The sequence below is a fragment of the Brachypodium distachyon genome, chromosome 1 (genome assembly GCF_000005505.3).
Source record: "Brachypodium distachyon strain Bd21 chromosome 1, Brachypodium_distachyon_v3.0, whole genome shotgun sequence".
In the NCBI taxonomy this organism is placed as follows: domain Eukaryota; kingdom Viridiplantae; phylum Streptophyta; class Magnoliopsida; order Poales; family Poaceae; genus Brachypodium; species Brachypodium distachyon.
Window position 1 is genome coordinate 220,883 of NC_016131.3, and position 108,681 is coordinate 329,563.

General features: G+C 45.6%; 5 protein-coding genes, 5 long non-coding RNA genes, 1 other non-coding gene and 4 pseudogenes across 20 annotated transcripts; 10 read left to right on the forward strand and 5 right to left on the reverse strand.

Moving 5' to 3' along the window:
* Positions 1-7,704: 7,704 nt before the first annotated feature.
* Positions 7,705-14,457, forward strand: LOC100832377. Of its 5 annotated transcripts, none has more exons than XM_024459983.1 (11): positions 7,705-7,780; positions 7,882-7,939; positions 8,041-8,098; positions 8,219-8,494; positions 8,755-8,842; positions 9,015-9,437; positions 9,550-10,444; positions 10,533-10,658; positions 12,479-12,668; positions 14,093-14,201; positions 14,285-14,457. In XM_024459983.1, the coding sequence occupies exons 4-7, from the start codon at positions 8,219-8,221 to the stop codon at positions 9,699-9,701; spliced, it is 939 nt and encodes a 312-aa protein (XP_024315751.1). In that variant the 5' UTR covers positions 7,705-7,780; positions 7,882-7,939; positions 8,041-8,098; the 3' UTR covers positions 9,702-10,444; positions 10,533-10,658; positions 12,479-12,668; positions 14,093-14,201; positions 14,285-14,457. The 5 variants fall into 5 exon arrangements, with proteins under 5 accessions (XP_024315751.1, XP_024315753.1, XP_024315748.1 ...); XM_024459985.1 differs by having other exon boundaries at positions 9,553-10,444; XM_024459980.1 differs by having other exon boundaries at positions 9,015-10,444; positions 14,093-14,205.
* A 5,477-nt stretch (positions 14,458-19,934) lies between these two features.
* On the forward strand, positions 19,935-20,513 carry LOC104581921. Its single transcript, XM_010231087.1, has one exon. It carries the CDS (start codon positions 19,935-19,937, stop codon positions 20,511-20,513), a length of 579 nt encoding a protein of 192 aa, XP_010229389.1.
* A 275-nt stretch (positions 20,514-20,788) lies between these two features.
* LOC106866830 lies at positions 20,789-24,218 on the reverse strand. 4 transcript variants are annotated; one of them, XR_002963521.1, is made up of 3 exons: positions 21,635-24,208; positions 21,037-21,286; positions 20,789-20,931 (listed from the first exon to the last, which is right to left on the reverse strand). It is a non-coding gene; the product is annotated as an uncharacterized LOC106866830 (long non-coding RNA). The 4 variants fall into 4 exon arrangements; XR_002963526.1 differs by having other exon boundaries at positions 20,849-21,286; positions 21,635-23,103; positions 23,200-24,216; XR_001407769.2 differs by having other exon boundaries at positions 20,849-21,286; positions 21,635-21,880; positions 22,964-24,193.
* Positions 24,219-28,311: 4,093 nt separating this feature from the next.
* On the reverse strand, positions 28,312-29,225 carry LOC112269912. The gene is made up of 2 exons (XR_002962169.1): positions 28,993-29,225; positions 28,312-28,905 (listed from the first exon to the last, which is right to left on the reverse strand). It is a non-coding gene; the product is annotated as an uncharacterized LOC112269912 (long non-coding RNA).
* A 10,313-nt stretch (positions 29,226-39,538) lies between these two features.
* On the reverse strand, positions 39,539-42,180 carry LOC104581335 (annotated as a pseudogene).
* A 15,440-nt stretch (positions 42,181-57,620) lies between these two features.
* LOC100833934 lies at positions 57,621-61,263 on the forward strand (annotated as a pseudogene).
* A 363-nt stretch (positions 61,264-61,626) lies between these two features.
* On the forward strand, positions 61,627-63,792 carry LOC104581922 (annotated as a pseudogene).
* A 925-nt stretch (positions 63,793-64,717) lies between these two features.
* On the reverse strand, positions 64,718-78,194 carry LOC104581527. Of its 3 annotated transcripts, none has more exons than XR_002962592.1 (8): positions 77,740-78,194; positions 76,672-77,587; positions 73,944-74,598; positions 70,448-70,557; positions 68,670-70,183; positions 66,838-67,078; positions 65,331-65,593; positions 64,718-64,877 (listed from the first exon to the last, which is right to left on the reverse strand). It is a non-coding gene; the product is annotated as an uncharacterized LOC104581527 (long non-coding RNA). The 3 variants fall into 3 exon arrangements; XR_729511.3 differs by having other exon boundaries at positions 68,670-69,226; positions 77,740-78,154; XR_002962593.1 differs by lacking the exons at positions 64,718-64,877; positions 65,331-65,593; positions 66,838-67,078; positions 68,670-70,183; positions 70,448-70,557 and adding an exon at positions 72,588-72,774 and having other exon boundaries at positions 77,740-78,066.
* Positions 71,111-72,633, forward strand: LOC104581540. Its single transcript, XR_001405313.2, has 2 exons — positions 71,111-72,236; positions 72,312-72,633. It is a non-coding gene; the product is annotated as an uncharacterized LOC104581540 (long non-coding RNA).
* Positions 78,195-80,964: 2,770 nt separating the features above from the next.
* On the forward strand, positions 80,965-82,447 carry LOC100834848 (annotated as a pseudogene).
* MIR159C (microRNA MIR159c) lies at positions 81,528-81,690 on the reverse strand. Its single transcript, NR_127105.1, has one exon. It is a non-coding gene; the product is annotated as a microRNA MIR159c (primary transcript).
* Positions 82,448-82,604: 157 nt separating the features above from the next.
* Positions 82,605-83,786, forward strand: LOC104581270 (glutathione S-transferase T3). Its single transcript, XM_010231088.2, has 2 exons — positions 82,605-83,220; positions 83,295-83,786. The coding sequence occupies exons 1-2, from the start codon at positions 82,753-82,755 to the stop codon at positions 83,784-83,786; spliced, it is 960 nt and encodes a 319-aa protein (XP_010229390.1). The 5' UTR covers positions 82,605-82,752.
* Positions 83,787-84,986: 1,200 nt separating this feature from the next.
* On the forward strand, positions 84,987-88,139 carry LOC100833245. Its single transcript, XM_003563423.4, has 3 exons — positions 84,987-87,058; positions 87,130-87,331; positions 87,531-88,139. The coding sequence occupies exons 1-3, from the start codon at positions 85,193-85,195 to the stop codon at positions 87,863-87,865; spliced, it is 2,403 nt and encodes an 800-aa protein (XP_003563471.2). The 5' UTR covers positions 84,987-85,192; the 3' UTR covers positions 87,866-88,139.
* A 524-nt stretch (positions 88,140-88,663) lies between these two features.
* LOC112270202 (putative pentatricopeptide repeat-containing protein At2g01510) lies at positions 88,664-91,056 on the forward strand. Its single transcript, XM_024458061.1, is given in 3 exon segments — positions 88,664-89,164; positions 89,166-90,205; positions 90,237-91,056. Coding segments are annotated over 3 exon segments (2,217 nt in total). The 5' UTR covers positions 88,664-88,765; the 3' UTR covers positions 91,015-91,056.
* A 3,710-nt stretch (positions 91,057-94,766) lies between these two features.
* On the forward strand, positions 94,767-96,953 carry LOC106866568. The gene is made up of 2 exons (XR_001407267.2): positions 94,767-96,293; positions 96,423-96,953. It is a non-coding gene; the product is annotated as an uncharacterized LOC106866568 (long non-coding RNA).
* The last annotated feature ends 11,728 nt before the right edge of the window (positions 96,954-108,681 follow it).

A 108,681-nucleotide genomic window follows, 5' to 3' on the forward strand; every position in this document is an offset into this window, starting at 1 on the left:
CTAGCGGGTGAAGCAGAGATATGAGAGGCGCCATAGCTGGTCCGTACCTTTGTACCTACGGTAGATTTGATTTGGCCTACGCCGATGTGGCCAAAGCTTTTTATCCAAGCTCCTGACACGCCCGTGAGCGCTTGGGTGGGAGCAGTGGTCAGGACCTGCAGCGCGTGCCGCTGATGCCAATGGCTGGCATCGGCATGATTTATTTGACCCATGCTACCATGGCTTTGCATTTGCTCCCTGCCATGCCCGTGAATGACGGTGCAACGTTGTCTGCGCAATTTCTCCCGCTCTTTTATGCTAGCGGGCTCACGACGTCAAAAATGACTGCGTCGGCTCGTAGACACCAAATCGGTTGAAAATGCCCGTGATGACAGATTGCGTCTAGGGTATCCCAGCGGCGGGACGCATTTTTTTTGAGACTGTCAAACTCGGTAATGGCGGTTAACGTGCCGTCAAGGGCTGCCGCCGGCGATTACCGGTTCCCGCGCGGCGGCGCTGCAGGTTTACCATACCGGGCCGTGGCCAACCCTTTCATTAGATTTTTACCTAAATATCCGGCAAACCTCAAGCAAACCCCACCAAGCATCCATGGGCGACAACGGTCACACATGGGGCCAATTCAAACATTGCCCGCTCCGTCTACCCGGATGATCCGGACCTCGCCGCGCTCCACGCGAGGGAGGCGTACGATGAGGAGGAGACCGCCGCCTACGCCCGCTAGGACGAGCTCTACGGGCCGTACCGGGAGGGCATGAGGGAGGCGGCGGAGGAGGCGGCCCGCGTGGCCATCGCCTAGGAGGAGTAGCACGCGACCCTCGCCGATATCCAGAGGGACCTCGCGGAGGCCAGAGCCGACCTGACCGAAGCTAGAGAGGACCTTCGGCGGTGGAAGATATGCCTGATGGCACCCCCGCCGCCACCGCGGTCCCGCGCGCGGACGCCATCATCCACGACGACGAGGACAACGAGGACAACCTCGACTTCGGCCCCTACGGCGACGAGGAGGGCATGGGGCTGACGGACGAGCAGCGCGCACTGCTCGTGTCGTTCGGGAGCGTCCGACAGGACGCCAATCGCCGTCAAGCTCACGTGGCGGAGGCGCATGCTCGCGCCGAAGCGCTCGCCATGAGGCAGGCGTATGAGCAGTCGGCCCCGGCGGCGGTTCACCGCGCGGCGCGGTAGGAGACGGTGGCGGCCAGGCGGCAGGAGCATCCACAGATCGACCAGGAGAACCGCGAGCTGGAGGAGGCAGCGGCGAGCGAAGCGGTGACGGCCACGGCGAGGGACAGGGACCGCTACCACGCTGACCGGGCGGCGGCCGAGACGGCGCCCGTGGCGGCGGAGGAGATGGTTGCGCATATGGCCGTGGAGGTGGCGGCACAGAGAGCCCACTAGGACTCCTCTCGGGCCGAGGCATAGGAGCAGCGCCGGCGGGAGGACGAAACCGCCTCCATTGAGCGCATCAGCCCTGCCTCCATGGACCGCCGTGTGGCTCTATCGGACCGCCTCGAGCAGAGCGGCCTGCGACAGGTGCGGCGCAAGGAGCGAGCACGCCTCGCGACTGAGCTCCGACGGCGGCGGGCTGTCAGGTCACGGCAACGGCCAGAATTCCACGCGACTACGAGTAACCCCGGCCATAGTAGTCCGCGCGACTGCGAGTAACCCTGGCCATCGCAGGCCGCGCAACGGCGAGTAGGTACGGCCATGATAGTTTAGGTTAACTGGATCACTAACCATATCTGTAAAGATGGTCCTTTTGGCCAACTAATAATAATGAAAAACTTTTAGCAACTTTGGGTCACTGCCCGGTGGGCCTGGATACCAGCCAGGCAGACGTGCCAACTGACCGTGCAGCGTCCGCGCCGACGCATTCGCGGCGCATATTTGGGCCGCGTTTGCGTCCCCGCGGTCAGCATGGTCATTATGCGTCGGGTCGCTTGTCTTGGGTGCAGACGCATTTTTTGACCACGCGGTCGCAAACGGTCGATTTGCATCTGTTCGCGTCTAGCCGTTGGAGATGCCCTTACTTAGAGCATCTCCACTCGCCCCCCTATAGCCCCCCCAAACGGGATATGGGGCGCCGACGCAAGAAAAGGCACAACCGCGTCCCGCAATTTCGATTTTGCGCCGGCGTGCGGGTTACTTTCATCCGGCGCACCCAGGCCGAACCCAATCCGGAGGGAGGCTACCGGGGGCACCGGTTGGCTCTTAAAATGAGTGCGGGCTAGCTCTGTCGGCGGAACAAGAAAATATCCCCTCCAAAAATATTCCCCTCCCGCCATTTTGACGCCCACATCACCTCGTTTCCCTCTCGCTCGCCGCCTAATCCCGCCATTTCCCCCAACCAGACCGGGCAACATCCCCATCCCACGCCACCGTCCCTCCATGCCGTCGAAGAAGTACGTCGCTCCCTATCCGACGGTGGCGGCGGAAATTCTCCTGAAGAAGAAAGGAAAGGTCGACAAGGAGCGGTCGGATGGGATGACCAACGCCGAGTGAGCGTCCCACCATTTACCCCCAACCAGACCAGGCGACATCCCCATCCCATCCCCATCCCACGCCGCCGTCCCGCCATTTCTCTCTCATGTTCTTTGGTAGTCATTCCCAAAAATCAAGAAATTCAAGAAAAAATCTTTTCCTCCCTTCGATTCGCTTGGAGATCTGTATGATGGTATGTTTACTGACATTCATTGCTACGCTAATTCAACTACATAATAAAGTACTCCCTCTGATCCTAAATTCTTGACTCAAATTTGCCCAAATATGGATGTATCTATTCTTACAAAGCGTCTAGATACATGTAATATTTCGACAACAATTTAGGATTGGAGGGAGTACTTGTTTGGATAATTATATGATTTTTGCAGGGCATATAGCTGAGGGGGCGTACAACTTTACATCAACCTCGGAGCCATCACAAATTGGTGGAGAGTATGAAGATGAAAGAGAGGTTGAAGAAATACAAAGTGATGATGACTTACATATGCTTAATCAAGGAGAAAATGATGATGATGTCATTTCAATCAATGAAGGTAAGTTTAGCTCGCACAACACATCTCATTTAGTTAAAAGTTACAACATATACACTCAATGGAATAAGTGTATCTTATTGATTACAAATGTTGAATCCAGTGGATGTTGGCGAAAGAGTGGACAATGAGCAACGTAATAAAAAGAAGGCTGCTAGTGGACCAAAGAAAAAGCCTCCAAAGGAGTTAAAGAAACCTAACAAGAGTGATGAGATGGTAGGAGCCGTAGAGAGATATGTGAAGATGAAAGAAAAGCAAGCCGAGGATGAAAAGGCCGAGTCAAATGTTTTCACCATAAGCAAGTGCATTTCAGCTTTGCACAAGATGAAAGACTTCTCACGCGAGGAGAGAGTGAAGGCATACAAAGTCTTCAAAAGTGTCGAAAACCGAGAGATCTTTCTCACTTTTTCTGCTGATGACGATGAGTCGGCTATCTTGTGGCTCCGGAGCGAAATGCAAGAGTTATCTTGAGGTAAAGTTTCTATTCCTTCTAAAGTACTAGCTAGCACTCAACATTATGGATGGTGGAATGTAACTTCTCGATGTCATGTTAGCACTTAGCCACGGCTATAGTAGCAGTAGTGTTTCCAGATTGTGTTCATTTCACATTATCTGTATGTCCAAGGATCTTTTCTGCGCCATGCATAAGTGGGTCCGTTTGTTTATGGATATCTGGAGTTCTGGATAAGTTCATGTGAATGGAAAGCAACATAAAGTTTATCCTTGCTAGTCTTACAAACTTGTCAATTTTTCAGTAAGGTGATAGTCATCTAACAACGTTATTTGAGTCATTTGACTTATGTCTAGTAATAATTTTGCGTGTTCCAGCAATGCATTAGCATTATTTAAATTTAGGGGCATGAAAAGGCAAATGTATTCGGCTAGCACTTTCTAAATCTAAGTTCACTCTGCTTCTTCCAGGACTTTGCCAGTTTTTATGATCTATCTGTGGATCTTGCTTGCAGGTGGTCACTGTATGAGAAAACTTTTGTTGGATGGCAGGAGATTCCCAAAAATGCATCTTGATTTACAGCATCTACTTCAGTTCATTTGATGAGGAAACTTTTGTTTGATGACCCAAATGTACTATGACCTGTTACTTGGGCCTCCCTAATGTCCTGATGCATTCCCATATGCCCATGCATTCTCTCTTTCATGCACAATGTAAAGTTTTGCAAAGATTAATTTTTTATTTGAAGAACTATGTCCATTCATATACACAATGTAAAGTTTTGCAAAGGTTGAATTTTTATTTGAAGAACTATGTTCATTCATATGTCAATATAAAGTTTTGATTTTTATCAATACATCACAATCCCCTTCCATCCCTAAAAAGCTAAGTATAAGGAGGGGATTGGGATTAGAGGGGAAATTGAGGGATTGGGGGGGATTGGGTGAAAAGGAGGGATTCACCAAATCCCCTCCCATCCCCAAACCACTCGGGGGTGGAAAAAAACCCCAAGTAAACAAGGCCTTAGGGGGTTAGCTTCCCAAACAAAATAGTCAGTGGGGTGATGTGGACCTTTTCTCTTTTAAATATAATGGGCTCTACTCAAAGAATGGACATTGAACACCAACGGCTAAATAGTGTAAGAGGCGAGGGAATCCAATCACAGGCGAGCTGGAAAAGTCTCCTGCGCCACCATGCCCCTACGGGCTACGGCAATACTAGCTACAGCTCTTCTTCTTCTTTCTTTCCCGCCTCGTGACGCCGGCCATCCCGCCAGCTGCCTGACGCCAAGCAGTCATCGCTCCCGCTGCCTTGAGCAGTGAGCTCGCGCAGCGCCAGCCCAGCCGGTTGCACCACGCCACCACGGAACATGTCATCATGGAATCCAATGTGACGCAGAACTGTGAGCAGCAAAGTCTCCCTCTGTGGTATATCATGCACCCAACTCAAATTATCGATGTTCATCATTATGCTGACAAAACGGGCAGGAGAAAGGTTTAACGCAACAATTATACAGTGGTTATTTTCGTTACAAAAAAACTTTATTCAGCAGAGATGGGATAATTTGGACTGCCACGTTAATTTCCCTGTAATTTGTGAATCGTTTGATTTCGCTTACTACAACATGGGAATTTTACTTTCTTTAGATTTTTCTTACTGCATGGGAAATGTACTGACGGCTGTTCAGAAGAATGGTACTCCATTTCATTTTCACCGAGACACTGGGTATTATCTCGAGCGGTCGACGCGAAACCGTTTGCATGTACACGGACAAAAAAAACCCTAAGCGGCTGACGCAAACTAACCGGGGTGTCTGCGCCTATGCATTTACGGCCCAAATTTGGGCTCAAAATGCATCGCCACGGACACGACGCAGTCAGCACACGTGTCCGCTCCCTTCGCACTCGAGGCCGCCTGCCCGTGCTCGCTTCGCCTTATGCGTTAGTACTGGAGGGCGGCATCGCTTCGACGAGAACCAGCAGGCGCCATGGCGGGATATGAGCTTGTCGGGCGGCTGGTATGTCAACTCCGGCCGTGTATCGGTGCCTTCTGTGCCGCACGAGGGACCCGAGAGGCGCGATTAGATCCAGCGCTGCCACTTGATCATACCGTAAGATCCGACCTTCGCCCTCAACTCCTACAACTGGATCATGTTCGTGACGTGGGAGTTTAACCCGCGATGCCGAGCGGATTACCTCGACAACGTGGCCTTCTTCAACCGGGAGCTCGGCGTCGGCCTCACATACGACGAGGAGGGTGAAGATGACGGGTATGGCGACGAGCTCTTCGACAACGGCGGCGCGGCTGGCCTGCCTGTCGGCGTGAACCCGAAGGTCTATCCATCGGACCTCAACGAGGATGAAGCATCGAGCTTGACAAGCTCGACTAGTGGGATGGCCTTGCCATCCTACAACGCGAGTCTACGCTGCCTCAGGTGAGCCTGATGACTCCTCTGGTCACGCCAACGCGCAACCACGCGCGCGTGTCGCTACCTCCTTCTCCACGCCTATAAAGGCACCACCACCACTTCCTCACGCACCAATGCCGCTGCCTCTGGCACCACAAGGGGCTCTTTAGTGGCCCTGGCCGTGGGCGCCTCCAGTGTTTGTCAACCTCGCTGAGGATGACGAGGAGGAGTAGGCAGTCATGGCGGGTGCCCTAGTTGGCTAGGGTTTAATTTCTGGTCTTTTATATTTATTTGGCACTATGTAAATTATTTTCCATGAGTGAATTTTATCAAAAAAATAAAACTTGCGTCAGGTCTACCCGACCCAAATAGACATATGAGGCAATGGAACCATTTTCGTCTTCATGGGCCGACTCAAACGGACAGAAACGGTTAGGACATCTCCAGCGGCTTGACGCAAATGGACAAAAAGTGATCGTTTGCGTCGGCAGGGACAAAATATGTGTTTGCCACTAGCCTAGAAGGCCGACGCAAACTGACCGGCCTGTCCGTGGAGACGCATTCCTGTCCCAACTTTGGGTCGCGAATGCGTCGATGCGCACGTAGTGCGTGACCACTCCCTTCTGCCTCTGGCCCTCCTGGCAGTGACCGTTCCCGCTTCGCCTTCTGCGCACTAGTACTGGTGGACAGTGCCGCTACGGCTTTCTGCGCCACGTTAATGGCACGCCTCGCCTTCCACGCGCATGTGCTGGCTGACGGCGTCGTTCTGGCTTCAGTGTTGGGCAAAAAATGTTCTTGATGGCAACAACTCTGTTACCACGTTGGGACTCCAAGTGCAGAATGTTGTAGCAATCGTCTTTCCCCCACAAGGGTGACTCGAGGGTTATATCAAACTCTCGGGGAATTGGCAGAGAATTACTCCTCCTTTCCTCTTCAAGCAACCTACAAAACAAAATAAATTGCCTTGTGTCCCCAACTCCACCAAGTGGTTGTCAAGCACAAGGTTTCGTGTAAGTAAATATAATATATAATATATGAAATTAAATAACAATCTATGCTAGGCAAATAAAGTAAAACAATAAGGTAAAGGTGTTTTGGGGTTTTAGATTGGATTTGCAAAAGGTAAATATATTTTTGTATTTTCGAAATTAATAATTGCAGAAAATAAAAGTACTAGTAAAAGTAAAGGATAGGTGTTTCTTATGATTAAAATTGGACCGAAATGAATTCAGATTTTTTTTGCATTTTTATGCGTCGATGCAAGCGGATGCCCGGTTGAATTCGACCATTTCAGGTGACCGCGGGCCGACGGTCGAGCGCTATTTATTTTACGTCGGGCCTGATGGAGGGCGGGATCTCATTCGGAACTGCTCTGCGTAGGACGATTATCTGTCCAGCTAGCTATCTACTACTCCCTCTGTCCATGTATACCCTGCGTTTTGGGGTGCAACACAGATACCAAGGAGAGGCTTAGAGAAGCTAATTTCAGTACTAGATGGACTAAATTGCCCCTGCTGTAGTCCTACGCGATGGACCCCTTGCCAGAGAATCCATGCAGGATTAATTAGTAGCCGCCCTCATGCATTGGCTGAACGCTCCATCGTCCCCTCGCCTCGCGCGCTAATGAAGGCAATGGTTCGGCTAGCTCATTGTACGCGCCCTTTCTGATCCAAGTACTATTCGTTTGTTTTTATTCTGTCACACATGTGGATGGTGCATGTCGTAGCCTGGGTAACCACTGCACCCAGCAACCTCTATTCAATGCGGAATCCAATCGATTCTTAAATCCAACACAGAAGCACGGCCCGGGACTAGTATAAAGCAACCCGTTTTCTATTCTTCTCCAGACCCACGAGGACTCAATAGGAGAGCCGCAAATCCAGAGAATTTTTGGTCTCTTGCTCCAGAATCCTTTCTCTTTCTCTCTGTTGGCCTACATGCATTTTGCGTGCCAGTGTTAATTTTTCTAAACATTATGCATGTTTCGTCCTCAGATTCAAGAGGAGGCTGGTTGATCTCTTCAGGCCACCAATTGTTGCTAGAGTAGCGTTGGTCTCTTGCTTGAGAATCCTTTCTCTTTCTCTCTTTCTCTTTGTTGGCCTACATGCATTTTGCTTGAATTTTTGTAACCATTATGCATGTTTCGTCCTCAGATCCAAGAGGAGGCTGGTTAATCTCTTCAGGCCACCAATTGTTGCTAGAGTTGCCTTGGTCTCTCTCTCTCTCTTTCTTGGGTTTTTCGTTGTCTTTTTTGGCAACACATGCATGCAACAAATTAGTATGCTAATTTCTACTAACTTTCTATGCTCTTCCCTTTGTTTTCTTTCTCAGATGGCCGGCCAAGGTCGTTATCTTGCTTCTACTCCTCCTCGTCCCGATGTTTACGTACCGGTGCCGCGGCTCCGTCTATGTGCTCCTCCCACGCTGGCTGAGTTAGCTGAAAGGGGTCTGCTGTCAACGAAGCCAACTTCCGGTCTAGTTCCGGCAGATGAGTGGGAGTGCAAGAACAACAAGTATCACACGGGCCGCAAGCCTGTGATAAATTACCCCACCAACAACCTCCTGCTAAACTTGCCACCATTGTATTGCACGGGGTGCAAAAGAACGGTTGGTTTCTCGTTACTTTGGTGATACAATCGTTTTTATTAGCCAACTTTATCACTTACGTATTACTCTCTTAGTTTAGATTTGTAAGAAAAAGTTGTAGTCTTTTAGTAGATTCACCAACTTTAGTTTGTATCTAGTCTATTTTAGTGTGTAGATTCACTCTTTTTACTTGTATCTGAAAAAATGTCTAAAACAATGTCATGTTATATTACTGCATAGAGGGAGTAAATTACTAACAAAGATTTCCCACGACTATGCAGAACCCTTTTGCCTATGGTTGGAAAGTTCCTCTTTGCACACTGAACCACGTCCCGCTTCGTTTCCTCATTCGCAACCAAGGAGAATTCGGTAAGTACTACTGCTAATGATTTAGTACATGCTACTATTGAAATATCACCTAGTGTTAATCTTAAGAGTTTTTTTTGTGTAAGTACTACTGCTAAATGCTTTGCTAGTAGTACATGCTAGTATGAAAATAACACCTAGTTGCGCAGCTCTAATTTGCCTATTACCTTTTCAGACACCTGCGTGGCCCACGCGATCCTTGCTGCTCTTGACATGCAGAGGGGGGTGGACAGCGCTCTGTTCTCTGAAGCTGAAACCAAGCAGGCCCTGAACATCCTGGACTTGTTCCACAAGTACAGCGACGTATTTGGCGTACCATTTTCGGAGGAACACGAGTCTCCTCACACCGAGCATTTGGCTTTACACAGGGCAGCATGCATTTTCTTCCTCCTACAACAGTATGGAGTGAAATATGCGGCCCCCAAAGCTGCCACCATCCCACGAAGAGTACTACCGCAGCACCATATAGCCTTGCAGGTGTTAGATGTGTTCCGCATAAGCTCACTTATGCTTGAGCACATTGTCATGCTGCTTGCTAATGGCTTTGCCCTGGTCACTGGCCTCCCTACTGGGAGGGCGTTCACTTTCACTTCTTCGGGTGAGATTTACGATGCGGGCCTGTCGGATGACAACCATTTTTTGGTACTCATAGGATCTGGTGTAGCACATTATCCAGCTAACCCTAATGATGGGAATGTCTTGTCAACCAGCAGCTGGCCCCCAAATCCATCTCGTAGGGGATGGGGACCAAGGCTCTATTTCTCAGCCAGAAATTCGTGGAAGGATTATTCTCACCCGGAGGCTGCTCTTCTTGGCTACGGAGGAGACTTCAACATATGGGCGGATCAGCTCGCTGGCGTAGATCTCTGGGGGTTCCACCTCCCCCGCCCCCGCGGGTGATTGCTATCCTCGCAGCGCTGTGAGCTTGAGAGTACTGTAGCAAGTGTATCCAATGTAGTAGTAGCAGTAGTAATTGTGTCTGTTTGCACTGCTCGATTTTAGGCTTCTTTACTTAATCATGTAAAATTGTATCCCCGCTTGATGTAGTAGCAGTATAGTACTATAGTGCTGTTTGCACTAGCTCGAATTGTGCATGTTGTCATTAAACATTGTACTATTGATATTGTTGTATCAGATCTATATTATTATAACCCCGTTTAATATTGTAGTACCTCTTGATATTGGAGTGCGCGGAATTCCCATCGCCACAATTAGGGCATGTGCATTAGTTCAGACGCCTACTGTCTGTAAATTCCCTGCAGATAATCTGGAGATGACGGTAAAATACTCCCGGGAGATTGAGGTGGCGCGGTGGCTGCTCCACCCCGGCTTCGCTTCGGAGCTGCGGCGGGGCGCGGCGCTCGATCTAGAGGGAAGCGCCGCCGCCAAGCGGCACCAGGCGGAGGACTCCTCCGCGAGGCGCTCACGCAGCAGCAGTAGGAGGGCCTCCCCAAGTCCCGTGAGCAGCTCCCCTCCGACGTCCAAGCTGCCGCCGCAGCAGCCCGACGATGAGGAGGACGTCGACGAGTTCGAGGGGATGACGATGCGGAGGACGTCGACGAGTTCGACGGCTTCGACGCGCAGAGCGAGTACGACTGCGGCGTGGTGCGTGCCTTGCTTCATCACTGTAAAATGGGATAGTATTTTCGGGTGTGTGGCTGACGCGAGTTTGATCATTTTGCTGTATTTGTAGCCGGAGATTGACGAGGAGGACGAGAAGGACGTGGCCGCCTTCATGTCGAAGGACACCTCTTCCAAGCAATCTCTTGGTGATATCATTGTACAGGAGATCAGAGATAAGACGCCACCGTCTCAACAGGTGGGCATCCATTCTTTACTTCAGAGTTGCTGAGATTTGAGGGGCCGCTGGATTTTTGGTGTGATGGAGCTGCTGCCAAGCGTATTAAAATGCTGGGTGCTTTCATGTTTATCTAGCATCTACACTTGTGAATTTCTGGATGGCATGAGAGTTGAACATTGCTCTTCTAGACCGCCTGATCTGTTTCTTAGTATTAATAACCACAAATTCTTGATCTATGTTGCTATCATTGCAATAATTATGTGACGTCCTTGCATAGCTTACAGGTGTGTCCGTTTGTGTATACTGATATGGCATTGCAGGTTTGTGTTTGTCAATGTGGTATTTCTTGAAACTCATGATTTTATTGTGGACTTTATTAATTGGCAATAAAGCTCTTTAAAAAAATCCTGTATCTGCACAGCATACCAATAAGTTCAACTGTATAGCTAGGAAAATGTGAGGACCAATTCACTTGGTAGGTGTCAACATTTGGGGATTTTGGTTATAAGCAACTTAAATTTCACAATTCCTGGTTGACCTTGTGGTTCATAGCTGTCGTCCTAAATACCAATCTGTTGTTATTATACATTTGCTGTAGACTTCTTGATTAGCAGCATGGCCAATGTGTCTGATATGAGCTGCTACTTCTTAGGCTACATTCTGGAATCGAGAATTAGTTCTCCGTAATATGATATGTTCATAATGTCCTGATATTAAGGACGATGTGTAACTAAGAAAAAGATCGTGACGTTGAGGATTTGGGACGCTTGCTCTGTTGAAGTGTTGATTCATTGTCAGAGAGACATCTCTTGATAGTTAGGGGTGCTGCTAGTTACTAATGTCAACAAGAATGCAAGGCAATGCCTGTGCCCCAGTAACTCGTTTGTTTACCTTGCCATTTTATTTGTCTTACTAGTTAGTTAGCATGTTCAACTTGATTTGGTTAGACAAGATATTTAAGGACATATTTCATAGTCTCTCACATGTTAGTAAACATAAAGAATGGCCTATGCTTGGACTAGTTTAAATCTCTTGTATGGTTACCAGTTTATGCAATCCAATATAGTTTTAATGATGGTTTCCTATTCAGAGTTTAGTTTCGACTGTTCAATTATTTTAAACCAGTTTACTTCCGACTGTTCAATTATGTTAAATCAGGATTTATAGAAGTTCCGAGTTTAGTTAAGTGTGTTTGAACTCCAGTTTTGTCATGGGTACTTAAATAGTCGTAAGTCCAGGTTTGGCATCAGTACAATGTAGGTACCCTTCAAGTTATATAGACACAAATGAAACAGCAGTTCTGCACTTTTACCATTGCTTTTCTGATATCCCTACATGATGTAATAGTTACATGTTACAACATCATATATTTTTTTGGTGGTATCCTCTTACTTCTGCATAGTTTTGTCAAAATCTGGGAAATCAGTTAAAGTGCTTACCAAATACCTAACAAATTTGTTTCGGTAACGATGCTACTGCTCCTAGTTTGCTAGTGCTTACCAAGTACCTGACAAACATTATTGGAAATTAAGTTTATTTTAGTGGTAAGTCAGGACAATAAAAATAGGACTTACAAATGCAAAATATGATTTCTAACTGAATATATGATCCTCCATTGAGTCAGGCTTTGCTGTAGGGTTGTAATAATTCAAGCTCTGGTAGGCAGGTGTATGTGTTGAGTAATTCTACTGATCTAATGAATAATTGAATGAGCAAGTGCTCATATGCATACGATTTCTTACCTATTTCATCTTTAGTAGTGTTGCCCATATGCCATATGTACATTGCATATTATCAATTTCTCCTTGTCTTGTATAACATTTATTTTATTGCTTCAGTGACAGGTGTGGCAGTGTATGCCTAATAGGGCCTTTCATGGAATGTGCTCTCATTGTTTACCAAATCTGGAATGCTATATGTGCTCCCATTGTAGCATTTCTACTTCAAGGAAATGAAACCAGTGGTTATGAGTCTTTGGAGCGCACCTTTGTTATCTCTGGAGCTGTTAGTGCTGATGTGCTGCTAAAGGTATGTTACTGCTCCACTATGCTACGTTTCATGATTCTGTGGTATGTGTGTTCCATAAAAGAGGGTGTATTGCAAGTCGGTATGTGTGTTCTCTTTGATGCTAGATCTTGCGGCCTCAGGTCTGTTGTAACTATAAAATGAGTTTTTGGCTTCTCCAAAGAAAGAAAGAAATGCCCAATGACTTACTCATTGCATCAAATTATGTTGCACATGGTCTCTCCATGCCTATATTGTTTTATTGCATCAAATTATGTTGTTTTTGGCCTCTGGTCTCTTCATGCCTATATTTTTTCATTGCATCAAATTATGTTGCACATGGTGATTGAGCAATAGTTATGTTGCACCATGGTGAACATTTAGTTTCAGAACATTGGTTTTCGGCTTTGTAGCCCTAGACACGTTTGCTTTTTTTCTTCGCCCAGGTCACCAATGCACTTACCCCACATAAAAAAGAACAGGACAGGCTGGTCCCAAAATAACTTGCTGGGGCTTCATAACGTACTGAGTGGTCCCATGGGATTGATCATATCCCAAATCTTAGTTGACTTAAATTTTCAGTTATTTCAAATTGTGAAAATAACAGTAAGCATGATATGTTTGCTGAGCTACGACCTATCTAGTTCATATTTGGTGACTTGTAGACAAAAACTAACAGAAACATCAAAAAAAGATATCAGGAGCAATTTATCTGAATTCTCCAGCATGACTAAATACAAAGCTGTATCTCTTGGTTTCTTTTGAGCACTCCTTCATTATTTGTGCCACTTTTTTAGATGTGCATGCACATGACAAAATACAAACTAAATAAGCTCTGCATGCCCATGACTCATGTGCCACCTCATATGGCCTAGTGGCATGCAAGAATGCAAAATTATTGGTATTCTGGCGCAAGTACCTAACTGAAGTACTGCCGATTTCGGGATGTATTATCTTGAGCTGAATAGTGCCAACTGCTACTGTTATCACAATGACTATACCAAGACGATTCATTAAGGAATAAAAAATAATGATAGAATGATGTAAAAAATAGCAACACATGCCCTGTTTAATTCAGTTAAATAGTGCCAACTGCTACTGTTTAATTCAGTTAAATAGAACGATGTATTGCATATTGCTGTTGTTACAGGCATTGTACTATGCACTTCCGATGGATTATTTAACCATAGCTAAGCTTCATATAGACGAGTGAAAATTTGAAAGGTCGCTGCAGTTTCTTTATCTCCCTTATTTTGGTGGGGTTTTTTTTTCTCGAACACACGCCAAAGCGTGTGTCTTTGTATATCAGAAGAAAAGCCGAAAAGAAGCGGGAAGGGTACAAGACGTAGCAAAGCTACAAAGCCAAAAAAAAACAGAGAAAAGAAAAAGGAACTATGCAAAGGCTAACATTTTGGTGGTTCCTTGCTGAAACTTTGCCTTGTGTGCAGGTGATGTAAACTTCGGTGATGCTGGTACCTCTAGATGTTGGCAAACAGGGTGATGCTGCTACCTCTAAATGTTGGCAGCGCATCATTTGATTTGATTATCAGCCACTGCGTGAGTGAGTCAGTTAATTACGTTCCTTAAACAAGGCACTGCGTGATTTCCTCTTGACACTAATGGATGTCTATCAATATCAGGGCTGCTCACCATGCTCTGGATCCACCTCACGCTCTTCCAAAACGGATTCCAGATCATCTACTTCCTCTGGATCCTGGAAATTGAACTACTTCCCATCTGTATATATCATCTCCTGCGTGTGATCTGGATTATCTGGCTGATAATCGATTCCAATAATGCACTGCGTGCAGTACAAGTACGTGTGCAAGATCATGGTAATTCCTGGAGCTGGCAGCATTGGCCATGTCGACCATGCGCCCCACAGACGCGGTGCATTATACGTGGTCACCGAAAAGGGAGGGAGAGAGAAGAGGAAAATATGTCGAGCTCACCGTCGTGGCCTTGCTCGCTCGGCTCCTCTGCGCTGGAACAGGAGCAGGGGCCTGGGGGCGGCAGCGACTAGGACAGCGGAGGAGCTTCGGTGCTCCGGCGGCTCCTTGCTCCCCCGCTCCGGTACCCTCCACTGGCGAGGCTTTGCTCGAGCCCTCCGTCAGCTCCTTGCTCCCCCGCTCTAGTACCCTCCACCGGCGCGGCCTTACTCGAGCCCTCTATCGGCGAGCGGAGTAGCCGCGTGGCCCTACGAGCTCAGCACAGGAGGAGCAGGGTGACCACCGCAGGAGCCCTCTGACGGCGAGCTGAGCGACGGAGGTGTGCTGTGCGAGCGGCCTGCAGGGAGGACGGAGTAGAAGAAGCTAATTTGAAATTTCAATTTCGAGGGCTAACTTGAATGGTTTTAAATGTGTGAAGTAGTTTTTTGCAAAATTGTGTTTGCACTGTGTTCGCGTCGGTTAAATGGAGCCGGAGGAAGTATCTAACTTTCCATATTATCCGCTGCGATTGCAACTTATAAGACTAGTCACAATGGGAAGGTTTTTTAGACCAAAGGGAAACCCCCGATTTCATTAATGAAACCAAATCAGCCACAACACAGCATCCAAGCTAGGAGGTTTAAACCCCACCAAACCAAACAGCAGTGGGTACATTTTGTAGCTATTACAGAGGATAAGAACAGGAAAACCAAGGCGAAAAGAAGAAAGGGGCATAGGGACTATCCTAGGATGCTACTCCCCGTTGGGGCAATAGCTTGTCAGATCCAGGAACGCCAAGTCTTTTATGTTCTTTTTCTCTTCGTAACAGCTGCGATCTAGTTCTTTTTCTTTATTATCCCATAGGTTTTTCATCAGCACCCGAGTCTTGGAATCCACGAAGCCCAGCTCCTCCTTGCACTGAAAACCTCCATCGCAATCTTCTCCAATAGTTTAGCGTGAAATAAGAGTCGATCATTTGCATCATGTGTCACCTGCAAAGAGCCCCGCCATTGAACCAGTGACAAATTTTGAAAATCAGTGAGTAAGGCTCATCAGGCCATTTGTTTTGAAAACAAGCCAAATTTCTTGTTTTCCAAATGGCCCAGATAAGCTATGCCTACAACAATTAAACCCCTTTGATAAACCTCAAAAAAAATTAAACCCCTTTGATTCTTCCCAAAACTTTGTAGCCAAACAGAAATGCAACATTCAGCCGATGTAAATTGGCAGCTGAAACCAAAAGTGTAGCTAATGACATTCCATATATATCTAGCTAATGGACAAAGGAAGAAAAGGTGTGAGATAGACTCGTTCATCCCACAAAATAGACACTTAGGTTCACATTTTCCGCCTCTGTGTAGTAGGACGTCCCTGGTTAAAATTCTTTTTTTGAGTACCGGCCAAAGAAACGTCTTCACCCGCAGAGGTATTTTCAGCTTCCACATAAATTTGTAAGGGACTGTTCCTTTATATTGCATAGCTAGGTAGAACGATTTGACAGAAAAGTTTCCAGAACTAGTTAGTTTCCAAACTAACCTGCCTGGCTCATCTGTAAGTTCCACATCTTCCAGCAAATTTCTCAAAATCAACCATTGTTCTCTAAAGGTCCCAACTAACACTCTTCTGAATTTTAACATCCCTATCCCTCTGTTAACCACTTCCGCCACAGTGACATTCTTATTTATAGAGACAGTGAAGAGCCTAGGGAATATCTTGGCAATGCTGCCATCAGCATGCCATTCATCTTCACAAAAACTCACTCTGTCCCCTTTGCCAAATTTTACCTCACAGCATGGCCAAAATAGAGGTTTCACCTCCATCATCCCTTGCTAGAAGTGAGAGTCCCCATTTTTCACTGTGAACTGACACAACGTTTGCTTCTTAAGATACTTGCTACAAAGAATTTGCTGCCATAATCCTAATTCACTGAAAAGTTTCCAGAGCCACTTGGACAACAAGGAAATATTCATGATGTCCAAATCAAGAATGCCCAGGCCACCTTGGTCCTTTGGTAAACAAACCGTTTGCTAGTTGACTAGGTGATACTTTTTCTTATTTTCATCCTCATCCCACAAGAAGTTGTTTCTAATTTTGTCCATTTTCTCCCTTGGTCCAACTGGCACTCTATAGAGATAAAGCACATACAACGGCACACTTGAGAGAGATGAATTTATAAGAGACACTCTCCCTGCCATTGCTAGCATTTTCCCTTGCGAAGGACTTAGTTTTGATCCTGTTCTATCCCCTGAAGGTCTCCAGTCTGATAGTCAAATCTTTTTTTTGTCAATGGGTACCCCAAGGTATTTCATGGGAAGACTGCCAATTTTGCAACTAAGAATCTCTTCGAACATTTTTTGCATTGCTCGCAGCCCCACCAATACAATAGATATCGCTTTTGTGAAAATTTATCTTAAGACCTAGCATTTGTCCAAATAGACAGAAAATGATTTTTAGTTTTCTGGCTTGCTCTAGGTTGTCCTCAAGTAGCAAGATGGTGTTTTCTGCATATTGTAGGATGAACATGCCACCTTCTACCAGGTTAGTGGACAATCCAGAAAGCAGGCCCTATTTTTGTGCAGTGTCTATCATTATAGCCAAAACGTCCACAGCCGTGTCAAACGACAGGGGAGATAGGGGATCCCCTGTCTTAGACCCTGGTGTGTTGAAAAATACGGCCCAAATCTCAATGGGAAGTATCATACATTATTATAATGTATCATGCGTATGATACTAATTTCTAATAATAACGTCTCTACAATGCATAGCATTATCAGGTAGTATCATAGTTTCATCATATTTAATATTTTGTAGAATTCTTCTCTCTCTCTTAACTCTCTCTTCCACGTCATATAAAACTCATACGTGGCAGGTATTACAGATAGCTTATTTTATCTATTGTACATGCCCTTAGCTGCTCTTTTTTGATTACTCAGTCTAGTTAAACAACTGCCACGTGTAGTATTAGGAAAAATGAGGCAAACCGCACACTGCCCAGTATTACGCGATGGCGTGGGCCTTTAGGGGTGGGCAAAAACAGTTTCACGGTTTAGTTAGATCTATGTTATGCACCATAATTACGGAGTCCGCTTGCTGCTGGAAAGAGGTGAACGGTTCCACGCTCATCCAAAGGCAACTCGGCCGGTGCAGCACTAATATCTCGATCGGAACGCGGTAACAACATAGCATAGGCATGTGTGTTATGCATTGTGCAATACAGTATCATTTCTGGCATAGAAAAAGAAATGTTGGTGAACTCAAAAGGTTCGATGCTACGCCAACAAGCCGGAATGTGATCTACTGACATCTACTCGTACTAGCATACTAACAAGACACCACTTTTGACAAGCATGAAATAATCTCCGCGAAACCTACAAGCTAACTTCAGATCTATTAAAATCCACCACATGCCCGCAGACCTAAGTTACAGAGGGTAGGGTTTGATGATACTCGCATCATTCTTATCGGAGACGACATGTGATGCCACCCTGATTTCTGGTTACTCGACTTTAACTTGAGATCCTTGCCGCCCTGTTAACGCTGAGGGACGCTGCAGGCGGATGGGTCCCGGATGTCAGCCTCACAACGTAAGAATCATTTGATTTCTTGGATTGTTTTTTACCAGCGATTTCTGGTTACTCGACTTTAACTTTCCATCCTGCCGCCATGTTAACGCTGAGAGATGCTGCTGGCTGATGGGTCCCAGATGTCAGCCTCACTACACAAGATTTTCTTGATATCTTGATTGTTTTTTACCCATGATGTTGCTGGATACTTGCCTTTATTTTCAATCCCTTCCCTTAAACATAGCTGCTGGCCGATGGGTCCCCGAGGTCAGCCTCTCGGTACAAGAAACATGTGAAGTCTTCATTATCGTTATCCCTTATTTTTGACCCGTGATATTGCGGGCTATCTCCCTTTTTTTTCGATCCCTTCGTTAAACTTTGTAACTTGTTAAGGTTGAGGGACGCATCAGGATGTGGGTCCCCGAGGTCAGCCTATGTGTACAAGAAATGTGTGATATCTTGCTTATTTTTTACCAGTGATATTGCCTTTTTTTTTCTATCCCTTCCGTTAAACTTTTTTAACTTGTTAAGGTCGAGGGATGCTGCAGGATGTGGGTCCGATATGTCATGCTCTCATACTACGCTGCAGGTATGAAAAATACAATAAAGAAACCTAGAATGAGGATTCGAACACAAGACTTCTGCCTGGAGCAAGCTGAATCCTTGCCACTGCACCAACATGAATTGTTGATTCTCCTTCATCCCACATCACATGACGTTTGCAAATTTTCCCTGCTAGTTTTTCAGGGAGGCGCGCGAGCTTCCGCCGCAAGAATTCGACGTCGCGTTTCCCCTCCTTGCACGTGATGAGGGTAACAGCCATTCTCACCCATGCAGGTTCGAGAGTGCTTTTAAGAATCGTGCGGTGCAAACAATTCCTGTAGAGTTAATCAAATGAGCTCCTTGCAGGGAACAAAACTAACCCTAGGGCGCGCCTTGCACGTGCGTCCTCCCTTCTGATCTTCGTTGGTTCTAGTGGTTGCATGATCATTGCACCCACTAGGTCCCCCCAACCTTGGGGGTCATGTGTTTGGCCAGAGGGTTGGGAGGGTGGTTGTTGCTCTCCAGATTACGAAAACAAGTGAATAACTATCAATAACAAAATCCTAAGTAACGGTGAGATGAGTAATTACTTTATCAGGATCCTAAAGACCCTATCACAACAAATGACCCACAAACAAAGTACTCCTTCCGTCCCCAAAAAGATGTCACGGAATTACCAAAATTCAAATGTTTTTATACATAATAAATAATGTTTAGATGCATCTAAATTTAGAAAATATGCGACATTTCTTCGTTATGGAGGGAGTATTATTGATAAAATATAATCAATTAATATTGAGTTAATTGCACCACTAGTACAATAACTTGTCGATGAGGTGCATTTTTATACAAGAACTTATAAAATGCGTTCCCGCAATACATAAACTTGCATCTCATGTGCAGTTTCAATACAAAACCGCTGTGCAGCTGACACTTGGCGTTACACGCTGGAAAATGGGGGGTGGGGGGGGTGGGGTGGGGTGGGGGGGGGCAGCGCAGAACATTGAGCAGAAAACCCCCTGTGTTTATTCCAATTCGTAGAATAACACATGTGTGAATTAGAGCAGGAAATCTCCAATTCTTCTCTCTTACGAACAAAGCTCTAACTTAGCTGCGATGACGAGCTGGCGGCGAAGAAAGTACGGCGGCGCGAAGTCTCTGTGTCTGTAAAAGTGTCGGCGCGTGCTCCCCCACCCCCACCTCCCTCGCCGCCTGCCACTCCGGCGGCGGTGCCCCCCTCCGCCTCTTCCCTCTTCATGGCCTCTTCCCCTCCACGCCCTTCCCTTTCCCTTGACGATGGAGATCTCGGCACCGACGGATCCCCACGCGGCCGCGAGGATCGCTGGCGCGGAGGAAGGGAGTCCGATTCTGACGGGTACCCGCGCTCGTACAAGGAGGCGCTCACCGGCGTGCAGGGCGGCCGAGCGACACGCCTGAGCCACCAAGTGCACGACGCTCGCGCCTTTCCTGGGCTCTGCCTGTTGTGTGCGGAGCTGGGCCACCGCGTCAAGGACTGCCTGACCGGCCCCGTGTGCCTCCGGTGCGGCGAGGTGGGTCACATGGCGAGGGAGCAGCTGATGTGCTCACTACTTCGACCTAGTACCCCCTCCGACTCCGGCGGTGACGAACCGGCGAGGAAACGTTCCGCCGGTAACTCTGCGAGGACTTCCCCTGTTCCCGAGCGTCAGCAGGTTCAGCGCAACGCGCGGCCGCGCCCCGACGCTACCACGCGCGCTCAGGCTCCTGAAGACCAGCCGGCTGCTCGCTCGCGCGAGCCCCAGGAGGTGATGTGCGGCAGCGCACGCGCGCCCAGCCCGCTGCTCGCCGGGCGTTGACCACGCAGGGACGGACGGTGGCCGCGCTGCTCCCCGCTCAGCATGGACGGGAGGTTGCCGCGCCTACCCTGGTTCGGGAGAATTGATTATAACCCCCCTTCCATGTGACTAGACGGACATGCGCCGCTTCGCTGCGCCAGCTGCATAGCGTCTGATTTTACTGTGGTAGACGTGATGGTTTTGTTGCTATGGTCATAACACGTTTTTTGGTGATGCTCTTAGACTGGAAGTGCTATCTGTTTTTTGTGGTAAAAAGTGCTATCTGTTGTGGTAAATGAAGAGAAAGGCGTACGTTTTTTTCCTAGAGACAAATAAGTTCACATACTCGACACAAATAAATTGTTAATCAACATACCATTATCAGTCATCTGAAGCATCATGCATCATTAATCAATTAGCATATTTATATACATAAAACCTACAACAGAAATAAATGGATAAGCAAACAAAATACAATAACTTACTTGACCCATCATGCATCATGTATGAGAATAAGTTACTTGATCCAAGTTGGGAAGACTACCTTATGTACCCTTCCAAAAGGAGTGGTCTAATGCACAAGAACGGTTGCAACATGGATCCTGGTTGGGATGAAAAAAAAAGTATGTCTGGTAGATCGTCGACCCTGCTCTCTGATTGTAGGTGGACATGCCGTCATTGGCGAGGCAGGCAGGTCTGGCTCGCTTGTTGACAGCGCAATAGACCACTCGTGGCCGCCTTCCCCCTCCACCCCTTCATTTACTCCGCCGCCTCCACTCCCACATCCCGAACAGCTGGATGAAGAAAATAAGCAAATGTAAAGACAGTCAGGACAAAAATGACTTGGTAAAAGCAATTTAATCCAGAACTATTAGCTATAACATTTTAAATCCTAGTCATCAGTCCATTACCGATGTTGATCTATTTAGGCATGACATATTTCTTACTTCAGATTTTTTTTAAGATAGTATAAGCGCAATATCCACTATAGTGAAAATGCAAAATACACAATTGTATGTTATTTGAATACCACATCTCCTTCAATTCTACAAACATACAACAAAACCTGAAAATATGATGCCATATATATATGACCAACACATTTCATATATTTCACAATAGAATGGAACTCTACAACTCACCATCAGTCCATCACTGCCGTAGTAAACATGCAACAACATCTAATGTCGTATAGGTGATTGAGATTGGACAGTTCCGATCATGGACCTCATACATCATACGTTGCTGAAACAAACTGAACTTCTAATTGAAATGGTATGTACATATAATATATCGTAACTCCTCTGAGGTTGTCATATGCTGGAAGGATACTTCCCGATAAAACAACAGCGTCTCCAAAATTCCACTGACATTGGTGATCATCCTTGCTATTACCATACCAATGAACACATCATTAATCAGGCAATGATCATCTATTTTCCACATAAAGAAATATAAATACACCATATATTAATTTCCACCAATCACAACATCCATACATTTTTTTGTTCTTTTCCCACAAAATAAATCATAAATGCATCTCGTATCAGACACCAATCAACATCCATCCAGAATAAGCATTTTTTTCCTTGATTCCATTTTTTCCTAATCATCTAGGAAGCATATTAGAAGCAACATGCTCGCACAATCCCATGATTCACAGATCAAGAGAATTAGGGGGGAAATCCATTAGAACAAAATTAGAAATAACAGTTTGAGCATTCAAACATCAAACATTCAACACGATTTTGTTTCATCAGAAACAAAAGAAATGCTTATGTTCTCCACCTAAAATCCAACAGCAATCTAGAACCAAATCAAGCAAGTCTGTGTCAGAACTACCAATCAGCATATATATAGCTCAATCCATCATGGTTAAATTAAATTTCTTGAAAGTCATGTGTACAGATCATGGACCCATGACTGAACATATGCCAACAAATATAATAGATTAATTAAGAAACTTAGTTGTATCAGGACTGAATGGGCAGACACAAAAAAATAGATAGCAGTAGAATAAATAAAAATACTTATCTTTGGAATCAAAAGAATGTTTTCTTTGCATGCTGCAGTAGACTAAAGTTAATCTCAGGCCTTAAGTTCTAAATGTTCCATTTGATCATGTTATTGAATAAAATTGTAACACTAAGAACCCCGCAGGCAGATTTCTGAAATTTAACTGGGTATGTGTATGACTGAACATCCCATGTGTTTACCAAGTAAATATTGACAATATATCTTGCAGTATAACAATCAATGCTACACATAACTTTTTTTGGATGGCATCATCATGAGAGAGTTGGTTAAAAAAAGTTAAGCTTCTAATAGGCAAGTTCATATGTTCCTTAACAGTAGTGTGTAGCAGTCCTATGATCAAGTTATATATGATGTACTGTAAATCACATAAATAGTACATACAACAACTGAAATATTTTTTCAGTAGATTATATACGACAAAGAAGAAAATTTACCAGCAGTTAGGAAAAATTAGAGCAAATCTGAAGCTCTATCTTGATTATATCCCCATTTATTCATCAAATCAATTGTCTGCAAGACCCAAAGCACCACCTTGGTTGGCCTAATGAACGCTTGTAGTTTGTACGCAGCAGCTCTGCACATATGTATATCCATGTAAGATAAAATCAGTGGACAGAACACAACAGACACTATAATATCGGTGTATGCATGTCCTAGTCCTATTGATCACCCGTGTGAGAAAAACAGGGCCTATCAAATCTGAGTTAGAATCTGAACACGTCAATTGTAGGCAACCACATAGTAGAATAGAAGCCAGAGTGTCAGGGAGGCTTCGTCGGACGCGCAGCGGAGCGGTCACCGGCTCATGGAGAATAGAATGCAACGGATGAGAAGCCAGGTCGGTCACCAGCTGGAACCTGTTGGAGCATCTAGGAAGTGGTGGTCATCATCGTCGCTGCTGGAGGCTTCGTCGGACGCGCGATGCAGTGGAAACTCGCGGTAATTCCCTACTATGGAAGAGGGATGGAGCGGCAGCTGGGAACCCTAGCGGGGCTCGGGAGGAAGAGATGGGGTCGGGAGGAAGAGGAGATGTGTTGTGGGCAAGAGGGATGCGGATCTAGACGGAGAGAGAGGAAGGGAGGCGGCTGCACTCGCCGTTCCTCACCGCCGGTAGCACCTGCTGTTCCCCACCGAGCGAGACAGAAAAAGTGATGACGGGAAAACGAAGGAGAGAGGGAGGAGAGACCAGGGATGGAGAGGAGAGGAGGCCCCGGCTTCCCCGTCACCTGTGAGCAGCATAGACACAAGGATGGGCATGGCGCGCTTCAGGCTTACACTATTGAATAACTAAGATCTTAAGCCCCTTTCTTTGTCTGCCTTTCTTTCAACCCCCTCAGTTTGGACTATGTTAAGGTTCCTCTCGTATTCACTCTGATTACCACACGAATTCGAGATTCCTTACAAACTCAGAGAAGAATTGAGATAGGCTGGAGGAAGAAGACAAGGATAAAGACAGAGCCGTTCCGTCGTGATCCAACTGGATAAAATCCCCTTCCCGACGCATCAACCACTACATAACGTTCACTTCGTCCACGCCGATCCGGAGTATCTTGGGTTGGGTTTCGTGGGCCGCTTGGATCTGTTGGTCTGGCCTGGAACATCCTTCGTGCTTGCCCGCTCCCTTCCGGCGTGAAGAGTAGTTCCACTGTCTTCCATCAGCTCATGGTCCATGCCCTCCTCAGTAGTGAACCTGACAGACTAGTTGTTGCTAATTTCCCCCTTTGGCATTGTTAGCTCCTCATTAAGCTAATAATCCAATATACTAGTCTAATTATATTCTAAAATGACCACTCTGCCCTCGTCTATTTTCTTGTCGCTCGTTTCTCTTTTTCGTTGCTGCTCGTCCCGTCCGTCACGAGACGGAGGATCGCTCGCTCGGCCATGTCCCGCGTGTACTCATTGGACCAGGAAAACAGAGGAGAGAGGATAGTGGAGTTGGGGCGCGCGCGTGCTCACGACCAGGAGCGGCGGTGCCAACCCGGAGGCGGGCGAGTGGGACCAGGAGGCAGGCCGGCGGCCGGTCGGATCAGAGATTCGTGGCGGCGACCGGTGGAGCTGAGGTCTGCATCGACCTGGAGCGCCCAACCCTAAGGACTTGCTCAATCTGGAGCTGGCATTCGGGTGGGGATCCCCTTCTGGTGGACAAAGCGGCGGCGATCTGGTGCTCGACCTGTACATGAGCAGCATGCCAGCGGGGGTCGCTAGAGTGGAGGCGGAGCAGTCATGGGCAGAACCGGCCTGCTGCTGCCGGGTAGAAACTGAGGGCAGTTCTGTCTGTTCTTGTGCTAATTTGTTAGTTATACGTTGACAAATATATGTTAAGTATGCCAAAGGGGGGAATTAGCAACATCTAGACTGAGCTGAGGGGGCTAGAAGGGAGGCAGACGAAGAGAGGGGCTTAAGATCCAAGGCGCACGAACAGGGGGGTTATAATCAATTCTCCCTGATGAACGCGTTGTAGTCGCTCCCCTGCCGCTGGGGCGAAGGGCAGACACGCAAGTGGCGCCTAGGCTGGTCGCGCTTGGCGGCGACCTGCACGCGCGGCTTGTGTTTTCCCGCGCACGGCTGAGGTTGACGAAGCAGAGATGGCACTCCAGAGCGCTCTGGTTGCTGTCATCGTGGGCGAGCGCATGGAGATCTCTGCCGCGGATGTGGCCGAAGCAATTCATGGCATCTTCGACATGCCAATGGAGGTGTTCTCGGTGCACGTTCATCGGCCGGCGAACTTGCTCATCTATTTCACCGCATTGGAGGATCGGCGCATGGTGCTAGACCAGCATTTCATCCAAAGCCCATACTTCCGCCTCTTGGTGAAGCCATGGTCGCGGCGGGCGCACGCTACCGCCGGCAGTCTCGGCGTCCTCGTCAGCCTCGAGGTGGAGGGTGTTCCGGCGAACGCATGGAGTCTGGCTACTGCCGATACTATGCCCGCGCCCAATTCGTGGGTCGACTCAAACAACAATCATGGCCCAAATTGTGGGGTAAAGCAAATGCAGTCCTTTACTGAATTTGTTAAGAATAGAGGCGAGTGTTTTGAGATTTTAACATGCTGAAGTTACTGTTCTCATCTGGTTAAGACCCCCATTGCCGGAGACCATCAGGTAGCCATCGTTCTTGTAGATTCCTGTACATAGAACATGTCAAAAAAAATTACGGGTATAGACAGATCAAATCACATGGTTATATCTTCCATTTTCTAAAATCAGATGGTGGCATAGGTTGTAACAGGGTCAGAATTAGTAGTGAAACGCACGCATGACACGCACTGATTAACCGAACCATTTAACAAACTGTTGACAAATACGGAATCATTCGACCAAATTAATCCGACAGGTGCTGGAGATTGCGGTGGCGGCGACTCCGCTGGTAGCAGCAGAGCCGCTGCATGATGAATCTGGACCAGCCACGCCCAGTACGCTGAGCGCCAGCCGCTCCCCGAAGGCCGCCGCAAGCAGGAAGCAGCACAGAGCAGCATGGTGGTGCTCAGGCGCTCTACCCAGAGGCTCACCCACGCCGCCCGCCGCGCGTTCGCGGCCTTCAAGCCAGCGCCCATCTCACCTGGAGCGAGGAACCCCAGGCCCAAGGCAGTACCGCATCGCCGCGCCGAGGTGGGCAACGGCGAGCGGAAAAACGAAAGAGAAAAAGCTGACCGAACTAAGGACCTATTTGCTAATACTTCGTTTGTATAGGCTTCGCTGCAAACATTCTGATCCAGGGTGGCATGCCAGGTGTCGGCCACACAGAGTTTTGTATGAAAATGCACATGAGATGCAAGTTTTTTACCACCGGAACACATATTACAAGTTCTTGTATGAAAATGCACCTAATGGACAAGTTCTTGTACTAGTGGTGCAATTACCTCATTAATATTGAAACACAGAGAACAAAAGGCCCGTTGTTGTTTATTCCTCAATCGACTTTTTCTCCTTGTCGAGTCAATCAGTTTAGGAAAAGGTAAAACTTCAATCTAATGAAAATTACAATTTGTACTTTTTCTTAACCCAATTTCATTTTTTTTGGAAATGTAAGTAGTTTAAGCGACCCGACCTGATAAGGTTGAGTCTCTGTGCTTGCTTTACAGTGCTAGTCCTTTGGATTATTTGCTAGCACACACAATTCGATGAATAAACAGAATAGCAAATGCGTCTTTATTACAACGTATGATCCAGAGCATATTTATTACAACTTGCATAGCTTGAAGCTAGCCCAAATAAAATAGTTCAAACAGAAACCAAATAGAAGCAAGAGCTCCATCACGCCACAGGCGAACATGTCGACTATAAGCTCGCGACCTACATACAAAACCTCACTCGTCCTCAGAGTAACCTGCAACATGAAACGTTGAGGCCACGAATGACCAATACATTGAATGTATTGACAAATGTCACTAGAGAGTCATAATAAATCAATCAATTTCATTCGCTAGGTGAGAGTTCTGACTGTTGATTTGCACAAAGCAATCATTGTTCTTTCATAGTTTTCTCCAAACCATTTTTAATCCCTAATAGTTCTAATCCTCAAACTCCACTACTATGCATGTCAGTAGGTCAGGCTAATTGCCCTTACCATGCTAATCTCCATTCCACCAGTGTACATGTCAGCAAGTTAGGATCTACACCCTTACCATGCCACTCTCCAATCAACTAGTGTACATGTCAGTAAGTCAGGCTATACGCCCTTACCATGCCACTCTCCAATCAACCATGTACATGTCAGTAGGTCAGGCCCAACGCCCTTACCATGCCACTTGACCTATACATGTCAGTAAGTCAGGCTTAGTGGGACGGGAATTTGTGGGACTCGGGTCCCAGCGAACCCTATATACTCCAAAAATTATAATAAATTTTAATAAAGTCAAAAAATTCCGAATCCATTTGGAAATCATAGATACTACATTATTGTACTTGTATAAAATTGTTTGGCCAAGAAATGATTCACGTTGACATCAGGCAAAAAAAATCAAATCTATGACGAATATAGCGTGAATAGTACTTGCATATAGGAGCTTCAAGTTTGTTTTTTTCACCTAGGAAACAAGAGAAGTTATTTCGTGGTGAATCTTTCTTATACGAGTACAATACATGATCATCTTTGATACCAAAAATGATTCTAATTTTTTTGACCTTATTCTAAATATTTTAAATTTTATTTTCAATATAGGGTTAGCTTGGACCCGGGTTCTCCTATGTATTTTCCAGGCTTAGTGCCCTTACCATGCTAGTCGACCTAAAATCTTCACCAACATCCTATCCAGCCAATTCATCAACTTGTTGCTTCGTCAACCCGAAACTAACCTTTCAACTAAACATAATCATGACGTGATTTTCCACCCACGTCTAATATTAGCATCGCTAAGCAATCAACCGCATAGCTTAGTACAATAAACAATTCCTACACATGCATATACTACTGAAGAACATCAAAATTCATAGGAAACATAATAGGTCATTATGATCAAAAGTTTCACTTGCCTTTTTTGCCGTTGGCGTTCGCACTCTACTTGCAAGAACACCCGTTACACTCCACACGATCTAAACGACAAAACAATCACAATAAATAAACATAGAGCACAAACAGAGAAAACACATAATAAAATAATGCATGCATGCTCTAGACACGAAAATTGACTTAAAAGCATTTTATAAACATTACTTTATTCAATAGCCATTTTAAATAGGCCTTTTAGCTCAAACGGAAAACGTAAAGAATAAAATAGTTTCGAAATATTCTTACAGGCATACCAATTGATATGAAATTTCAATATCATACATTTGGCGTTGGAATCATACTAAAATAATTTACGGAATTTAAAATATATTAAAAATACTATAAACACTATTTGAAATTTGAAAATTTGTAAGTTTCGTAAAAGTGTAAACTAACATGTCTGAAGTGTTCTTCTCAATTTTCTGAATCCAACGGTATATTGTATGCTCAAAACTGATGCGTAGATTATTTTCTATGAGTTTTACAAGTTAATCTACTTTTCTGCTATTTTTAATTCGGACCAACTGTTAACTGGCTTTGACCGCTGACGCGGCATTGACCGCCAAGGAGACTTGGACCTTGAGCTGACTGTGCGCCCATGTGGCCTGATCTGTGCCGTTGATGCAGATCCGACGGCCCTGAGTTGACGCTGGTGATGCTCACTGTTGACGACGCCGGCGACGGTGCAGATGGAGGTGCTTGACGGCGTTCCGGCGGGTCTTCGGCTGCGCGGTCTTGACGGCGAGAAGGGGGTGGTCAACGGAGAAATCGGTGGACGTCTCGGTGTCGTTCGGCGGGGCTCCAGGAGATGTCTACGGACGGACGGAGGTGGCAGACGTCGGTGAACTCCGTGGAAGCACCGGCGTCAAATTGCCGGCGGCCTGGTGCTCTGCGCAATGGGGAAACGGGGTAAGGCGTCAGGGTCGATTAAGGGAAAGGAATTAAGAGTAGATGGTAGGCAGGGGTCCTCTGCAACCTCGAGTTCGAGCTCAAATCGAGCTCCAATGGCAGCGGCGGCGGCGCAACTTCGACGGAAAAATTGGGCAGCCTAGCGGCACCAAAATTAGGGTTTCAGAGGGGCAAAAATAAAGGGGATTATGGGGGTATTTATAGGGCCAAAATCTGTGGCAAACATCAACAAAATCGGTGAGATTTTCGCGGAGTCCGTCACCAGGTCGTTCTCGTGTGCGAGCAAAAGTTGGTGCTAAAGGTTGAAGATGCTTCATGGGACCCAGCTATTGGTAAAAAAAATAAATTAAAGGGACGCGGGCGTGCGATGCTAGCAGCTGGCCGATGCCTCGTCTTTTTTTTATTCTTTTGTTCCTTTTCTTTTCTAATTACTGAATTAGCTTCAGTATCAAAACTGACGTAAATAAACTACGAAAAATCGTGAAAATACCGGTACAATTCCTGGACATAATGGAGCACTGTTCCAGTCCAGTAAAGCACATGGCTATATTTTTTTTATGCGTTTAGCCTAATTGACTATTAGCAAAACTAGAAATAGAAAATCACTTTTATGCAAGAAACAATTAAAACCTTTCTAATACTGAAACATTGACATGCTGATATGATGCAATGCATGAATTTGAAAATACATAGATTTTGAGATGTTACAGTAATACCCTTTTGATATCCGATTATAAGACGTACGTGCAAGGTGCAACGATCCAGATCTATTTTTATATGTATCCAGACGTATCATCCCGTGAAGTAAATCGGTGCTTGAATATATAGCTTGCTGCTCACAATTTTACTGTGTCACGGTATTCCAAGACAATCGGTGTTGGAACCGTCGTGCAACCGGTTGGTCACTAGTCACGCGGATGGCCCGGGTCGAGGTGTGGTGATGGACTAGGGCATGGTAGCGCCGTGTTCGAAACATGCACGCCGGTGGACACACGCTGTTGAGTGTTGACTCTTGACTGATTAACCCCGGCACCGGCTACAAGATGCGGAGGCAGTTCTTTTGTTCAGATTCTAAAATGAAAAATAATAGATCCTACAAGTCCCACGCATGACGTAGTGTTAACGAAAATTAACGCAAAATTAAAAACCTGAAAATGAAAAGGTATAATTTGCTACTCTATCATTTGTTCGATCGACTGATATTTGTTAAAAATTAAAAGTACTGTAATTTGATTGTGGTCATTGGATTTGCAGACTTGCTCGGTCGCTCCAACCGACCGTTGGGGCGGCGCGGGGATGGGATAGGTCGAGCACGGGCGGGCGGGAGGATGGATACATGCTGTTCAAAACCTGATTCTCATTTCTATCAGAAACATTTTTTTAAGCCACACATCAGTGATCAGTAGCTAGCCTAGCCAGCTTGCAACGCACCACCTAGCTATGCAGGGCCCACGTCTCTCCTCGCATGCGGAAAGGAGAGGTGAGATGGAGCGCGGGAACAGAGGGGCTTGGGTGGGCGGGAATCCTTTCCGCGCTTCTCATGAAACCCAATATGCAAAAAAGAAAGAAAAAAAAGCGAGACAATGACACATTGTGCATAGTATTACTCTTAGCATATAAACTCATCTATAGCTGTTGCTCAAATTAATGGCAAAAGATAGACTCGAATAACAATTATTTTCGTCTATATACAATGTCGCATTGTGTATATTCATAGATTCATGTTTACATACTACTCCCACTGCTCACAAATATAAGACGTTTTAGACATTTCAAAATAAACTAGATACACATCATAATGAGTTAATCTACAATATAAAAATAGGCTAGATACATGTCAAAATAGGTGAATCTACAACAACCTAAAACACCATATATTAGTGAACAAAGGAAGTACATTTGTTCCAATAATTAAGGCTTATATCTTTTTTTGAAAAGTCAAGCCAATAAATTTTAACCAAAATTTAAGGAAAAATCTATCAACAAATATGATATTTAATAGATACCAGATTAAAATATATTTCATAATGTATCCGTTGATATTAATTTTGTATTTTGCATGTTAATATATTTTTTGTAACAACTTAGTCAAACTTTACATAATTTGAATTTTCAAAATAATATAAGCCTTATTTATTGAAACGGCGGTAGTGTGTAAGGCCATCTTGCCACCACAAACGGACAGATTTTGTCAATATGTCCGTTGCGGTCCGCGGGATCTAATGACGAGGCCCAGCGGCAACCCACGAACGGACATCGCGATCGATTTTGTGCGCTTGACCTCTATTTCCATCCCAAATTTGGGCTGACTTTGTGGATGCCGCGGACAGCGGAGGTGCATGCGTGTCCTCTTACATCTTCCCGAGCTTGCACCTCAGTGACCGAGGGAGACGAGGAGATGCGGGTTCATGTGGTCCTACTTTTAATGGGACCCGTCGTTCTCCCGAGGCCCCATCTTGTTCCCAACCCTAGTCCACTCCAGTGGAAGCTTGCACGTCAAAATCCTAGCTAGACCACTACCACCAAAACCTCTGCCTCATTGCCATGGCGAAGGGAAACAGGTGGTTTCGCCCTGTGCCCGATGAGGCAAGCGACTCCGGCGGTGACGGATGCCGTTTTTTCCGTGTGCCCGCAAACATGGCAGCACGAAACACCTCATGTGCCGCGCTCCGAGCGGCGAGTCTACGACGAGATGGAGGTGGTGCGGCGGTTCGCCAAGGTGGGCTAGAGAAATAATATAACTCTCACGACGCATTTTCAAATTTCATGGGAAGTTGTGGAAACTTTTTGGGCGGCGTGGAAAGCAAGCCCTCAGTTCGACGCAATGTGGAGAGCGAGAGTGGTCGTGTCGGGCGGGGTAGGAACCGACTGGACAGCCCAATAGCTGGCCAGCTTGCGAGCAGTTCATGGTAGGGTGTATGGGATAGGACGCGCATGCTCAACTTGGGACAAGTGAGAGCATGGGTGCGAGGAATAAAAATAGAAATTATAAAAAGGCTAGTCTGCTAACCCTAGCTTACTGCTCATCGTCACTGGGCACCTGGGTCAGGCCGCAAAACTCCGAAGATAGGGATCAGTAAACATAAGAAAGATAAAAATATAAAGAATTGGTTCCGTAAACAATATCATTTGCCTAAGATAGGGCTCCGAAGATGGCACAATGCTTAGGAGTACCTAAGCACGGGTGTTTATCTAGTTATTTCAACAGTCTTATAAATAACTTGCATTGAGGTCTTGTTGTTGTCATGTGTGTCTCGTGTGTGGCAACTAGGGTTAGCGCAGGTACTTATGTAGTGCGGCTGGGAAGGCCGTGGGACGCGGCCCACGTCTGAGTCAGCCCAGCCACGATCCAGGTTGTAGCTCGGCTCAGCTCAATCCCACAACCCACGTCGTGTCGTGTCATGACGAACGAATGAGCGAGGAGGAGGAGTGCGCGAGGGCTCTCTCTATCTCACTCACATACAAGTTCTAGAACAACCCACCTTATATACCACTCCAACTCTCTCTCGACTAGCAATGTGGGACTAAACTTTAGTCCCACTAGTGCAGCCACACTGATTTATGAATGGGCCATGTGAGTTTCAGAATTTGATAATGGGCCATGGGCCAAAGGCCAAATGCCCCAAATTCCAGCAATCCCCCACAAACTCTCATTGGCACATCTCATCATTAAGTTTCCAGAACATTGTTCTATCTACCGGTATGTCGTGGAGACTGTTAAGTTGAACTTTCACTTAGAGCTTTATATTACACTAGATTGCAACTTGAATAGTGGACTATGCCTTGAACTACAAGTTTTCTGCGCACTAGCTTCATACAAAGCCTAGACTGATACTAGGCTGCCGCGAGACTTCCTCGCGGTTTGGAGCTTATACGTCATACTCCAGGGCCTTTCATGAGTTTACTAGAGAGCACCCAACTCTCATAGATTGCGACGTTTAACAATCAGACTCATATAGGTGTGTTATTCAAAAGATGTTCTGCAGGACAACATCTCTGCTAAAATAAGCCACTTAGAACACATTAAGATAAATATCAACCTGCCATGCAGATTAGGAGAGTATTGCATCTTTACGGAGTGGTAAAATTGCTATAGGGATATATACTCTCCTCCCAGCTGACCAACTGCTTGTCTCCCAGCTCTAATTCACGGAATCTCCGATCACATAGAGTGGGTTACCACTGTGGGCAACTCATAGTGCGGGTCTCATACCCATCTCCCTCAATGCATTCTCTATCACATTTCGTGATAGTCCCTTTGTGAAGGGGTCTACCAAATTTCTAGACGAATGGATATAATCCAACGCTATAACTCCGGAGTTTCTCAATTTCCTGATAGTTTTCAATCTCCTCTTCACATGCCTTGATGACTTCATATTATTCTTAGAACTGTTTACTTTGATGACCACATTTTGATTATCACAGTTCATAGGAATAGCGGGTATTGGTTTCTCAACCACAGGTAAGTCCATCAAGAGCTCACGAAGCCACTCTGCTTCAACAGTGGCTGTGTCTAATGCTGTGAGTTCTGCTTCCATAGTTGACCTCGTAATGATGATCTGCTTGCAAGACTTTCAGGAAACAGCGCCACCTCCAAGTGTAGACAGATAACCACTTGTGGCCTTACTCTCATCAGCATCAGATATCCAATTTGAATCACTATATCCCTCAAGTACCCTTGGATACCCAGTATAGTGAACACCATAGCTCGCGGTGCCTTTCAAATAGCACAAAACTTTCTCAAGAGCATGCCAATGAACATCCCCAGGTTTAGATACAAACCGTCTGAGTTTACTTACAGCAAAAGAGATGTCAGGCCTCGTGGCGCTGGCTAAATACATAAGCGAGCCAATAATCTGCGAATATCGCAATTGATCTCTAGCAATTCCTTTATTCTTTTGAATTATCACACTAGGATCATAAGGCGTTGGAGAAAGTTTGCAGTCGCTATGCCCGAAGCGACTCTCAAGATCTTTTCCACATAGTGGGACTGAAGCAAAGTAATCCCACCATTGTCATCCTTCAGCAGCTTGATGTTTAAGATCACATCAGCTACTCCCAAGTCCTTCATCTCAAAGCAACGAGATAAGAACTCCTTGACCTCCTTAATAACATTAAGGCTGGTCCCAAATATCAATATGCCATCAACATAGAGACAGAGAATAACTCCCTCGCCCCCACCATGGTGATAGTATACAGACTTATCTGCTTCGTTTACAACAAAGCCTTCAGCGGTTAAAGTTTTTTCAAACTTCTCATGCCACTGCTTAGGTGCTTGCTTAAGCCCATACAAAGACTTCAATAACTTACACACCTTTCCTTCTTGACCATCTACTACAAATCCATCAGGCTGATCCATATAAATTTCCTCTTCAAGCTCTCCATTTAGGAAAGCTGTCTTAACGTCCATTTGATGAATGAGAAGACCATGTGAGGCAACCAAGGATAGTAGCACTCGAATCGTGGTCAGTCTGGCAACAGGTGAGTATGTATCAAAGAAGTCTTCCCCTTCTTTTTGGGTATAACCCTTGGCCACAAGACTTGTCTTGTACTTTTCAATAGTACCATCGGGCCTAAGCTTTTTCTTGAACACCCATTTACATCCTACAGGTTTGCACCCATAAGGACGATCAGTAATTTCCCAAGTTCCATTAGCTAAGATGGAATCCATCTTGCTGCAGACAGCTTCCTTCCAGTAGTCAGCATCAAGAGATGCATAGGCTTCTGAAATAGAAGTGGGAGTGTCATCCATGAGGTACACAATGAAATCATGTCCAAAGGAATTCGCAGTCCTCTGTCTCTTGCTCCTTTTGGGAGCTTCATTGTCGTCCTCCACGGGATTATCAAAGTGTTCTATAGCCATGGTAGGTCCAGGAATTCAATCCTGAGTAGATGAACTAGGCATCTCCTGATTTGATGAGCTAGACATTTCTTTCATGGAAAAGATGTCCTCAAAGAAAGTCGCATCATTCGAGTTCAAAATTGTACCAACATGCATGTCAGATACCTCAGATTTCACTAGCAAAAATCTATAGCCAATGCTATGAAAAGCATATATGAGAAAAACACAGTCCACAGTTTTTGGTCCAAGCTTGCGCTTCTTGGGGGCACATTTACTTTCGCCAAACAGCCCCAAGTTCGTAAGTAGGAGAGTTTCAATCTTTTCCTTTCCCATTCCTCAAATGGAGTATTGGTTTTGTTCTTTGTGGGAACACGGTTTAGGACATGACACATAGTCATTATCGCCTCCCCCCACCATGCCTTGGATAGACCCGTTGTATCTAACATGGCATTAACCAAATCAGTTAGAGTATGGTTCTTTCGTTTGACCACCCCATTTGACTGAGGTGAATAGGGAAGCGTCCTCTCATGGATAATACCATGTTCCGCACAAAAAGCATCAAACTCATTGGAAAAAAAGTCTCCACCACGATCCGACCAGAGCCGTTTGATCTTTCGATCAAGTTGATTTTCTGCTTCAGCTTTAAAGATTTTGAAGTGATCAAAAGCTTCATCTTTAGATTTCAGAAGATACACATAACAATATCGAGTAGAGTCATCAATTAAAGTAATGAAGTATCTCTTTCCACCTTTTGTCAATTCACCATTCATTTCACAAAGATCTGAATGTATAAGCTCCAGTGGTGCCAAGTCTCTTACCTCCGAAGTCTTGTGAGACTTGCGTGGTTGCTTAGCTTGCACACATACTTGACACTGATTTCTTGACAATGGTAAATTTCGGAATTAAATCCATATTAGCAAGCCGCGTCATGTACCCAAAATTAATATGACAAAGTCATGAATGCCAAATATCGGACTCACTATCATTGCACACATGATTAATAATTTGAGTACATAAGTCTGACAAAGATAAACGGAACAAGCCTCCGCACACATAGCCTTTTCCAACAAATTGTTCACACTTAGAAATTACAACTTTATTGGACTCGAAAAACCAACTTAAAACCATCTCGACATAAAAGCGACCCGCTGACGAGATTCTTATTGATGGAGGGAACATGCTGCACATTCTTCAGCTGGACGGTCTTTCCCGAAGTAACTTCAGATCCACCGTACCAATACCACGAACAGAAGCACGTGAGCCGTTTCCCATCAGCACGGACTGAGTCCTCGTGACCTGATAAGAAGAAAACATGGAAACATCAGAACATACATGTGTATTGGCTCCTGTGTCTATCCACCAACCAGGAGAATTACATACTGAAAGGACAGTAGGGGAAATACCATACCCAATGTCCTTCATCTCAGAATCACCACCACTAACAACATTTGCGGGCTTGCCGCTGTTTCCACGCCTATCATGGCGTTCAGGGCAATCAGGAGCCCAATGACCGGGAGTGCCAAAAACGTGGCAGTTCCCTTTCTTCTGATACTCGGTCTTCTTCTTGAAGTTGGTTGAGTGTGAGGCCTTGTTCTTGCCATCAAACTTGCCTTTGCCATTGTTCTTATTCTTGAACTTGTGGGATTGGAAGTTTTTCTTCTGTACCACATTGGCACTAGAACCTCCCTCAATATTGCGAGCGCGTGTGTCCTTTGTTCTCGCCTTCTCTTCCACATGAAGCGAGCCAATGAGATCTGAAACGGAAAACTCTTGTCTCTTGTGTTTCAGAAAAATAGCAAAGTTCCTCCACGAAGGAGGAAGCTTGGCAATAATGCCACCGGCCACAAATTTGTCCGGTAAGGTACACTTAAACTGCTCGAGTTCTTTGGCGAGCTACTATATCTCATGAGCTTGCTGAACAATGGAGCGCTCATCAGTCATCCTGTAGTCATAGTATTGCTCCATGACATACAGTTCAGTGCCAGTGTCCAAGACCCCAAATTTGGCCTCGAGCGCTTTCCACGCATCTTTACCATGCTCAAAAGTCATGTACGGGTCAACAATGTTGTCCCCAAGAATGCTGAACAAGGCCGCCTTAAACATGGCGTCGACCTCCTTAAATTTTTCCTGCTCTTCAGCAAAGATCTCACCCTCAGGTCTAGCATCAGTGGCGCTATAGCACTTCAGGTTTTGAAACCACAGAATTGCTCTCGTGCGCCACCTTTTATAATGCATACCATCAAAGAGAGGAGGTCGAGTAGCGGCAGCAACGCTGCTTGAATTGATTTGCCTATAATCAGGTTTTTGGATTGTTGAATATATAAGCAAATAACCATATGAAATAATCCGCATAAACAAATTATAAATCATGACTAGATAAATAGCAAATATACTAATCCTTCGCAGTGTTGGCTGTGGCGGTGTTGTCGCCCAAGTCGTTGAGGTCCAGGAAGAATTGCCCCTCACCCGTACAGGTTCTTGAGAGGCAGGGTACCGGAGGCCTACTATCCCATCAGCCGGTGCACGACGATGAACGGGATGAGGAAGACGATGGCGGAGGCGCAATGAACTGGAAATAGGAAGGTGAGGCGCAAGTGTGTCTCGTGTGTGGCGGCTAGGGTTAGCGTAGGAGGGGCTGCAGAGGTTGGAGCTCGGCTCGGCTCAATCCCACAACCCATGGCGTGGCGTGGCATGGCGAGGAGGAGGAAGAGGAGGAGGAGGAGGAGTGCGCGAGGGCTCTGTCTATCTCACTCACATACAAGTGCTAGAACAACCCACCTTATATACCACTCCAACTCTCTCTCAACTAGCAATGTGAGACTTGTTGGAGATATGCCCTAGAGGCAATCATGTGATGATGTTATTTCCTATGTATTCATGAGTTATTGTTATTGTCCTTGAACATCATCACTGATATGTATCAATAAATACGTGATTTGTTTGTGAGACTATGTATTCTATGATGTTGTTCTAATGGTCCCTAGTCATTGAGGTTATGCGGACACATAATCTAGACTAGCAATGTGAATCAGTATGATGACTATGTTTCACAAGTCATAGGGCAAGGTGTTGCCGACTGATAGCATGGACTCGACAATGAGATTGTTGAGTCGGACAGACCAGCACTGAGACACAACGAGATGATTGTCATTTGTTAGTCTCAAGTACGATGTATATGCCAGTCCTAGACCTGAGGTCATCGCATGAGCTTGGGATGTGAATCGGCCTACTTAGGGTTTGCCAAACGCTACTCCGTAACTGGGTGGTTATAAAGGTAGCTTTCGGGTTTGCTGAGAAGCATGCTGCGAGTCATGGTTGATCAAGATGGGATTTGCTCCTCCTGTTCGGAGAGATATCTCTGAGCCCTCTCGAGTGATCAGATTCGGAAAGCATGGCCATGCGACTTGGGTTAAGTGTTAACCCGTTCGGGAATCTGTATCACAGGAACGAGAAGAGACTCGAGCTATCCACAAGGATGACAAGCACTCGCCTTGAGCTCGACACACATATCGTGATGCAAAAGGAATGTTGCATATGACACATTATATGGTTCGTCAATATACCTTGTGGTTACTCGGGAGTTGGCATGTGCTGCTAGGCGCCGCTACCAACTATCGACTTGAGTCGGTGCCAGTGGACGAGTAAGGTGTTACTCGGGCCCGCAGTCCGAGCTCGTAACGTGCGTGAGACACGATGCTGAAAACTATCAGATAAACAACCTAGTGATTTCAAACAGAACAGAAGAGTAATGACTGAATAAAATTTTATAACAATGAACACGAACATGAAGATTTCAGACTCTTGCTTGTTGTAATTTGTCAGAGACAAGCTCATTACATAGTGACTGACCATGAAAATAAACTTACAAGTCGAAACACTTGAATTTATGTGAGCTACTTATTCTTTTTACATGGAGAAAAATCATGTAAAAGTAGCATATTCATCATGTAAAAAGTAGCATTGGAATAGCTAGTTACATGTCCTACTTATCTTATTTACATGGAAAAAATTCATGTGAAAGTTACATATTCATCATGTAAGCAAGTTTACATGAGCTACTTATTGTAATTACATGGCGAAAAATCATGTACAAGTACCAGTATAATCGCTTTCAGCTATCCGTGACGGCCGCCGGAAAATACGGGCATGCGTATGCACACTAGCCAGTTTCTTTGATTAGTAGCTTGTATACACTAGCTAGCTTAGCGCCTGTCCACTAGCTAGTTTGATCAACAGTTTATAGTACATACTGCATCTTATATACACAAAATGGTTGACAAAATTCACACTTCAGGCATCTCATATCAAATAAACCCAAAATTCATAGTTCGGGCATCTCATATCAAATAAACCAGTACTCCACTAGGCAGTAGCTGAATTATTATTTGGTACAGTTGTTCATATACATAACTCATACTTATCGTCTTTCATTGAACTGAAGCTACCTAAATGCAACCTACATTAATCATCAACTTCTTTGATCAAGCTACAGTAACCATCAGCTTCTTTGATCATACAGATTCTTCTTCTTTGATCAGCAGCTTCTTTGATAAAGCTACAAAATATAATTTGTTAAATGACCATAGGGCACTAGCAAATTCGACTAACTTTTAAAGGTAATGAGCAGAGAGAACTAGCAAGTGTGCACTAACAAAGAGCACTAGCATGAAAGAGTACTAATAGGAATAAGCAGAGGCATATTCATGGATATCCTTTTTAACAGTGTGTACTGACTGAATGATAAAGCTGATGTACTGATGTACTACTGTGGTGAGTTGTTACACAATAATAAAGAGGATTAGAACGGTCATACATGCACACCAGATCCTATTTACAGTGTGTACTGACTGAATGTGCATCTTGTGTTGCATCCTTGAGCATCAAACTGAAGAATAACCATGCATTAAAGCTCAAGAATGAACATGCAAACAATCAAACATTTTCAGTATGCACAAAACAATGTAGTGCAAGCTTTTGATCACGACGATAATGTCCAGCAAGTGTGCATCTGTGCTAAGTATCAATTATTACAGACTAATAATGAGCAGAAGGTAGGACAGATGCATCACAGGCAAAATTAAGATCTCATAGCCAACATCAACAGGAACTCTTCTCAGGCAGTAAATGAGTCTGAACAGCGTCGCCCGGCAGATGGGGCTCATCTGCATCAACAGGAACCTCCGCGTCGATGAGCTCCTGGGTCTTCTTATCATTGCAGCTCTTCTCAGGCTGCATTCAAGGAAAAAAACACTTGGTTACTTGGACAAATGGACAAATAATGTTTACATCATACAAATAACACAATTAAAGGAACTGCAATGGTTAGTTCATACTAATAATGAGAATATGTGTTATGTACATACACATCCTGTCAATAAAAAAGTGTGAGAGATAGTGTTCAAGTGACAGAACTGAGGATCTTCCTTCCCATCCTACCTATTTTCTGTAGCTAAACAAATTCTCCACATTATGTGTACTGTCTAGCTATGTAAGTGGAAACAGAGAGTAAAATGACATGCACATACAGCAGTCCAACAGCAACATAGAAAGACTAGTCGCAACAACAGTTTATAAAAAAGGCTACTGCTAGTATGAATCTTAAGCACCCCATTAACATTTCTTGGTTATCAAGCATCCTATTAAACTGTACTGTCTACTGCAGATGTCGTGGCTGTGATCTGATTATTGTATTTGCAGCGCGGGAGTTTGGTTGGTTGGTTGAATCTGAACTCTGGGAACTCTGAAGCTCGAGCTTAAAAAAAGCTGACGAGAAAAAAATGGCTTTTCACAACACTTGTTAGATTAGCAAAAGTTAATTTGAGTCAACTCTTGGTTTTGATGATTGTAGTAGCCTTGACTCCGTAGACAGATGGTTCAATCTCACTGTAGGAATACTAACATGCAACATATACACATGGTCGAGGTAACTTGCAGACTCTGCACATTAGCCAATGGGGAATCAACATGTAATTTCAGCCTCTACATACGACGACTTACCATCTCAGGAAATCTAAGATTTTTTTGGCAATCTATTCCCTACCATTTCCATCCCTGTACTAATCTCACCATTTCGTGTCAAATTCTATGCATTATCAACACTAACAGCAGAACTATGCATCACTTCATCACTAAAAGAACAACAACTGAATGAAAGAAACAGTGGTAGAGCACGGGCTTGCAATGAGGGGGAATCAGACCTGCGCCGATGCCGCCACCCTCCCTTCTCGAATTCCTGTCCTTCTCCACCGCCGGTTTCTTCTCCTCCTCTGACGCCGGGCCTCTTTCCCCACTCCACCGCCGCGTCTTCTGTCCGTACCTTCACCGTGCTCGACATCTTGCTCCGCAGGCGGCCACGGGAAGCGCACCAAGGCCAAGACGGCGTGGGTGGATACGAAAGGCGTACGCGTCAAAGGGACATGGCGGCGACAAGCGGGGAACCGGGCGGCGGCAAGGCGCTGGCGCTTGGCGACGCGCTTCTGCGACCAGCGAGGAGCTCCTAACTAAGATACAGGGGCGGCACTAGGATGAGCGGGGTGGAGGGCGGCGACGATCTGGGCGCAGGCCGGGTGGAGGCGGCGAGCGTCGAGCGGACGGGACGCCGGCCCAGTGGTGGCGAACGGCGGGGCGGCGTGCCCTATCTACTCGCTGTTTCTTCGCGAGGGCGGCGTACTCTTTCTTTCACAGGATTGACGGCCTTTGCAGGCTGAGTGAGCCGTGTCCATCTGGCCCGTCCGCGACGCCGTTTGGGCCATTTTGACGGACACGGACAAACGGACTCGCGGAAATCCGTGTCCATCTGCCTCCTGAGGTGCAGCTGCTGCGCGTTCGCGGCGCCCCCGCCGACGTCGGCGTGCGCGTCGATCGTCTGGTTGATCGCCTGCTCGCTCCCGTTCTTGCCCACCACGTTCGTGTTCGCGAAGCTGAACCGCTGGGCGAACGTGGTGGTGATGTTGCCGCGGGAGGAGCTCACCCAACCCGTGGCCGAGATGTTGCGGCTCGCCGTCGCGCGGTACTCCCCGTCGATACCATCCAAGGAGTGCGAGGCGATGCCTCCCGCCAGTTTCGGCGCGTCGTAGGAGATGAGGCCGCCGGCGGTCGTGGATGCCTTGGGATCGAGCCAGAGGTGGAGATTGGCGTTCACGTACCAGGAGTTCTGCGCGTTGGTGACCGCGAAGCCGACCTCGTGTTCCTTGCTGTCCAGGAGCTTGCCCAAGAACGGCGTGAGCTCGATGCCGTAGGTGGGCAGATTGAAGGAGCCAATGCTGGTTATGGGGCGCCAGATGAGGGGATTGATGCCGCCGGTGTAGATCACCGGGAACGGCCACACGGCGCCCACGACGTCGCCGTCGAGCTGGACCGTGACCTCGCAATTGGCCCGTTCTGCTCAGGCGTGTTCATGCACCACGCCGTACGCATTGGCTGGCACGGCAACGCGTGTGGACTCGACGTCGGTGACGTTCTGGACGACAAACCACAGGTCATCGTCGAGAGGCAGGCTTCTTGACACGTGACGTCGCACGTCGGTGCCGTTCTGGACGACAAACCACAGGGTCACCTCGGCAAACTTACAGCGGCTGGTGGACGAGGCTTGCCTGCGCCCAGCCCGTGCGCCTAGCGTACGTGGCAGGCATCCCGCGACTTCCTCATCTTTTCTCCACCCGCGCTTATTTTTCCGTGCAAAAGAAAATTAGGAAATACAACTCTGATACGTATCCTTTCCGCAATACTGCTCATCGTCCCCCACGCCTCCCTAACTGAGCATTCTCCGGCCACCAGCGGCAGCGTGGACGGCGACGGAGGACCTTCGACCGAGAGGCGTCGAACGGCGTCTGGTGGCCCGCGGCCATGTCTTCATGCTGAACACCTTGTTCCATCTTCGAGTCAAGGACGTGGCCAGCAGCGTAGCACGACCGCCGCTGGCGCAGCTCCAGCCAGCTCATCCTCGACGGCACGCAGCTTCTCCTGGAGGGCATGTGCATAGCGATGAAGTGTGCCTCGGCCCTCGGCGGCCGTCACCAATGACATGGACAACGAGGCAGTTGCTGTTAGAGATAGTATGGTATACGTATCATGTAACAAGACGCTATATCTCCTCTCCCCCTATCGATGTATTGTGGTGTAGCCCCTATATAATGAGAACGAGAAGATGAGACTCGGCGGCGCCCTAGACTGCTTGATCTATTAGAGCTAAGAGCTCTCAAATTCAAAACCCTGCTCACGCAGTATTAAAAAAAAGGATTCTGTGACCTGCACCGAACCCACGCTAAGGACTAAAATAGCCTAGACGTGAGGGAGAGTGTCAAATATAACTACACTACCTAGTCTTTTTCCATCAGATCGGTCTTTTCGGTTGAGTTGGCTAGTGCAGCAATCTCACATGGTATCAGAACCAAGATGTCTCAAGTTTAAGACACTGCTCATGCAGTATTAAAAACAAAAGAAAAAAGATTCTGCGGTCTGCACCGAACTCCCACTAAGGACTAAAATAGCCTAGACGTGAGGAGAGTGTTAAATATAAATACACTGCCTAGTCTCTTTCCATCAAATCGGTCTTTACATGGTACCAGGCCGGCTCTTCCGCGGACAAAACTGATCGCCTAAACCCTAGATTCATCCCCACGCCGCCGCCCACCTCGATCTCCATCGCCGTTGTGATGGCTTGGTCCTCCGCCGCTCCCTCCATCAATCTGGGATCGCCGCCGACCGACAAGCTCACGCGTGTGAACTACTCTGGGTGGCATGCCCAGGTTCTTCCCGCCATCTGTGGCGCTCGCCTCTATGGTCTCCTAACTGGCAGCGATGCAGCTCCGCCGGAAAAGTTGGTCATTGAACCAGCTGACACGACCGCCACGGATCAGACGCCGAAGAAAATCGACAACCCATCTTACGATACCTGGATCGCCCAAGATCAGATCGTGCTCGGTTACCTCCTTCAGTCGATTAGCCCTGAGGTTCTCCCTCATGTGCAGAGAATCGAGACTGCCGCCGGTGTCTGGTGTGCAGTTGAGGAGATGTTCGCCTCCCAGAGCCAGACCAAAGTCACGAACCTTAGGATCACCTTGGCGAACACAAAGAAGCTGCAGATGACCACTGACACCTTCCTCACCAAGATGCAGGGCATCATCGATGAGCTAGCTGCGGCGGGTGAGATCATCTCCATGAGGGAACACGTCTCCTTCATCCTCGCAGGACTTGGGGCCAGATACAATTCTCTATCGCTGCCCTTGGAGTCGTCACCACCCCGATCTCGCTTGCCTCGTTGTACTCTCAGCTCCAGGCGTATGATGAGCGTCAGCTTCTGCTAAACGGCCTTGAGTTTGAAACCTCTGCTAATGTCGCCCAGCGCCAAGGTCGTGGGCACTACAACAACAAATCGCGCGGCGACTATGTTGACCGCAGCGAATACACTGATCGACGTGACACACGCCGCAATGATCGGCGTGATGATCGCCAGGCTCATCAAGGACGTGGAGGCGGACGAGCACCCCAGGAGGGGGACGTGGACGCGGGCGCGGATGGCGTCGCACCACACCGTGAGTCAACGTGAGCTGCCAGATCTGCAACAAGGAGGGACATGCCGCCAAGGACTGCTGGTGGCGGTTCCGTGAAGATGATGATGACTCCGATGACAAGGAGGCCCATGTCGCCTCATATGGAGTTGATACCAACTACCACAGTGGTGCCACCCATCACGTCACTGGGGAGCTCAACAACATGATCGTACGTGACACATACCGCGGCAATGAAAGGGTGAACACTGCAGGTGGTCATGGTATGCCTATTTCTCATGTTGGTCATTCTCTTGTTCGTACCCCTGCTAAAAAAATTCACCTAAACAATGTTCTACACGTCCCACATGCATCCAAAAATATTCTATCCGTTCATAAATTTACCATTGATAATCGAGTGTTCATTTTCATCCCTTCTATTTTTTGATCAAGGACCAGGCCACGGGGAAAACAATTCATAGGGGACGTTGTGTTGGAGGGATTTACTGTAGTGATCTCACCTGGAAAGGTGCCGATCCCTATGCTTTATTGTGCTAGTCCCTGAATCAATCGCTAGCACACACAGTTTAAAATGTAATACCAAGAAATAAAGGTCTTTATTACACCATATGATCCAGAAGTACATAAAAGATTACAAGTCGCACAGCACAAGGCTAGCTGATTATCAGAGTTTACAACGAAGAACATATCAGCATGGAGTCCTTCGTCCTCATGTACCACAGGCGAGCATGTTGAGGATAGACTCGTAACTCCTAATGTTTCCTTACTCATCGTCTGATAACCTGCAACATGAAACGTTGCAGCCCGAAGGATCAATACATTTGGAATTGTATTGGCAAGATGACACTTTGGTGGACACAAGTGGCAACCTAACACCTACATGATCATTTGGCTGGTAGAGCTCAGACATGATTTGCATAAAGCAAGTTTTCTCCTATCATTTGTCAAATCATTTTCTTTCATTCTAATTAAACGGTACCATTGGTCGTAACCAATGAACCTAGACTCCACTAATGGAAACCAGCGAGTCTTCCTACCCTGATTCTCCCATTGAATTTTTACTTAAGAAGTTGGGATGAGGAGATTTTCAAACAGGATCCTTGTCAGTTCGCTCAAGTTGTCCGTAACCGGAGACACGGCTAAGTACTTAGATTTAACACTCTGCAGAGGTTGTACAATTTACCCACATGACCTAGTCTGTTCTTCTTCCATGATGCACATTTTGCTCAAATGGACAGATGTCGACTAGGACGAGACTTTTCCGAAGTGATCACCCAGACCTTTCTCTACGGACCCGTACCAACCTACAATCCCCTACATCATCTGTCACATAGGGTCCAGGCTCTCACAACATACTCTGTCAAGCCAGATCCCATATAGCATGTGGCTGTACGGTAAGCTAATGAGCAAGGTTGTCTCCAATCTCTTTAATCATGGGTGACTTTCCGCAAATGTGTACTCACACCAGGGTATCGCCGTTGACAGGGCCCCCTGATGCAGCCACCCGCTCCAAAGCTCCACCATTCACCCAGGTAGTTCATTAAACTTAGTTGTTTATTTTTCCTTAATCACTAGCAAAATGTTTTCATAGCATAGCTAAGCAACAACTAAATTTAATGGCAGCAAGGTATAGTCATCAACCGGAATACCTACACTACTAGGAGTGATATAGCAAAGCATAAATAAAACCCTATACATGCATACTACATAAAGAACTACATGCATAGATAAAAACTAGGACATTTATGATGGGTGTGTCACTTGCCTTTTTCGTAGTTGAAGATCGTTCACTACTCTCAATCAAAACACGTAGCTCTCCGTTCAAGCTATAAGATAAAAGAACACAACATAAACACACATTCCAACAAAAGCAAATCAAACAAGGCAACAAAGAGTTGTTTATTTGTTTAGCTTAGTATTCATTTGTCTTAGTGATAATGACAAAAGGTTGTGGCATAAGGCTGGCTTGATAAGGCTGGGAAGGTTGAATGGCTAAGGACTTAGAAAGAAATAGATATTGGAAAAGAGTTGGTGTTTCACAAGGTAGAAAAATGGCTAAGTCCCATAATGGTGTTTCTAAATTGTTAGGGGGTTTCAACACTTAATAAAATAGAAAGACAATATTTAGGATCAGGTTGAGAAGTTAGATAGAAAAAATCTAAGTCATGGGATTCTTCTGAAATCACTTCTCCTAGAGCGATCTTGATTCCTCTTGCCTTCTCTTCTGACTTGCACTTATCTTCACACTTGCCCTTTTCTTCAGACTCCTCCTTTTCTTCAGAATTTCCTCCATGGTGTTAATAAGATAGAAATATGACTAAGTATCATTTGGTGGATGGAAATGGGGGTCAATTACTTAGAAGAATTTTGGGTAAGACAGAGTTGATAGCATTGCACTTAGGCATAAATAGAGAGGAGATTTTCACTAAGTCATTATAGGTAGAGTTAGATGTTCATTAGGGCTTGGTGACAATGCCCAAATGGCTCTAGTAGGTAGATATGATCATAAGATCCAACTTGCCAAAAATGATCATATTGAAAAGAATTAATGAATTTAAGTTGTGATAAAATACTCAATATCCCTCAGTTGAGATTCGAATATATTTTATCTGTCAAAACTTGAAACTAACGGTTCCATTGGATTCTATATTTGGTAACGATTCCAACGATACCAAATTTGCAAAATTTAGCTAAGTAGAACTTAAGATATGATTTTTAGAAGTTCGCGGCATTTTGTCCAAATGACGAAAATGAAACAGAAGTTGGATATATAGGCTGGATACGTCAATCAACAGCAATCTGATACGTTGCAATGTGCTGCCACCAGCTAACAAAGGAAATAAGAAGATTGTAGCGCCCAGATAAAATATGATGCACCTACAGGATCGACCAAGATATGTAGACGGATTCTTTACACAGAAATAGATCGACGCCTTTGTTACTCATCTGGCTAAAAACTCGGCTACGGATCATCATGGCCTCAGAATACGCGTTCTTGCCGAGATTACCGTGCACTACTAACACGTTACCTAGCATCTAGTCTTGCCATGAAAACATAACTGAACTTAGATCGATCTGAAGGAGATTCCTATAGGATTTCCCACGTGAGGTTGTGCGTGAATTTTCAGTTGGATTTGCATATGCTATTCTTGCTAACTGAATTAATGTGATACAACTTGTGAAATTAATTTGCTTTGGATGATGGCTGAGACACTACGTGACACATGAGGAAGAATTACTGGTGTTGTTACTAGAGACTTGATCGAAGACAGTTCTATTTGATTGCTAGCTGATACTTTTGAACCGTGAAAGACAAGGAAAACACCACGTCCTGAACTTGACTAAGTACGCCAAATCAAGAATCAAAGAACTGAGGAAGAGCTCACCATACAAGTGCAGTGCAGCTCGTTGGCAAAGGTTTGGACGGCGACAAGAACGCGGGATGGATGAAGTTGGTCACCAGAGATGATTCCAGAGTCGAGGGAGAGGTTGTTGCAGCGTGTCGTTTCTAGGAGAAGGCGATGGAGTCCTCGGTTCTCCTGGTCCAGGCGACGGTCTTCAATCGCGACGGCGGGATACGAACGGGAATTCAAATCAATCGTCATCGTGGAAGAACCTCCGGCTTCCTATTGAGAGAATGGAAGGCATCAGAATATGCACACACTCTAAAGGAAAAGAAACAAGGAAGAACCAGGGCCTGAGTCCCTTGATATCCGACAAAATTGACGACGCCGTCGCCGTGGCTGGCGGAACAACGGCGACGTGACCAATATCGACTATATGATGCAGCACCATGTCCTGTATGTAGGCCTTGACAATAGGAGTTCCCTGGTGCGAGGATTCTTCGCGATGATCACTGAGGGCGACAAGATCTCACGACGAACTCGAATTTGTGTCTGAAGTTGGCATGGTTGGTATGGTCTCTACAGAGCTCCTCTCAGAAAAGTTTAAGAATGAAAGTGAGGTAGGAAAACAAGAGACGCACGGCGGACATCTCGGTTTGTATTGTTATCTAGTGAGCAGGGAGATGGAGAGACGAGTACCACCGGTTGGCATTCGGCGCGCCCAGCAGTTTTGGACAATTAAGTCGAGTAAATGGAAAATTAATTCCCTGAACGAATTCTCCATCAACTATTGAGTAAATTCTGTGTTGATGTCGGGGAGAAACGGGTGCTAAAATTGATGGAAGGAGGGAGGGGAGAGGTACACTGCCATGGACTCGTAACGCTCCAGCTGTGTACGAGGAAGAAGAAGATGATCGATCAGGTGGGCTTCTGTCGGGTTAGTCAGATGGTCCGGGTTGGGTCAGTTTGATTTATTTTTTCCTTCTATTCTATTTTTCTCCTATTATATGAACTGTCTTCAAATCTAAAACTGGTTCAAAACAGTTTTAGACATTACAGAAAATTTGATAAAAATACCATTGCTAATATAATTCAAAGGTGAACACTTTGTCACCGGTTTTGTTCGTAAACAAAATTGTGATAATCAAAATATTCTACATAAGCTCATAGGCTTATTCATAAATGGATTTTTATTTTTATTTTTATTTTTATATTTTGAAAACCAGAGGTATATGAAATCTCTATTTTGAGAAAATTGTTTTAACTAAAACACAAAAGTTTAAATTCCCTGTGGAATTTCAATCAAGACAAACATTTTAATTTATTTATTTTAACATTCCAAAATTAGGAAAAATTTGGGATGTTACATTTACCCACTCATATCATCATTGGTGTCATCGTCCCAGTCTTCCAGCATTGTTTTGTTGCTGCCAAGCCTTCACAAGCACGGTGGCATAGTCATCTAGGTCATCCTTCATCAAATATTGTTAGGCAAATTGTTAGCAAGAATAAACTTTTGTTAGTAAAAGATTCCAGTTTAGAGTCAGTTTATGATTCATGTCAGCAGAGTAAGAGTCATCAGCTTCCATATCCTATATCCACCGGTGTATCCACTGCCCTTCTTCAGTTAATTTTTTCTGATGTATGGGGTCCTGCGCCTACCTCTGTTGGTAGACATGACTATTATGTAAGTTTCATTGATGATTATAGCAAGTTTACATGGATTTATTTGCTTAAGAAAAAGTCTGATGCTTACTCTACCTTCGTCAACTTCCAAAAACTTGTTGAACGCAAACTTGACACCAAAATCCTCACGGTACAGTCAGACTAGGGAGGAGAGTATGAAAAATTAAACTCTCTTTTTCAGACACAAGGAATCTCACATCATGTTTCCTGTCCTCATGCCCACCAACAAAATGGCTCTGCTGAAAGAAAGCATCGTCATGTAGTGGAAGTAGGACTATCCCTTCTTGCTCATGCACATATGCCATTAAAATTCTGGGATGGAGCCTTTTTAACTGCCACATATCTCATCAATATGCTTCCTAGCAAGGTTATTAGCAGTGGTACTCCTGTCCATCGCCTGCTAGGAACTCAGCCAGACTACAACTCTCTTCGGGTGTTTGGATGTGCTTGTTGGCCTAACCTTCGCCCATACAATAAACGTAAACTTGCTTTTCGTTCTAAGTAGTGCGTTTTCCTTGGTTACAGTCCCCATCATAAGGGTGTCAAATGCCTTGAGGTGTCCACTGGTCGTGTCTATATATCTCGTGATGTAGTATTTGATGAGGCAGTTTTCCCTTTTCAACATCTCCACCCCAATGCGGGCGCTTTACTCCGATAACAAATATTGTTGCTTGATCCATCCTTGCATAATTTTGACCAAGGAACGAACACTATGATGACATGCATGATGATAATACTCATACTACTCACCCTGCACCAAGTACCCCTTTTGTTGTTCCGCAGGGTGCTACAGGTCCAACGCAGCGTGCTGCTAAAAATTTGGCTGAACATGATGCGCCAAACAGTCCACAAAGCTCACATGAAATAACGGAGGAAGCAAACAACGGCGCTAGACATGAGAGCGATTCTCTGTCGGAATCCACCTCGGGATCATCCCTGCCATCCTCCTCGGATCAGTCACCTGCCAATCGTCGGCCGACTGCCCCCTGCCACCCGAAAGCGACAGGTTCCGCGGTCTCCTGTACCGCCCACGTGCGCGTGGACCACCGCTGGTTCCATCCACGGATCCTCTACGCCTGTCGCCCCGAGTGCGACGGCCACACACTCTGCGCCAGGATCGCCTGTGGCTTCCGACCGCGTCACGACAAGCAGTGCCGACAGCGCTCGTACGACGAGCACCAGTACCGCCGGCTCCGGATCATCTGCGCTCTCTCCTCCTGTGCAACAACTTGTGCCTTTGCCTGCACCGACTCGACCTGTCACTCGAGCGTCTCGTGGCATTCGCACTCCGAAGGAGTATACTGATGGGACAGTACGTTGGGGACTTTCTGCTATCTCCACTGAACCAGCAAATGTACAAGCTACTCTTCAAGATCCGCATTGGAAAGGAGAAATGGATGAGGAATATAGTGCACTTGTGAAATATAGTGCACCTAGTTCCTTCACGACATGGTAAAAACATCATTGATTGTAGATGGATCTACAAAATCAAACATCGAGCAGATGGCTCTATAGATTGGTACAAGGCTCGTCTTGTTGCAAAGGGTTTCAAGCAACGTTATGTGATTGATTATGAGGACACTTTCAGTCCAGTGGTGAAGATTGCCACAGTTCGCCTTGTTTTGGCCATTTTAGTATCCAGGGGATGGAGTTTGTGATAGTTGGATGTCAAGAACGCGTTTCTTCATGGTGTTCTGGAAGAGGAAGTTTATATGAGATAGACACCTGGTTATGAGGACCCCGGGTATACTAACTATGTGTGCAAACTTGACAAGGCTCTTTATGGGTTGAAGCAAGCACCTCGAACATGGTATTCTCGCCTCAGTTCACAGCTGCTGAAGTATGGTTTTCGTGCTTCCAAGTCTGACACATCATTGTTCATTTATCATAAGGGCAGCGTTACCATGTTCATGCTTATCTATGTTGATGATATCATAGTGGCCAGCTCATCTCAAGCCGCCACTCATATTCTTCTAAAGGCTCTCAACAAGAAGTTTGCACTCAAGGATCTCGATGATGTTCATTATTTCTTGGGCATTGAACTTCTCAAAGTTCATGATGGTATCATTCTTAATCAAGCTAAATATGCACATGATGTTCTTGCACGTGTTGGTATGACCCATTGCTCAGGTGTTCCTACACCCCTTTCGTCTTCTGAGAAGATCACTTCAAGGGAGGGAGATTTCCTAGGTCCAGAAGATAGCACCAGCTATAGAAGCATGGTAAGTGCGTTGCAGTATCTTACTCTCACAAGACCTGATATCTCCTATGCAGTCAACAAAGCATGTCAGTATTTACATGCTCCTACTACTATACATTGGGCTGCTGCAAAGCGTATACTGCGATATGTTAAGCATACACTGAGCATGGGAAAAATGTTCATGAGGTCTAGTTCCACTTTACTCGGTGCCTTCTCAGATGCAGATTGGACTGGTTGTATCGATGACAGAAGATCAACCGGAGGATTCCTGTGTCTTTTGGACCCAATCTGATTTCCTGGAGTGCCAAGAAATAGGCTACAATATCCAGGTCTAGCACTGAGGCTGAGTACAAGTCTGTGGCCAATGCTACAACAGAGATGATTTGGGTTCAGTCCCTGCTTAAAGAACTTGGAATCAAGTTGAGTCAAACACCTTGTTTATGGTGTGACAATTTGGGAGCTATGTATTTGTCAGCAAATCCAGTGTTTCATGCAAGAGCCAAACACATTGAGATTGACTTCCATTTTGTCAGACAGAGAGTTTTGAAGAAACAACTAGAGATAAAGTTTGTTCCTTCTAAAGATCAAGTTGCTGATGGGTTTAAAAAAACACTTCCTGTGAGAAACTTTGAGGAGTTTAGATTTAATCTCAACTTAAGAAAGTTGTGATTAAGGGAGGGTGTTAGAGATAGTATTGTATACGTATCATGTAACAAGACGTACGCGTCTATATCTCCTCTCCCCCTATCGATGTATTCTCATGTAACCCCTATATAATGAGAACGAGAAGATGTGACTCGACATCCGAGTAGCCCTAGACTACCTGATCTTTTACGGTTGCTGCTCATCATTGGAGCCACTGCCACTGCCGGATGAAACTCTTGTGAGGGTGTCGTTAGTTCGTTACCGGAGACCAATACGTTGACGTGGCGCCAGCGTGCCGAAGATATATGCAGCATGATTCATGTCGGAGCAGCCACTCAGGGCGAGTTCGGTAGCCTGCACCTGTTTTGGGGCTCGTTGGCGCAGTGAGACGGGACTCACTGTGTGTTCGGAACGGGCCACAGGTCAGAAAACGGCTTTTGGTTGGTAGCTCGCGAAGAACTCGTGTGCACCGGTCGGGCAAGAAAGCTCAGTTCATTTGGTTGGCTGCGCAGGGCCCAGTTTAGCCCTACCGATACACCGTTTTACTGTTCGGTTGCACACTTGACACTCCCATACTCTTACCATTGTTCAAATGAGGCGAGATTACCATGCCATACCGTGTTACATGCGATCACACACGAATCAGAAGCACAAGATCCTCACGATGATGATGATGAGGAAGACGATGATGAAATCTTTGACCCTGCTCTCACGTACCTCAGGTGCTCCTAGCGCAATAGGCATTGCTATAGCATGCATTGGCACTGGAGGAAGCTGTGCTAACGGCAATGGCTGATTGATGGCCTCAATTGCCATGGCCTCATCATCCAAGAAGCTCTGGTACTCTTGTTGTGCCTCCTCTAATGTTTCATACCCTCTGTAGTTGTTGTTTGAGTAGCCACTGACTTGCTCTTGGCAGGCCCTCCATGAACTGTAGATACCTAGAACCCTTCCTCGGAACACCACATACCACTAGAACAACAGAAGAACAAGTAAGGTTTATGATCGATCACAAGCGTTAAACAAGTCATGACAAATGAACACAATGTTGACAGCAAATGATAAACTAATAGGGGCATGCATGATCATTGCAAAAGTGGATCACAAGTTCAACCTACCCTACTATGGTGTCATCCTACCACCACAACAAAAGTGGGTGTCATCCTAACACCGCAAGTTCACCATCACATGAGGGATTAGTATATACGACCTCATCATAGTTACATCATAGTTACAGGCCATAAGAAGTCTTTAAACCCTAACTACCACCAAAATATACATCATCATCATCAAGTCATGAATCCAACACCATCACCTCCGTGCATGCATTCCCTCCCCGACCGCTTCAAGGGAACCACACTACAGAGGAGTTGCCTTCACTGGCCGCAGGGGTCCGCTCCAGTTCGAGGCCGCCGGCAACCCGTTCGAGGAAATGCCGGTGGACGGGGAAGAGGAGGCAGCGCGCGAGGAGGACGACGAGGAGGACGGCGAGGAGGAAGACGAGGACGAGGAGGATGATGGCGAGGACGGCAAACAGGAAGATTAGCTGGAGGAAGGCGCAGAGCCAGAGGAGGTCGTCGAGGTTGACGCGGACGGCGTGAAGAAGAAGAAGGACAAGGCAGCCTCTGGCTCATGAGGCCTCAAATGGAAGGATCTGGAAGATCAGTGCCTGTGCGACTCGTGGGCGACGGTCATCGGCGCCAATCAAAGGTATGGAAAGTACTGGGCGAGGATCAAGGCAGAGTTAGACGAGCGCAAGTTCCTCGACAAGGATTACCACACGATGCCAATGAAGAGGAGCCAGAAGGCAATGTCGACGCGATGGGGCATCATACGGGCGTCGGTGAACATGTTCCATGGCTTCCATGGCAAGCTCGAGGCGAGAGGGGATAGCAACTGTAACCCTGTCGACCTGGTACGTGTGCCGCCACCCCTTGTCGCGTCTCTTCCTATCACAACCTGATATATGATAAGTCTTTTACACTTTCTTTGATTAGTTGAACCATGCCATGCGGTTGTACCGGAAGAACTCGGAAGGGTTTAGGCCTTTCGTCTTGCTGCATTGCTATAGCAAGCTGAAACACTGCGAGAAGTGGCGGTTGACGCGTATCGCCTTGTCGAAGGGAAAAGATGCTGCTATTGATCTCGATGGGCCGCTCGCAACATCGGTAGGGCGCCCTATCGGCAACAAGGCTGCCAAGGCCGCCTTGCTGGAAGCAGCGGCGACCGAGAAGACGCAGTCGTCGATCAACAAGTGCCTTGCCGAGGTATCGTCGGCCCTGCTCATCCGCGACAAAAAGTCCGACGAAAGGTGGGCGGCGCTGCTCAAGAGGCAAGAAGAGAAGATGGAGCTCAAGAAACACAAAGAGGACTTCTCCGTGTTGACCGCGTCGACAAATGAAATGGATCCCCGGACGCTGGCGGCGCACAACTACTACAAAGTCATGATCCTTGACGAGATCGACGCCAAAATTGCCGCGGCCGAAGCAGCGGCAGCAACCCCACCTCCGGAGGCAGCGGCGGCATCAGCAGGAGCTTCCGCAACAGTGTCGGCCAGCACGCCTGCGTCGGAACCGGCATCGGCAACTGGATTGGCATTGGCGGTGGAGCAGACATACTAGGCAGAGGATGCCGAGATCGTCGTGCTCGACGGGCCAGTGTTGACTCAGGATGCACCGTCGTCGTTGCCGAACTGCTTCTTCTAGTTATGTTCAATTCGTACCCCGTTCTGTAATATGATCGTGTCCAGTACTTTGATCGTGGCGACTTCGGCAAGAACAATTGCTTTTGAATGTCGACTATTGCAATTTATGTTTGAGGGTGGATTTGGGGGACGCGGCTGGGAACGGACGCGCCCCATATGCGGCACGAGTAGACGGCCTCCCCCATTCGCTCAACCCGGCGCGCTTTGGGGGGCGGTTTGGAGGCGACGACTGGAGATTATCTAAGCTCCTTGCCTATTCGAGACTTGACCTGCTCGTCGCTTTCATGGCATCGATGCCTCCGACGGTGAAGCAACAGACAAATCGAGATCGTTAATTTGAGGTCGGTCAGCGCGGGTGTGCGACCACTCTGCTCATCTCGGCGGTGTTCTAGTTTCTTTTAACTGTGGCGGTGACGGCCGCGCGATTCAAGCCGGAGAACTTGGTAGGGAATGGCGTGATCCTATGAATGGGTTGCGAGTACTCCCTCATCACAGTTTACTGGGCGCCTTTCGTTTTCCATACAGTTTCACAATGAGCCCTTGATTAGGCGCATCAGCATTTATTAGCCTTTTAAGTGCATGCGAAGGGAAATGGCTTGTTTACTGAGTAAAGTGTGTGCATGCAAGTGGAGGGAGTACTAAAGCGTGTGCATGCAAATGGAAACTGCTCATTTAGTGGACGAGTGGAGTACCAAAGTAAGTAATTACATGCAATTAGGCGACGTAGGTTTAATTTCTAAACGCTGCTCCACCTCAACCAGAATTAGAGCCAATCACAGAGTGCCTCAAGGGCGCCCTGTAAACTGTGGCGGAGGGAATATTACGGACCCTATTTGTGATTTGTTTTCCTGCCGAACCAAACGAACGCGGGGCAAAATTTACGGAACTACCCGATGGAAGCCACGGGCTGGGCACAGGCAAAGCCTCTTCCGCGGCGGAGACCGGAGTCGCTGATGAGGCTCCGTAATCTTTTTTGACGGAAGGCTCCCTAATCTAAGAATAGGAAAGAAATAACGGAGGCCGCTGAGACGAGGCGGAAAAAAAGTACATCGCGTACATGTTATCCCCACCCCCACCTTATCCGTTCCTCTCGACCACAAGCTTTTTCTCTGTGAAATCACGATGGGAAGCAGGGCAGAGAGTCGGAGGAGCACCGCGCGGGAGGCCGGCGTCGCCGCGAGCTCGGAGTACCTCCTGGTAGTTGCCATATCACTAATTACCTGATTAATTGGGCATAATTGCCAAGTTCAAATGAGATTAGTGTATTTTTTTTCTCCTCGTATCAAGTGGCAACTGATAGTAGGCAAGCAGACAAGGTCACGAGTCTCCTTTTTGACCTGTGTTGAGCGCTGTCCACACAAAGGAAAAAGCAGTTTTGGCTTTGAACATGAACAAACTGTGTGCGCGTGAGGCAGAGGCTTGCCAGCGGGGCGAAACAAATATATGGGGGCGGCTGGCTAGTCAATACATGCATGGGTCCACGCTAATTAAATCCCTGCACAAGAAATAAATATAGTGCACTCAGGCAAGTTTGATTGGCCGTTTCAGTTTTCACCCCCAGATCGTGTGGGTCATGAAGGATCCCACTATTCCGAAAAAAACGCCAGAATTACGGCGCGGAAGTAACAACTGTTTACACGCGGTGCGGAGATCCACAAGAGAAGCAGCGCATAGCCAAGGTTTTTTAGTTGCTATGGCAGCCAAATGATCTTTCTACGTGCCCTCTACCAGGAAAAGGAGAGGCAAGGATATGTCATCCAAATAATATTTGCACGCCTACAGCATGCCCTCTACGGAGATGGAAGAGTACTCGCCGTTGCAGATCGCCATCTCACCAAAAAAAATATCCTTATGAAGTTGAGTAACCTGTGAAGAGTATATTATGGTTAGCATGCAAGGAAGATAAATACTACATGGTTACTAAAAAACAAGCATAATTACCTATGGAATGTTATATTCGGATGGAATGTCATATGTTGGGAGGCCGGGCCAATCTTCTTCGTTCTTGAAGGGAGGATGTGGACTAGGGCCTGCTGGGGGCTGAGTGCGCCTTGGTGCATAGTACTTTGCTGGTTCTTGTGCATCAGCTGGATCTAGCTTTGGGGGTAGAACCCACTTAGTGATATTGGGATTGTTGGAAGGGAGCGGAAGTGAGGGCTGCAGAACAAATTAGCACATTATTAATTGCATGTTGTCTTTAATTAAAAAAAAGGCTTTATTGCTACTCCCTCCATACTACATGGCTCACATCGAATTTGCAAATACTGACTGAGTAGGTGGACGAGCGGGTTTAGAGGGAGTAAATCAGGCTAATTAATGCAGTATACCAAGAATGCGTGATTTCCCTGCCTTAACTACCACAGCTTATACGAGAGAAAAACAAAAAATATTTGACCAATCTCTACCGGAGGGAGGTATGGAGGGAGTAAATACTTACCTCCTGGCTGTAAATGTCGTAATCAAATCCGGGAGACTGGAAAGATGCTATAGCTGGCCCTATATTAACAAAAGAGCAATACTCAGAAATCACATCCGGAAAGAACATTTTGGGACTAACAGAAAATCATCACACATACCTTTTGCTTTCTTCTTGTAGATGTCCTCGGGTGCCCATTTGAAGTCAATCTTATCAATAGTGCAATTTTGAATGGCATCCTGGGCATCTTCACGGCTCACAAACTCAATGTCACAATAGTCATTACTCTTCTCCCGGGACCTCTTCAGACCGCAAGTCTGAAAAATAAGAGAAAGCATCTTCAAGTTACACACACAGTGGCTGGTCAACTATTGGCTCCTGCAAAATGGTTTCAGTATTGGAATCGGCAGAAACGACTAATTAGACCATCTCAAAAGCTAAGAATGACAATGTTCAAAAAATCGGCCGATTTTCCGATTACTCGGCCTCTTAATCGTGAATCGCACGGTAGGCGATAAGATTTTGCCATATCGTGCATGTTTCTCGTCTGGGCGTTTAATCGCTCTGACAAGCGAGTAATCGGCCGAAACTTGATTAATCGCCAAGAGCCCGTGGGCCAAAATCCTGAAATAATCCAAACGCCCGCCGCCCCTCCCATAACTACTCCTGCTCCATAGGGTTGAGGCCCTCGTGTAGTACGCCAGTTGCAGATGCAACCTGCCGCCGCCGCCGCCGCCACCGCCACCATGATCACCTCCGGCAGCCAGTGCTAGCTCGTCCGCCCAACCCGATTCCCGCCCTCATCGTCTTCTCCATCTCGTCCAGGTCAAGGACGCAGCGGCACGACGACCAGTCCCCTTTCCTCCGACAGCAGTTCATTGCCGGCGTCTCTCCCGCCAGCAGCACAGGACCAACGCCTCACGTTCCTCAAGCAGTAGCAGTAGCAGTAGCTCGCCTACCACCCCTTCATCTACTCCACGGTATGTTTCTCATCTCCCTTTCTTAGTCTTGTCTTTAGTTCTCTCTTTCTGGTAAAAAACTGGAGCAGCGGTGTGTAAATTTTAAGTAGATTGTACTATTGCTGTTGTAGATCTTGAGTTACTTAGCTCGAATTTTGAATTCATATACTTTGATAATAGTAGTAATCTTAATGTATGTTAGACTGATATGTTTGGACGCACGCACGCAAGGTTGCCGCCCTTTCATTTTTTGATAAACTGATACGTTTTGTGGCTGCTACTCTTTTATTGTTTGTAGATGGCTGCTACGGCTGGTTCATCTCAGGTTGCAAGTTCCCAACTAAAGAGGAATTCAGATGATATGGGCTGGGAATTTGCTGTGCTGATTGATCCCAATGATCCGCAAAGAGTTAAGTGCAAGCTTTGTGGAAAAGAAATGTCAGGACGGGTGACAAGGATGAAGGAACACATTTGCTCAGATCAAAGGTGCAGTGACATCTTGTTTGCATGCCACACCAGAGCAGCAAGCTCGGTGTAAGGCGGGAAGTGAGGCACCAAAGAAGAGGAAGATAGAAAAGCTAAAGAAAGAAGAAGAAGTAAGAGCTGCAGTGAACATAGAGGTGGTCAACGAGGATGATCAAGAAGAGCTTAATGAAGTTGGTAAAGGTGATCCGAAGAAGGGGCCTATGGATCAATATCTTGCTCCAATCGATCCTTCAATTCCATTGAACAAGAAAAAACATCAGCAGAATATAAATGATAGTGTTGATAAGGAGAGAAGCTACCGAGTGGGGCAGTACTTGGCTAGATGGCCGTACAAGAAAAATGTACCCTTCAATGCTATCAACGATGACGACTTCAAACAGTTCTGTGAGGCTCTTGGTCGTTATGGTCCTGATTGGAGGCAACCTTCTCAATATATGATTCGAGAGAAGATGTTGTCACAAGAGGTGGAAAGAACTAGGGATTTGTTGAAGCCACATGATGTTGAGAGGGCGAACACAGGGTGCTCTATCATGACCGATGCTTGGACAGACAAGAAAAGGAGGAGCATCATGAACTTGTATGTGCATTGCAAGTTGGGGACTGTATTTCTTGGATCAAAGGAGGCGTCGGCGGATGCACACACTAGTCTATACATCTATAATTATGTGGATGAATGCATTGAGAAGATTGGTATGAATCTTCAACTTTTAATTCACTCTCTCATTCATTGCTTTTCAAGTTTTAATTATGGGTTGCTTGCTGAAAATTACGATCTGATTATTGTCCTTTGCTCTGATGTTTTGTAGGTGCTGATAATGTTGTGCAAGTAGTCACCAATAATGCATCAAACAACATGGGAGCAAAGGCGATGTTGAAGGTTAAAAGGCCCAAGATTTTTTGGACCTCATGTGCAACTCACGCCATCAACTTGATGGTAGAAGTGATTGGGAAGCTCATGCCACAATAATGAGTAGGGCGTTTTGGAAAAATGTGTCTCTTTGCATCAAGGTATTGTTATCTAAACTACAAATTTTGTCTTGTTTACTACTGTTTTGTACTTATATGTTATACTAATAATCTTATGCTTTTGTATGTTCGAATGCAAGGTTTTCGAGCCATTGGTGGAGGTACTTTGGTTGGCTGATGGTGATGGGCAGTCCATGGCCTCTATGTATGGAGAAATAATAGAGGCAAAGAAGGCAATAATGATTGCAGTTGAAAGTTCAGAGAAGGACTATAGGGTGATCGCAACAGCCATGGAGAGCAAGATGAATGGAAGACTAGATACCCCGTTGCACATGGCAGGATATGCCTTAAATCCGTACTATAGTTATACTGACACAAGCATCTTTAGTGATGTAGAAGTCATGTCCGGGTTGATGGAGGTTGTTGAACAATTTTATCATGGTGATGATGAGGCGATAAATAAGGTGCTTAACATAGAATTGCCCAAGTTTAAAAAGAGAGAAGACATGTTTGGGAAGGTTGCTGCCACAAAAGCTATTATCAATGCAAATTTCAATGCCGGTAAGCTCATATTTGTGCCATATTGCATTTCTGAAATGTTTGGGCTGATGCATAATACTTCGTTTTTCCATCAATGTAGGTGAGTGGTGGGCAACTTATGGACTAAAAACTCCTACATTGATGCACATGGCTTTAAGGATACTCAACTTGACCACAAGTTCATCCGGATGTGAAAGAAATTGGAGCGTTTTTGAACAAGTAAATCTCAACTTGCAAATACTCAAATCTGGTCCTGAATTCCTTATTCATTTATGACATGTGTGAATCATTAACTACACTTTTCTATTTCACTATTTGTAGGTAGATGCAAAGAGGAGAAATAAACTAGATATCCGCCGTAGAGATGATCTAGTATATATTCAATCAATGGAAGAATGATGGACAAGAGAAAGAAGTTAGAGTCATCTTGGGATGTTCTCCTTGGTCAAGATGCTTCCATGGCACAAGATTGGATATGTGAAGGAGCTTATAAAGATGAGGATGTTGATCCAATTACGGGGCTGCCATACTCCAACAGTGATGATGCAATGTGAGGCACCGAAGCTATGGATCCTCGTAGAAGTGCAAGAGTGAGAGAACTCCATGAGGTGGAAGAATTTGTCTCCGATGAAGAGGAAGAACAAGTGGTTGTCAATGAGGATGAGATAGAGTTCGAGTCCGAGGATGATGGGGTGCTAGAGACCATTGACAATGAAGATGAGGAGGAGCCGATTGAGCCTTGAATCTTGGGCCTTTAATGAATAATAATCTGAGCAATACATGTGTTGCTTGCTTTCCTAAACTTTATGATTTATGTTTTCGTGAGTCGTGACCAATATTGGTTGTGACGTGAGAGAGAACTAAGAACCTGATGCTTGTTTGAAAGACCTTGTTGGCTTTGTGAGAGAACTAAGACCTATTTCTGTCTTGTGGACTCTTTATGTAATATGTATTGCAGTACTGCTACAGGCTACCCTATTTCGTCTGATATTTGTGTCTATAATTCTGCATAGGTTTGGCAATCTGAAGTTGCAGAGCATACACTGATGCTTGTTTCCATTTTGTATGCTTGTACACCGATTAAAATGCAATATCAATGTAAGACACTAGCGTCTAATACTCCAATATTATTTTTTGCATATCATAATATAGAATATTTAGTGCTAGATTTGGAGATTTTACAAAATGCTGGCCGATAAATAGTCGGCCGATAAAATCGATTAATCGGCCAATAAGCGGTTAATCTCTCATCTGAGGCCGGCCGATCAGTTACCGATTAGCGATATCTTGAACATTGAAGAATGATGTGAATGAACTTATTAAACAACTGCAAGAAAAAAGTTTGGAACCTGAGCCAGGACGCACAAGGTGGAATCATTTGAAAATAGACTAAATCAGTGCTGAATGTCCTTGTTTGGTTCTTTCATCTATGGAGTAAACCCTCAGTTTTTTGGTTGACTTGTTTTGGCATATCTTTTTTCCATGCTAGGTTCTTGACAAGGCTCGTGATGATGCTGGGAGTAGTGCTCAGAAGAGTTTGTCTGAGAGTAACAATTTGAAAGCCGTGGTCACTGCAGGCTCGAAAGTCAGTTTCATTAATATTTCACAAATGACTGCTTGGGTCGGACAACATAATGTTGAGGGCAAGCGGATCCCATTTGGTTTTGTTGGTTGTACATTGCCCCACTTCACAAAAGATGACTATGGTCCTGAGAGTCATGGATTTGTGGAGAACTCTTACCATCGAGGTCTGACACCGCAGGAATTTTTCTTCCACGCTATGGGTGGTAGAGAAGGTCTGATTGATACTGCCGTGAAAACTTCTGAAACTGGTCATATTCAGAGGCGGCTCGTGAAGGCTATGGAGGACATCATGGTCAAGTATGACAGTACAGTTCGAAACTCCCTAGGGGATGTCATTCAGTTCTTGTACGGAGAAGATGGCATGGACGCTGTCTGGATTGAATTACAGATATTGGACTCCCTGAAGATGAAAAAGAGTGGGTTTGATAATGTATATCGGTATGAACTGGATGATGAGAACTGGAAGCCTACTTACATGCTGCCTGAACATGTTGATGATTTGAAGACCAATCGAGAATTCAGAAATGTGTTTGAGGCAGAGGCTGAGAAATTAGAAGCTGACCGGTTGCAGCTTGGTACTGAGATTACCACAACTGTCGACAACACATGGCCTATGCCTGTGAATCTCAAGCGGCTGATCTGGAATGCTCAAAATACATTCAAGATAGATTTAAGAAGCCCTTCTGACATGCACCCAATGGAAATTGTTGAAGCAATATATAAGCTACAAGAAAGGCTCAAGGTTGTCCCTGGTGATGATGCAATCAGCATTGAGGCTCAGAAGAACGCTACTTTGTTCTTCAATATCCTGCTTCATAGCACATTTGCTAGCAAGAGGGTCTTGAAAGAATACAGGCTTACAAAGGAATCTTTTGAATAGGTCATTGGTGAGATTGAATCGAGATTCCTTCAGTCTTTGGTAGCTCCTGGGGAGATGATTGGATGTGTCGCTGCACAGTACATTGGAGAACCAGCAACTCAGATGACACTAAATACTTTCCATTATGCTGGTGTCAGTGCAAAGAATGTTACCCTTTGTGTTCCCAGGTTGCGAGAGATCATTAACGTCGCCAAGAAGATAAAAACTCCATCACTGTCTGTTTTCCTAAACCCTGAGGTGGGCAAGAAGAAAGAATTGGCTAAGAATGTCCAATGTGCCCTGGAGTACACTACACTACGTAGTGTGACCCATGCCACTGAGATATGGTATGATCCTGATCCTCTAGGAACCATCATTGAAGAGGATGTGGAATTTGTCAGATCATATTATAATATGACTGATGAGGATATCGACCCAGATAAGATCTCTCCTTGGCTGCTGCGTATTGAACTGAACCGTGAGATGATGGCTGATAAGAAGTTGAGCATGGCTGATAGTGTAGAGAAGATCAATCATGAATTTGATGATGACTTTTCATGCATATTCAATGATGATAACGCAGATAAGCTCATCCTTCGTGTCCGTATAACAAATGATGAGGCTCCAAAGGGAGAATACAGTATGAATCTGCCGTGGACGATGTCTTTCTCAAGAAGAGTAACATGTTGACCGAGATGGCCCTTCGAGGCATTCCAGACATTAACAAGGTCTTCATCAAATATGGGAAGGTCAATAAATTTCAGGAAAATGAAGGTTTCAAACCCGATAATGAGTTGATGCTTGATACGGAAGGTGTCAACCTCTTGGCCGTGATGTGTCATGAGGACGTTGATGCTACAAGGACAACAAGTAATCATTTAATTGAAGTTATTGATGTTCTTGGGATTGAGGCTGTCCGCAGGTCTCTCTTGGATGAGCTGAGGGCGGTCACATCTTTTGATGGATCTTATGTGAACTACAAGGCATCTGGACATTCTCCGTGATACGATGACATACAGAGGTCATCTGATGGATATTACTAGGCATGGTATAAATGGTAATGACACGGGGCCTCTTATGACATGTTCCTTTGATAAGTGATTGACTGAAATTCCCAAGCTAAGTAAACATACCTGCCCATAGGGTTGGACCCGAGACTGCATGAGTCAGCGGTACGATGATACGGGGAGAAGCCGTTCCGAGGCGTGGCTCGGAGGGTTTTGACAGGAGCCATCTAAAAAGAAGAAGAAGAAAAGGCACGGATATTATTGCACGAATGAAACAGTAGTTCTTAGGGAAAATAAAACAATTTGTGAAGTTGATACTCCAGAAGGCCGCAAATTGTAAGGTGTGAGGGCATTCACAATCAAATGATCAGCACGATCCTATCTCAGGGGGAGGGGAGGACGGGGACCTGCGGAAACAAACCTGCGCCGGACGAAGGTCGCCGGAGCTCGCGAGGTAGGTGCGCTGCCCGCCGTACCAAAGTCAAATCTGCATAGAGCAACAATGATGAGGGGCGGGAGAGAGAGACCACAAGATAGCACGGCGAGGATGGGAAGGCCCGGTGGGAGGCCGACGGCGCTGTTGCCGGAGAAGGAGGGCAGGAGGGCAGAGTACCTGCGCCGCCGCCAGCGCTTGGTTTCTGTCTTTTTGCCTCGCTTCTTGTCGCCCAAAATCAGTGAAAGCTAGCCCGTGCACGGTGAAGACGTCGTGTTCTTGCCGACGACCACCACATCTCAACCTGGGCATTTCCGGTTTAAGCCGGTTTCAACAGTTTCCTCAAACCAACCAAGTACACACGGTTTCAACTGGGTTGAACTGGTCTGAACCGTCTAGAAAGGTGCCGATACGATGGCTTGGTTTGGTCTGATACACGGTTAAGTTGGTTTCGCACCGTACAGGAAACACACGCATGCATAGGACTCACGGTGGGCATGGTTTGGACAAGCAGAGCTATGCTGCGTCGAGACAAAAGTGCACGCCCATGACAGAACAACAAATCACAGTTCAAATATGAATACAGACATACGAACATAGACAAATTAAGTCAAATAATTTGGGACGGAGGCCGCGTGTGCTTGAATGATTTGAACCTCTTCAAAGCAACATCTTCCACTAAAAGATGTTTCACATTCCCCATCTTGGAGACCTGTTTCACATTGTTCTTGAATGATTTGAACCTCTTCAAAGCAACATCTTCCACTAAAAGCTGCAAAGTAGTGAGGAGTCAAAACCAACAAATACAAAGCATTTGCATTCAAATGAACCTAATTATCCTTACTTGGCTACAGGAGGATACAAAAATTCTACTACTTCCCTCCGTCCCAAATTAATTGAATCAAATTAACCACAACTCAGTCAAGTGTGACAACGGAGTAAATTCTATATGGAATAAGTTGTGTATATCTATCCAGAATCTTCTTTAACATTTAGCAAAATTAGCTACTCTGCACCTGTAAACACCACTTATACAACGTTTACCTACAAGCTCCAATCACCTTGTTGAAAAGCTTCAGGTGCAATATTCACTAGCAGTCGAGAAGTAACTACTATACTAGTTCATGAATGATTATATTATACACTATATCAAAGTGCGTGGAATTCACGCGCTCAGAATTTTTCTTCCCTTTCCTATGTAAAGAAAAAGGTTCTGACTACTTACAGTGCTACACGTGGCTTATTTCTGCGCACAAAAGCTCTGGACTCTGCAGGACCGTCCATGGGCCCCATCTTCCCGACCCCACCACCTCCATCTTGGATACCGGTTCCAACCGGTTCTCCCTCTCTCTTTTGCTCATATGTCTTCCGGTCAGACCTGGTAGGTCTCTCTACCTTCTCTTCCGGTGGATGACTTCTCTCTTCCGGTGGCCACATGGTTGTTATTTTTTCTCCCCACTGGATGTACGAATGGCCCGCCGGTGCTTCCTGAAACAGTTGCCACAACTCACCAGATTAGAAAAGGAGACAGCAGACACTGCACAACTCAAAACTGAAAATGAAATATAGATTGCAACAAATAAGAGAGAAAATATTTTTCACTGAATGAATCATTAGTTAGCAGGTTTAAACTACCTCTTGCATGATAATTCATTGTTGCCTCAAATGTTACTGTTCCAGAATCTGCTGCCATATTCTGATCATCACATGGCTTCATTTAGCATGTACATATTATGCAGCAATGGGATGGAACAAAATATGTTGAACTGGGTGAAGTAATAAAGAACCAACTCAAATCTAATTCTCCTAGCATGTAAACCCGAGTTCTGGTTCAAGATTCACTTGAACCAGCACTAGCATGTTTCCACCGCTTAGTTGGCTCGGTTATGTTAAGTGCGTACAAAAAGAAAGGACTCTAAAAATGGACACGAGTATTACGTCTTGGGATGTTTACAAAGCAAGTGAATATGATATACAATTGTTTATATAATTTCAAGGGAGTATAGAAGCAAAAGATAGACGCTTAACTAAAACTTGCAATAGTGAAAGATAGCCAAGCCAAGAGACCGTTAGTATTTTGTAGGAATGGCCGTTCTTTAATTTTTCATGCCCGTTACAGTCAGGCCTTAAAGATTGCTACCTACAACATCTGACAATATTGTTGCAACATGACAGGAAGATGAAATCTGCTACAAAAATCAAGCATGTCATGCATTTGATCCCAGACCAGCTATTATTGTTAATTAACATGTTGTTATTAATTTATTATTAAAGGGCAGCCCGGTGCATGTAGCTCCCGCTTGCGCAGGATCCGACCACTTTGGGTCTTTTGTACGCAGCCTTTCCCTGCATTTCTGCAAGAGGCTGTTTCCAGGACTCGAACCCGTGACCTCATGGTCACAAGGCAACAGCTGTACCGCTGCGCCAAGGCTCCCCTTCTTGTTATTAATTTATTATTGGTAGCAATATTTCACAAAAGCTCATGAACCTGGCAGGAAAGCCCCCCCCCCCCCCAATGTTCTTTAATGTGATGCAATGCAGAGTTCCAATAGATTGGTAGGAAAAAACTTAGTAATACAAGGATTTACTTAAAATAAAAAAGATTGGCCCTGGACATCTGTATACGCATATTCTTGCTATTATATACTTGCTATTGAACAAAGCCGCCAAACGAAAGAATAAGATGAGCAGAGGAGCCAGCAAAAAAATTAGACAAAAGAGATATGCCGTACCTACAGTACCTACATATACTGCAAGATGGTGGGCATGAACCCTGCCGCTGGATCGGAGAGGGAGGACGCATTGCTATATCCGGCTGCACCAGTTTCCTCCGGTAATAGTTTCACTCCCAGTGACCACCTAGCTATATTCCCTCTCCTCCATGTGCCATCCGGTTGTTTCTCTCTCGAACCGTTGGAGACCGGCCTTTCCTTCTTTTGTGCATAGCATGCTTCAAAAAAGTGTCACACGAAGCTGCCAGAAATAGTACAATTTACTGGGTTAGCTATTGTTCACTGGTTTGCCTCTTGCAAATGCGAATCAAAATGCCAAAAAATACTGATCAATTTAAGAAAGCTGAAGCAGGCAGTACACACATTCCTAACAACTATAGCTACGTAAGAAAGGTAACAATGTTTTCTAACAGCATATCTACGTGTACTGAACAACAAGGCAGTGCTATTTTCCTTGGTTGCCTCATGCAAATGAGAATCAAAATGCCAGCAAGTACTGATCAATTCAACAAGGCTGAGGCACGCAATACACACTTTTCTAACAACTAGAGGGGGACATGAAAGATAACAATACTTTTCTGACAGAGGATATGCATGTATTGAACAACTAGGCAGGCAGGGTGTATTATGTATATGCAACAACTAGGCATGACAGCTTACAATAGTTTCCGCCACGGCAACCTACGTGAACTAATGTTCTATTTTGTTGTTCCCGTTGAACCATCATGGTTATACTTTACCCTTAGACCAACATCACAGATTTCAACTTCTACAGTAGCCAAACAACATTACTGACATAGATTGAGAACAATTACCTCTAGACCAATATCAGAAAACTCTACCTTCTACAGAATCTACAAAACATAACCAACATAAATTCATGAATGATTATATACTTCCCATTCCATACCCTACCACTTTGACAAAGTTGTTAAATGAAACACAAAAAAGGCAAGGCTGGGCTAATTAAAGTACATGTGAACCAATTTCGCATCCAATTGATATATGCCATAACTTTGACTTGACAAAACATACCATTTGCTGACTAATTATTATAATTTATGAAAAAAGTATATGATGAACCAATTTCTTATCCAATTTGAATATGCCATGAATTTCCGTTAACAAATTATACCATCTGCCGACTTTAAGAATTATCTAACAGCCCCAAGATCATCATTTGGTGTGGCTCCAAACAAAGATCCTGGATCTACTACTTTCTCATAATACATAGCATGTAAAAACAGTTGTACAATGTGAAACAATGATGACTTAATATAATGTTAACATCAATCTTAAATTAGTTTCTTATAGGCATGTTTAACAACACAGGCTGCAACTAATTCCCCAATCGGCTAGCATTATTGTCTCTCACCGTGCAACAAATACCCTATTGTCTCCCAATCTGTTCAACCACCTAACCAATTACAAGTTGTGATGGGTTACGATAAATGTACTTATCATTTGTATTTAAAATATGCTATCCATACTACAGGTTATGTTTTCACACGAAGCATTACCTATGAACCACTTGGTTAACTCAGAATGGGATTCTTTATTTTTAGATGGGATTCTGAAAAGGAAAAAACAACTTTTCCCTAAAAAATGGAAGAGAGAAACAAACACAGGTCATATAGCCTCCCAAGAAAAAAGGGTGCAGATCACATTATTTTTGCAAACAAGTCAATTCACATTCGGTTCATATGATTTATCTCCAGGGAAAAGAGTAGCAGGACTAGGCTAGCTCGCTGGTGCTTCTAGCTCACAGTGCCACAATGCACAACAATGCACACTCCAACAGAAATTGAACAGCGGCCGCAGCACAAGAGTACCTGGAATTGCTCGCCGGCGACGAATGTACGCGGGTGTTGCCACGCACGCGGACGAGCTTGACCGCTGGGGGCCGCCATGGTCGCGGACAATACCACTAATCGCAGCCACTGGATCCGGGAAGGAGTGGATGTCCAATACTTCCGCGCATCGTCCTCCTCGCCTCACAAGAGGAGTAGTCCGCGTGCCAACGCGGTGGCCATCCAAGCCGGCAAGCGTATTTTCATGCCGCCGCGCGCCGCCAACATACTCCAAAACAGATCCTTCCTGTGAACGCCGTTGCGACCGAGCCGCGGGGAGAAGACGTGGCGGCCGCGACGGACCGTCGCGGGAGGTGGAGAGGAGCGCCGATCCATGGTCACCTGCCCGACGGCAGCGATCTATGGTCAACTGCCCGACGGCGGCTGGATTTCAGGGGTGAGGCTACAATGTAGGGTTCCAGAGAGGCTCGGGAGAGGCTGCGCCTGCGCTGGTGGTCGCTCGAAAGAGAGCCCGGTAGGTTTCGTGGCAAAAGCTTGGGCCAGTATTTGTTTTCCTGCTTCCTGCGACCATGCTGGCGCTGCATATAGGTGTTAATATCTTTACCAACCAACATATATATTAACAAATTCACCTTCGTTTTTTTCTCTAAATATAGTTTCAAAAGTGCGTTACTTGAAAACTTCAGGAACACAATGCAACTTTGTTTATACTATAGTTTGCCAACACAAGTTATAAGGTTGAGAGTAAATTAGACATATTTAACTTTAAGTCATTTAATTAACTAATGTGATTCATTTGTTGACCTCCCAAAATACAATAGAAACTGCTCACGCTCGACATTGTCTAGAGCAGTTGCCTATAACAGATAATTGATTACAAAATGTTAACTTAAGCATGCTTGCGTACATTTCCACTAAACTTACCCTAAAAAAATTGTATTTGACATAGCTGTGTGAACTCCAATGATGTTTCTCACAACACGGAAGAAACACAGGTTCAAGTTTCTTTTTAATTTAACTTTCGAATCTAAAGCAAAGGATATACACTAAAAGGTAACAGCATCTTGATGAAGGATGTGCTACATAAAATTTAGCAAAAAAAAATTAGAACAATATCTTCATCGACTGAGTAGATTGCTAATTGCCTAAATGAGTTTTACATCTAACTAACTATTTTTCATGCTCATAATTACCTACCATTAAAAATGGTTAATTCCTTGGCAAGAAATACTATTACCGTAATATACATAAATAATTTAACAATGACACCACATGCCTCTTGCAATAATCGCCCACGGGCGCGGCGTGGCGCCGCGCTGAAGCTTCCTAGTATGATTATAGTTGAAGTCAGAGCTATGGACACTTGATGCATGCCTCAGCTAAGTTCACAGAATCTCTAATCCTGCCTAATTAGAGTTGGTCCATGAGAGCTCAAGGATAAGCTATATAAATGATACACGGGAATCAAGTTATATTAGGTTACAAAGAATCACAAGCCTGAACAACCACCTCTAGCTGCCTAGGTACGTCTCTACCTGCAAGCCATGTTGTAGCTGCTTTAGTTCACCAAGTTGAAAAAGTGTATATATCCTTTGCATGCACAAATACACATGCTTAGCTTCTCAGGCAAGAACACAACTAGGAAAAGTAATTACCAACTTAATAATCAGTGCCAACAAGCTTTACCAATATATCAAGCTATATATTTTTTATGCAGATGCATGGTAAAGCAGCTTAGTTACAAAACAACCCGAAGAACTCTTGTTATGCATTTTAATAATTGTTATCATAGAACATACCTTCTGCACTAATTCCCACGCAAAGTTTTGCAATATGAGTCTCCAGACATGATTGTTAAAGAAAAGAAATAATCTACTTCCAGTAAGTTTTGCTCTCCTGTGCTGGGGCCCTGAAAGAATTAACAGATCCAGTAAGTCTTTCCACAGACAGAACAAAAAAAAAACACAAAATGTAATTCTAGATGTGTAAAATCATCTCAGAGTGCCTTTCAGAAAAGGGAAACATCCCTGTGATCAACCAGAACAATCAGAGTGGACAGCGGACACAATTACAACTGAGCATAAACTGTTTTCCATCAAATGGCGAGAAGTACGGCTTGAAGAAATGACCGATGTCTTTACTTCTTAAATTAAACTAAAGAGAAATATCAAAATATGACTCCAATTTAAATAAAGAGATGGATTCAAATATGCTAGCAGCTAAGATGCAAACTGCTAACCAAAAGTTATACTACTTTATAATATTCTGCCTCTATGTGTACATGCTTGCTTGTGGATCAATCAATCAAAAATATTCAATCAGTCAAAAACTTGGCCATGTGGACACCGTTTGTGGTGGTACACTTAATTCAGATGCCTCGACAACTAACACCAAAGGCAACGACCACCAGAGTGCCATGTGGACAAATTTCAAGCTTATGAGATGCAGAAGTTATCCACGTTTGGATCATGACACATAGAAAAAAGGGAAACAAGGAACGAAAAGGACTCGCGAGTGACGCGATTCATGTCCCGATTCGCTCCATCTATCGGTGGACGCTTGATTCGCTACTAGTGGCGCCGAGACTTGCGTCGATTAATTCATGTGCCGTTGACACGTCGTTCGCTCGTCCGAGAAATCCGTCCATTCAGATCATCAGCGACGCATTCTTGCACCTGCCGCCGGCCACGCCACGGTACCCCAGCGCCGAGCCCCTCCGCCTCTGGCCCTCTGCCGCTGCCTCCACCCCCAGCGTCGCCTCCGTCCCCCCAGAGCCGTCACGCTCTCCGCCGCGTCTGCCGCCTCAGCCCCGCCGCGCCCTCCGCCGCCCTTCCCTTACTCCCGTTGTTCCTCCTCTACCAACGGATTAAGGTGCTGATTTCCGTTATCGTTGGTTCCTTTGCTTTTAGGATGCACTATTGTGGCCTGGATATTCTCCTGATTGTGTTTCTTGATATCACGCATTGAGGTTTATTATGGAGATCTGAAGTAATCTTTCCTCTTTATTTTTCCTGATGTAAATTGGACTTGCAAATTTTTAATGAACAATATACATGCATCCAATCGACCAGCAAAAGTTCTATCATTATAACATCTTCAGACAGAGGGCTTTAGTGTGCTTGTTTTAATGAGTTCTATCAGAAAACATGTCATGTAACTGAACTTGGTTAACAAATTGATCTGCAATGATCTGCAATGCCGGCGAGACGCACTAGGCTAGAACCTGCTTATACAAGAGCTGTGAGATTCTTGACTTGTGAGATTACTAATTGAATTCAGTTGGCTGGTTGTGAATTCAGAATAGTACTGTGTGTTTCATCCTATGAGATTCTTAACTTCTGAGATTCAGAAAATTTTGTTCAATCCATCTTAATTCTAGCAGCCGAGAGAGTCTTAACTTGAGTCACACTTCAGAATCAGTATTTTTGAGATTGGTTAATGTAAATATGTAGCAGCGTATTATTTTTCATATATCTAAACTGACATGTGCTTGTCACAGTACAGAGAGCAAATCTATTGCTATGTCATCTCACGATCGCACTGGACCCCGAACCCCGTTTCAGGATATGAGAAATAACCAAGGCTTGGGTAACTACCAGCTACCATCTTATCCTGATCGCTGAATTTTTTTTTGGGTGATGAACGTTATTGTTAATTATGCAGACCCTAAGGAGTTAAAGAAGCAGCGGGACAAAGAATATTATGCACGAAATAGAGATAATATTCTCGCTATGCACGAAAATCATGTGCTGCAGAATTATACTCGGAATAGGAAGCACTCTTGTGGTGTTTGCAACTCTTTCCTACCTGAGGCGCATGAGATATGCACAACTCTGTGTGTCCAAATATGTCTCCACATTCAGAATTTACAGACGACAGCTACATAAAACCTACACTCTTATTTGCAATGACAATATGGAACATATTTGTAATGAGACATGGACTAAACTTATGATTGCATTAACAATGATGTCACACGTAGAAAGAGTTTACAGTCCATAATTTGGATATGTAGTTACAAACTTTTCAAGGAGTAGAACTCAAACTGCCCATTACAATTCTATTATGATTATCAGAAGTTGCTGTAGCATCCAAAAACCGCCAGATGATGAAATAGATGCTATACCTGGATGAACCAATACATCAGTTTGAAACAGAGAAGGGAAGATAATAGTCCCTACTGTGCTAATATGTATCCTTGGTGGTCCTTTGTTTATATATAACAGAATGCTCACTGTGCCAAATAAATAATCAGATAGGTAATATGCTACGAAGTCTACAGTTATAAAGATATGCATTCAAATGACTGGAAAATCTAATGTGGTCACACATGCGATGTAAACCCTTTATTGGGTAGGCTCTAAATTCTAAATGGATAAGTATGGTTTTCATATACTGTGGTTTAGATAGAGAAGAATGGAATGTTATGAATGTGCATTCATTTCTTACGATATCTTCATGCATGAGCACTAAATTAAGGAATCATCTACGCTTGTCACAAAGGCACAATTAAGACTCTGCTATACTACTTTCTGCGCCAGAGTAGATACACTGTAGTAGCTGTATCCGTGAGATGGACCGCTCTATCGATGCAAAATGTGTAGATAACCAATGATGTGCTGAAGGGGAATTTTTATATTTGGGCCGTGATAGATGGTGGTGAAGGGATCGGACGATTATTCTGTTGTCGCAAATGAGTAGGCCTGGATGAAGATTTTTAGTGTTGATGCCCACCTGCTTCTGCTTGTAAGAGTTTCCTAAGGTCTCTACAACAGTTATATGCAATCATAAGAGAAGAACCGATCATAGGATTAGGACAACATTTGGAGCAATGATGAAACGAACAATAGCATGCCTACGTTTATATCTATCAGCAGGCTAAATTTTTGACAGGTTCATTATCATAAACCAAGACTGTGAATAATAATTTAACTGGATCAACAACATAGTTATTGGAAGTTCCTTCAACATCTTGCCACTAAAAAGGCATTTGAGAATAGTGGCAGTGAAATTATAGAACCAAAAAATTATCAGGCAAGAGGAGATACTGGCATCTTTAATGTCCCCACAAGATTGCTGAAGAGATAAAGAAACTTAGCATGTCCATGTTTATATATATAAGCACTGGCAGGTTCATTATCATAAACCAGGACCGTGAATAATGATTTAACTGGATCTACAATATAGTTAATGGAAGTAATTCAACATTTTACAACTAAAAACGTACCTGAGAGGAGTCTATAGTGGAAGCGAATCATATAACAGAAAATTTATTAGATAAGAGGAGACACTGACCTCCTTAATGTCCCCAGAAAATTGTTGAAGAGCTAAAGAAACTTCTTTGACAATCCTTTGGCCAGCTTTCGGAGCATTGCTAATGATTCTGGCATCAAGACTTTAACAGGCAAAAGGAAACCTGTAACAACCAAAATAACAGCATGGTATGAATAACACCGTGGAAGTAAAGAACAAATAGCTCTATGTTGGCATTTCAGCAAGTGACCGGAACATATGAGCTTCTTTTCCTAAACAAATTAACAGATGCACGACATTTGAGGCTCAACAACCTTGGGTATTTTTACTAATACGAAGGCTGAAGCAAAGAAACGATCAGGCCTGCGAAAGCCTAGTGCTAAAACTATTTCTGGGTCAATAAATATCATTCCTTTGTTAAATTATAAATCCCAACCTCCCCAAAGCAGTGGAGCTTGTTACCAATTATACATCAAACTAAATAAGATGTTTTTAAGTATCTTCCCAGTCCTCTGTCTTTGTCTTCCTTTTCATTGTCAATGCTCTCTGGACAACACCCCGAAAACTCAACTCTGCCCGCTTTGTTCCCATAAGCAGGTCGATCATGCCTGCACAGCTGCACCTAAACCTGCACTCGTGTCGTGTACATCTTCCATGTACACCAAGAATAAGGGCCCTATATAATCTTCCTTGTAACCTGTTGTATGCATATAGAGAAAATCGATTATCTCCGAGAAGTGGATAAAGAGTCATTGGTAATAATTCCGTTGGATAAAAGCTATACCATAATCGAATATCATATTATTGTTATTATCTCCGATTAGTACTTTTGTCACGTATGGGCTTGGAGCCTCTAGTTTATAGGAATTCAAATGGAGTGCCTAGATGTTGGCTACTCTGCTAGAATTGGTTAACAGACATGATAAGTAATTTTAGATAAAAATAATAATAGTACCAAAGAAGATCATATAATCTTTATACGACGTCTAGTTTAAGTGTTAACTAGGAAATATGCCCGTGTGTTGCTACGGGTTGATTTTGTTAGGGTTACCTTGTTCCCCAAGACGCTACTACCGTCAAGAATTATGTAATTTTTCAGTACCACAAATAAACCAACGAAAATCAGATACGACAAAAATCAATTTCATTGCTCACCACTATTATTCTTATTTCGTCTCATTACACATCTTTTGACATAGATACATGGTCCCACCGAAATTGCAGAAAACTCTAAAAGCAACTTTTTTCAGACCATTTACCCAAATGAATATGATCAAGATCCTATGGTACGAGTTTTTTTTTTTAAAACAAATACCTATGCTAAGGAATTTAGGATAACATAAGTGACAAACTCACCCGTGTTGAAGCTCAATATTTGCAGCACAATAGGTAACACCAATGATATCTGAATCAAATAGTCGTTCAAAATTGTTGGCAATTGTTACCCTTTTATACCCTGATTCTCTGCTGATCTTTGGAATAAAATCGAAAGGGTTACCCAAGGATTATCTCTCTGCGTTCAAGTGCCACCCACTCAAGCAGCTCATCTAAGTCTGGAGCAGCATGTGATCAACTATATATGTTTGGTCTGGAAGTGGCCGTCGTTAATTCTTCCACTCGCATTTGCTATTACTGAATTTCGTACATATTTCTCCGTTTCGCTTACAACACCTGAAGTTTCTTAAAAGTAAGTAAACATAGCATATCGAAGGGCAAAAAACTGAACCTTTCATCTCCTCTGAACTAAACAGCTTCTCTACTCTTTATGGAACCATGAAACTTTCAAGCACCGAAACAGAGCTACATTCTAATACTCAGAGTGAGTACCATCAGCTTGAATATAGGTAGCTAGCTGAAACGTAGCAGCCAAACGCCACACCCTACGGTCAATTAGGAGTGGTAGCTTTGCACACAGATGTGCACAAACATTTGCCTCTCTAGGGAAGAAAGTAATCCTCGACTAAGCTATTCAATTTCTTACAGAATTCCCATCAATTCTGATCTATCACGAGAAGAATAGCTTAGCTACCACAGTCGTCAACTATTATTGTGTCTTTTAATGAACTGGAACCTTGGTGCTGCGATATGTGCTCTCCGAAGTCGGCGCAAGCTACTGTTTTGCTCGAGCTGGCCAGCCACTGGAGCAGCTACAAGCTAGCACCCATGGGAGCACCAAGTCGATTTTTCTCAGATATCTCGTGCACCTCTGCATAATTTTTCCTGCAGCAACTTCCCAAAAACAGTGTCCAGCGGCAGGCCAAGAAAGGCTAGAGCAGAGGTGCCAAGAACGGCGACGGGGCAGGGGATGCGGACCGCTGGGCGACTGGCCGTACCCGTACTTGGTGGCGCGCAAAAGCAGCGCGGGAGGTTCGTAGGCACGGAGAACCGCATCTCAGTGTTAAATCAAGCCATGACCCTTGTGCAAGAAGAAAGGGTGCAGGAGCTAGATCCGCCGGCGGCGGTTGTGGAGGATCCGTTCCTTATCATGGCGCTAGCAACTTGAATCGCAGCGGCCCCTTCAGCCTTCCTTTACAAGCGCACGGCGCCGACGACGACCGATGCGGCGGCGGCTATGGATATACGTCAGTGCTCCGCCTAGACGACTTCTTGTCCCGTCGTCTGGTAGGAAAGGGGAATCGCCGAATCGGCTCAATCGATGGAGGAATCGCAAGGCTGGACGCCTGGACTATTAAGCACGGGATTTACTTCCTTTCTCGTGCCAGAATTGGAGCCTGGACTATTAAGCAGTTTTCACGAAATGGAATCTAACCTTCAAGTTGCTTCAGGAGCCTGTACAGAGCTGCTGGCGCATTGGCTTCAGCACCGGCCAGCGAGTGCCCGGAGCGGAGCTCGCTGCAGAGACTGCTGATGAGGTATGTGCAGAGTTCTTCAAGCTGGACGGCAAGCTCGAGCAGTTGGATTGTGCTCGTATTGATATGCCGCTGCGTCTTCTCCTCGCTTGGGTGCTGTGCGCCGCCTTCTCGCTCGGTCTGGAGGCGGTACTGGAGGAGGATGGCGCGCTCCTGGCGGAGTCTCCGTGATTTTGTTTGTACAAAGGCCACAAAAGCAATAGTCTTACAAAGAGGTGAGCTAGCAGGCCAGCAGCTGCGTGTGAGAAGAGAGAGCAGCAGCACGCTGCGCGACTGGAGACCGGAGAGCCTCCTCGATTTGGGGTGGTTTTGTACCGGTGGGGGCCTCGGTCGACAGACTCAATTTTGAGATCTCTATGCATACTCAATTTATTCTACCAAACACTACATACACATACTGCAAGAAATGCGAGGTATAATGAATCGAGATAAAACACGTATATAACTAAATATAGGAAGATGGTAAAATGCGTCAACTGAGCATGACAATTGTCCAATGCCAATCCATGTTTTAATATGTAAACTTTGGCATTGGTTGCTAAAACAACAGAGTAATTTCAGAGAGAGTGAGCAAAGTAAATATAAACATAGAATAATCTACATTAGTATATTTCCTTTCTCCTATCTGAAGATGAGCATCTCGCCTCTAAAAGGGACGACGCTGACAGAGAAACCAATCAGGTGCGGCTGGCCCCACAACAATCAAGTGCTTGGTTTGCCTGTCAGAAGGACTGCATATACTCAAACTAAAACAGATAAAGCAATGAAAACCCACTCTTCCATCAGGACGAACCACTTCAATTCAAATTACAACACCTGCATTTATACAGATACAAAATAAATATCAGTTACTTAGCTGGACTGTGAATATGTCTCATTGTAGAAATCTAAAGTTTAAGTTGCAGCAGAATTTACAATAAAATCAAAGAGTGGTGAATAATCAATCACCATTCACTGCAAAGTCCAACCTTTCAATCAAATTCCAAAGCAACTGAGGAAGCAAGCTATCCCAACAACTGCAGCAACACCAGAAATCTTCTAGCCCCAAACGCCCGCGCCATGGCCCTCCACACACAGCAGCAGGAGAAGAGTCCGGCCGGGGCGTCCACCACTGGGCCCACGCCCACGAGACGGAGGCCTGCCTCGCCTTCCATGCGTAACTGCAGAAGAACCAGAACGACCCGCTGCGGGTACACCAATAATATCCTGCAATCCACGCGCGGAGGCGAACAAGGCGCAGAAAGAGGCCGGCTAAGGTCAACGTCCTCCCGTGCATCCCCCATTGTCTTCCTTGAGAGAGAGGAAGTGAGACGGAAGAAAGAGAAAGAGGCAAAATTAGCATGCTATAGAAAAAGGTTGTTAACAATTTTATTCCAAGGAAAACTCTTCTATCAGAACCAAAGTCTTCGCAAGTTACAATTCATCAAGTATTTAGAGCAAATTGCCTAATAGCAAGAACTAAGGAGGCAGACTGGTGTGTTGTCTAGACAGGCCAGCTCCAGGTCGATCCCATCATTGTCAAAGTTGTTGGTGGAGATGCCCAGCCAGTCGTCTCGCTAGGTAGCTTGTCCTTACCCTATGGTGCCTGCCTGGTTTGCGAGAGAACCAATGACCACATCACATTGTTACTCCTCCCTTGTCTCTACTCTCTCGGGGAGTGGCACCCATGCGCACACGGGAGGAGTTGACAGCAGGGATCTAAGAGAGCAGCCTCAACCAAAAGAAAAATGAGGCAGTGGTGAGGCGATGAAGAAAAGACAAAAGCACGATGCGGGAGAATCGGCCACTGAGGCTACAAAATGTCATGATGCTTACAATTACATGAAAGACGGCTACTTCTAAATAACCAAATTGGAGGCATACATGCAACACCAAGTATTTTAAAATTCGAGGTTAAGCAAACCCTTTATCCTAGGATACTCCTAAGATGAATCTGATAGACGCGAAATTGTACTTCCAGTCACCGGTGGTTGTAAGATGCTAGAAAAATTGGCACTTGCTGCACTAACTTGAAAATATCTCCCAATAAGTGCAAAGCTTACTATAATTTCTAAGCCAGAGTTTAATAAATAAAAAAGTTTTAGACAGGGATAAATGAAGTTCAATTCAATGCAAAGCAAGGGAAAAAATGTCCAAGTAAAACCAACAAGTCTAGTTCCAGATGCACCTTGCTACATTTTCTTTATAATGAGGATCATGTTGTGTCTTCTACGGCACATGTGTAAAAAAGAGAAAGGGGCACTAATTTATTACAGGGTCATCGCTGCATCATGTACAATAATAGTAAATCATAAATTGAGTACGGAAGCCTCATTAAGCAAATAACAGTAAACTGTACACTACAAAAAGAAATTGACATGGAAATTAGCACTAAGCCTTGCCTGCATATCATGGTCATATGTGTTTAAGACTTTAAGTTGTCATAAGTATTCAATATCTTTAACACGACACCAACATTTTTCATGAAGAACTTAATTAGGTGATAATAGATACTCACCAGTATAGGATCCATTCCATAGTTTTTTTTTGGAGTAACCGCAGGAGAACTGCGCGTTTTGTATTAAGCTTAAAAGGGAGAAAACACCGCCAAATGGCTACAACACCGCACACACACACCCAACACAAGGCCAATAGCTACAACACACTCTTACAACAAGCAGGCAACGCTCGCCTTGCCTGACCTCCAGCCAAGAATGGCGAGGAGACAGGACACCAGGCCTAAGACCGCGTCACGATCAGACCAAACACCACACAAGCACTACAACTACATCAAGGCTGACTGGATCAACGTACCCATACTCATGTGCCTAGAGGATCGGCGAGCAGAGGCAGGATCCAACCAAACTAGAGGAAGCTGTCGACTAGGGGGTGCTGGCAAAGATGTACATAGCGCTCCGAGAACACACTGTCTTGAGTAGTAGCCACCACCAGCGATGCATCACCACTAAGCTTCACCGGTGAGACCGGCTAGGCCACCATCTTCAAATACCATGGGAGCTCCCCTCGCAGCCAAGACAACACCTTCAAGAAGGAAGCGACGCCGTCGCTGCCCGGTCCGGTAAACCAGACCTGGAGTTTCCCCCGGCACCGAGGAGGGGAAAGCACAGTCAACCCAAGACCACGCCTCCAACGAGGAAGCGGTACCCACGGGCGCCGCCGTGGTCAGCGTCCGAGGATGCTATAGGTTTTCACCTGGGCCGAGGACCATGCCCCGCGCAGAACGAAGATGGGAGGACGTGGAGACGTGTTACAGGCCTGTAGCACCACCGCAGAAAGCAGCTAGCCGCTGTCGAAGAAGGGGAGCGATTGGCCTCCACCACTGCAGCTGCCCCAAGGCAGACCGCCGGAGGACGGAGCCACGGCGATGGACACAAGGTCCCGGGGCAGCGCCACCTAGATCCATTCCATAGTGAATCTTACCTCTGTAAAAACCTTTCATCATATGGTTAGAATTCTCTATTGTCAGATCTGCCCCAACACAGAAGGTGAAATAGTCCACAAGTTAATAGTAAAATAGGCAAACAAAACACAAAAGAGCATTCAATTACTGAACTGTAGTAAGAGGAGACTTTGGCGGCTCAAATTAAAATATTGGACAGGCATCCCGTAGACTACCATATCACAGAGGTATGGAGTCACAACTGTTAGAAAATATGAGAAAAATTAATCTATTCACAATGGTGAATCTTATTCCATTGACATGTCCATGCCCCATGAGCCAACCGTTAAACCAAAAGAAGACCACATCGATCTGAATGACCTAGCTTGAGGACATGAAACTTATCATTCTTTCTTAATCCTAATTCTTTTTTCTGCTACGATGATTGCTCTGCAAACTAAAGCGTGGCTACATAGAGCCATCATCTGTACCAACGTAATAGAAATTCTTGTGTGCATTACTTTGTGCTGCTCCTTATGGTGCCTGTTTTGATGGAGCTGTTTAGCACTTGTAGTGATCTTCCTAATACCATTACTAAACCACTGGCTTACAATTGTGGCAAAATCGACAAAAATAACCTAAAGAGGGGAAAGATTTCACAAAATAACCTCCGGCGGAAAAGATTTCAGGGAACTAACCCTTTTGTGCCGCACCATCCTCCGGGGCGTTGCATCCTTCTATGCCGCGCCCCAGACGAGGGCTTTGCACATTGCCAGCGTGGCATTGCTTTCCACGTGGCCGCCCGTGCCGCGCCATGGTCTGGGGCGTGGCACTGTGGTGTGCCACGGCCTGGTCTGGGACGTTGCACACTCGTCACTATTAGTCTTGGTCGGAGTTTCCATTGCTTTTCTTCAGCATGTGAGGCTGCTTGGTGAGGTGTGGAGGCCGCGAGCTGCTCAAGGTGAGCAAGGCAGCGTCTCTGCCATGGCCACGCATTGAGGAGCAGAAGAAGATGGAGGGTCAGGGACGGCCACGGCCACGCCGTCGTCGCACCTGTTCAAGGGCGGCCTCTGCCAGCTCCTGACGCTGCACCACCATCCGCCACCGACGCCACCACTGACCGCTCTGTCGAGGTCGGCGGCCGACGGCGCACTGCGGCTTCCGGCCAGTGCTCTGGAGCCCAGTAGATCCCATGAAGCACCCGTACAAGAGAAGCCTGTGTCCTCAGCCTCCACTCCCAATGGTACGTGTTCGTCATGCCCTCTACATGTCACCGTGCACCGCATATGCATGTGTTCGATCGAGGTCTCAGCTCCAAAATATGCGAACCTTTCGCTGTTCAGGTGAGCACGGGCCTGTCTCTGACGGTGCCATCGAGCCACCCAACAGAGCCCCCTTCAAACCAAATGTACAGCAGCAGCAGCAGGAGCAGCCCCGCGGCGCCGGCGCCGACCGAGGACGAGATCAGGGTATGTCGCACGCTGCCCCTTGGCAACTCTTTTTTCTTGTGATGGATGGTCTCTAAATGTTGTTTTGGGTAGAGTGTAGGAGATGGCCGGCGTGGATAGGTCCTGGCCCTTCATGTTCGAAGGGATGGCCGCCTTCAGGACGACGAGCAAAGCCCTTCCTCCTCCTCCGGTGCCGCCTTTCGCCGTCAGGACCGCAACCGATTCCGGGTTGGCCGATGTTAATCCTGACCTGAGTAGATACGAGTTCAGATCAACTAATTACTTCAGGTACATTTGCAAATTTAGCTCACTCGTTTCAGTTGACAAGAGTCAAAATTCTGCATCAAGCAAACTTAATATGTTTGCTCTCCATTTTCTGTTCTACTAAGAGCAACTCTAACAGAGCTCGTAAACATGCGAAAACTGTAAAAAAAAAACCCACCAGTTTACGGGTTCAGTTCGAGAAACGGCGCAGATCAGTTACTGTAAACTTGGCCAGCCCGAATTTTTTTTTACAGGCCGAGCCCGAAACCCAAACTCGGCCTGTAGCACTAAGGGCTGAAAGGCAGAACTGAACGTGACCGCACTCCTCCCGTACTTTGCACGCGAGGGTTTTTTCAGCTCCTCCCCTTCGCGCCCAACTGCCGCCGCCGCCGATCAACGTGCCCCCACTGTCTCCTACTACGCCGTCGCTGGAACTCGGCGCGATGAGCCAGAGTTCGACCCCGCCGGCCGCCGAAGGCAGCTCGCAGCTTCCGCCCCCGTCTCCCGTGGTGTCCGTGTATCCCGGGGCGGGCGGAGGTCAGCATGATCGCGGCGACGAGCATCACCAAGTGGAGGCGCGCGGGTACGCACTTGGTCCCGCAAGCAGGTGCTGCGGGCATCGGTGCTCTGCCAGCGGTCCTCGTCCGCGAGCCGGCGACAGCCAAGCCGAAGAAGTCCCGCACCATAGCGGGGTCGACGGGGCCGAGGGGGGCGAAGGCAAAGAGGGCGAGCGTCCCGCCGAAGGCCACAGCCCTCCCGTCGCCAGCCACAGTCGTCCTGCCGCAAGCAGGGGACACCGCTAGCGGCGCACCCAATGTGCTCAACGACGAGTCCACAAGGTAATTGATGTCTGATTTGGTGTGATTCGTAGAAACCCCCATGCTTCGTTCATGGACCTCCTAGATGAGGTTGACACTGGCGCTCCTCCACTTGCTCCGTTCAGCGGTAACGGTGAGGCGGAAGAGGTGGACGATGAGGCCGGTGAAGATGACGGTGAAGACGACGAGGGTGGTGAAGATGAAGACGAAGATGTGGTCGAGGTCGATGCGGCTAATCAAAAAGTGAAGAAAAGAAGGGCCAACAACTACATGGAGATAGAAGATGCAACATTGTGCCGGGCTTGGGCCGCCGTGGGGATGGATGCGGTCTCCGGCACCATTCAAACCGGGAAGCGGTACTGGCAACACATCGAAGATAAGTTCCATAAACTCATGCCTCGCGTTCGGCATCCTGTCGATCGCACATACCGATCCCTCCAAGGTCGTTGGGACGCGATCAAACCGGCATGTAGCCGTTGGTCAGCGGCAATGGATCAAGTAACGGCGAATCCTCCTAGTGGTGCAACTATTGACCAATATGTGAGTGCATTGTTTGGTAAACTATTGTTTGGTGACCATAACTAGATGATTTCATCTGTGTCTTGTAAATGTAGGACCGCATTGCGGATGCTAGGTATAGAGACATGGCCGGCAGCAAGGGCAAAAGCTTTACAATGAGGCATTGCTTTGATGTGCTTCAACACCTTCCCAAGTGGAAGTTGAGGGATCAAGTAACAGCACCAAAGAAAGCTGACATGGTGAACATGGATGATAGTGAGGATGAGAAAGATGGCAGGAACAATGACAAGCCCGAGGGAAGCAAGAAGGCCAAAGAGAGGTTGAAGCTTGAGGGGGAGGCAGCATTGTTGAGGGACAAATTCGATCATATGATGAAGTCGAAGGAGGCAATAGCGGTGAAGACATTGGAGGCAAAGCTTGTCATTACGGAGAATAAGACAGTGGTGAAGCTTGCAAAAGTTGAAGCCATCCGAGAAGAAGCAAGGAACAAGGCCAAGTTGGAGGAGATGAAGATCAATGTGAAGAAAGCCAAGGAAATGAAGGAGCTATTGGCTCAAGAGAGGGATGTCCACGAAGGACATGAATGAGGCACAAATGGAGTGGTGGAAGGAGGCCACGGCGGAGATCATGGAGAGAAGAAGAACTAGCGCGTGATGAAGGGGCTAGCGGTGGTGCATCGGCTACCCATGGGGGTGGTGGCGACGAAGGTGGCAACGGTACTGTCAACGTTTGATTAGGTTGACGATTTGCAGCAACTTTTTGCGGTGAACTGGTCGCGGCGATTTGATGTAGAAACTCTGAACTATGCATCGATTGTTTGCAGTTGGTAGTTGAACTATGCTTGATTTGCTTTGAACTGCCAATTCTGTGAAAAACCGTGGTTTTATGGGTTCGGATGCTGCTGGCACTTTTTTGACTGAACTCGTGGTTTACAGGTCGCGCGTTTACGGGCTCTGTTAGAGTTGCTCTACCTCGAATGCATCATTATTATCAGAATGGTACCTGTTCTTCTGTCCAGTAATTACTACTTGATGTAGCTAGCAGGAAAGATGGTGGAAAACATGTCACATTCATCCTATCATTTTCCCAGCATAAAAAACATTTACTGTTACATTTTCCTGTTGAAAATTTATCACACATGTTTCCATTGCTTTTCTTCAGCATGAGTTGTCTCTGACCCAACAACACGGAACCGAGAAAAGCTAACAAGAAACAAAGGCATAACCTGTTTACCATATTTGCCCTGACGAACAGCATGCATTTTGGCCATATTTCGCCGCCACCTCTCGAGAGGAACCAGAGGAGAGGAGAGGAAGAGAAGTGGTTGTCTGGGTCGGGCTGGGGCGGGCTCGAGCGACTTACAAACCCTAGATGTGCCGCGCCCCCAGCCACGGCGCGGCACACCATAGTGCAACGCCACCAGCCACGGCGCGGCACTAACTGGATCTGGGGCCCGCGACGCCACGCTGGCACCCCTGCAACGCCATGGACGGTGGCGCGGCACCGTGTCATGCGACGCCCTGGAGGATGGCGCGGCACAAAAGGGTTACCAGAACGAAATTTTTTGTCCCATAGGTCAGTTTGTGAAATTTTTTGCCCTCGCAAGTCATTTGTGTCGATTTTACCACCTAGCAGTGTCCATCATAGAACTCTGTACCTGGGATCCTAACAACACGCGAAAAAGCAAAGCGAGAGCCAACACGCGAACGACCACCTCGCGTAACAGAGAATATGCAGGAATTATAAATGGGCCGACGAAAGATTTGAAGGTCCACCCGGCGATCCTTCAGCGAAAGCAAAGGTCGGTATCAAAACGCCTGGCCGAAAAAGCCCGAAAGTACTTCATACGTCGGCCGAGAAGGGAAAGCCAAACCCTATCTCCTCCTCACCGCAAGATTTGCGGCTCGCCGCCGGCCGTCCCCCGCCATCCTCCCCCACTACCCATAAAAAAGCTAGCTCCGTCCACTGTCTCTGCTCGCAGATAGAATTCCTGATGATGTCTGCACCCCCTTCTCCCGGCTCGTCTGGATCCGCTTCTTCCGGCCCGTCTGGATCTGCTTCTCAGAGATCGCACCGTCCCCTTCGGAGGGGCCTTATTTCGTGCTTACACAGCCACACCTGCCTCCACAACGTCGCGCCCACCGGCGGCGACGAGGAGGCGCGCACCGGCGGCGACGTTGAGCGTCCTCTTCCCGACCAGGATTTGCCCCGTGCCATCATCAAGCTCATCGTCCCCTTCTACGAGAAGGCGTTCGACCGGCTGCCCTGCGAGACCATGCCGGACCTCGTCGGCCTCCTCACCACCGGTGGCTTTTGCCTCGGCCTCCTCGACCCTGTCTCCAACATCATCCTCAACACCCTCGCCCTCCTCCCCGAAGACGCCGCCGCAGCAGCTTCCTTCTCTCCACCCGCCGGTAAGAGGTCCAAAAGAGTAGTGCGCAACGCCTTCCCCATATCCAAACGCGGTCTCTGCGCCTGGCACGAGGTTGCAGCCAGGTCCTACCACAGTCTCGTGGGCTTCCTCGTCGCATACTTCGGATGCCTCACCGAAGAACAGGCCATCCGATACCTCTACCGGGCCAATGCCAATCTCCTCCTTGCCGTCATGCTCGTCCAACACGATTTGTATGCTGAAGATCTGCATGCTGAAGGTGAAGAACCACTGGACCCTGACTCTGACAGGACGCGTGCCGCCCTCGAGTCGGCCGCCACCAGTGCAGGTCACCCTTCGCCCAGCACTTTGGCTCAGGTCATGACAATCCGGCTCAAAGATGACGACTTTAAACTCCTAGAGTACCTATTTTCAGCTGATGGTACTCCTATCATGGCTAAAGATGCCGGAGCAATCCACCATATAGTGATGAGTCCGCTTTATGTTACCGGCACAAGCCATGCCATAGATGAACTGGCTTTCCATGTTGATCTTGCTATGGAGGCCAAAACTGAAGTTATCCCTGACACCTCGATCACCCGCACCACCTACAGCTTTCACAGTAAACCCATCTGGTCGATGCAGTCTGGACTGTCTAAGAAGAAGCTAAAAGATTGCCTGAAAACAGCAGCTCGCCAGGCAATCTTGTTGAAGACCCCGTGTGGTGACAACTGCGATTACCTGCGGACTCTCAACATGTACCTCCATGGTATGATTCACAACTTCTACATCAAGGCGCTCAAGTTGCTGCCCACACCCTCTGGCTCCCTCATGCGCAGCTTCCTCACGGCCGGCCACTGCTATGGCTCCATGGACCCTGTCTCCAACATCATCGTCAACTCCATCTGGTACTACAGCCGTGGCTCCTCTCTCCCACTTTCTGAACGCAGGAAGATAGATCAGTACATTGACATCTTTGACCCCGTGGCGCTGCTTCCAGCACAAGTTTTTTCCCTCGAGGGCCTTACAAAGCTGGCCACATTTGTCCACCCCCAGTTCTCAGTGGTGGGCTGTGCTCTGGAGACACTCTGCAGGGCAAAATGCAACTTTGTTGAAATGTTTACATCAACGACAGAGAGGATTGAGATAAGCTCCATCCATGAAGCTGCCATGGCCGCTGGACACCCTCTGCCCCTTCAGCTGGGTGAACTGCACCAGAAGTTGGTGCTTATGCCTGATGAGCGAAACATGCTGCTCTCCTTGATAGCTGGGGCTCAAACTAGTAATACTGTGTTGCCAGTCAATGAGATTACAACTTTTCTGGAGGCCGTGTTGTGTACAGAACCGGTACTGGGGGAAGCTCCTGAACTTACCTCGAAGGCTTCGAGGATGGTGTCAAATATGAGATCAGACTATGAGGAGAAGAGGAGCTGGTTCCGTTCACAGATTGAGAAGGTGCTGAAGGATTACACGTTGAAGCATTTTTGGGTAGGTATTAAAGTTGTTTTCAACCATTAGCTCCTCACCTTCATTTGACCAACGACACTTGCTTGTTGTAGGGACCAAAGTATAAACTTGATATTATCCTTGGTGTGGAGAAAAGCTGGGAAGGCCCCCACTCCAGATCTGGCAGACACTACTGCGTCAACTTCACGGCTACTTCTGATTTCAAGCTTGCGAGGGAACTATTCTTCGCCCAATTCTGGGTCTCAAGTGAGCGAAAGCCAAGCATCTGCTGCCGTCTACCCTATCCGTATGTTGGTAAGTCCGCTACTTTTCGGCTGCCACATGGCTGATTAGTACCTGATAGCACTTGATTAGTACTTTGGGTCATGCGATCTCCTTCATACTTGCAGCTTGTACTTACCACGTCTTCTCATGCTTGCATGCACTACACCTAAATTTGTACCACGTTTTCTATCTTTTACTGAACCATGGTTGGGTTTTGTTTTGTTAACAGCCCGTTGCTACTACGGCGGGACTACCTCAAGGAAGATTGTGTATCCAGATCGCTCCGAGTACATCCGGGTCGATATCACCATATATGGAACCCACCGCGTGTATTACATGCTAGAGAGGGACCTTGTGTACTTCAGTCCCAGGACAATTCTAGAGATGGACCTTGTCTACTTCAGTCCCAAGACAGACGTGAAGCTCGCGGAGTATCTGAATCATGTTGCCCGTTTACCAGAAGTACCTGGGCATACTTTCGGCCGGGCCGGGCTGAAGCAAGGCGGATGCTCAAAAATTAGGCCCAGGCCTGGCCAGGCCCGTCCATCGGTACAACGTTTTTAGGCCCATGCCCGGGAATTTCGGGCTGGGCTTTGGGCCGGGCTCCCCATGCCCAGGCAACTGCCGTTCTGAATCTTCTCTCGGCTGTGTAATAATACAGGTCGCGTCTGGCTAGCTAGTGTGTGATGTTATCAGCTGTGAAGTGAGACCATATATATATATATGCTTCCTGCTGTGTGCTATGATGTACTCCTAATGAATGCAAATTCTGCGATGTATGAAGTGGACGACATTGTGCTGTGATATACTCCTACTCCAGCATGTTTTGTTTCCTTGAGCTAGCTGCTAGCTACTGGTATGCATGTGGCCGTGCCTTTTCTTTGTTGCCTGACCTTGTTAAATTTGTGTGTAAATCAAGCTAGCTCGCTCGCTGCTATGGCTGTGACATGGGTATGAATATGATGAAACAGGCCGTACCTAGATCTGGAACCAGCTGCTAGCTCTTAATTTGGCTGCTCGATGGAGATCTTATACAGTAGGAGACTGTAGTTTCAGTCGAGTTGTCCTACATCTAGATCAGATAGAAAGTTAGAAACGATGGATCACTACAGCTGCTAGTGACTGCTAGTGATCATACTCCTGGGGCTGGCGTCCATCCATGTTCTTTGATTAACCTAAAGAATAGTGCCTGTCAATAAAAAAGAAGTTTACATGTTGGTCTTGCATATGGAATTTATTCTAGAGAGGAATGCTCTTATTGTGGCACATATGTTCTGCAAGCTTTTATAAGAGAAGCACCAATTTTTTGCGGATGGTCAAGACGGGATTCGACCCGGCCACCTACCGGCTCAACCTGCACCTCCACTCGCTCATCTCTTCCGGCCGCCTCGCGCAGGCCCGGGCCCTGTTCGACCGAATGGCGGCCCACCGGAGCAACGCCTTCTCCCTCAGCCCGTCAGCCGCATGCTCTCCAGATACTCCAGGTCCGGCCAGATCGCCGCCGCGCACAGCTTCTTCCTATCCTCCCCGCCCCGCCTCCGTGACGCAGTCACCTGGACCGTCATGATGGGCGCGCTCGCCGCCGCCCCCGGCCGCGCGACCGACGCCGTGTCCCTCTTCCGTGACATGCTCCGGGAGGGCGTATCCCCGGACGGCGTCTGCGTATCAACCGTGCTCAACGTGCCTGTTGCCGCCTATAGCACCACCGCTTCGCTCCACCCTTTCGCCGTCAAGCTCGGCCTCAGCTCCAGCGTCGTTGTCTGCAACACGCTACTCGACGCCTACTGCAAGCACGGTCTCCTCGCCGCCGGCTGGAGGGTGTTCGACGAGACGCCGCGCAGGGACGCCGTCACCTACAACGCCATGCATGATAATTGGCTTCTCCAAGGAGGGGCTGCACGGGGAAGCGCTGGACCTGTTCGCCGATATGCGCCGTGCTGGCCTTGGCGCCACCCAGTTCACCTTCTCCAGCATGCTCGCCGTGGCCACGGGCGTTGGCGACATCCGTCTCGGCCGCCAGGTCCACGGCCTCGTTGCCAGAGCCGCCTCGGAGTGCAATGTGTTCGTCAACAACTCGCTGCTGGATTTATACTCCAAATGTGACTGCATTGGCGAGATGGAGAAGCTATTCGACGAGATGCCGGAGCGCGACACTGTCTCGTACAATGTTGTGATCGCGGGCTATGCTTGGAGCCGGTGCGCCGGCACCGTGCTGCGTCTGTTCAGGGAGATGCAGGTGCTCGGTTTTGACAGGCAGGCCTGGCCTTACGCTACTTTGTTAAGTTTTGCTGGCTCGCTGCCTCATATTGGGATTGGTAAGCAGATACATGCTCAGCTGGTCCTCCTTGGCCTTTCTTCAGAGGATCTTGTGGGCAACGCTCTGATCGACATGTACACCAAATGCGGCATGCTCGATGCTGCAAAGACCAATTTTGCCAAGAAAAATGACAAGACTGGCGTTTCATGGACAGCGATGATAGCTGGCCATGTCCAGAATGGGCAGCAGGAAGAAGCGCTGCAGTTTTTCCGTGACATGAGAAGGGCTGGTGTGAGCCCGGACAGGGCGACCTTTTCAAGCATCATTAAGGCTTCCTCTAGCCTGGCAATGATCGGGTTAGGAAGGCAATTGCATTCTTACCTAATAAGATCAGGCCACATGGCCAGCGTGTTCTCAGGAAGTGCCCTTCTTGACATGTACGCGAAGTGTGGCTGTTTGAATGAGGCGCTCCGGACATTTGATGAGATGCCTGAGAGGAATTCCATCTCGTGGAACGCTGTTATTTCAGCCTACGCACACTACGGGCAGGCAAAGAATGCCATCAAGATGTTTGAAGGTATGCTGCGCTATGGGTTTAAACCAGATGCAGTCACCTTCTTGAGTGTACTGTCAGCATGCAGTCACCTTCTTGAGTGTATTCTCAGCATGCAGTCACAACGGTCTTGCAGAAGAATGTATGAAATACTTTGAACTGATGAAACATGAGTATGGCATATCTCCCTGGAAGGAACACTATTCGTGTGTTATTGATAAGTTAGGCTGGGTGGGGCGTTTCGATAAAGTTCAGAAAATGTTGAGCGAGATGCCATTTGGAGATGATCCAATCATTTGGAGCTCCATTCTTCACTCCTGCAGGATCCATGGAAACCAGGATTTAGCTAGAGTGGCAGCTGAAAAATTGTTCAGTATTGGACCCACAGATGCGACACCGTACGTTATACTGTCCAACATATATGTGAAAGCTGGTAAATGGGAAGATGCTGCACGTGTGAAGAAGGCCATGAGAGATCGAGGACTTAGGAAAGAGTCGGGTTACAGTTGGGTTGAATTCAAACAAAAAATCTACAGCTTTTCTTCAAATGACCAAACCAACCCAATGATAGCTGAGATTAAAGACAAGCTAGAGAGGTTGTACAAAGAGATGGACAAACAAGGATATAAGCCTGACACTAGCTGTGCATTGCATCAAGTGGACGATGACCTAAAGTTTGAGTCGCTGAAATACCACAGTGAGAGATTGGCCATTGCATTTGCTCTGATCAACACCCCACCCGGGAGGCCAATTAGAGTTATGAAGAATCTATCTGCCTGCCTAGACTGCCATGCTGCCATCAAGATGATGTCAAAGATTGTGAACAGAGACATCATTGTAAGAGATTCGAGCAGGTTTCACCATTTCAAGGATGGAGTTTGTTCTTGTGGAGACTATTGGTAGGGATTAGACTTCTGTGCGCAATGAAGGATGCACAGGGAATATGCCGACAAACAACTAAAATTTGTCAGGTCACATCTATCAGACACACTACAATCTTGCTGGAGTTTTTGTTACTAGTGTTCCTTATATATAATTTTTGTTATTATTGTTCTTTCTTACATCTATGTAGCTGGAAGTAAGTCCGCTAGCCATTTTTTGAGGATAAACCAGGCTTATTGTATGTAAGGCTTGAGACTTCCCCATTTAGTCACTATGAAACCGCAAGCGTAGTAACAAAACAAAAAACCATTGCGGTTTCAATAATCCAAAGCGATTGTCTTCGGAACAAACTGCTCGCCTTAGAACCAACAAAAAACTCTTCATGATTTACCACACTCATGTTACCGTGGGATCAAAATCCACGATAACAAGAACATGAGACTTAGCAAAGAGCACAGTGTTCCAAAACAATGGCTTGAAGAAGGGATTGCCGGTTGCTGATGTTGCCGGAATCAACCAACAAAGGTCACACTCAGGGTTTTCATGCATCTAATCTTTGAGCCAACCAACAAGAATGTGACACGTATATGTCGTTGTTGTCCGATTACTGATCTGGCCAATAAAGGTTGGCTCACACGTTTTATCGAGAGAGAACACGTTCCTTTTTTATTTCAAGCCTTGCTCCACTACAACCCCCTCCCCCCAAATTCAGATTGGGCTTTTGGGTAATTATCTAATTAATTAATTAATTCTGAGCCCGTATAAGCCCATATTTGTTACTCGATGTCACCGCTCGAACAACTCCTCCCGGGGGAGATTCAGGACCAGTCGGAGGCCAGCCTTGACGCGGGCGCTCGTGGCGTACAATTCTCTCCTCAGCCCCTCGGACAGGAGCACCTTGTTGATCGCCGGAGCCGCCGACACACGCGGCGGGTTGAAAAGGAAAGTCGGGAGGCTGAGGCCCTGCTCGGCCATCATGGTCCGCCCCACCTCACGCCAACGGAGTGCCCTGCGAGCAACACGGCGCTGCTGTCGATGGTCACGAGGAGCCTGTCCACGGCCTGGTGCGCGCGCTGGGAGCGCTTGGAGTACCGGAGGCGGAGGGTGTTGACGATGGTCTGCAGGTCCAGGACCACGTCGTCGATCGCCTTGGGGTGCGGCAGCATATATAGCCCCTTGGAAGGCGACGATGTACTGCGGATGGCGGCGTCCGACTCCGCCTACGGGGGAACATGCTCGTAGATGGCGCCAAAGATTAGCTTGTTGCGCTTGAAGGATCCGTCCTTCAGCACGTCCACGAGGCCGAAGTGGAAGCTCTCCCACCACGGCGGGCCAAGCGCCTCCGCGTGCACCCTGTACATAGTTTTGTCCTTCTCGAGGATGTAGGTGCCTTTCTGAAAATGGCGTCACGCATACACGCACTGGTTAGCAGCGCAGGATCGCATGACCATCCTACCAGGAGAGGAGGTCCAGACCCGACCAGCTGATATTCCATGGCCCGGCATACACGTTTGCCGGTGGCAGGAGGCGACGCTCCGGCAGTCCTCCTTAATGTTCATGTGTGACACGATAATATTCGTACAAATAAGTAGGACATACGGGTTTTATACAGGCATACGTATACCCGTTCAGCTTTTAAAGTATTTTATACTCTTAATTATGAAGGGGTATCGAGCAATTTGAGCCGTCCTCGTGTTTGAGTTTTTCTGAGTTTGGGAGGAGGGGGTTGTACTGGAGCAAACGCCTTTTATTTCTCTCTTGTGAGACAATTTATTCATCCTTGGTGTACCTTTTTAGCATCATTTTAAATTAATCTGAAGGATGTCCGTGGAGATCTCTCCTCTTTTATATATATCTAAAAATTCCATGCCACATATAACGTTTCAGGAGAATGAAATTTGGATTGCAAATAAAACAGTATAAGATGCCTCAACCGTGTTGTAAGTGTCAACTGCATGCTTAGGAAGTAAGGATGCGGTTACTTACCCAAAAGGAAAGGGATATTGGAATTTATGCACTAAATTTAAGGCCCAAACATCTCTCACACGCCAGCTTTATTTCGAAAAAAGATAGGTTCCTTTTGCGAAAGTGATGACTAGATGGTCATGTGATGTTCCCCTTTGGGGAAGATCTATCTTTGCATCCTGGGAAGCACATGGACTCACGGTGGGGTGAATCTCTAGCTCTTCTCTGTTTTATTCGTGGATAGAGGAGTTGAATAATTGTTAAGCACCGTCCAGGTATAAGTGGAAACGGACATATTCCAATGACGAAAAGGGATAATGAGGCAAATAAGCTTGCCATATTTATGAGCTATATAGGGTAGTACACGATGTTGTATTAATGAGCAATATGGATATCAGGAGTCTAGCTAGCATATACTATATGAGAAAATCAAAGATTTTGAGCATAAGAAAGGTTGAAATTATGCGAGTTGGACAGTTGGCCTTTGAACTTTTGTTAAAGGGAAAGCTCAATATGATTATATGAAGCTTAATTAAAAGGCGGTTTTACATCAACCTGGAAAGTGCAGGTTGGAAAATGAAGGTAAAGCATAATAATTAGGTATGACCAATTAGGCTAAGCCTACCTCACTATGAAAAGAACGCAAGTCCCCTGGTTAATGGTTAACGTGGCTTCCTCTCGCCACGGTAATGATTATTGTTAGACTACTCATGATGGTATGTTCTGAAATCATACCGTAGATTGTTGATTTACTAAGCTAACTAGTATGTAGCTAGCTATTGTAGTTAGGCAGAACCCATATGCAGCCATGTAACACATAAAATCAACATACTTTATGAATGTGTTCATACAAATGTAATAAGTTACGTTCATGTTGTCATATTTTGTTTGTCGAGTGCAAAATAATACAATATTGTGTTAGATGACTAAGAACATATTTACAATTTTTTCATGCAACGCTAGAAAAAGTTAACGGTGTCGTAACAAATTATTCATCTAATTCAAAACTATATCTTGTTTGTTCTTAGGGTTTATAAATTTGGAATCTTGCATAGATATTGATGTTGAGTGGCAAATAAGAAATCCACAGACAACCGAGAATTAGTAAAACCATTCAAATACATATTCCATTCACATTTCATAATGTTGTTGCAACTAAATCATGTTTTTTTCTTTTTCAAAAAGGGAGCATAGCGCTGCTGGCTTCTACATCAACTGATGCACAAAGCCGATTTATTGCATAGTTTTAAAAATAGTTCCTAGAATTTGCAACTTAATCAAATAAATGAAATAGGAAGATTGGTAAGGAGTAGGACAACATTTTACATCAGATGGTTTTCTACTGTAATAACAGAAGCGTAAGTTAGACTTTTCTTTATTTTTGCATTGGGTTGGGCATATGTAACTCAGCAACAAATGCCATTCGCACAAAGAAGAAAACATATGCAGGTCATACGGCTTCAATGGGTGGAGGCCCTAGAATTTGCTCATACATAGCTAAAAATATATTAAGTGCACCTTCATGATTTGTTCGCCGGAAAAATAGTATTTATCCTCAGAGTTTATAAAGTTACAGAATCTTCATGGATATCGATGTTCGATAGCCAGTTGTTGATATTGAAAATTGACTGCACAATAAGAAATTTTGTCATGCGAGTGGGAATAGCAAACCTTTTAAATTCTACTATCTATGTTTCCTAATATAAGATGTTATTATAACCAATACAACCTATCTTGATTAGCTCTTATATTTTGGGACGGAGGGAGTATATTCCACTCACATTTCATAGCTTATTTTCCAACATAATCATGGCCTTGTAAAACTTAAAAGTAGCTGTCTACGAAGCAACTTAATCAGATAAAATAAAATGAAGAGATCAGGAAGGACAACCATTTGCATCATAGAATACATTGTCTTGTTTTTTGTGGGAGCAGGGCTAGCTCTTGTAATAACAGACCGTCAGTTAGTAGCAGATATTTTCTTGGTTTTTGTGACGGTATCACACTCGCAAAACAAGAGCAGCACAAATACAAAATAGTCTACATCGGCAAATCAATGCGATTTCGTTTGATATTATCTGCCATAAACCGCGGGGAGGACGGCGATCGAAGAAAAATCGAGAAGTCGCTGATCTGCCGGCTAAATCCCTTGGGAGAAATGGTAGCCTCGTGTTCTCCTTTGCTCTCGCTGTCTGTCGGTCCTGAAATTCCTGGTTCCTGAGGCGAGCGAGGCCTCAAATCTTTACCACAAAAAGGAGATGTACAACATTGTGTGGGTTTAGGCACAGTGGCGGCAGGAAGAAGAGTCCAAGGTCCCGCACGTATCTATCCAGGCGAGCGTGCGATTCGGATGGTACATTGAAAATGGTGCTGCAGGTCGACCGTCGACAAGCTGTGCTACTCTCAGCAAGTCGTTGCAGACTTGTAGGTTGGCCGTAACGCACAGTTTCTTGCTTGGACTTCAAAGGATATCCACATGCTGACATATACATAGCACAGCGTACTGGCACTTTCCTATAATATCCATCCTCTGTGAGCAATGCTGCTAACTGGATATGTAAATGGAGTGATGAAGGCCGTGTTGATTAGTTGCAGTCAACAATTTAACTCGCTTGAGAGACAGGGTAGTGCTGACAATCCTCCGGAGGCTAATTCGTTCCTAGCCTCCGACTCCTAGCACGACACGTGTCCCTCTGGGACCCCCGATGTGCGTCTTCAATCCCGCACAGAAAAAGCAAACAAATCCCCACCACACCGACGGCTACGGCAGCACCCAGACGCACCACCGTCCCGAACACAGGAAGAAAGAAGCCCGGCGAGTTCGCCGGAGACGTGTCAACTCCGGTGAGCAGCACCACCGCCGCTGGACGCAGCACCACCGCCCCGGCTTTGCAGCACCCCGGACGACGGTCGCGGCACCGCCGCCTCGGCTTGCAGCACCCGCCATCAGCAATCACAGTACCCATGGCCTCCACCTCCGGCGACGGAGGGGCGGGAGGGAGCTGGGGTTACGGACCTCCGCGCCGGCCTCCATCTCGGGCGACGGCAAGCGCCGGGGGAACTAGGGCGGCGGGAGGTAGCCATGGCTGCTCGCCCCTTTCTATGCGGTGGAAGAGGAGAAATTGGTGAAGTGGTTGGGGGAGAATGAGTGGTTGGAAACGACGGGGTGAAGAGATAAGGTGTAGGTGGGCCCCTCCATCCTCAGCTGTCACCCACGTTTGGGGACGCGTGGCACAACTTAGGGCGTGCGATGGATGCATCCGAAGGCCACGAGCGCGTGCCTCCGCCTGAAACACATCGTTTTCCATCGAGATATCTCAACCTTAACCCTCAAGGTAAACTACAAGTGTCTACCACGGTGGTCTCCTCCGATTTTCTTTGGTTGCATTACCCAACTTCTTCATTTCACAAAATCCTGTCACCGTTTCCATGCTGATGTTTACCATGGATCTCATGGAGAATAGAATAGTGTGGCCGGGGTCGGCGCTCGCCGACCATTGCACCAAGTCCACATCTTCGTCTAGTTGCGCTAGTATAAGCAAAGCAGCCGCCTGTTCACAAGGGAAAAAGACATGTCTGGGCGGGACCTGCAAGCTTTTCAATGTTTATGGCCGCCCCCGCCCACCGCTCCGAGCTCCTCCGACGACTGCAGACTGCAGGATTCGCTTCAGCCGTCCTGCCTAAGTCTCAGGAACGACTCCTCGATCGGGCGACGCTTGTGCTGCAGTTTCTTCCGAGCTCGTCACTTGTTGGAAAATGCTGCTGTTAATCAGTTCTAGAGCATTGTACTGACAAATGAAACGGGAAAATATCTTAGTGGAGGAAAGCAATGGAGGGATAAACATGTTACAATATGCAGATGATACGGTTTCCCCTAACTTGTAATAGTGAACATGTGATTTCTATTAATAGAAATCGGAGGGAGCTGAAAGAACATTTCATGACCTCTAGTGTTTTGTGTGTTTGACGACAACACCGGTGACTATTTGATACTATGTTAAGTGTGCAGAGTTTTAGTTCAGATTAATACCGTCGGCATCGACCCCCTAAAAGTAACGAGAGAAGCGCTTGCGTTTGTTCTATGTCAAAGGGTGTTTGGGCCAGCCGGCGCCATGCCTGCCGGCACTACCGGTAGCTTGGCCTGGCGGCACTACCGGCAACAAGTCTGCCAGTACTGCTGGCAGCCCATGTGGCACCCCAGCGCTGACCCCTCACCGGTATTGCCAGTGGCCAATGTGCCGGTACTACCGGCAGGAGTAGTACTCCAACGGTCAGAAATTCTGTGGGGGTATAAATACCCCCCTTCTTCCCCAATGAGAGGTTGCTCGACCACAAAAAAGAAGAACCCTAATTTCAGCACACCAAAAGCTCCAGATCTCCTCCCTCAACCACCCAAAGCTCTTGATCTTTGGGGAATCGAAGGAGAAGACCCTGATCTACATCTTCACCGAGCCGATCTTCATTTCCCCCTCATTCACTTGAGGGCCCTTTGGCTAGTGTTTTCTTTGGAAACCCTAGTTCTTGTTTACTCCATTGATAACTTGTTATTGTTGTTGTAACAACTTGGGAGCCTCCGATTCAGTTGTGGAAGTGTGCCCCAAGAACCTTGTATAGGCCCGTTTCCCGCCTTAAGGGATTCCCTTTAGTGGAACCGTGACCTAGGCCTTTGTGGCGAGGGTCACCGGAGAATAGGGTGAGGCCTTCGTGGCGTTGGTTAGGCCTTTGTGGCAACAACACCCCTCCAACGTAGACGTACCTTCTTGCAAAGGAAGGGAACTACGGGAATCATCCTTGTGTCTCCGCGTGCTTCACCTTGGTTATCTCTATCCTTATTGCCTATATATTGTATCTTGCTTAGTGGTAGAATTGCTTAGTTGTGTATCTTGTAATATAGGTAAATTCACATAGTTGCATATCTAGAGAATTTACCTTTGTGTCAAACCTAAATTGGAAAAAGAATAAAAATTGGTTAGCACCTATTCACCCCCCCCCCCTCTAGGTGCGGCATGCGATCCTTTCAATTGGTATCAGAGCCTCGGCTCTAAATTCGGGCTTAACCGCCTAAGAGTATGCCAGAAACCTCGCCGTCGGAAGGGGCGGCAAAGCCGACAACTGTGGAAGATTTAAAAGCGGTGCAAGCCGAATTTAAGTCTTCCATGGAAGCTCAAATGCTTGGGGTCCGGAACATGTTCTTGGAACTCAAGCGAGGCCAAACTACTCCTCCCCCTCTGCAAATAGAGGAATCAAACCTTTCATCAGAAGCGGCTAAAGCTAGGGCTGCAGCAGCTTCTGCTAAAACGCCCGGTGTGGAGGATGATCCTAACAAAAATAAAAATGGATCCACCTCCTCCCAAAAGGATGATGATAAGGCTTACAATGACACTAGATGGAAATCCCCTGATCCACCTATCCCTCACTATCATATAAATAATATAGGTGACCCACCTAAGGTTAATGCCGATCATTTTGATAGATGGCAATTTGAGTTTCGCTCTTACATGCGTAGGTCATGCAATAAGTTTTGGAGAATTGTTGAGCGTGGCTTCTACCCTCAACATGACATTGACAACTACTCAAGAAGAGAAGTGGTTAAAGCTCAGCTCAACTCCGTTGCTTTGCACATGATTCAAATTGCTGTTGGCTCCAAGGACTTGCCCTACATCATTCATCTCTCCACCGCCAAGGAAGCTTGGGAAAGTCTTGCCGAGATTTATGTGGGCAATGAGAGCATGAAAAGGAACAAATAAAGTGCCTTACGCAACCAAGCTGAAGGCTTCATGAAGTTGCCAAATGAAGATCATCTAGAGATGTACAAAAGGCTCCTATCCATTGCCACTGCTTTTTAGGAATGTGGGGGCTAACCATATCAATGATAGATGGATCAAAGAAAAGTATATTGAAGTCCTTATGCCCTATGAAGCTCAAGACCTCAAGACTCTAAAAGGAAGACACAACTTCTATGAAATGACCTCCCATGAGTTGATGCAAAAAATGCAATCCTTCAAGGTTGATGAGAAGAATGCCAAAGATGATTTGAACCGTGCCATAGGCATGGCAAAAAGGAGAGAACCTTGCCTTGAAGGTGAATGTGGTTGAAGAAGTGCAAAATCAAGAAGTGACAATGCCAATGAGCTGCCTCGAAGAAATGAAGCATGACTTTCATGACCACATGGCATTTGCTGCAAGAAACTTTTGGAAAGATCCAACCAAAGCAAAAGAACAGACCTATCAAAGAAGTGGGTCTAGTGGCTACAAGGGAACGGGTCCAAGATCAAGATCTTGTTACAATTGCAATGGCAAGTACCCCTTCGCAGCGGAGTGTCCATATGAGAAAAGAGAAGATCATGGTGGAGCGCTTATTCCTAAGATCAAGGCCAAGGAGACCAAGGTCTCAAACAAGAAGCCTTTCATCAAGAAAAAGAAGCCCTTCACCAATAGGAAGCAAGGAAGAGTTGTACTCATAGCTCAAGAGGAGTATTCTTGCAGTGATGAAGATGAGGATGAAGAAGAAGAAACAACTATTAATGTGGTGGCCGCTATTGCTACTACCTCCACTCCCTCTCCATCATTATTTGAATCCCCCAATGAGAATGCTCCTACCAAGAATGCCTCTTGCTTCATGGCTAAGTATTCCGAGGTATCACCCCCCATCACATCCATGCTTAACTCTAAGAATACTCATATGGATGATAATGATAGCTCTAAGACAAATCCTGAAATTATTGCCTTTGATAAATTTGTCTCTAATCTACAAGGTGAAAGTAAGTACTACTATGGTGCTCTCATGTCTCAACTTGGTGAGGCACATGAAAACTTTGATAATAAATGTAGAATTGAAAGAGAAAATTCTCTTGTAATTGCCTCTTTAAAAAATGCTCTTGAGGAAGAGCAAGAAACCGTAGTCTCTCTTGAAGAAGCTATTGCTAAACTAACTAAGGAAAGAGACTATGCTAAGGCAAAATTAAAAGTGCTTAAGAAAGAAGAGCCCAAGTTTGTGGATGCTCATGATAAACTTGCTAAGGATCTAAAAAATCTAGACAAGGACTACAAAGCCTTGGAGAGTGAAAACTCTCTCCTTACCGAGACAAATGAGCAACTTCAAACTTTGGTGGATCAATATGGCATTGATTATTTCTCTCCCTCCTATACTCGTGATCATGCAAATGTTGTGGAGGAAAATGCTAGGTTGAAAGATGTGATTGCCAAGTCCTCTTCTTCCAAAAATACCATGAATTTGGATGACCTTTTGAGTAAGCAAAGGTCAAAAAATAATAAGGAGGGACTTGGTTATGTTTCAAAGGCAAAGAAGAAGAACATCAAGAAGAAGGAGAAATCCGTTCAAGAAAAGACCAAGAAGGTCATCGATGGTGGTAATGCCTCAAAGGGCAAAGCCACTAATGATGATCATGCGGGAATTGCTAACCCTCACTATGTTTTATTTAAAGATTATTATGGTGATGTTTATGCTAAATATGTTGGTCCCTATGATGGTTATGTTGCTTGGTCTATTTGGGTCCCAAAGACCCTTGTTGCTAACACACGAGGACCCATTGAAAAATGGGTACCTAAAACCAAGCATTGATCTTATGTTACACAACTGATAACTGGATGGAGAGTTCATCATTCAACCCATCTAGGAATTTCTCCTTCCTCTTAGCATCAGTATCCACATCATCTAGCACGTAACGTGCTAAACTGCTGAATTCATCAATGTACTCTCCCGCAGTGCGATGGCCTTGCTTGAGATTGTGAAATTCCTTCTTCTTCAGATTCATTACTCCTGAAGAGATATGAGCAGTACGAAACCCATCTTTAAAGATTTCCCAAGTCACATCTGCTATAGGATGGGTGATTTGGAAATTCTCCCACCAAGTGGCTGCAGGTCCTTCTAACAGATGTGAAGCAAATCTGCTGCTCATTTGTCTATGGGATGCGACTATGGGAGAGGCAGCGTGTGGTCGTCTGCTGCTCGACTTGCAAGAGATAAGATTACCCAAATGGGTCCCACCACAGCATTACATTTGATATAGGGAAATTTGTGTGTAGCACATCCTCAAAGGATGGCTTTGTGTGAGGCACACTCTATTTGTTGATTTAGTTCTATAGACACTCTGATTTTGTGCTTTTGTTTCCAGCACATCCCAGCACATAAAAGGACTTCTTTGCCCATGCAAAATCGGGCCCACGTGTCATCTCTCTCCCTCTCCTCCTTCCCCTCTCCTGTCAGTCCTCCCCTCTCCTTCCCGGCGAGGACTTCCATGGCTGGCGCTGAGGGGACTTCCTCGTCCATGACGCCCGTCCATCCCCTCCATCTCCATGGTCGCCGCCAAGGGGACGAGTCGCTTCTGAGCTGAGCTGAGCGCGTCTGCCTGGCACCTCCCCCTCCGCAGTACGAGCCGAGCCCGCTCGTCCCATCCCCTCCGTGACCGCCGCCGATGAGACGCACCCTCGCCCGAGCCGAGCTTGCCCGCCCGCGCTATTCCTGTCCGTGGCGGCCGCCGCCGAGACGAGCCGCCGTTCGAGCTGAGCTCGCTCGCTCGCGCCATCACCCTCCACGGCCACCGCTGCTGGGACGCGCTGCTGCCTGAGCAGAGCTCGCTCGCTCGTGTCGCCGGGACGCGCTGCCGTCCGAGCTGAGCTCGCCCGCCCGCGCCAATAAGTCCTTGTCGGGAAGGAGATGGGAGAACTGACATGAGAGGGGAACGAGAAGAAGGAGAGAGGTGACAGGTGGGCCTGGTTTTTCAAGGGCAAAGAAGTCCTTTTGTGTGCCGGGATGTGCTGGAGACAAAATCTTCGTTCGGCTTGTCTTATTCCGGCTTCTTCTGAAGTATTTTTCTCTCACAACAAATATGTCATACTAACAAGCACACAATATTTTCCTCTCACAACAAATATGTCATACAAATCAGCAAAAGATCTGCCGAACAGACTCAAAAGCACAAAATGGGAATGTCCATGGGACTAAATCAACAAATAGAGTGTGCCTCACACAAAGCTTTCCTTTGAGGACGTGCTGCACACAAATTTCCCTTTGATATATATAATTCGGCTCCGGCCCCTTAGGAATCATATGAGTTTTGTTTAGTCGCTATTTGCACAATATATGCATGTCAATTTGAATATTTTGCTTGTAACGTATGCATCACTACTTATTAGGACACTAATCCTAATTGTCTTTATACAACTTTATGTATAATACGGATACCTATGAACTAATGAAGCGCTACTGACATACACCCTCCGTTTCATATTACTTGTCGTTTTGACTTTTCGAGATACATTCCTTTTGCTATGCACCTAGATATATACTTATGTCTAGATACATAACAAAAGAAATGTATCTAGAAAAGTCAAAACGACAAGTAATATGAAAGGGAGGGAGTACTTAAGTTCTATGATATTATCTTGACGCTGCATTGATCTCACAATAGCAAAAGTTTAAATTGCTATAAATATATATTAGACCGGATAAAACAGCCCGACCGGTCCGACCCAACACTCACTCTTTAAGGCGCTGATTTTTTAAGCCCAAAAAAACTAGCCAGCCCGAGTCCATTCTACTAAGCAATATCATGAATTATATTTGCATTGAAATTAATGGGTGGCTAGGTCCAAAATGGTCCCGAATTCATGGGCTCAATTGGGTCGGTGGGTGGGCTTGGTTAGAGATTTTTCCGAGATGTTAAGTTCAAAAGAAATCAGACTTTTTTTTGCTGGCTTGGCTCGTAGTTTGCTAAGTATATTCCATATCAAGTTGATTTTAAAATATATAATATTTAAATAAAGATATCTTGCACTTTGGATATCCTTTCTTTCCGTTATCTTTAACATTATTAACATGTCTCTCGTTATAATATTGCTATTATTTCACAATCACAGGTGTGTTTTATATTTTGTATAATTTTTCTGCAATAATTATTACTTTATTTAAATTTTATGTGTCCGTAGCATCGCACGGGCTATTATCTAGTTAGTAGTAGAGATAATGTGAAGTGTTAGCTTGAATGCATGACTCTTATTCGTTGTACACGGGCTGATACCCATGCAAATACGCATTGTACACAAATTCATAGATGGAAGCGTCAGATTTGAAATTAATGGAATTTCTCGAAATGAAAGAAACGTTTGTCCGACCTGCTTCTGCGTGCCGCCAGCGTCGTGTGTTTTGCCACGGTGGCCGCCATGCCCGGTCTCGCTGGATCCAACCACCCCCGGCCCGCCCGTCTTCCCACAAGAGCGGTAGGCTACCGGAGTGGCCGCAAGGTAAACACAAGACACTAACTAAAATGGTCCTTGTTCCCACGGGGCTGTTTGGGAGCACTCCGGAGCTGGAAAAACAGCTCTACCTCACCAACTTAAATTTTTTTTCCTACCAAACACGTCTAGCTCCACTAGCTCCAGCTTCAGAAAAAATGTGGAGCTAGGGATCAGATCCGCCTTTTTCTTTAGTACCTCAAGAGTGCTCCAAAAACCCCTGTTTCAACCTTCTCCATGAAGCTGTGAGTTAATTACCCACCATGCCATCAGTTACACAGCCCGTACCGGTTCGCGAGGTAAGAAAAAAATAGAACATCTTCTCCTACAGGTCACCGCGTCGCTGCTCATGGATCACCGCGCCGCCGCCGGGGCTGAGCCTTCGCCCCGTGCATGCGTTCCTCGATGCCCCTGATTCCGAACTAGGACACACCTCAAATAGTGTACTAGGCAACACAAGATCGAGAACTCCTTGCATCCTACCCAAATGGTTTGATAAAGATTTTGTGGGCTTTCGGCAGCTTGTTTCTTGCTTCTGTCGTTAATCATATATCAGAGGAGGAAGATATCTGATTATCTGTGCATATAAATAAAGCTGAAGAGATGTAGAAATCTGGACACAGGGACACTTCAACATGAACACATTCAAAGTCGTCAACTACTAACATTCTATTCCCTCTGTATCAAAATATTTTTCGTAATTGACTTTTTTTTACAACTTTGACCATTCGTCTTATTCAAAAAATTATGCGAGAATTATCTATTTTGTTTGCTACATACTTTACTATTGTAGGTATTTTAAGTTTGGCTTATCTTTTTACATATTTGCAATAAATTTTTGAATAAGACGAACTGTCAAAGTTGTAAGAAAAAGTTAACGGCGACAAGTATTTCAATACGGAGGAAGTACTATGGTAGCACGTTACGTTCGGAACATTCTACTATGATAGCACGATACGTTCGTTGATATATAGCGAACAACCAACATGTTACCTGTACCCATTTCAGAAATGTCCGCTTCAGCTTTGAAGTGTCATAAAGCCTTCAGAGGAAAGATACCAAGCATTTGTGCAGGTCATCGCAGTCACACGTGAAAATTCATCTTTAGAGCGGGAAAAAAAGGACAACTTTAGTAGGGGGTGATTGTCCAACCACTTATGTCCAACTGAAAGATCCTCATTCTATACAAAAAATGTTTGAGAAAATCTAGAAGGATGTCCGGAAAAAAAATCGGAGCTCCTATACATACTTTAATAGTTAATTTTTGATATTATAACTATTATTTTCGTATATTTCACCGTGAATTTTGCATAAGGTATAAAACATAGTGTTCATGTTGCGGCTTGATTTTCTATCCCAGAGTTTGAACAAAATTAATATCTCTTTCAACAAAAGTTTGCAAGGTCGACATCCACTGGTAGAGGAAGGGGCATTAGTCCCGGTTGATAAGGGCCTTAGGCATGCGCCCTTATGTGTAGTCTATCCTTAGATGCAAGCTAAAACCTTACATAATTTGTTGCTTTGAGATATTCACTCAGATTTTGCACTGATGATTTTTTATCATCCATTCTTGCTTGTGGTCGTGTATTTGTGGCATTTACTTGTGGTTTTATTTAGTTATAAATGATGGAACAATATTACGAAGCATGTGGGTCTGTATTCGTGCATGCTGCTTAAAATGGTTGTTTTTTTTTACTCTTCGAGTCTCGACCTAGGACATTTCCTTGTTTTGATTATTTGATGTGGGTGCCTTGTACACATATCATTGGATTATATAGTGTAGTCAAATTAAAATGGTGCGGTCTAAACATGTAATTGGAAACTACAAATGCTAGACATGCTTTGTTTCTTAAATGACCTGATTGCCATCTCTTTGATCAATTCAGGTTCATGGGAGTGTATGCTTGGCAAGTGTAGTTGTCACACAGACTCTTGATTGGAAGCTCCATGCTTTTGATTGTCTGTCAGAATTTGATGCTAACAATGAAGCCTCTGGTAGCCCCATGTTGGTAAGGACTTATTCCCACACCTTTGTTTATGTTAGTTAGATATATATTGCATGTACGCTTCCCTCTTCTATATCATTTGGTGAATATTCAAATAGTGCTATAAAAGATATTCAAGCTTCAAAACTTGTTTTATTTCGACACCTGTTTTGTTAGGGTCTACTTTGGTTGTTCCTAGAAAGCAGGTTCGATATCTCTATTAGTACCATAGAAATGCATGAAAAAGATGGATTGTATAAATAATTTCTTCATAGAATAACAAAATGTTTGAGTTTATCTCAAAGTTGTTCTGATTTTTTTTTGCAGCAATTGGAATGGTTAGTTGGAACACAGTACAAGCCGATGGAGCTGACAAAGTCAGGCTGGGCCTCAATCAGAAAATCACCTCCATGGGCCATTGATTCTTGGGGACTGGGTGAGCATATATAACTCTTCATTGTTCCTTGTCCTGCTCCTGCATTCCATGCTTGCAGCGGTTAGGCCTGTAGATTTGTTGGCTGCTGTATGGGAGAAATTATGTTCTAGCACTTACCATATGAGGGAAATTTGTTTGCACTAGTATCCATAGCTCCTAATCTTTTATGATAGACAGTACCTAGGTTTTGAATTATTTATTGATATAAAGGCACAAGGGACAAAACAGAAACGCCAAAGTGTGAATTGATAAACTGATGCTATTCAGACTTATCTATTGTTTGTCTTCAGTGGTCTTCAATTCTTCTTCATTCGGTTGTTATTTCCTAAAAGCTGAAATAATGAGAACACGGCACTTATCGCAGGGTGCTTAATTTATGAACTCTTTTCTGGAGCAAAGTTGGCTAGAACAGAAGATCTTCAAAATACTACTTCAATCCCAAAGGTTTGCTCGCATAATTTCTCTTAGGAACTTATTTCACAATGTGCTAACCTTTATTGGTTTCGGAGTTTCCCACTGGTCTAACTGCAGAAATTTCTACGCTTCTTCCTTGCAGTCTCTACTTCCAGCCTACCAGAGGCTCTTGAATTCGACACCTTCTCGTAGACTAAATCCTTCAGAACTTATTGATAACAGCGGTAGTTCAACACTTTTGCCTTGTCATTCAGTCATTTTTGGGGTTGCAATGGAATTTATGAATTAATACATTTCTTCAGTGCTTAGTGCCTCAATCTTATTACAATATCGTGCCTTACAAGGACAGTATTTGCATTAGTTTTATTAAAAATTGAAATAATGTCTTTGGCTCTTTGTTTTCAGAGTTTTTCCAGAATAAGTTAGTTGAGACCTTCCAGTTCATGGAAGCTCTTAATTTAAAAGACAACATTGAGAAAGACAGCTTTTTCCGGAAACTCTCAGATATAGCTGAACAGCTTCCTCGAGAGATATTCCTAAAAAAGGTACTGCCAAAGTCTAGAGTTCCCTTGGTTCATCCATACATGATTATTCTTTCTACCTTAGTTTATAGTTTTGCGAACCAGCTGTGTGATCCTGTGCTTATTATCTGGAATACTTTGTGCACAGCTGCTCCCTGTATTGGCTTCTTCTCCTGAGCTTGATTCAGCTGCTGCTACAGCGTTATCTGCTCTATTAAAGTTGGGTTCCCGGCTTCCGGCGGACCAATTTAGTATCAAGGTGATATTTTATTTTCACTTTTGGAAGATTTGTTATGGTCAGTGCTGTTTTATGTTACATCAAATAGTCTGATTAATATATAATGCTGGTTCTTTCAGGTTTTGCCTACTATTGTCAAGCTTTTCGCCTCCAATGACAGAGCTATCCGAGCTTGTCTATTGCAGCACATAGTTCAGTTTGGGGAATCATTATCAGATCAAACTGTTGATGAACAAGTATGTAATCTCTTTTGTATGCAGACAATTGGACATCTGTATTTGTGTTTCTGGATCATTTTCTGCATAAACATATATAATAATTTCTCTATTTTTTTAGGTTTACCCTCATGTGGCCACTGGCTTTTCCGATACTACTGTTTCTATTCGTAAACTGACATTGAAGTCGATGCTTGTGTTGGAACCAAAAGTGAGTTGCTTCTATTCTACTGAGCATATAGGTCTATCATCGAGAGATGTAGTTAAAATCTGACCATTCTCCTGAGCTATGAATAAGTATCAACTGTTCTGTCAAATTTTCTGAATACACTACTTGGTCATGATTTGCATTCCAAAGAAATCAAAGACCTTAGATGTACTTCTTTGGTAACCAATTTTGGCATGTGTTCAGTTTTGTTCTGGAAATGTGTTTTTTCTGAGGTTAAATATTCCAAAGTTAGGGTTAAACTCCGACTACTGATTTACTCCTTTTTTCTTTAGACGCAGGAGCGTGTACATTACCAAATTGCCCTCCTGGGATTTTAGATCCTCAGGCAGTTCTTTTTATTTTTTGCTGAAAACTATTTTCCCTGAGGACTAATTGTCTGCAGCCCTGATACTGCAGTTATCTCAGAGTACAATCTCAAGATCCCTCTTAAAGTATCTCTCCAAGCTACTGGTGGGTGCTGTTCTCTTCTGATTGAAATACCCTTTGACTCTGTTGTACCCGGTTAGATTTAATGAGTTTTGTATAGTAAGCACTGTTGTCTGTTACAGGTGGATGAAGATCCTGGAATCAGGATAAACACTGCGATTCTTCTGGGCAACATTGCAAACCACATGAATGATGGGGTCTGTCACAAAGATTTACTATTGTATTTCCTGTTTTCCATGTTGATTTTCCTTGAATATGTTTGTGCTAGTTAGTGAAAGCAAATATGGTTGGGAAAATAGTTAGTTTATTATTTTGTCTATGCACACCTAATGTAGCAAATACGATTACCACAGTACATTAGGTTGGAATGAGAGTTACCACAATTAGGCATTTTACTATTTTGAGGTACCATTTACTATATTAACGAGAAGAGTATACCCTCACCTTATGGTTGCAGGAACACACTTTATTCAGTGAAGATGAATTGGAACGGTTACTTGTGGATTGGATTAACAATCCTAATACCGGTGACCCTCTTACAGTGGTAGAGGTGGGAGATCTTTATCAGGTTGATGAATTGCTCCAGAATGGGAATGCAGATTTGTACTTTCTGACATAATTGGAGCGACTCTCTAACGCCAACTTCAAAAGAACTTACAATGGTTATAATTGGCACTACACCCAAGCTAGTGAAGGAACTCTTGCACAAAGGTGCGTTACCAGGTTATAAGAAAGAAGCAAATCGTCGATGGTTTGGCTGTAACCATCTTCATCAAGAAAGAGGGGCCCAAGGTAACTTTTTGGAATAAATTAATAAAATCTTCAGCGCAATTTTATTTTTTGTTTTAGGATAATGTATTATTTAAAGGCATATTTATTACATGTGATGCAATTTTAATTTCTGTTTTTAGGAAAAGGTATTAATCAAGATTAGAGTGAGTAGACGTGAAGCATTGGGCATGTTACTGGATAAAGATTACAACCGGGTGAGAAATTTCTTCATGC

What these genes read in the sequence shown, in the direction of transcription:
- LOC104581270 (XM_010231088.2), top strand. Translation starts at nt 82,753, where the DNA reads ATGGACCTCCTAGATGAGGTTGACACTGGCGCTCCTCCACTTGCTCCG. An exon ending in GTGCAACTATTGACCAATAT is followed by an intron (nt 83,221 to 83,294) that starts GTGAGTGCATTG and finishes TTGTAAATGTAG; the next exon opens with GACCGCATTGCGGATGCTAG.
- LOC104581921 (XM_010231087.1), top strand. Translation starts at nt 19,935, where the DNA reads ATGGCCTCTTCCCCTCCACGCCCTTCCCTTTCCCTTGACGATGGAGAT.
- LOC100832377 (XM_024459980.1), top strand. Translation starts at nt 8,219, where the DNA reads ATGGCCGGCCAAGGTCGTTATCTTGCTTCTACTCCTCCTCGTCCCGAT. An exon ending in GCACGGGGTGCAAAAGAACG is followed by an intron (nt 8,495 to 8,754) that starts GTTGGTTTCTCG and finishes ACGACTATGCAG; the next exon opens with AACCCTTTTGCCTATGGTTG. An exon ending in TCGCAACCAAGGAGAATTCG is followed by an intron (nt 8,843 to 9,014) that starts GTAAGTACTACT and finishes TTACCTTTTCAG; the next exon opens with ACACCTGCGTGGCCCACGCG.
- LOC100833245 (XM_003563423.4), top strand. Translation starts at nt 85,193, where the DNA reads ATGATGTCTGCACCCCCTTCTCCCGGCTCGTCTGGATCCGCTTCTTCC. An exon ending in ACACGTTGAAGCATTTTTGG is followed by an intron (nt 87,059 to 87,129) that starts GTAGGTATTAAA and finishes TGCTTGTTGTAG; the next exon opens with GGACCAAAGTATAAACTTGA. An exon ending in TCTACCCTATCCGTATGTTG is followed by an intron (nt 87,332 to 87,530) that starts GTAAGTCCGCTA and finishes TTTTGTTAACAG; the next exon opens with CCCGTTGCTACTACGGCGGG.